At 46.8% G+C, this 144,179-nt stretch overlaps 3 protein-coding genes across 4 annotated transcripts; 1 reads left to right on the plus strand and 2 right to left on the minus strand.

Moving 5' to 3' along the window:
• Positions 1-367: 367 nt before the first annotated feature.
• Positions 368-11,685, minus strand: LOC140389812 (NADH dehydrogenase [ubiquinone] 1 beta subcomplex subunit 5, mitochondrial-like). Its single transcript, XM_072474352.1, has 6 exons — positions 11,506-11,685; positions 9,641-9,726; positions 7,530-7,596; positions 2,866-2,927; positions 1,452-1,558; positions 368-569 (listed from the first exon to the last, which is right to left on the minus strand). The coding sequence occupies exons 1-6, from the start codon at positions 11,621-11,623 to the stop codon at positions 449-451; spliced, it is 561 nt and encodes a 186-aa protein (XP_072330453.1). The 5' UTR covers positions 11,624-11,685; the 3' UTR covers positions 368-448.
• A 313-nt stretch (positions 11,686-11,998) lies between these two features.
• On the plus strand, positions 11,999-23,027 carry LOC140389811 (large ribosomal subunit protein uL29m-like). The gene is made up of 7 exons (XM_072474351.1): positions 11,999-12,107; positions 17,566-17,711; positions 18,724-18,784; positions 19,025-19,121; positions 19,394-19,524; positions 20,366-20,461; positions 22,281-23,027. The coding sequence occupies exons 1-7, from the start codon at positions 12,043-12,045 to the stop codon at positions 22,393-22,395; spliced, it is 711 nt and encodes a 236-aa protein (XP_072330452.1). The 5' UTR covers positions 11,999-12,042; the 3' UTR covers positions 22,396-23,027.
• On the minus strand, positions 22,436-56,381 carry actl6a (actin-like 6A). Of its 2 annotated transcripts, XM_072474349.1 has the most exons (15): positions 56,218-56,381; positions 49,065-49,141; positions 47,217-47,391; positions 44,026-44,126; positions 43,215-43,312; positions 41,987-42,081; positions 41,522-41,628; positions 39,721-39,795; positions 36,868-36,957; positions 35,771-35,832; positions 35,531-35,645; positions 33,736-33,816; positions 32,522-32,617; positions 30,529-30,615; positions 22,436-23,026 (listed from the first exon to the last, which is right to left on the minus strand). In XM_072474349.1, exons 1-15 carry the CDS (start codon positions 56,240-56,242, stop codon positions 22,946-22,948), a joined length of 1,365 nt encoding a protein of 454 aa, XP_072330450.1. In that variant the 5' UTR covers positions 56,243-56,381; the 3' UTR covers positions 22,436-22,945. The 2 variants fall into 2 exon arrangements, with proteins under 2 accessions (XP_072330450.1, XP_072330451.1); XM_072474350.1 differs by lacking the exon at positions 39,721-39,795.
• Between the last annotated feature and the right edge of the window lie 87,798 nt (positions 56,382-144,179).

Below are 144,179 nucleotides of genomic sequence, written 5' to 3' on the forward strand. Positions count from 1 at the left end.
GAAATTTCCCTCGTGTCATTGACTTGCAGGTAGCTCTGAATACATTTCCTCAGCCGCTCGCACACCCCTTCATCCGCCAAAAGTCCCACATCCAACCTCCAGCGCGGGCGCTGATTACTGTCTTCATTAACCTGCAGGTCAACGCAGTGCAGAGCATGGTCTGAGATTGTAATCGCTGAATACCCAGTGTCCACTACTCCAGCCAGAAAGACCCTGCTCAAAATAAAGAAATCAATCCGGGAATACACTTTAGGCATGTGTGAGTAGAACTCCTTCACCCTCGGCTGCCCAAATCTCCATGGATCCCCCCTCCCCTCCCCCCCCCCCAAGAGGGACTTTATTTGTCAAAAGAATATTGATGCAAATATTGACATGATATAATTTATTAAACAACTTTTTCACATATTCTTTGAATGGCAATTAGCATTCTCCAGCAATCTTTGTTCACCTAATAATCTGGGTTTGTCTTCTGAGAATTATCTATCAAATTTTTATCCAGAGTTTCATATTGATACCAAGCACCATCACCCCTCTCTCTCATCAGACGGCGAACCTCAAGATGCTTCTGCCTACAATTATAGAAAGCAAAACACAAATTAAATAATCCAAACACTTCGTTCCCAAACTGTTTTTAATGTATTTAAAAGGTAACGAACTTACAATCTGTTAAACATTTTTGATCCTGTCCCCAGAATCATGCATTCACCAAGGCTATGAGGAGCGTGTTTGCTCCCAGGCCTCTCCCAACATTTATCTTAATAAACTGATTACTGATGTGCCATGTTTGCACAATTCCTACCAATTGCCTTAGATTTCAAAAAGTTCTAATACACACCAACTTTGAAGAATTTCTGATTTCATACTCCTATGTAGAAGTGCTACTCGAAGTAGAAGTGCTGATCCACATGGTTATATGGGTTGCTTTAGCTCAGTGGGCTAGACAGCTGGTTTGTGATGCAGAACAAGGCTAGCAGCGCGGGTTCAATTCCCGTATCAGCTTACCTGAACAGCCGCCGGAATGTGGTGACTAGGGGCTTTTCACAATAACTTCATACTTGTGACAATAAAAGGTTATTATTAGTAATGTAAATCTGCCTCTTGAGAAGAGCACTTCTTCGCATTCAATCCTTCCTCACCAAAATTAGTAGATGCAGACTGAGGGGTAATGGGTTATGTCAAATGAATCAGAATTGACAAACATAGGAGATGTAAATGAGACTTCAGCTGTGTCAATTGCTTTAAATTCTATAAACGACCAGCAGTAGTTATTGTTTGAAAGTTACATTTGTCTCATCTTTAAATGCCTGTGTTACATGAATGCTTGGCAAGCTGATACCACCACTGTCATTTTGTACAAGACAATTTCAGTTGTAGTATAGATTTTGAAATATACAGCTTCAAAAGTAATGACGGCAATGTTGTTATCACAAATATATATATGTCTAACTTACCTTAGGTCTACTTTCTCTGTTTCAATAGAAATGAGGGCCATCATTTTCTCATAACTCTTCTCAGGTGGGTCATAGACATATTTTGAAATCCACCTGGTTATGGGGTGCTGCAAATAGAAAATAGTGTTACAGACATGGAATTACTTTTAAAGAGGTATCTAAACACCTTATTAAAAACTTATTTCTGCTCATTTCTTCCCCAGAATTTACAGCAGATGAGAAAATAATTCCTCGATGAATTTTCTCCATAGCCAGCACTTGTGGATAGCACAATTGCTTCACAGCTCCAGGGTCCCAGGTTCAATTCCGGCTTGGGTCACTGTCTGTGCGGAGTCTGCACGTTCTCCCCGTGTGTGCGTGGGTTTCCTCCGGGTGCTCCGGTTTCCTCCCACAGTCCAAAGATGTGCAGGTTAGGTGGATTGGTCATGCTAAATTGCCCTTAGTGTCCAAAATTGCCCTTAGTGTTGGGTGGGGTTACTGGGTTATGGGGATGGGGTGGAGGTGTTGACCTTGGGTAAGGTGCTCTTTCCAAGAGCCGGTGCAGACTCGATGGCCCGAATGGCCTCCTTCTGCACTGTAAATTCTATGACTATGCTTCTTCTTTGACAATCTCAGTATACAAGCCTTAAGTCACATTTAGGGACAGCTCAGTATTAGCACTCACACTTCTTAAGTTACGATTCAAGATCCACCCCAGAGACTTCAGTACATAATCTAGATAAACTTAAAGGATCTAAAAGATGTCAACCTCAACATTGGAGCACTCCCTAATACTGTGCCATCTAGGATATGCACACAAGTCCTTGATGGGGTTTCAATTCTCAAACCTTCTGACATAGGAGACAGAAGTGTTACCAGAAACTTACTACAGCTTAAACAACAATATCCCTAATCATGACACCCTCCATAGCTATTATTTCTAAAATGTTCAATTTTGTTTTCAAATCAGATATGCCACTTAATTGTGACTATTTGTGAAAATTTAATTCAACCTCTCATTTAACTTTCTAATAGCTTTTGTCCTTTCCATATCAGATTTTGGGTTCCCACTACCTCAAAGCCTATTTACCATTGTCCTTTCTAATATCTTCTCAACAGAAGACCATTTTCCCCTTCCCCAAGTTTTATCAATTCTGTTCTCCTTCTATAGTACCAAGTCCAGACTTCCCACATCCCTGCCATACAGATTTAAACACTCTCCCAACACTATTTAATATCTCCACATGCTTCTTTTATTTTAAATGGAGTTAGATTATTGTCCTCTATAGATGAGTCAACAAAAAGTGGGATGATATGCCTCCACAGCCAAGCTTAACTGTTAATTAATGTATATCTAAAACTGTGCTGAGCTCAGTTAAGAAATATTGCAATTCATGGTTGGCAGCGAGCTTTCATAAGAAGAAACATATTGTACCTTGAAGTACTCCCAGTGCTCTGGAACATAATCTTCAGGGATCTCTGCAAGCTCAGCCTCACCTGTGAAATGCAACACCATTGACACATTCCTTTAAAAAAAACATTTTTTCTCTTCCCAAGAAGAATTGACTCTTGTCATGGCACTTGAGAATTTACTTTTTATTCACTAGTGAAATGCGGTTTTACCCAGTTCTGAATTGTATGCCCTGTATTATTAAACATAGTTATATTTTGCTAGTTTCAGCCATTTATACATTAACTGAATGTAATTTTTCAACTGCTAACTTCAGTAAAGATAATTCAATTTATTTGAGGAATAATTATAATTACAAACTTGAAAACCAAGTTATAATTATTCATGGGATTTATTGTCCATCCCCATTTCCCTTCAAAATTGCTGGAGTCACTTTCTTGAGCCACAGCTAGTGTGGCACAGGGAGTTCCACAATTTTGACCCAGCAACAGTGAATTGGCAAAATATTTCCAAATTGGAGAGGAACTTGTGAGTTGTAATATTCCATGGTCCTACTGTCCCTTGTCCTTTTATGTGGTAGAGATAATGAGTTGGGTGGTGCTGTTAAAGACGTTTTGGCAAGTTGCTGCGGTACATCTTATTGTCAGTACACAACACGCCAGCCATGGTGCATGGTGGTGAAATGTTTAAGTGGTGGATGGAGTGTCGCTTAAACAAACTGTTTAATCCTGGATTCCCATGCGTCTTCAGCTGTTGTTGCAGCTGCACTTATTCAGGCAAGTAGAGTACTCCATCACGGTCCTGTCTTGTGTCCAGAAATGTGAGCAAAACTTTGGGGAGTCAGGGGCCGAGTTATTTGCTATGGAAAGCTCAGCCTTTGACCTGCTATAACAATTTTGTGGTCCATTTTTGTGGCAGGATGTTGATAGTGGGGGAATTCAGCCATTGAATATCAAGGAGAGGAAATTAGATTCCATCTTGTTGGAGATGGTCAAGGACTGGCATTTATCACTTATACAACCAAGTCTGAACGTTGTCCGGGTCTCTCTATATGCAGGCATGGAGTATTTTGTTACCCGAGGAGTTGTGAATAGATCTAGATACTGGGCAATCATCAGAAAATATGCCCACTTCAAACCTTATGGAGGGAAAGCCATGAATGTAACAACTAAAGATGAATTGTTAAGTAATGGGTTAAGAGACATTCCAATTAGTTGTCTCATTTATGTTAAGTATACAATAATTGACATTGATATGTAAAGAGGCTTCAGGTGGCCTTTGTGTCAGGTGATGTGTAGATAGAGTTTTGTGCAGAGTCTGTTAAAGTGAAATAAAGATATTTGTAAAAAGGAGCAGTACCTTTGACTCTTTATACAACAGCAGCTAAACATTGAACATGAGTAGGCCTAAAACATTGCCAAGGAACATCTGTAGCAATGCTGTGGGACTGAGATGATTGACCTCCAACAGCCACAGCCATTTTCCTTTGTGCTAAATTTGACTACAACCAGTAGAGTATTTTCCTCCCGATTCCCATTGACTATATTCCCATAATATGTAGGTGCAGCAAGTGATGAGGAAAGCAAGTGGAATGTTGTTTATTGCAAGGGGAATAAAATATAAAAGTAGAGAGGTTACTGCATGGCCTTAGTGAGACCACACCTATAATTTTATGTACAGTCTTAGTCTTCTTATTTGAAAAAATATATATAATTGCAATAATAATAATCTTTATTGTCACAGGTAGGCTTACATTAGCACTGCAATGAATTTATTGTGAAGAGCTCCTAGTCGTCACATTCTAGCACCTTTTCGGGTACACAGAGGGAGAATTCAGAATGTCCAATTCACCTAACAGCAGGTCTTTTGGGACTTGTGGGAGGAAACTGGAGCACCTGGAGGAAACCACGCAGCCACAGGGAGAACGTGCAGACTCTGCACAGACAGTGCCCAAGCCGGGAACCGAACCAGGGGCCCTGGTGCTGTGAAGAAACAGTGCTAACCACTGTGCTACCGTGCCGCCATTAGCAGTTAAGAGAAGGTTCACTCGGCTCATTCCTGGGATGAAGGGCTTATCTTATATTTCACAGTAACTTCATTTGAAGCCTACTTGTGACAATAAGCGATTTTCATTTCATTATAAAGAAAGACTGGGTCTATGCACAATGGAGTTTAGACGAATGAGAAATGATCTTATTGAAACATATGATTCTGAACGTGATAGACTAGATATCGGGAGGATGTTTCCTCTTGTGGGAGAGACTAGAAGCAGGCTATTGTTGAGTAAGTACCACTTGAAAGCATTGTCCTAATATGTGAATACTATTAGGGGCCTGTAAACCTCTCCCACAAGTGACTCCATGCATTTATCATTTTTCATCTCTACCAAACTGCTTCTGTATCCTGGTTTCATTGAAATTAGGTCATCCCTCTCTATTGAGCTAATGTCATTTTTAATTAACAGAACCACCCTCCACCTATTCCTAACTTTCTAAATGTAAAATTTGGGAAAATCTGAGGTTGGCCATTTTGGCAGAATAGCTAAAAAAGCATATTATCTAAATAGTGTGAAATTGCTGAGTTCTGAGATGCAGAGGGAGCTGGCTGTCCCAGTACATGAATTGCAGAAGATTAGTATGCAGGTGCAGAATGATATTCATGGATTCTCCTCCCGTGAATTGTTTAATTGCCCGTAAACATTCTTGGCTGGATTTGGCAGGACTTCAGAGATTTGATCTGATGCACTGGTTGTGGATTTGCATATCTCGGTCTATGGCTACTTTTAGTGTTTCTCATGCATCTAGTCCTGTGTTATAACTTCCCCAGGTAGGCACCTCTTTTTTTTTTTTTTAAGGTATGTTGCTTCGCAATCTTCTTTGAACCAGGATTGAGATACTGGTTTCATGGTAATGGCAAAGTAAGTGATATGCCAGGCCATGAGGTTACAGATTGTGTTTAGATACAATTCTGCTGCTGCTGACCCACAGCACCTCGTGGTTGCTCATTTTGAGTTGCTAGATCTGAATCTATCCTATTTAGCAAGATGGTAGTGCCAAACAAATAAACAAACGTGTCCTCAGAGAGAATACAGGACGTTGTTGCCACAGGAACTGTGCGGTGGTCACTTCTACAAATACTGTTATACACAGATGCATTTGCGACAGGAGGTTTTATAAGGTTGAATTCAGGCAAGTTTTCTTTTCTGTTGGTTCCCTCACTACCTATTGCAGGCCTAGCCAGGCATTTACGTCCTTCAAGACATGGCCAGCTCAGACAGGAGTAGTACTACCAAGCCACCGTTCGTGAAGAATATTGAAGGTTGCTACCAAAAGTACATTCTGTACACTGGCTGCCCTCAGTGCTTCTTCCAGTTCTTCTACATAGAGGACGACAGATCCGGGAGGATAGTAGGTTATCAGCGGGCGTCTTTGTCATGTTTTTTTTTTAAATTCTCCTCCTTTTTCACATTTTCTCCCATCAACAATAAACAATATTCAGCAAGATATGTCAATACCCATAATAGCAACGATCCCATCCGCCCACCAACCCCCAAACCTCAGCCCACATGTTTACATAAACAAATGACAAAAAGGAATCAGGGATTACCCATAGTCACCCTTAATCTACACAGCCCCCCCCCCCTTAATCTACACAGCCCCACCCCCCCTTAATCTACACAGCCCCCCCCCCCAAGTCTTTGTCATGTTTAACCTAGTGTTCAAGACGTTATGGAATTAAGAATCAAAGTTGAGATCTCCCAGAGCCACCGACTCCCAGCCACATAGCAGTGTGCTGCCACTCTATCCTGGTGGTGGGGCAGGACATCGAGGAATGGGGTTGGAGCTCTCTGACATTGGCTGCAAGGTATGATTCTGCAAGTCTGGCTATGTCAGGCTATTGCTTTACTCATCTATGGGCCATCTCTCCCAATTTTAGCACATGTCCCCATATCTTAGCTTTGTCTATGCCTTTGTTGCACCCAAAGCTGAGGCTAATGATGGGTGATCCATCTAGATTTATACTCATTAGCCTTTGTAGAGAATTTACACACCGGAGTGGCTTGGTAGGCCACTTCAGACAGCAATTAAGAGGCAATCATATTGCAATGGGTCTGGAGTCACATAGAAACCAGACTGGCGACCGTCATTGATCTGTGGGCTCTGCAGAGGGTGGAGTGCATCATCAGCCCCGGAATCTCTGTTTTAAATTTACTTTAAAACTTTTGTTTTTATTTTGGTTATAGTGCCCGTTTAAGGGGCTGTTTGTTAGTTCATTTGATTAATTTACCATTCTACTGAAAAAGAATATAAACAAGACTGGGTTAGGACAGTATATTTCTTTCCCTTGGGGACATTGGTGAACCAGACCGGGTTTTACAACAATCCAATAGTCACTATTAATAATCAAATCCAATGATCACTATTACAGTAACTTCATACTTGTGATAATAAAATATTTTTATTATTATTGATACAAGATTTTATTCCAGATTTATTTAACTAACTGAATTTAAACTTCTCAGTTACTGCTATAGAATTTGCATTCATGAACATTGGTCCAGAACTCTGCATTATTAGTTTAGTAACCATACCACCATTCCCTTTCAATTTTATTTCAATGTCAATGTGTTTATTCCATTCATTTATCAATAATCTTTATCTCATTTATGATTATTATAAAATGCTTACCAATAAAAATATTCACAAATGTGATTAGTGCAGCCATTGGTATTCCAGTCAATAAAATATAGAATCTCTGCAGAAAGAAAAATTGAGAATTTGTAATCAAATTTATTAATGCAACTTTCACTGTGTTAAAGCTATATGCACTAATTTAATGATGTAAAGAGTTAGAATAATTAATATTTCAATTATCACTAGTAAGCTGCCAATAACAGTTTAAGATGACCAGTTGAGCTCGCTTCATAGCTTACTTAGGCAGGGACCTCCACTACAGACAAAAGGAACATGCGCAGACATTGCACATTTTTTGTATTAAACTAAAGCATGGGGGAAACAATATCCCACGGGCACTCGCCATGGCAATGTCTCCAGCAATCAGAGCCAACAGCACTCTTTTCTCATGCAGTATAAATTGTTGCTCCCTTTGAAATTTGGTATTCTTGCGCTTCAACAGCATGTCTCTTTTTTCAACATATTCTCATTCTCAAGTTGTGCACTATCAAATTACAAAATATCATTATTTGCAATGGAATGGGATTCCTACAACAAACGAAAATAGACAGGATAAGTAGGCTGTAGCAAGACACCTATGTAGCTTGCCTCAATCACAGACACAATATCACATGTCATTAACACCAACAACTTTTACTTTATATAGAGCCTTTGTAATAAAACATTACAAGACACTTCACCAAAAAATTAACAACATTTTACACCAGGCCCATAAAACGAGAATAAGATAGGTGTCCAAAAACTTAATCAAAGAAACAGGTCTCAAAAGGAGAGTTAGAAAAGTGGGGCAGTTTAAGTAGAGAATTCTAGAACTTAAGAGCCGACAAAGAGCAATGGAAATTGGGGCTGCACAAGGTCAAAAATGAAGGAGTTCAGCGATCATGGGCGGTGGTTACACAATACTAATTCATCAGTGTTTGCATAAATCAGAACTTGAATCTATGAATTACAAATATGAATATATTTGTTGTACCAAGAAACTAAACACAAACCAAGTGAATTTAATACACTTAAGCCTGGGATTTTATGTGGAAAGTCTTAAAGAATCTGTGAGACCTCACACTGTTTTTTATAAAATATAGATATGCTCAATGTTATTTCAGTCAGCCTGTGACCCCAGAACAAAAAAAGCCCCACTGCAGTTTCAGAAAGGCCCTTCCAACCTTCCTTTCAACTCATAATGGCTGAGACATGGCAACCTTTGAGACCCAGTCAAATTCCAGACCATGGATTCACATCCTTTGTGGAAGATCTGGCTTGTTGAACAAGCATTATTGCCTTGCTGGGCTGAAGAGTTCTTCGTTTCCTGAAGTCGATGATCAGTTCCTTGGCCTTGCAGACATTTAGAGAGAGGTTGTTTCCAGTACACCATGCAACCAAGTGATCTATCTCCCTTCTATAGTCTGATTCGTCGTTGTTTCAGATACGACCCACAACACCACTGGAAAAGTGAATTTGACAACATTGGTTTCAGTCCGCTGACTTCACTGAAGGAATATCTCATTGCACTTTGAGTTTGGACTCCGGAATTCGCATGAACCAATATTCATTTTCTTCTTGGTCTCTGTACTGTAAAATCTTCTTTTCTCTATCCCTCTCTTTTACATCGGAATGTGGAGGCGACATTGTGACCGTCCTTTCGTGTTTTGAACATGTGCAAATAAACTAACCCTTTTTACTTCATCATGAGTTTGCTGTGGGGTTATTAATGGAAAACAGGATCACACAAAAACAAAAGGGTTGGGAAATATGCCACCGTTAATAAAGAGGGAAACACATTGTAGCACCTTTCTGCTTATAGACGGGTGGTGAGAGGAGAGATTGATGCTGTTTAAATTAACCGCCTTCCTGTCCGTAGCAAAGTCCATAATGCTTCTCTCATAAATGTTTCAAAAACCTTACAGCAAAAACAAGAAGATTTTCAAGAAGTATGCTCTTATTTGTACAAAAATAATTGAACCTACAGTTTATTCCCCCCTCCCCACAAGTCTGATTGCTAACCCATGACTAAATTATATACTTCTTCATATTCAATATCAGGCAGTGTACCTTTCCATGCTAATGGATTAATTGATACTAATTTCAGATGTAACTTTGATACATACTAGGAGATGCAGAAAGCGACGGTCGTAATACTGACTGGACTTGATAGCAAACATCTGTTTTCCATTACTGCCAAGCCGAACTGCAACTAGAATATAACAAAAGAAACACAAACACATTCAATAGAAAAATAATAAATGCACCTTTGAAACAGCGTTAGTTTTCACATATACACTGATGACTCCCAGCTCTACGTCAACACCACCTCTCCAGACTCTTCCACTGTTGCCAAGTAATAAAACTGCTTACCTGATACGCAGTACCGGAGGAGAAATGTTCTCCAATTAAATATCGGGAAGAATAAAGCCATTACTTTCAGTCCGTACTCCAAACACTGTTCCCTGGCTACTGACTCCATCCCTCTCCCTGGCAATAGTCTGACAATACGCCGTATGCTTGCAACCATGGTGTCACATTTGAACCAAGATGAGCTTCTGACCTCACATTCATGCCATCACTAAGATCACCTGTTCACATTCCATAACGTCGCCTAACTATGCCCCTGTCTCAGCTCATCTGCTACTGAACCCCACACGTTTTTGTTACTTCTAGACTTAACTATTCCTATGCATCCTGGTTGGTCTTCAATCTCTCCTCCATAAACTTGAGGTTATCTAAAATTCTGCTGCCCCCGGTGTTAACTTGCAGCAGGTCCTGTACCCCTACCGCTCCTGTGCTCAATGATTAATTCCTAACCACCGACTCAGTCCTTCTGCTGTATTGTCTTGAGGCTGAACTAGACTGTTTGCAACCTTTGTGTGATACCTAACCCTGAAATACACTCCCAACTACATATTGGCGCCATCACGAAAACTGCCTAATACACATTTGTTACATCACCTGACTCCTACCCTGCCTCCATTCATCTGCCACAGAAACCCTCATTCAGCTTTTGTTATCACTTGACTATTGAGCCAGCCTCCGACATTCTACCCCCTGCAGATTTGAAGTCATTTAAAACCCTACTGCCCATGTGTTCATAGAATTTACAGTGCAGAAGGAGGCCATTCGGCCCATCGAGTCTGCACCAGCTCTTAGAAAGAGCACCCCACCCAAGGTCCACACCTCCACCCTATCCCCATAACCTAGTAACCTCACCCAACACGAAGGGCAATTTTGGACACTATGGGCAACTTAGCATGGCCAATCCACCTAACCTGCACATCTTTGGACTGTGGGAGGAAACCGGAGCACAGGGAGGAAACCCACGCACACACGGGGAGGATGTGCAGACTCCGCACAGACAGTGACCCAAGCCGGAATCGAGCCTGTAACCCTGGAGCTGTGAAGCAATTGTGCTATCCACAATGCTACCGTGCTGCCCAAAATTAGCTCGCTCCAAGTCCTCTTCACCCATCGCCTCTGCATTTGCTGACTTACAATCGTTTCCAGTTAAGCAACACCTCAATTTCAAATCCATCCATGGCATTAATCCCTGCAATCTCCTTCACTCCCATAATTTTCTGTGACTTGCGTTCCTCTAATTCCAGTCTCTTGAGCATCCCAAATGTTAATCATTCCACCATTAGCGACGGGCTTTGTCTTTAGCTTCCTAAATTTTATGCTCTGGAATATTCTTCTTCAATCTTTCTACTTCCCTACCTCGCTTTCCTTTAAAACACTCATTAACATTGATCTCTTTGACCCAGCTTTAAGTCACCTGCCCCAATACAATATCACCTGACGGGCTCAATGTCAAATTTTGCCTTCCAACTCTCCTGTGGAGCACCGTCGGGCAATTTAGTACACTAGGCTGCTGTATAAAGATAAGTTGTTGTTGTTGTAGCCTACTGCACTTTACAAGGTCAATCGGTTGCCCTGCCCAGTCAGCCATACTGAACAAAGAATCGGTACACGCCAGCCATACCTTTGGAAGCTATAGGAAAGGCCCGGAGCAGATTGTTTCCAGCTAGATGCTGCAATTTGTGAGGAGAACGCCGAACCACCAGAGCGGCGGCGGCCCGCAGAACACTCAGCACCGCCATCTTTGTTGCTCTCAGATCACTGCAGCGGTCACACTAAGCGTAAATCGGCGGGCGCCATCTTTGATCAAGGCAACAGGATCAGCCATCATATTCTACAATAAGACAGGTGGTTGTTTTAATAAACCTCGAAATTGTATCCTTCCTAGTTTTGAAGAACCTTTGTGAAGGGCTAAAGTGAGCGCTGACAAAAGGAGAGCATTTTCAGTTTTTATTTAAGATTATCAGCATCCGCAGTATTTTATTTTGGTACTGACACATAGACTGGGCAGTCCTGGCCTCAGAAACACAGTGCAATCTTTAGATATCTATTTAGGGACGGAAAACGACCGAAAACTAATTTCGGTTTTCATATTGACCAATGAGCGACTCGGAAGGCCGGTTGCCTGGTTACCGGCGGCGCTGTGACTTGTGGGTGGAAGATGGCGGCGCGCATCGCGAGCTGGTGCAGACGGTTTAATGGCATCTTCAGAGGCGGGGTCGGCGCGTGAGTACCTGGGGGTAGGGGCGAGGGCGAGGGGAATACCTGGTATCAGGGAAGGTGGTTGGAGCTCAATCATCTCAGCTCTAGTACATCACTGCAGGAGTTCCTCAGGGCAGTGACCTAGGCCCAACCATCTACAGCTGCTTCATCAATGACCTCCCTTCCATCATAAGATCAGAAATGGGGATGTTCACCACCATTCGCCACTTCTCCCGGGTACTGAAGCAGCCCATCTCCAAATGCAGCAAGACCTGGAAAAGTGATATTCACATTACACATTTCCTACAAGAGAAGATCTAACCACAGCCCTTTGACATTCAACAGCATTAGCATCGCTGAACCCCCCCCCCAACAATCAACATCTGGGGCCTACCATTGACCAGAAACTGAACTAGACTACCCAGCTGTGGCTACCGGAGCAGGTCAAAGGCTAGGAATCCTACGGCGAGTAACTCACCTCCTGCCCCCCCCCCCCCCCCCCCCCCCAAGCCTATACAAGGCACAAGCCTGGAATGTGATGGCATAATCTCCACTTGTCTGGATGAGTGCAGCTCCAACAACCCTCAACACCACCCAGGATCCCACTTGATTGGCACCCCATCCACAAACATTCTCCCTCTGCCATGGCTGAACAGAGGCAGCAGTGTGTGCCATCTACAAGATGCACTGCAGGAACTCATCAAGACTTCCTAGACAGAAGCTTCCAAATCCACGGCTACTACCACCAAGAAGGACAAGAGCAAAAGATGCATTGAAACACCATATATTCAAGTTCCCCTCCAAGCCACGCACAATTATACCGTGGAAATATATTGCCCTTTCCTTTACTGTTGCTGGGTCAGAAACCTGGAACTCTCCCTAACAGCATTGTGGGTATACTTACACCACCATCTCAAGAGCAATGAGATGGGCAATAAATGCTGACCTAGCCTGCGACGTCCATGCCACATGAACACATTTTTTTTTAATTGCAGAATAGTGGGTATGATTTAATGGCCTTGTGACTCCCAATGGCGTTTGCAAGAGGGTCGGCCGCATCGAGAAGAGCTCCCGCCGATGGCCACTATTTGAAGCGCTTTTGGGGGTTTCCCCGATTCTTCACTCTCTCTTCCCCCCCCCCCCCCCCCGATTATTGGCGGCCTTTGGGGCCGTCCCGGGTAGCCTTTGGGGCCATCCCGGGTAGCAAGTGGGGCTGGTTTGAAAACCGGCGAGGAACCCCGCGCGGGTGTCGGGCGGCGGGTGCTGAGGCGTCGGGCCCAGCGCGGAGGTCGGAGCAGCGGGGGCGGAACTAAACGGAGGCCGAGGCGGCAGGCCCGAAGCCAGGACGCGATGTAGGTGAGATGCCCCACATCAGATGGCTCCCGCCTAGACTGTGGTGAGAAGATTGAAGTCTGGTCCCAGGGAAATTCTGGAGGAATACAAAAAAGAAGAGAAAGAAGTTTTAAAGAAAGCGGATTACAGGGTCAACGGCAGGGTTCTGAGGAATGTGGAGGAACAGAGAGATCTTGGGGTTCATGTCCACGGATCTCTGAAGGTTGCCACTCGAGTAGATAGAGCCGTGAAGAAGGCCGAAAGTGTGTTAGCGTTTATTAACAGGGGGCTTGAGTTTAAGAGCCTTGGGGTTATGCTGCAACTGTACAGGACCCTGGTGAGACCGCATTTGGAGTATTGTGTGCAGTTCTGGTCACCTCACTATAGGAGGGATGTGGAAGCATTGGAAAGGGTGCAAAGGCGATTTACCAGGATGCTGCCTGGTTGGAAGGTAGGTCTTATGAGGAAAGGTTGAGGGAGCCTGGGCTTTTCTCTTTGGAGTGGAAGAGGATGGGAGGCGACTTAATAGAGGTTTATAAGATGATGAGGGAGATAGATAGAGTGGATGTTCAGAGATTATTTCCTCGGGTGGATGTAGATGTTACAAGGGGGCATAACTATAAGGTTCGGGGTGGGAGATTTAGGAGGGATGTCCGAGGTAGGTTCTTTACTCAGAGAATGGTTAGGGTGTGGAATGGACTGTCTGTGGGACTAGGCAGGGATGTCCTATGTCCCCCCTGCTGTTTGCACTCGCGATTGAGCCATTGGCCATCGCATTAAGAAGGTCGGGGGTATGGAAAGGAATAGTGCCGGGGGGGAATAGAGCATCGGGTGTCCTTATATGCCGATGATTTGCTGTTATACGTGTCAGAACCGAGTGTGTCGATAGGGGGAATATTGGAGCTGCTTCGAGTGTTTACGTCTTTCTCGGGGTACAAACTAAATCTAGACAAGAGTGAGTATTTTGTGGTGTCTCGGCCAGGGGTGTGGGGGCTGCCATTCCGTAGGGCAGGAACTCACTTTAGGTACCTGGGGGTGCAGGTTGCCCGGGAGTGAGGGGGGGGGGTGCTCCGCAGGTATAACATTTCTAGTTAGGTGGGGAGAGTGAAAGTTGATCTGTCAAGGTGGGGTGGTCTCTTCTGTCACTGGCGGGTTGGGTACAGGCGGTTAAAATGAACGTGCTGCCGCGATTTCTGTTTATTTTTCATGCCTGCGATTTTCCTGCCAAAGGCTTTTTTCAGAGAGATTGAGGGAAGGATTACTTCGTTCATACGGGCAGGGAAAGTGGCTTGAGTTAGAAAGGTGTGGCTACAGAGGGGAAGGCAGACGGGGTTTGGGTCTTCCGAACCTGATGTATTACTATTGGGCGGCGAATGTGGAGAAGGTGCGGAGCTGGGTCAGAGCGAGGAGAGTTTGTGCAGGGGGTCGGGATTCAAAGTACTGGCAACAGCGCCGCTCCCGATAGCCCCGGGGAAGTACTCGGGCGGGGGGGGGGGGGGGTCCGGTAATAATAGCTTCATTGAGAATTTGGAGCCAGTTTCGCCAACACTTCGGGTTGGGGGCAGGGTCAAGGGAAAAGCCGATATGAGAGAACCACTGATTTGAGCCAGGGAGGTGGGATGGAAATTTTCGGAAATGGGAGGAGAAGGGGATTAAGACACTAAAAGATTTGTTTCTTAGGGGTCGGTTTGCAGGTCTGAAGGAGCTGGAAGCGAAGTATGGGCTGGAGCAGGGGGAAATGTTTCGATACATGCAGGTTCGAGATTTTGCCAGAAAGGAGGTACAGAGCTTCCCGGTGGAGCCGGCCTCCACACTGCTGGAGGAGGTGCTGATGACGGGGGGACTGGAGAAGGGGGTTGTGTCAGCGGTTTACGGAGCTATTTTGGGAGAGGAGAAGGCACCACCGGAAGGGATCAAAGCAAAGTGGGAGGAAGAATTGGGAGAGGATATGGAGGAGGGGTTCTGGTGTGAGGTGCTCCGGAGAGTGAATGCCTCCACCTCATGCACGAGGATGGGGCTGATACAGCTGAAGTTGGTATATAGAGCACACCTCACGTGGGCGAGGATGAGCCGATTCTTTGAAGGAGTAGAAGATGTGTGTGAACGTTGCGGGGAGGGCTAATCACGTTCATATGTTTTGGTCCTGTCCAAAGCTAGAGGATTACTGGAAGGAGGTTTTTAGGGTAATTTCTAAAGTGGTGCACGTGAAACTGGACTCGGGGGCCCTATTCGGGGTGTTGGACCAGCCAGGGTTGGAAACGGGTGCAGCGGCAGATGTTGTAGCCTTCGCCTCGTTGATCGCCCGAAGGCAGATCCTGATGGGATGGAGAGCAACCTCTCCACCCTGTGCCCTGGCGTGGCGGGGGGACTTGGAATTCTTGACTCTTGAGAAGGTTAAGTTTGAACTGAGGGGAAGGATGGAGGGGTTCTCCAATTCATGGGCATTATTCATCATGCACTTTCAAGAACTGGATAACATCGGACATTAGTTGGGGGTGGTGAGTGGCAGGGTTGGGGGGAGGGGGGCAGTGTGTGTTAATGGTGACTATGATTTGGGGATTGACATATTTGTTACTGATTATTGTTTGTTGTTGGTGGGTGTAAATTTGGGAGAAAATGTGAAAAAGGAGAATAAAAAATATTTTTTAAAAAGTTTAATGGCCTTGTGACACAGCTGTTGAATCTTGCACGATGCCTCACGAGATTCGGCGCGCAAAATTTAACAAGATCTCTCAAGATGCCGCGATCTGGATCTCACCCTCGATAGGCAAAACCCAGATTAACATATTTAAATTAACCATTAGGCTCATTGAAACACGGTAGCACAGTGGTTAGCTGCTTCACATTGCCAGAGACACAGGTTCAATTTCCTGCTTGGGTCACTGTCTGTGGAGTCTGCACGTTCTCCCCTCGTCGCATGGATTTCCTCCGGGTGCTCCAGTTTCCTCCAAGTCCCAAAAGATGTGCTTATTCAGTGAATTGGACACTCTGAATTCTCCCTCAATGTATCTGAACAGGCGCCGGAGTCTGGTGACTAGGGGATTTTCACAGTAACTTCATTGCAGTGTTAATGTCAGCCTAATTGTGACACTAATAAAGATTATTATATGTTTGCAACATATTCTCCCAGGGCGTAGTTTATCACTGGTTTCTACAAACATGGACCAGGCATAATGGCAACTGGGGGGTGGATGTGTCCCAGGCCATTAGAGAACTTCCCCCCCCCCCCGCCCCCCCGGTGGTCGGGCTCTGGGCCTGTCAGTGCCAGGGTGCCAACATGGCACTACCAGGCTGGCAGGGGCACTGGAAGTGCTCGGATGCCTGGTTCCCATGCCCTGGATTGGCTCTGGAGGTGCCTTGCCTTTAGGAAGTGGGGTGAGATGGTGTTTGAGGAACCCTAAGAGGTAAGTTGGGTGCAGTTGGAGGGGGGGTGGGTGGATGTCCGGAGGCCGCAATGGAGTGTTGGGGAGGGGGTCGAAAGATCAGGGCGCATTTCAAAATGACACCCCGATCTGCAAATACACTTCCTACACTGGTGAACTAAGCTCGTCAGTGCAGGAAATCAGGTAAGTGTGGCTCCGGCAGAGCGTGCCTCGCCAAGGCCCCAAAAAGTGCTGTTAAGTAGCAGTGTCGTTCTCGCCGCCAAGCAGGACTCTGTTTTTGTCCCATTAAGTCAACCCTATGTCTTTAATATACACACTTCCCAGGACTTGGCTCAGCTGTAAATTCTAGATGGGAGCAGATGGCAGCTTTGGTTCTTTAAGTTCTTGGAGGAGTTTGACCGTTTAAATAATTACATATGGCATTGTAAGTAACCTGTGGGACCTGGAAAAGGGAAAACAAAGATGTACTCACAAATAGCAGTGTGACAGAAGTTAATAACCTCAAAAATGTAATAACATTTTGTTAGCTGATCACACAAGTAACAGCATCCAAGATGCTCGACTAAGCAAAGTATGATTTATAATGGGAGGAAACAAGAAAGGAATGAAAATGTCTATCAAGAAACATGTCCATTTGGAGCTCCTGAAATGATGGACATTGAAACAAAATGGAATATTTCAATGAATCATTGTTCATTAAGTTGATTTGTAAACTGAAGATGGCATTCCATAACTTGTCAACATGTTCCATGTTCCTTTTATTAAAGGGAAAACTTGACCAAGTTTCAGAAAATTGGGCTAGGATCGAGCCTGAGTCTACAGTGTAGATCCCTGCACACTTCTGATTTCTGTCAAGGGCTGGAGGAATTCTTTGATGACCGTAAGAACTGGGGAGAACAGACTGTAAAATCTGGTAAGTTGTTTTTTGCAAAATCCTACATTGATACTTTCTAAACACATTTACATGTGACATTTACATAATTTTGAACTATTTATTGTAGGTTGTCTTTATATAAACTTTTAATTTAAAAGAAACTAGCATGATGCACTTCCAAAGTACAGAATGTCTTTTTCCTCAAATCAGTTGTCATAATTGATTGATGTCTCCTCTCTCTCTCCTTCATACCTATAGTTATCTATAATTTAATGGCATCAGACACATTGCTGGTCTAAATCCATCTACTTTTTCAACTGTTTTCCCTCACATTAATTTTTGCAGTGCAATTAACCATTGTCTCCATGTTCTTTGAGACAATAAACATTTTATTTGAATTATTGGTAGTTTCTTCATGTCTCTCACTAATCTAATTAACTGTTACAACCCGAGTGGCTTTTCATTATTTTTGATCTATCTTCTCTGTCCACAAGTCGATCTTCGTCACCTCTAATTCTAAAACTACTTTCTTTAACATATCAAACAATTATTTTCCACACAATTTTTACCTTATAAAACCCAAATCTTCAATAAGGATGCCATTGATGGAGAAGTTTTTCCAACAATTCAAACAAAATATTAGAAAACTGGTAATCGCCTTTTGATAAAATAATCTGTCAATTCCAGCCTGCGGCCTTTTATGTTCTAGTATTGTTTGTTTCTATTCTAATAGTTTGATAGCCATTCCACTTTCATGGCTGTTCCAATCTGTAAACATACCACCCACCCTATCTGCTCTTCCTCCACTTTATGTTGAATTTGAAATTTATAAATTTTTTCAATTGTTTTTCTAGGATCTCAAAGTTGTAAAACTTGTTACTCACACCCTTTCCTTCCTCCGGTTTTCAGGATATTACAACCCAAGCTAAACACATTTAATCACTATTTAATATAACATATCTTTTTCAACCCTGGTAATTTGTACTTTTATAGGATTCGTCTTCCACCTTGATTGTGGAATCTAAATTGTGCTATTGGACTTGCTTTCTAGGCGCACCTTGGACAGCAAAACAGCTACGAATAAAAAGCAATGAAGATTTACACAAGCTCTGGTACATTTTATGGTGCTTTAGTTGTATAGTCTAATCCCAGATGTTTAAAATAATTTCCTACTGTGAGAAAAGTACTTTAGTGATGATTGTCATTTGGCATGGACTGGATGGGCTAAATTGTCGTCCCTGTTGTAACCATTCTGGGCTGTATGTTTGTTTGGAAAAGTCAATTTTCTTGATCCTGAGCTTTCTTTCACTTGTTTGTGTTTCATGATAACATTAATTATATTCTTGCTGCAGGTATGTCCTTCTCAAAGAAAAGAATATGCTTTTGACTTTAGAGCAAGAAGCAAAGCGACAACGATTACAAATGCCAAGTCCAGAGCGCGTAAAGAAAGTAAGGAATAAACTGCCAGACTATTCTGGACCTAATACTTCTTGATTTTAATTCACATTGTAAAACTACAATACTTTCCAAAGATGAATTAAAAAGGTTTGCCACAATTTAAGTTAGCTGTGGTTCTGTGTGACTTGGGTTTGACTCAGCAGCTTATCATGGTCTTCTTCAACTATTCCAGTCCACAAATATTGCACACTAATTATAACAGAGGTGTATTCTCTGGTTTCCATATTTGAAAGATATAGTCAAAAATGTCCTATTATTAATAGGTAGAACGATCTATGGCAAGAATTGACTCAATTGTTCAAGAACGTGAAGATGCTCTGAGACTGCTGCAGACTGGACAGGAAAAAGGCCGTCCTGGAGCTTGGAGGAGGGACATCTTTGGGCACAACATATGGTGAGAAACAAGTTTGTTTATTACATTGAAATGTATTTTGCCAGATGTGCATATCTTTCATAAAAAACACATATTTAAACTTTGGTTTTGAGTTCTCATTGTTACAGAGGCTGTGTTAGAATTGAATTATTTTCTTCTGTTATGTTAACATTTCAATCGATCCAGAGTGTCTAAAATTATCTAAAGGTGAAGGATTAGTCAATTCTCTAAATAGTTCAGAAGTAAAAGCTATGTAAATATAAAAATGTGGTATGGCAGATCTACACATAAAGACAATTCAAAACACAATTAGATTTATTATGGAATTGTCCATTGAGGCCTGGTGTGGGGCCAAAGCCCACAGCTTTCACCGCGGTCCAAGAATATTACCACTGAGCAAGCCGATGAATAGAACAGACTGGTATTAATCATTCTGGTATGGTATGCTCACTATCAAAGTTATACAAATATCAAACGTACAATATTAAATAATATTACGCAGGATGCCAGAACTTGAGGAGCAGCAATCGGTTCTATTATTTTTTACTTGTACTGCATGCGTTTTTAATGGCTGATAGAAATGGAAGAATTTAAAAATACAGAATCACTGAAAACAGGAATATTATGGAGCTTAATTTGAAATTTTGATGGTTATCATGAACTTGATGTGATGAGACTTCCCAATCCAAAAACAAATAATCCTACCATGGAAATTTTCCAGAATCAGTGAATCCACCAGTTTTATTCAAGGTAGTTTGCATTCTAATACTGTCTGCTGTTATACTAAGTTTCCATGTTACAGTTGATAAATTGGTGAAATAGAAAGTGGTGGGCATGTATTTTATCGGTTTCTTCTTACTAGGCACAAATTTAGGGAATGGCCCATTCCTTGGTACCTAAACAAGATATACAGAAGAAAACGATTTTACACACCACCATTCGTGGATATTTTTGTGAGGTAATAAATCAGATTTTTATCGGTTTAGCATTCAGCTGAATTTACAATGTTTACAGTAATGTCACCCATTAATTTTTTAACCATACATGTGATATTTCAGAGCAAGAGCATACAAAATAGGAGCAGTAGGCCATTCAGCCCCTTGATCCTGCCATTCATTAAGATCATGGCTGATCTGTTTGTTTCCAGTTTATAGCTTGATGGGCGCCACCCTGTATCAAATATAGCTGACCAGGAGTCCCTCCCACTCTTACCGCGAGCCATCAATGTTGGGCGCCAGGTCCTGCAGAGAGACCGTGTCCTGTCGGCCGTCTGGGTACACCACGTAGGCGTACTGCAGATTTGCGTGGAGTAGATGTACCTTCTCCACCAGTGGGTCTGATTTGTGCACCCGCACATGTTTCCGGAGCAGAATGGGTCCCGGGGCTGCAACAGTAATGGACTCGCCAACACGAAGGGCATTCAAATGGTCATTGGATAGACATATGGACGATAAGGGAATAGTGTAGATGGGCTTTAGAGTGGTTTCACAGGTCGGAGCAACATTGAGGGCTGATGGGCCTGTACTGTGCTGTAATGTTTTAACTTGTTTTTCGGTAAAATTTATTTAAACATGACATTGTGGTAAAAGATAGAGTTAATACCCTAGCGGTCTCGACACCAAACTAAAGCTTAACTTGAACTTTACCAAAAGTGTCACCCAACCAGGAAACCAGTACTGTGTGGCCTGTGCTGCTTTGCTACTGGAAGATTTTTTCTGTAGCTATAAATAAACTCAACTAATTAAAAACATACAGATCTCAAATCTGAATATCCACCAATACAGACTTACGATGGCCTGTTCAGTGGCATTAGGTATGGTTTTTACAAAAGACTCCACCTTGGAAGAGTAGGTGAAAAACAAAACAATACTCCTTCCCAGCTAGCATTCAGTGATAACAGCTAGAAATGGGTGGAGGGCAGCAGTAGACTGCTCTGGTGCATAAGTGTGAAGAATGGCACTTGGCCAGGTACCATACCCTCTCAAATTTGTTATATAGTGCCTTTGGCATCCCAAGATACTTTACAGAAGCATTGCTAAGCATACAAGCAATATTAAGGCAGATAAGGAAAAGCTTGATCAATGAGGTAGATATTAAGGAGGATCTTAGAGAGCTGGAAGGATTTAGGGAGGAAATGTCAGAGCTTTGGAGGTAAAGGTTGCCTCCAAATGGTGGATAAATTAAAATCTGGGATGCTAAGATGTCAGCAATGGAGAAGCATAGATATCTTGGAGAGTTACAGGGCTGGAACAGTTTAGCGATGGAGGAGCACAGGATTTCAAAATAGGAATGAGAATTTAAGTCTTTTTTTAAAACCAGGAGATAATGTAAGTCAGTAGGGACTGATCGGTGAACAAAGTTTTAGATGAGCACATCACTAGAATGAGGGGGGCTAGCCAGGAGTTAATTTGAATAGTCCGGTCTAGTGGCAACAAAATAAATAGATGAGGCAGGAGTAGTCAAGCAGTAATTGGAGGATGGAATAGATAACCTTAGTGAGGGCACAATATGGGCGTTTGGAAGCTTATCCCAGGGTCAAAAAAGGCAGCAAGGTTGCAAACAATTTGGTTCATCTTCAGGCAGTTGCCAGAGAGCATGGAGTTATTGGCAGGGACTGATGACTTTGGTCTTCCCAATGTTTAGTTGAAGTAAATCTTTGCTCATTCAGTACTGGATGTTTTACAAGCAGTCTGATAATTCAGAGACAGTGAGGGTCGAGGGAGAAATTAGCAAAATGGTATCATGCAAAAAACCAAACTTTATTTTATTTGTGCTAGGCGACGTATTGAAAAACATCTATATAAAAAGAACAATGCCGAGAAGGCAAAAAAGGAGGAAGAAAAAGTTCTACGTGAAAAATTCCCTCAGCGATCTGCATCAGCACAAAGTTAACCTTGCAATGTGAAGAAAATGTACAAATGTGAAAATAAACTTGTAAATAAAAAGATGTTTTATTGTCTGGAGTTGCATAATTTAAACAGTCTATGCAAGTTTGTTTTGAAGTACACATACAAATTGTAAATTGATAAGGATTATTGCAGGTAGGTTTATCCCACTGTTCCTTCTAGATTCACCTTCGGCTGACATGTAAACAACTGATTCAATAAAAGGCACAAGATAAACTGTTACAAAAATATCACTAGTGTGACATATTTGGTGTTATTTGAACATGGCATGATTTGCATCTAATACAAATAGTAAATTGAAGCAGTTTATAAATGTATGTCTTTGGGGACCCAGTTGATCAATAAAATTGGCTGAACAGTTTTTAAAAAAACCTTTATAAAATATACATTAGTATCTAGCCACTATACAAAGAAACCCATAAAAAAAGTGTACAAGAGGTTGAGCACTGTTCCTGAGAACCCTACTTGGGACAAAAGAAAATAAGACAGTTGTAAAACCTTCACAGGTAACGTATCCATAACTAATTTCTTTAAGTTCAAGGGCATTTTCTTTCAACACATTGCTTCCCTCCTTCTTCATATTCCTGCTTAGAGATCCACATCTGCTGGAATGTACCCTTTAAAACATTAAAAATTCAGCTCAGCGTTAGTGGAACAAAGATGCCACTCATTCACAATTATTTTACACATCGCAGCACTAAGTGACTAGAGTACAGAAAGCAGACAGAGTGTAAAATACATGCTTTTCACTCAACAGCACTGGAACCTCATTTTCATTTCTACAAATGATCTAAACTTGGGTATAAGTTAAACCATAGCAGTTTGTTATAAATAAGAGGATTGTTTAGGTTATGGACAGTTATGAGTGGCAGACAAATAGAGGTTGTACTTCAATAAAGGGAAATTATGCAGATCATATTCTGTCCCCAATGCACTGAATTAAGGGGTATAGATGTTTCTCCCCCCCCCGGAAGACCAGCAAATTCTGAAATCTAGCACAGATCCAACTTTTTTCTCCCACAGTTGAGGTACTTGATCTGTCGGAAGTATTCGGAAACGAAAGAATATGAAATGACGGACCTGGGACTATATTGTAATGCTGAATTATATACTTAAAGCAAGAGGTCTGGACAAGTGGCTGGAAAGCCAAGGTGGCCCTGCCTCGGTTGTTTGCAGGACTCCTAGCTGTGTTTTGGTGGGGTGGGGAGGGACATGGGTCAGGCATCTAATTAGATGCCATGAGAGCTGTTGTCCCTTCAAAGGAAAACAGCCGACCCCAGGCCACTGCCATTGCTTGCACTGCACCTGGAGGATGACATCATGGAAGGATGATGCAAAGAGCAGCACGGGGCACAGTGGTTAGCACTGCTGCTTATGGTGCCAAAGACCCGGGTTCGAATCCCGACTAAACTGCCCTTAAAAAATGGAAGGATGATGCCTGCTAAGTTGGCTCAATGGGCATTGGGGCCAGTCAAGCAAGCTTGGGGGGCAAAGAGAAGGGTGCACTCCCACAACTCAGCTGGAACTCGCTTTAGTTCACCAGTTGGTCTTCCCAGGCATGAGACGGCATACCTGCCACTGTCGCAGCATCGGTGAAAAGGTATGAGAGCAGAAGACCATGAGCAGTTCATTATTTCCTTCATCATTTTATGCCAAAGGGCACTTCCGCTTGTGACCATGGAGTGATTGGTCACAAAGGGCTGTTCCTGTTCAACGTCACAGAAAAGGGCTCTTTTTACCAAGATCCAGGTGGAATTGTGATGAAAAGGCGTAGGTGAATGTTAGAGGAGTAGTTTACCCCTGGAATGGTATGTCTTCTGATCACCAGACCCGGCAGAAAACAGTGAGAGGTTTGGCTGGAAAGGTGAAACAGTCTTGTGCTTCACAGACATCTCTTCCAGCATGCAGGTGGGGAACGGCAAGTTGTAAGGCCCCAGATACAGTAACTGATGACTTTTATCAAGGAGGAATTCCATAAACAGAGGAAAGAAATGCATGAGGACCATGCAAAGGCCATTGCAGAAGCTGTGGCACCCCTGAAGAGTACTTTGGAGCGGATGGAGAGGTGTTTGGAGGTGCAGGGGTCACAGATTAGGGAGATTGAAGGAGTGATCTTGGACCACAGTGATCGTGTGGTGGCTCTGGAGGCGGAGGTGGGGTTCCTAGGAGACCTTTGTAAAACGCTGAGGGCAAAGGTGGAGGAGCAGGAGACTGCCTCGAGAAGGCAGAACCTGCGAATAATGGGCCTGCCTGAAGGAGTGGAAGGTGTGAGTGCCACAAGGTAAGTCTTGAGGATGCTGGTGGCAGAAGGGGTGCTAGATAAGGCACCTGAAGTGGACCGAGCGCATAGGTTTCTGAGGCTAGAGCTGGGGAGCCGCCGCGAGCGGTGATCGTGAGACTCCATAAATTTGTGGAGAAAGAGAAAATTCTACGGTGGGCCAGGGAGAAGCGTAGCTGCGACATGGTAGGGAAATAACGTCCGGATATATCAGGACATCGGAGCAGAGTTGGCAAAACGGCGGGCAGATTTCAACAAGGCCAAGGCGGTGCTGTACCAGCGGCAGATCAATATTGGGGTGCTCTACCCGCCGAAATTCTGGGTGACGTTCGGAAGCCGGGAGTATTATTTCGAGACCCCAGAAGCGGCCGAAGACTTCATTAAGGAGCATAAACTGGGGGAGAACTGAGTGGACAATGCTTGGGAACCGGGGTGTTGGCACTACGTAATGGTCAGGAGCATGTTTGAAGTGGGTGTCGGGATTGAGGGATTTTCGCCTTTGTTTGTGGGGGGGGGGGGGGGGGGGGGTTCTGTTCAATGTTGAGATTGTAAGGAGTTGTAGGGGTGAAACTTTTATGTGGGGATGGATGTTCCCATCCGCCCTCCTGTTTTATGGGACTGTTTGTGTTTAACATCTGTTTGTTTGCTTTTGGAGAAGGCTACCTGGAGTTCAGGAGAAGTCCTTGTTTGGATGGGGGAGGGTAAGGCCAGCAGGAGACCTTCTTCTTTGAGCTGAGGAGGGGAGGGGGGGGGGGGGGGGGGGGAGGTCAATAGGATATGCCTTTGGGCAGGGGCAGCCACGCTAGCAGGTTATGCTGGTGAATGGAAGTGAGGTGGAAGGGGGGGGGGGGGGGGAAGTGGAAAAGTTTGGGGGGGGGGGGGAAGTGGAAAAGTTTGGGGGGGGGGGGTTCTGCGATACAGCAGGGGGTGAGGGATGACATGGTCAAGGGCGAAGAAAGGGGCCATTTGGGCTAGGTACAGAGTGGAAGGGGCAGGAATTAAGTGGGGAAGATGACGGACGGTAGAGGGGATTGGAGGCACAAGCCTCTGGTAAGGTTGGTTACGTGGAACGTCCGGGGACCGAATGGGCCGGTGAAAAGGTCGCAGGTTTTCACGCACCTCATGGGTTTGAAAGCGGGGGTTGTCTTTTTGCAGGAGACACACCTCCGTGTGAAGCACCAGGTTAGGTTAAGGAAGGGGTGGGGTCAGGCAGGTTTTTCACTCGGGGCTTGATTTGAAATCGAGGGCTGTGGCGATTTTAATGAGCAAAAAAATGGGATTCGTGAGTGCAAAGGAGGTGAGGGATGCAGGTGGGAGACATGTGATTGTGAGTGGGGTATTGGAAGGGGCACCGGTAGTGTTGGTAAATGTGTATGCCCCAAATTGGGATGATGTGGGTTTTATAAGGAGGTTGCTGGCAGCAATCCCAGATTTGGCCACGTACCAGTTGATCATGGGAGGAGATTTTAACTGTGTCCTGGAGCCGAGGGTGGATAGATCGAGCCCCAGGTCGATGGGTAGGGTACGAATGGCAAGGGAGCTGGGGGGGTTTATGGAGAGGATGGGTATGGTGGATCCATGACGCTTTCAGAACCCAGGGGGAAGGGAGTATTCCTTCTTTTCACACGTCTATAAGGTGTATTCGAGGATTGATTACTTTGTAGTGAGTCGGGAGATTTTGGTTGGGGTAGAGGGGGTAGAGTATGCGGGGATAGTTATCTCTGACCATGCACCCCACTGGCTGGATATTCGGTTCAGTACGGGATGAGAGCAGAGGCCAGAGTGGAGCTTTGACTCGGGGTTGTTGGTGGATGGAGGTTTTTGTGATAAGGTGCGGTTGGCGATTAGGGATTATGTGGAGGTCAATCAGAATGAGGAGTTGTCGGCGGGCATTTTTTGGGAAGCACTGAAGGCAGTGGTCCAGGGAGAAATTCTCATTTACGGTTCATGCGAATAAGGAAAGGAGGGCGGAACATGACCGTCTAGTGAGCGAGATAGTGGAGGTGGACAGGGAATATTAAGAGGGTGCCCACCGTGGAGGGATTGGGAGGAGGAAAAAGTTGCAGGGGCAATTTGACAGGCTGACAACGGGGAGGGCGATAGGGCAACTGCGTAGGGCAAGAGGGGTGCAATAAGAGTATAGGGAGAAGGCAAGCCGCATGCTGGCGTACCAGCTGCGGAGGCAGGCTGCGTCCAGGGAAATATTGAAGATTCGGGCTGGGGATGTGGCGTCAGAGCCAGGGAAGATAAATGAGGCATTTAGAGAGTATTACCAGGGACTTTATGAGGCAGACCCAGGAGGAGAGGAGGGGGACATGGGGTGGTTTCTGGACGAGCTGGAATTTCCCCAGGTGGAGGAAGCAAAGAGGCAGGCGTTGGAGGAGCCCCTGGGGCTGAGGGAGGTGCTGGATAGTATCGGATATGAAGTTGGGGAAGGCCCCTGGGCCGGATGGGTACCCGGCAGAATTTTATAAGGAATTTGCGGCGGACCTGGCACCACATCTGTTGGGGGCGTTTAATGAAGCACTGGAGAAGGGAGAGTTGCCGGAGACGATGAAGCAGGCAGTAATCACACTAATCCCCAAAAAAGGGAAGGATCTGGTGGAATGTGGGTCGTATAAACCCATATCACTATTGAAAGTATTGACTAAGTTGTTGGCGGGGAGGGTGGAGGATTGTGTCCCAGGGGTGGTTGCAGAAGATCAAACAGGCTTTGTGAAGGGCAGGCAGCTCGCAATTAATGTAAGACGGCTGTTGAATGTGGTGATGAATTAGTCGAGAGCTCTGGTCCCGGAAGTGGTGGTGTCCATGGATCGGAGAAAGCATTTGATCGGGTGGAGTGGCGGTACTTGTTCGAAGTTTTGGGAAGGTTTGGGTTTGGGCTGAGATTTGTGGTATGGGTGTGGTTGGTGTATGGCGCCAAGAGCGAGGGGGAGGACAAATGATATGAGCTCATGAAGCTTTGACTTATACAGGGGTACGCGCTGTCGCCGCTGTTTTTTGCGCTGGCCATAGAGCCATTGGCGATGGCTCTCAGGGGGTTGGCAGAGTGGCAGGGGATAATGAGGGGACAGAGGGAGCTTCGGGTGTCGCTCCCTGCCAATGACCTCTTGCTGTCTGTTTCGGATCCGTTGGGAGAGTATGGGATGGATTATGGGCCTGCTGGGGAGGTTTGGAGGGTTCTCGGGATACAAGCTGAATGTAGGGAAAAGCGAGGTATTCCCGGTGAATGAGCTGGCACAGCGGGCTAATTTAGGGGGGATGCCATTTACAGTAGCGAGGGATAGGTTTAGGTACTTGGGGATTCAGGTAACGAGGGAATGGACTGGGCTCCATAAGTGGAACTTAACGAAGCTGGTGGAGGAGGCCAGGGAGGATCTTAAGAGGTGGGATACACTGCACTTAACGTTGGCGGGGAGGGTCCAAGTGGTGAAAGTGAATTTTCTGCCGAGGTTCTAGTTTATCTTTCAGGCTCTCCCGATCTTTATACCAAAGGCCTTTTTTCAGAAAGTGGACACAATCATCTCTGAATTTGTACGGGCGGAGAAGGTGCCGAGGGTGGGGAGGACCCTGCTACAGAGGCAGAGGCAGCAGGAGGGGTTGGCGCTGCCAAACTTGCTTCATTATTATTGGGCGGCGAATGTGGACAAGGTGCAGCGGTGGTGGGAAGGAGAAGGGGTAGAGTGGGTTAGGATGGAGGAGGAATTTTGTAAGGGGTCTAGTTTGAGGGCTATGGTGATGGCAGCATTGCCAATGGCTCAGAGTAGGTATTCAGGGAGCCTAGTGGTGCAGTCCACGGTGAAGATATGGAATCAGCTGAGGGGGCATTTTAGGGTGGAAGGGACGTTGGTGCTAACGCCGCTGTGCGAGAATCTTAGGTTTGAGCCAGGGGAGATGGATAGTGTATACAGGAGGTGGAGGGAAGTGGGGCTGGTCAAGGTGAGGGATTTGTATTTGGAGGAAGGATTCGCCAGTCTGGAGGAGCTAAGGGAGAGGGTAGAGCTGCCGAGGGGTAGTGAGTTCAGGTATCTACAGGTTAGGGACTTTTCACGAAAGGTCTGGAAGGGGTTCCTTAGATTGCCGGGATACACCATGCTGGAGCGACTATATATATATATATATATAAAATATATATAAGTGGCTGGGGAAGCAGGGAGGCGAGCGGGTAGTGAAGATCAAGTTGAAATGGGAACAGAGTTGGGAATGGAGATCAATTGGGGAGTATGGAGTGAGGCACTGCGAAGGGTAAACGGGACCTCCTCTTGTGCAAGGATGAGCCTGATACAGTTTAAGGTGGTGCACAGGGTGCATATGACTCGGGCGTGAATGAGTGGGTTCTTTCAGGGGGTAGCAGATGAGTGTGAGAGGTGTGGGCGGGGGCCAACGAATCATGCGTACATGTTTTGGGGTTGTGAAAAATTGGGAAGATTCTGGGCGGGAGTGTTCGGGGTCTTAGCCAGGATAGTGGAGGAGGGAGTGGACCCGGACCTTGGTGGCGATATTTAGGGTTTCAGAGAAGCCGGAGCTCATGGAGAGGAGGAAGGCCGATGTCTTGGCCTTCGCCTCTCTGATTGCATGGTGACGAATTTTGCTGGAGTGGCGGTCGGCATCGCCACCGGGGGTAGCAGCATGGTTGGGTGACCTGTATGACTTCCTGCGGTTAGAGAAGATAAAGTATAAGTTAAGGGGCTCAGCAGGGGAGTTTGAGAAAAGGTGGGGTTTGTTTGTGACTGTGTTTGGGGAGCTGTTCGTCGTAGGGGGGTGGGTGATGGTGAGAGGGTGAGGAGGGGGGGGGGTAAAAAAAAAGGAGAAAAATCTGTACAAACTGTCTCGTTGATTGTTGGGAAGAATGTTTCCCCGGGGTGTTTATTTGCTGTAACCTACTTTGATACAAGTTTGAATAAAATGCGTTTTAAAAAAAGAAAATTATGCCAAAGGGCTTGTAAAATCCAGCCCATGATTCCTGCTGCACATAAAGGATTTCGATATGCTGTGCTTCTTGAAATTGGGACTCCAACTTTCTACTTAATAACAAATACAGTCGTGGAGGAAAGATTGTGTTCAATAAAGGTAACAAAGAGACTTATGGGCCTGAACTGTCAGAGTGCCAATTCAATCCCAATTGCCTGAAGTCCTGTCTCACCCGACCTTCTAACTCAGGCCGGGTGAGATCTAGGTCGCGCAGTGCATCCTCAGGATCCAGCATCGAGTGAAGCTCCATCGAAGGAAAGGAAGCCAAACCCCATTTCTAATGGCACTAGCTGACATAAAGCAGGTAAGTTGAATGATCCAGTGAAGTTTAAAGGTTTACAGCAGGCTAGGGATAATTGTATATGCTTAGTTGGTAGGGGAAGGAAAGAAAATACAAATTGGGCGGGGAGGGGTGGGAGGAGGTGAGTATCAGGCCTGGTAGGTGGGTGGGAGAAAGAGGCCCCATGAGGAGTTCCTGGTGGGTGTGGGGCAATCCTGTGGGAAGGGGATGGTTGGTGTGGATCTGTGCAACAGTTACCCTGAATGTAGAGGAGGTTTTAATTGTTCTAACCTTTTCTGGGTAATTATTGGTGTAACCCAGTTGGAGCCATCCAAAGTTTGCGATTTAAATCACATTTTTCAAATGCTCCCAATGCATGGCAATTGCTGTGCAAAGCTTACTGGGAACTTCTCAAGGAGATTCCCGGTGCATTTCTGGTGCATCCCCTCCCCCAATACAATGTCCTAGCGCTCGCAGGTTATGGCCCGTTATTTATGTAGATTTAAAATAATATTGCACAAAAATTAAAAGACACCAAAATGACATCTGTAAAATACTTTAAAAAGTAAAAGCTAAAAATTACTACTCACCAAAGAAGCTAGAATAGAGCCACCAATCCAGGAGCTAAATCTCCGTTCCACTGTGGTGTTATTGGCCATTAACTTCAACCGCATGCTCTGAAAACAGTATTACCAATTTTGTTAGTGTATTTTTTGTACATATCTTGCTACTGAAGTTTAGGAGACCACATAGCTTGCTTTTGTTTTGGTCTGCAGGAGAAAAAAAGTGACCGAATGTCAAATTTTCAAAATCTGACTTGATGTGCAAGGGTATAAAATTACAAAATCATACCCTGGTGCTAGAATCAGATATCACTTGACTGCAAGAGGTTGTGCACCTTATAAAGAAAATATCCGATGCCGAGAGCCTGAGGGTCAATGTAGAATACTTAGTTGGAACTTAAATTATTGAAAAAGACTTTGCTCTCTCCAACTTGCAGCCCATCCCTCAACCATCCCTGCTCCCCACAGAGTGTCTGTAATTCTTCATTAACCCCAAGATGGGGGTGATGAGTATATTCATATGTATATTTTGAGAATGAGATCAATAGATTTTTGTCCACCTGTCAAGGGATATGGAGGTAGGGAGGGAAAGCAGAGAGGAAGATGATGATCCGTCATGATCTGACTGAATGGCTGACCTAGCTCGAGGGGCCATTTGGCTTATTTCTGTTCGTAATCCCTCTGAATTGGGTTAGAGTATACCAGGACTTCCAGTCACATGATGCAGAAACAGTAAGTGCTCATAAGTACACCTCAATTGACTTAAATGGTTCTCTTCAAAACCTTTTATCCTTCATCAAATTCAATTATTCTCGCTCAAAGGTTAATACACATTAAAAAATAAATGCATGTTATGCTTCTTAACAACTGTTTGGCCCAAAATATTAACCTTTCAGCCAGTGAATGACCAACTCCAACTTTTTCTACAATTCCTCTGTGGCATTATGAGCATAAACAATGTCGGGATTAGTAGATATGCTGGCCTTAACAATTAGGTCCAAACCTCAAGACAATTAGAAAAGCAAAATTAATGGCCCACATTTTGTGTAAAAATACCATATCAGTACTCACTATTAAAGTGTTAATCAGATAGCGACCGCAAGTGGGCAGATAAACATGGAAATTAGGAAGCTACTCCTCCCGAAGCTGCAGTATACTAATATCTTGCCAAGACTTGGAACATAATAAAACATGTGGAAGGATGTGAAGTAGTAATACTTTTGTGATGTATATGTAATAAACTCGCCAGACAAGTTAGGCTTGAGCATTCCAGTGTTAATTAATTTTTTGATGGTGTGGTTTAAGTCTTAGTTACTACCAATCTCTCTGCCACTGAAAATTGTCCCAAGTGTGGAGTTCATTCTTTCAGAATGAAACTATTGTTTGAATTTTTAAATAAATAAACTATTTTTTCTTAATCCCATCTTTCATTCCCTCTCTATTTTACTTTCTGTAGATGATTTGACATTGAATTTACTTTCCGATGTTACTTTCTGTAGATGATTTGACATTGAATTTACTTCCCGTAGATGATTTGATATTGAATTTACTTTCCTATTTTACTTTCTGTAGATGATTTGACATTGAATTTACTTTCTTGACAGGCTGCATCTTTCAGTAAAGAGTCTTCAATCTGATTGGTTATGATAAAGATTTGCTTGCCCTTTTCACACAATATCAAAGCTCCTGTCGAGGGTGCTGCTTTGAAATGGTTTTCTCATCACAGCAAGTTCCGGTACAAAAGCCCATAGAAAGTATGTGGGAAAGTGCAAGTGTAATGAATTGTCAGCATCTTCGTTCACTGCTAATCAAGTTCAGGCCAAATCTGCAAAATGGAATACTACTAGTTTGTGCCCCACAGTCCAGAATATCTCTCCTTAAGAGTTTCTTCAGCAAGCAAAGTATATGCCAGCAGACCAAAATAAAATATATGCTTGTTGACCAAAGTAAAAGTTATTCATTCATCAGATGATAAACTAATGGGTTTACTTCAGAGAAATTATATGTAACTGATACTCACAGGTGGGGTTTTTTGGGAAAGCTCCCTGTTCAAACGGTCTGTAAAACTCTGTATCAATGTGTTTCCACCTGCTGCAATCACACTGCCATATAAACCCTGAGAAAAATACCCAAAACAGCAGTTAATAACAGCCATTAGCTAGAGATAGATTCAGCATTGTTGGTTGCCAAAGAGTTCTACCACCGTTTCCTTTAGAATAGTTTCCCAATTTCACCCGTGAAAAGTCTGGATCTTAAGTTTTGATCCAAATTTCCTAGTCCTCTTAACCAGTGGAAATAGTTTATTTATCCATGCCATCCGTTTCTTGAAAACCTCTACATTCCAGGGAATACCATCCTAGTTTCTGTGATCTCTTCTATTGCTTTAACCTTTCAGGTATCATGCTGGTAAATTCCTCCTCTCCTCTCTCTTTTCCCTTCTCTTCTTTTCCCTTCTCTTTCTTTCTCTCTCCCCCCCCCCCCCCCCCCCCCCCCCGGTCCTCCAGATATAAAGGCCAACATTCCATTTGTCTCTCTGGATTGTTTTGTGTACCTATTCACGACACATTAAATGATCTCCGTACCTGGATTCCCCCAGTCTCTTTGAACCTCTGCTATTTCTAGTTTTCACCTTTTAATTGAAAGAGCTATTCACTTGTATTGTCATTGTTTTAATAGTGAATTTTTTTCTTTATTCTTTCATGGGATATGGACATCACTGGCAAGGCCAACATTTGTTTTCCATTGCTAACTTTCCTTGAACTGAGTGGTTTGCGAGGCCATTTCAGAGGGCAGTTGACAGACAATCACGTTACTAAGGGTCTGGCGTCGCATGTAGGCCAGCTAAGGTTGGCAGATTTCCTTCCCTAAAGGACATTGAGTAACATAAATGTTAAAAGATTTTATTGTTGAGAGCCTTGAATTTGATTAATCAAATTGAATTGATCTCCAATAACTGTGTTAGTTCTGATAACTATAATTGATGTTAAATGTAAGTCAGCATCTCTTATGATAAATATAAGTAAGCATCTCTGAAGGTCAGTGATCAGAGAGACATGTTTAGGTTTGGTTGAAAACTTAAAGTCTTCCTTTTACTTTAAAGTGGAGATAGACTTCCTGTCTGTTTCCGGGCGGTGTCTGTTACACATTCCCAGCTTTTGGATTTTAAATTCCCTTATAAAGCAATTGCATTTAGATAGGTTTTTGCTGTATTGTCACCGCAGGTACAACACTCACCGGTCTAATATCAATGTCACACATTCCAACACTCGTGGTCACCACATGGCTGACACCCAGCATTGTGTTTCCAGATAAACCCTGAATGTACAGAAATAATTCTGAGTACTGAGGTGAATAAAAACAGCTGTTCATAATTCAGCTGGACAGTTACAAACAATGATGCATTTTACATGATCCAAAAAAAGTATTTGGTTGAAACCCAGTTATTTTTTGTAGTTCAACAAATAAGGAGAGAAATTAAAATAAGAGATAGCACAAAACTAGCAATGAACTCCACCAATAGTTCAAAATGTCATTCAACACATTATCAATGCACCTAGACATTCTGGGAGTAACTTTAACCTAACTAGTTCAATAAAAGTGTTGGGGGGGTTAAATGGATGGCCTGATCTGATCATTTTCTCAATAGGCCGATTAGGTTAAAATTACTCCAACAGATTATCAACCAGAATAAAGCAAATGTTGTCCAATAAACATACAAGTGAATTTTCTTTAAACAAAGTTACCAACAGCAATTGGGACCAGGAAACCTTGAAAATTCTTTATCTAGTCCTGGGGTAGGGACAATGTGGTAACTGTTACGAATGTTGGACTTGGACTTTATTTATAAGACAGTAGTTTTAAACTGCCTCCTTTAATTCAAGGTAAAGCGGAGTAGTTTGGCAAGGGGGACATGTGGCCTCATACCAAATCTGGTGAAGACAAATTTTACATAACCTGCTTTGTTAGAAGCAGAAACCCAAATCAAACATAAAGAACGCAAAAGGAGGCAGTTGGCCTTGCTGTTTACAAACTCAGGCTCTCTCAGATTGAGGAAGACGGCACTCAACAGCTGCCACTATTCCAAGCAGGAAAAAAATGATTTTTCTTGGGTCAACCACCAAGCAGAGTGCTGGAGGGCAGATCACCTATTCGAAGGAACAAAGCTTGTGGAGAGAAGACTAAGAAGTTGCCAGAGGGTGCTTTGCTATTAGAAGTACATTCAATTATGCTCAAAAGATTCAAGTGAAGAGTACTTTTGTTTAAAAAAGAGACTAGAAGATTCACTCGTGAGGTAGAGAAGAGGTCCTGCTAAAGCAAGAAGGAACTTGAGACCTTGAGCTCAAGACTATATTTCTACTGAAAGTTCAATGTAATGTTTAAATATGCCATGGGGTTTTTGTTTATACTAAGACATTAACAGGAAATATCTTTTCTGTAGTAATCAGTTGCCTACCAAGTAATATTTAGTCAATGTGGATTTTAGATTGTTTAACTGCAGTAAAATTGTTAAAACGCAAAATCCTGTCATCCGATTCCTTTATCATTCACTGGGAAATTCGTATCTCAAAGAGTTATCGGTCTCTACGGTGATTGTAATATAACGCAGTGTAGACCAGGGATTTACCATGGTGTATAATTCAGTTCCACACCAACAGCACATTTAAAATCAATAGGAGTTGTTATATTGGAGGTTTTGTTTTCAATTAATAATTATTGGCAAAAATCAGCTCCTAACCCTCCTGACCAGCTTTGACAAATTGGCATTCAGACTCAAAACGTTAAGCTCCCTTCTCTCCACAGATGCTGTCAGACCTGCTGAGATAGTCCAGTACTTTCTGTTTATGTTCCTGACCCACAACTGATTTTAAAAAGTCTAATACTACAACAAATCCAATCCAATATGCCAATAGGTGGCTTGTCTATTAAATTGTTCATTTCTATTAATTATTTTGGTTGGGTGTGATTACATAAAATCCACTATGAAGCTCTTTACAAATGTTTCCTCCCACCATCCACTTCAGTCCATTACCTTGACATTGGAAGGATCAAACAAGCCTTCTGGAATTCTCAGTCGCTCAGCCCCAAAATCACAGTTATAGCCATTAGGAAATTCATAATGAACGCTGGGCATCTGTGCTGCCACTCTACAGATATAGAGAGAGAAAAAAAGAGAGTGCTATACTTTCAATGACTACAAAAAAATGCCCACCCTATATCATACTTAATTCATAAGGAAATTAATGTAAATGTTAAGATTTCGGACACTTACTGTTCATCATATGAAGAATCAGACACCTGGAGTACTGAAGCTTGGAAATCCTGAATCACTTCCTGCAAATTTATAGGTCCCATAAATCAATATGTAATAACGATCACTTAATTCCTATAACACTTTACAATCACACATTTAGTGTCATGATAAAACTTAATTAATCTTACTTATCTGATTCCATTACTTAATTGTCGATGATACAATTGGCCACTGACCTCTGATCCCCCAGCTCATCTCCAAGATTGGAGAATAATGCAACCTCAGCTCCATCTTTATTGGAGCAGCCAAAAATTGAGCATCTGGCCCATTGCAGACTGCTTCCTCCATTATCACGGCTGCCCAAACCTGCTAAATTGTATATTGCCACAATGCAACTTGCAGATGCCACAGCAAAATCCCAATCCCACCCCCAAAAGCCTTAAATGCAGCTCTCGAAGAATGTATTGAAAGGGTTTTCCCAGCAGCGATTTGGGGAAAAATTTGCATTAACGAAATATTGTCACATTCAGCTTCCACATATAACAGGCATTGTGAATCAACTCTTACAAAAGTAAGATGCTTAAACTGTTTATGGGAGTGATCAGCACCATTGCACCCAAGGTACTGATAGTAAACCTAAATTTGTAACAAGCTCTCCAGATCATTGCTAGAAAAACGTTTAAGAAATATCACCTCTCTCCCCACCACCAGAACCAAACCCAGCTCCACACACCCCTGCCAAGCACCTAAGGATCTCCCACCACTAATGACTTCCACTGAAGAAAATCCCTTCTCTTATTAATGATGATCCAGAACCCGTTTCCATTTCCAGTGCTGCCACAGCCTGCATCCCAGTTATTCCAAATGCTCAACTATTCTTCTTGCATCCCTGACACCAACTTCCAAATCCCAGAATCATATTCAATATTATCAATCCACAAGATCCCTCACCTTTTGACTATTGCTACTGTTTATCAATCTAACTCTGACCTACCATCTTTCTTTGTATTCTGGACAGTCAAGCTTAAAATCATTACCTCCTTAAAATAAACCTAAAGCAATTACTAAAAATGTTGCTTATTTTCTACATCTCATCAATAAACTAAATTACTTACATTACACATGTAGTTGTGCCAGGACCGTGTGACCGGAGGTAGTTTCTCTTTCTTCTTCCAATTAGGTGCAGATCCCTCACGCACTGATTCCTGAGAGAACACAGTAGGAATGAAACATTACTCATTTTTTATTTTTCACTAGTTTTATTTTTAGAGGCAGCAGGATAAAAACATGAGCAAACATGATACACCAAAAGCTCTAGAAAATTCACTGTCGCGGGTGACCAATGAAAGAAACGTTGCCTGTGCACGATAGAGAATCTGTGAGGAGCTGCTCCTTCAATCACAAATCTGCCTTCCAATCTTGCTGCTCCTCCAGAGGCCAAATGGGTGATTGGAGAATTATTGAGGGCGGGAGGCTGGCAGCATACCATTTATCAGGTAGGAATTTGTATTATCTAAATAGTACTCTGTTTTGTGAAGCAGTGAATGAAGGTTCTGATGTTTCAAAAGGGGATTAGATTTTATAAATGCATGCTTCTGGTATTGGGCTTCTTGGGCTGGTAATGCCCATTGGAGTGGAGGTTGCCCAATCTTTGGAACTTCGTGTTTGGGCAGAAAATCCTGTAGGTCCTAAATGTTACCCTTTCAATATTTTATTTTCTGCCATCTTACATTAATCTAGTGTACAGAAAAATATAACTTCCACGATATGATGAAGGTGTGGGTTTTGTATGTTCTCCAATGTGCTTATGTATAGGAGTCCTTTCTTTAAAGTACTTAGATATGAACCATATTTAATTTGAAGAATTACACCACATGGATGATTAATTTACCTTACCTCATCATGAATTCAGTAGCATATACCATATATAACAAGTACAGGCCAATGAGCCAAATAATTAAATTCTATGTCGTACGTTTCCATAGTTTCTGAGAACTCTTGAAGGCAGGAGGAGAACTCATTTTACATGTGCCAAGTAAAACAAATCACCAAACTACATGTTGATTTTGAGTAGATGATCAAGTGAGTAATAGGTACTGTGTATTGCTGTTATGGACAATGACAATCCGTGTACATTAGTGGAATGTCAGTTTTGTTTCAAAAGAACATACATAGCCAGTAGATTAAAAACCCTTTCAAACCCAAGGCAATGTCCTTTATGTAAAACTTGTACTCAGAATTCTGAGGTGTAAACTAAAAGAAATAAAGTGTCACAAGAAGTAAAGAACAACCAAGGAAGCAAAGGAAAGTGCAATGATTGCCCATGAACCATACAACAGACTAGAAGATGGAAGCCTTTTTACAGCTTTTAAACCCTTATTCTGAGAATAATTAAAAGTCTCTAAGATGTTGCAATTGTGTCACATTGTGGTTGGATTGTGGGATTAGCTAAATGTCGATAAGCAGCCACAGGGAAAGCCCTTGATAAGCCTTTAAAAGCCAGACAAAGACTTCCACGTATTCTAGTCAGTGGTATCTTCAGGTCACAGTGCAGTTTCATGGGCAATCATTGTGAATAATGAAATTACCATCTTGGTAGATCACAACAGATCAATAAACTAATTAACAAGTCCTCGATTAGTTCAGATTACATTTTAAAAAGAAAATCTCAATTGCAAGGATCTAACCTAGAGCAACTAAATTAATGGAAAAGGCCAGTTCTTGGTAAAAGTGGCAGAAGCAACTTGGACCAGGTAACAAGGCGAGATATCATTGTCGTCAGCTAAATCGTACTGAGCCACTTCCCACAGAATAGACTAAATCAGAAGAATGCTACGAAAATAAACTTAGGCTTAGACAAATACTTCTATTTCTTTGCTTTCCAAAAACGGGAGTGCATGATCTCATGTTCAAAAGACGTCTCATATTAAAGTTGCAGAAGAAGCTCCCCAAGAGGTAGCAAATAGTAAAACAATTGGAAACTTCATCAGTGGAGCTGACTAATTCACCCATTTAAGATATAGATGAGGAGAAATTTCGTCTCTGAGGGCGGGGGGGGGGGGGAAAGAGTAAATCTGTGGGATTATTTACTGCAGAGGGCGGTAGTGGTTGGGTCGTTAACTATGTTCAAGCCTGAGAGACAGATTTTTAATCAGTAAGGGTTACAAGGAGATTGTAGGAAAGTGGAGTTGAGGATTATTATGTATCAGTTGTGATCTCATTGAATGGCAGAGCAGGCTCGATGGACCGAATGACCTACTTCTGCTCCTACACCTTATGGTCTTACAAGCCACATTAGGTGGTTATAGGTAACTGGGAGCACTGAAAACCGCCAATATTGAATGCTGACCACATTGCTGAGAAACTGAGCTGAAAAGGCAGACCCAAGTCTTGTATTTTCCTGATCATTTTAATCTACAAGATAAATCCAACAAGTATAGTTAGCTACGGTTTTAATATTCCACAGGAAGATAAAATTAGCACAAGGCTAAATCGCTGGCTTTGAAAGCAGACCAAGGCAGGCCAGCAGCACGGTTCAATTCCCGTAACAGCCTCCCCGAACAGGCGCCGGAATGTGGCGACTAGGGGCTTTTCACAGTAACTTCATTGAAGCCTACTTGTGACAATAAGCGATTTTCATTTCAGTTTTTAAGATAACAGGTAATGCTACCATTGATCTAAGAAGGAAAGTTGTTACTTGAGCCAAGAGGAAGAATATAGCATAGAAAAATGATGGGAGATATCATTCCAGCCATCTCGTCCAAATGTGTGCATCCCAAAGCAGCCAAAACTAAGTGCCAGCAGCAGACCCCATAAGAATGGAGAAGTTATACAACCTTTGAAGGCACTGGTTCTGCTAAAAGCACAAAATACCTTAAGCGAGGCTATGCTTTTTTATTAATTACTGGATTTATCTTTTTTTTCACTCCACGAATGCCTTCCTAACAGCAGGTTTTTCATTTACAGACCTTATTGGCTTTAAAACCTGTACAAGAAATGTTGCATCTCAAAGGGCTTTGCAGCAGCCTTTTGGTAGTGTTGACCTGAGGATTATAGAAAATGAAGTTATCAGCTACCACTGAACTTGGTGATTGGTGTTACTTGCCTCACATCCAGCCTATGACTTGCACGGACATGTTTGGCACATACCAGATGTTACACATTCAACTAGAAGCTGGAGTAGACCACTTTGCCCCTCAAGACTGTTCCACCATTCAATGAGATCATGGTTGACTTGTAATACAAATCCATATACCTGTCTTTGCCCCCTATCCCTTAAAATCTTTAGCAAACCAATAGTTACCAATCTCAGTTTTAATATTAATAATGCCGAAAAAGTCCCAAACTTCTATGTCTCTTTGTGAAGGAAAGGCCTGACTAATTTTTTGGCTAGTCATCTAATCCTAGACTCTCAATGAGGGTAGATTGGGAATAACAATCTGTCCCCCCGAATATTTTGATCAAGTTGTCCACATTCTTCTAAATTTCTGGAATACAATCCAAGTTTATGTAATCTCTCCTCTTAGCTTAATCTTTGGTAGTCCAGGAATCATTCCAGTAAATCTATGTTGCACTTCCACTGAGGCCAATACATGCTTCCGATGGTACGGTTACCAGGGTGTTCACATTGCTAAAGATGTAGTTTTAATCCGGCTTTGAAGAGCTGAAACATGATTTCTACCCCCCATCTTCTAGATATTAAAAGAAGTTTTGATCATTTTCTGCTCTTGTTTATGACATTTTAATGACCTGTATACCCAGATCACCAAGTTTCCTTGGATATCTAGTAGCTTTTCACCATTTAGTACCCTGCTAAATAAGTCGAAGGTTTTCCTACATTGAAATCCATTTGCCAGTTTTGACCATTCACTTAATAGGTCTATCTCTGTAATTTTTGCTTCCAACTACATTGCTTACAATACTGCTGATCTTTGTGTCATTGGCAAATTTGGATACGTGGCTTTCTAACCCATTATTTAAATTGTAAATAAATAAAACATCAGTGATTAATTAAGGCCCCAACAGGCATTTGCAAGACATCTTGCCATTTAGAGTACCTGCTCACTATCCATACTCTCTGTTGATATCTCTTTTTGCTCAGCCATTTCCTAACCAGATTAATAATCTTCATTTTGTTTTTAAAAAAGGTAACCATTGAGCTGGAGTCTGAAACTTTTAGTTTCCAAGTGCCCTCTAATGGTCACTATCCATTCATGAGGACTAAGGTATAGACCATATTAATAACAACAAATCATAAACTTGCTTCAGATCCATGACTAAACATAAGCAATACCACAGGAGATCAGCAATTATTAAACAAAAACATTCCATATTGATTATATGCTGTTATTACAAACATCCACGAATCTCACCTGTTTCCGAAGGTTTCATGCAATGTTTTTTTAATATCCATGGTCACAGTTACTAACATTCACCTGCTGCTAAAATAGTTGCTTTGGGCTCAGAAATCACATCAGCTAGCTTTGAATCTAGTGAGAAGTATTAAACTCAGGTGCATGTACTAGCTGTGGAAGGCAGCAGAAACTTGGCCAACAATGCAATTCCCAGTAAGGATGTTTGTGCTAAATGTAATTTTAAATGGATGCACAAGATTTTCACAAACAGGAAAGTGAAGCACATGTATTTCCAGAAAATACAATGGATAATCTTTTCAAACATTTGTGTGTTCCAACTACAACTCTATTGGCTATTGTTTCATCAATTGTTCTTCATCCATTTATGGAATCATAATATTTGTTTTTCCCTCACCTTTGAAGCAATCATGTATGGTGGAATTATTTCCACATTCAGTTCCTGAAACAGCTCCCTGCATTGCATGGAAATGAAGTCTCCTGCAAGTGGTGACTTAACAATGCCTGAAGTGTCAAAAAAAGAAAATATTGTCATTATACTGCACAGTTGTAAATCAGCATTTGGTTTCTGAAGGATGGTACTCACATTAAAAATGAACATGCATCTAAAGAAGTATGTGCTTTAAGGATTCTGAAAAAGTAGAAAGGGGAACAGAAACAAACTCAGGCACATGAACTGATGTGACAACTCAGGAGAACGCACAAGAGAACATGAGAAGGGAAAAGAGCACAAGCACTGGAGTTGGAGAATTTTTAAAAAGTTATTGACAAATCTGTTACCTGTTGTAAAGTCTCTACCATTAAGTGCATTAACAATAATTTAATTGCACAATTCAACATCAAGATCTACATTTATTCTTACTTTGCTGAAGAACATAGCCATCATGGACTGGAATAGCTGTGGTGTGTGTGGCTCCACTATCTAACACCAAGCCTGTAGAGCGGCCATTTGCAAATCTGACATAAAAAGTGAAGGAAAAGCGAGCCAATGTCTAAAGTGGAGCCATTCCACAATGCAAATTTAAACCAGCTTGCATTTTCATTAAAATTGGTGCTGTACGTCCACATGAGTACCAAGTAGGCATGCTGCTTTCTCAGTGATTAACTACACCAAAGGGTGTGTTACTGAACCGTTCAGACCCAAGAAGCCCCATGTTTGATCAATGATCAAGTGTAAATCAAGCAGTCTCAATTAAAGCAGGAGTGAAGTTCCACAACTGGTTTGGGTTTCCTGAGTTTGGCATGAGGGTAGGAGGCAGAGAACATCCACCATTGACCAGGTTCAACTGTAATATGCCACAACTCTTCAATCATCAAATTGTTTACGCAATGAAATATAAGCATTTGAATGAGACACCAGGTGAGTTAATTCTAAGAAATGATACACCAACAGAACAAGATGCGCGGACAGAAAGTGTGCTGAGCGATGTTTACTTTAATTTCAGGATAATATATTTGTTTAACTGATCCATTAGTTTGAAAAGATATTAAACAGGAAACAAAACCTATTATATATAAAAATACATTCCCCTATTCTTTGCAAGTTTTTAAGTTTGGGAAATTTGTATTTCCAAGATGGTAGGGTGATACAGCTTTTGCTTCAGCTGTATTCAATAAGATTAATGTGGTTGCGCCACTAATTGGCAGAGCAAAGAAAGGGACCAATTAATTAAGCATTAAACTGCATAGAGCAAAAGGTCACAAGGTAGAGTCCTTACAATACAAGGAATATGATTTTAATCCTGTTTGAGTAACACTACAGTCCCAAATTAAAGAAAAATCTAATTTCATACAGGAATGGAGATACAAAGACATACTAAAGAAAAATGTGGTAATGTGACCCTCACAAACAGTCAATGATCAACTCCTGAATTTCTGTTGTAAAGACTGGCTTTCTTTCAATGATCATTTAAAGGAAAAGCAAAATTGGGATGTCTGACAGGGTTATGTACATTAATACATCATTATAATTAGTTTATGTTTAATTATTGTTTCCTCCCCCCCGCTCCTGCTTGGAATTCCGCGACTTAGAAAACCATCAACTTCAATACCACATATATAGTTGAAAAATTGATTCAATAAAAGGATACGCTGTGAGCACTGCTGTTTTACATAGAAAAAAGGCTGGGATATTATAATGTTCAAACATCAGCTCAGTAAGCCTCTCCCTCTTTGCCCGTGTATTCCACTGCGAATACAAGAAAAAAAAGGGTTAAATATAGGTTGGTTAAAGCATGGACATCACAAACATGATTACTGCACAGGTAACATAGATAACAAAGAAATACAAGATTTTACAAAATAATCATTTGCCCAAAACAATGTAAATTTACAGATTTGCAGTGAATTTACAGTAAAGTAAACAATAAAAATCTGAAACTGTGTGGATAAAGTTAAGTTTTGAAATAAAGGTTTCCCCCACTAGTTGGCATCCAGCTAGAGGATACATTCTAAGAAATATCAGTCCCAAAAATTTGAAGGCTGCTGATGTTTTTAAGGAACAGCAACAGTGGATTTTCTCTGCCAGTTAACAAGTTTCCCAATCTCTCAGGGTCATCTGCAACCAGGAACTCAACCTCAGCCAAAGCTACCTGAGCCAATTTGCTCATATGTACACAAAACCATGACAGAATGAGTAATCCATCAATTGTTTTTCCTCCAAGTGTAAACTTTGCCTTAGTCTTGTAAACTTGCATGTTAAGACACTTAAATTGTGTGCAACATTGAACACATGAACCTTCATCCTACCACAGCATATTACCATACCAAACTACAAGATTACACTGCCAAAGTGCTTTTTTTTTTTTAAACCCAAACATTAATTTATTTCAACTGTTCAAAATTATACTTTGCAATTCAAAAGAAATACAAAAGTATTTCATACGGTAATCAAATACTCACAGGAGCCTCCGACATCAAAACAGGATGCAGACCAGCTTCAGACTTTATGTGATTCTTATACGTATGATCTAGAATTGCTTGAAAACTGTCCCAATCTTCAACTGCAAATAAAAAACAACATTCAGAAACTTTACACATTGAATTATCACTTGTCTAATCATTTACCTTCAATCAATTTTGTAGTTATCACCCAAAACTGTTATTTATGAAGTACATAGTGTAATCTGTTTTATAAATCTAATGTTTTACAATTAAATATTGCCATAGGATCTCTTTTGTGTCCACCTGAGAGGGAAGACACGGCCTCAGCTTAATGCCTCATTTGAAAGATGGCAACTTCCAACAGTACTCCCTCAGTACTGCATAGAGTGTCAGCCTAGATTTTGTGCCCAAGTATCTAGCACAGGGCTTGAACTCCCATCTTGTGACGCAAACAAAAGTTTTACCAACTGAGCTACATTGGGAGGAGCAAATAACAAGAAAGGAGAGTGGAAGGGGGAAAAGTAGACCAGTTGGTTAATAGTTAGCTTGGAAATAATCTAGAAAAGAATGAGACAATGAAAGAAAACAGAGCATGTGCTCAGCTGGTCAGGCAGCATCTGTGGTCAGAGAAGCAGAGTTAATGTTTCAGGTTGATGACCTTTCATCAGAATTGGGTTTTAAGCAACTGGAAGGGGGTTGGAAAGAGAGAGAGAAAGAGAGAGAGAGAGAGAGAGAGAGAAAAGGGAAGGCCTGTGAATGGGAAGAAAGCTTACAACGAACAGCTGCCATCCAAGAGCAGAAAAGAGAAATAGAAAAGAAAAGCCAAAGTCAGCAAAAAGAGAAAGGAAACCCAAAAAAACAGGGACAGAGGTTGCAATATAAAATTGTTGGACACAATTCACCTTGAGCAGCAATTTAAAAAAACAATTACAGTCAGGTTGATGAACTGGATATTATATGAAAGGATTCATGCACTGTGATCAAGCCGAAAGAAGCAGAGTTGAGGTAGGATTACAACTAAATACCAACATGATTTGGAAGTTACAGTTAGCACATATTAGTCACAGCAGACTTCTTGCTGCTGACGGGACTTAGCAACAGGATTGTTAAGAACCATCAACTCAAAAGGTGCATGGGAAGTTGGTGATTGTTGGACAAAGGGCGAAGATAAAAGTAATGGGTGGAAGTCGTCAGCATAACATGTACAACAGGCAGAATGATTTTTTTTGCCATAGGAATATGCTTCACATGAAAGCCTTTGCTAAAACATTTGCTCATTGGAAAATAAATTATTAAACTAGTGTTTGATCGGACAATTGCCGCATCAAAACCTTGATACTGAGAAACTCTCTGCAGAATGTCACTTTCCATGACATTGTTTATTCGATAGACTATACAATTTTCTTTCATGGGATGTGGGCATCACTGGCAAGGCCACATTTGTTACCCTTCCCTAATTGCCCTTGAACTGAGGCGCTTGATTGGCCATTTCAGAGGGCAGTTTACAGTCAACCACATTGCTGTGGATCTGGAGTCATATATAGGTCAGATTTCCATCCCTAAAGGACATGAGTCAACCAGAAGGGTTTTTAGTCACTGCTACCGAGTGTAGCTTTTCCAGATTTATTAAGTAATTTTAAATTCCACCACTGCTTGTGTTAGGATTTATAATAATTTTATTAGTGTCACAAGTAGGCTTACATTAACACTGCAATGAAGTTACTGTGAAAATCCCCTAGTCACCACACTCCGGCGCCTGTTCAGGTACACAGAGGGAGAATTTAGAATGTCCAATTCACCTAACAAGCGTGTCTTTCGGGACTTGTGGAAGGAGACTGGAGCACCCGGAGGAAACCCGCGCAGACACAGGGAGAACGTACAGACTCTGGAGACAATGACGCAAGCCAGGAATCGAACCCGGGTCCCTGGCACTGTGAAGCAACAGTGCTAACCACTGTGCTGCCATGCTGAACCCTTGTCCCCAGAGCATTAGCCTGGGCCTCTGGATTACTAGAACAATGGCATTACCACTATACCACCATCGCCCCAAATGCAAAGCATTAATCTATTTCAGAATTTACAAAACAGTCCATTTGAGTTTTATTGGGTTTTACTTAGCACTTCTGCTCACATTATCCACTCATTGGTAAATTTAATCAAACCAACGCAATGTACTAGGACATTGCAGTACTTGCCTCTACATTTTTCACTACAGAATTAAGTTTAAAATTTAGAATTTAAAAATGAATTCAAAAACCACCACCCTGATTTTACCTCACCACCCTGAAGAGTTTTACCTCACCACCCTGAAGAGTTGTAACTCAAATTCGTTATTTGGTATATTAAGAAAATTTTTGTAGATCAAGTGATGGATAGCGACAAATGGGATTTAATCCTTTGTCATGTGAGAATACCTTTAAGAAATGGGTGTTTAAAAAAGGTACCTTTAAAAAATGTTTGGCTGCTCATGTTACTGCAGTGATGTCAGAGTGTGGGTGGAGCTGAGCTCTGGTTCTGCTTTTTAGTTTCACTTTGAGAAAAGCTTGGGTGTGCCTGTCTTTTTGGTTTCGTTTTTCAGTGTTGCAGCTGAAGTCAGCCAAAGCAGCTGTATTGTTGAGCTCTATGCCATGAAGGACTGTCTCTTAATCATTTGGTGAATTCAGAACTATAAATGTTTTCAATATTGAATGTAAACCCCGATGTGCTTCTGTTTAAAGGTTTGTTAAGTGTTCTGGGTGAAAAGGACAGCATACAGATTACTTAGTGCTGTATTCTTTGGGGGGTGTATTTCATTTACTGGTTGCTAAGATGTTCACTGTTTGTTTTAGAAAGGTTAACTTGAGTTCATAGAATAAACATTGTTTTGCTTTAAAAAATAACTTTTCCATTTCTGCTGTACCACACAGAATGGGCCTTGTGCTCCCCATACCACAATCTATTAAAAGTTGTGGGTCAGGTGAACTCCATGATACACTTTGGGGTTCTCTAAACTCTGACCCGTAACACCTTTCAACACCACTGTCAAGAGTAGTGATCAGAAGTTGCAACCCCAAGCTGCACTGAGTTAGAGGAATTTGGTCAGAATTATAGTATGATCGTAGTCAGGTTGGGGGTAGCATCTGTGAGAATGTGATCTACAACAGAGGCCTTCAGGATAGAAAAGAAAACTGGCAAGGAGAAAACAAACGGTATTTAACTTGCTGACTTACTCATTCCATTTTTCAAAGGAGAGATAACTTCCATATTTTCTCTAGGAACTCGCAAAGAATTTGTATCAATGAAATAAGTTGTGCCACTTGACTTTCCTTTGTCGCCTTCTATTTCCATAGGTGTGCTCCCATCATCCCTCTCCAACAGCATCCCAATCGCTGTTGGAAAGTCTGCCTTTAAAAGATAGATTATAGTTTAGCTCACAATACATTTCCAACTACTTAGCATTTTACTAAATATTTGAAAGAAAATATATACACAATACTATTTCAAATATTTGTTCAGTTTACAAGAACATCTGCAAAAACATTTTAACAAACTGGAAAACTTGTTAGAATAGTGCATCATCATTTAATATCAGAATAATCGTAATAAACGCAAATTTGCAGATAACACCAGGTTGGGTGGGAGGGTGAGCTGTAAGGAGGATGCAGAGATCCTTCAGTGTGATTTGAACAAGTTGAGAGTGAGTGGGCAAATGAATGGAGATGCAATATAATTTGGATAAATGAGAAGTTATCCACTTTGGTAGCAAAAACGAGAAGGCAGACTACTATCTGAATGGTCATAAATTAGGAGATGTGCAACAAGACCTGGGTGTCCTCATACACCAGTCATTGAAGTTAAACATGCAGATACAGCAGGCGGTTAAGAAGGCAAACGCTATGCTGGCCTTCATTGCAAGAGGATTAGAGTACCGGAGCAGAGATGTCTTGCTGCAATTATACAGGGCCTTGGTGAGGCCACACCTGGAATATTGTGTACAATTTTGGACTCCTTATCTGAGGAAGGATGTTCTTACTCTAGAAGGAGTGGCGAGAGTACCGGACTGATTCCTGGGATGGCGGGACTGACGTATGAGGAGACATCGGTTAGGATTGTATTCGCTGGAGGTCAGAAGAATGAGGGGGGATCTCACAGAAACCTATAAAATTCTAGGTCAGAAGAATGAGGTGGGGGAATCTCACAGAAACCTATAAAATTCTAACAGGACTAGGCAGGGTAGATGCAGGAAGGATGTTCCAGATGGTGGATGTATCCAGAACCAGGGTGTCACAGTCTGAGGATACGGCGTATGCCATTTAGGACAGAGATGAGGAGAAATATCTTCACCCAGACAGTGGTGAGCCTGTGGAAGCAGTTGAGGCCAAAACATTTTCAAGAAGCACTTAGATATAGCACTTAGGGCAAAGAGAATCAAACTTTATCAAGGGAAAGCGGGATTAGGCTATTGAGTTGGATGATCAGCCATGATTATATTGAGTGGTGGACCAGACTCAAAGGGTCTCCTCTTGCTCCTATTTTCTATGTTCAAGGATATGAAAGAGGGGTTTATACAAAGAGCGAGGCTGAAAGAGGCATGAGGGCAGTGAATTGAGAGCTGAAATGGGGTGGAGTTTAAGGGAATTAAGTTGTCGGTGAAATAAGCAAGAAATGAGCCATTACTAGGTACAGAGAATGTAAAGGCAAGAATATCTGGGGCTTTGGGTAGGCTGTTAAAGAGAAGCGATTTATTAAACAGAGAGAGGCTGCTACCTATTATTAGACAAGTATTTGAATACATGAGAATTAACAGAGGTAGAAAAGTTCAGGTGATTTACCAAAAATGATATAAATTTATAAATGTAACCCTAAAACCACAGGCTATCTTATAAGACCGATGACAATGTAAAAATACATAAAATATAATATTTTGAGGGCATGATCAAATAAATTGTTAATCACAAGTTTTCTCAATTAAAATAGATAGGGAGCATGGTCAAACTCTAGCATTTTATGTGTCAGCTGTTCTTCCCTTCATTTATTTAACTTCCATGAAATCTCAAGATGGTACAATATCAAGCTACCTTTGGGCAATCTTCTCCAGCATAGCCAGCTCTCACTGTGTATGACCCAATGTCAAACACAAGGGCACCGACCTCATCTGTGAAAAATTGAAGCAGTATATGAGCAAACAATTTCCTTGGAAACAATGAAGTCAACAATTTTCAAAGAGAAGAAATACATTTTGTGGTTGAGGTAAAATAATACTTTGTGTATTTATGCAGTCATTCCAATTTATCGATAAAGTATTTTTAAAATTTTACATAAACTGAGGTTTCACCTACTAACTTCACATTAATCAGTCACAATGAAATACTAAGAAAACGCATAACTCGAGTAATAACAATTACAATACCCGTAGAGACTGATTAATTTGAATTCCCAGTGACCAACTTAAAGAATTGCACAATAAGATTTAAAGTTAAACCTTTTACTATAATATACAATTGGTTAAACATTACTTCAGTACACTCAGTATTTTTTAAAACAGTGAGTGTTACCGCGGTGTATCAGGAGGGAGATATTAGGAAATTGGGTCCAGAAATTATATTGAAAATGCAGCAGGCAATTTAGGGACTGAGGAGAAATATTGCGAGCATGGAGTCAGGTGGATACGCCCACACCTGGCCAAGTTACATTGTCCCAGTCAGACTTAAAACGCGCTAATGGGAATACACAGGATGCCCCCAGATCCATTGTTCTTCGGGACACTTCTGCCTGACCAGCCATTGGTCCATTAGAGTCTGATGGCCTCTAACATGACTCTGTTGGGGCAGCGCAGTAGCATAGTGGTTATCACAGTTGCTTCACAGCTCCAGGGTCCCGGGTTCGATTCCTGGCTTGGGCCACTGTCTGTGCGGACTTCTCCGTGTCTGCGTGGATTTCCTCCGGGTGCTCCGGTTTCCTCCCACAGTCCAAAGATGTGCAGGTTAGTTGGATTGGCCATGCTAAATTGCCCTTAGGTGTTCAAAAAGGTTGGGTGGGGTTACAGGGAGGGTGGAAGTGTGGACGCTACGTGCTCTTTCCAAGGGGTGGTGCAGACTCGATGGGCCGAATGGCCTCCTTCTGCACTGTAAATTCTATGATTCTATGTTCTTTTGTATAAACTGGCATGGGCTGGGCAGAGAGAGCGAGAGCAAGAATGTTGTTTTGAACAGATGCAGGAGAAGACTTTGGAAATCGACCCAAAGAGGTCATGAAAGTTGCCACCAAGGCAAGCTTTGGAAAGGGGTTCTGAACGAATGTCCCCAATGGAAGAAAGATTGATTTCTGAATGCAAGTATTGCCTTTGCCTGTCTGTGGAAGTGGCAGGAGAGCTGCATGTTGTTAAAATGGTGATTAATGGGAACTAATGTGTTAAGGTTAACATAAGAACTAGGAACAGGAGTAGGCCATGTGGCCCCTAAGCCTGCTCCGCCATTTAATGAGATCATGGCTGACCTTTGTGGACTCAGCTCCACTCTCCGGCCCGTACACCATATCCCCGAATCCCCAAAACTGCATGTAATCTGTTATCGTTAGGGTTGAAGCTTAAAAGTTTAAATATGGTTTTCTTTTCTTTTAGATTTGTCATGTGTACTGAGGTACAGTGAAAAGTATCGTTCTGCATACAATCCTGGCAGATTATTCCCTACATAGGACATACGATAAATGCACAATGTAAATACATAGACATCGAGTGAAGCATACGGAGTATAGTGCTACAACAGTAGAGAATAATAAAATTTGTTTCCAAAATAACCACACCCTATTTCTTATATTATCACTTCTGGAACAAATCAATTTTTCCACACTGCATTAAAACTTTTTAACGTTATGAAGCCTACTTGTGACAATAAGTGATTATTAGTATTATTATTATGGTTCCGGTCCAGCCTCTTAGCCACTGTTGAGAGCTGACCAGACGTCCCTGACACTGGAGATTCCTCCCTTTAGCCAAAGCTAAACATATCTTCCAATATTCTGTGTATCCTCGAGAACTTAGTCTTTTCAATCCAAGTGAGAGCACCCACCTCTACTCTTGCATGGTTAACCATAGATACGTGCTGCCTCTATCTCTCCGCTCTCTCAAATTCTGGCAGACTGACAGTGTGTGTGAGGCTCAGTGATATTTTAAGAGATCACCCTGAAAGCCATTCCTATGGACTCCCATCTCAAAGCCCAGCTCCATGGCAATGGGAATCACATTGGTATTGTATCTAGGTAGAAATGGTCATTAGCTATTAATTTAAATACCTAACTTCATTCAACTGGAAACTGAACAGACAATTTAAAGTATAACCAGTTACAAAACCGGTCACTCCTAACTCTTTCTTGGGACTTTGGGAAGTTTTTAAAAATTAGTTCATGGAATGTGGACGTCGCTGGCTGGGCCAGCATTTATTGCCCATCCCAGAGGGCATTAAGAGTCAACCACATTGCTGTGGACCTGGAGTCACATGTAGCCCAGACAAGGTAAGGGCAACAGATTTCCTTCCCTAAAGGACATTTGTGAACCAGATGTGTTTTTACAACAATTAACTATGGTTTCATGGTCATCATTAGGCTTTTAATTACAGATTTTTTTTAAAATTGAATTCAAATTTCACCAACTGCCATGGTGGGATTCGAACCTGGGTCCCCAGAGCATGATTCTGGGTGTCTGGATTACTAGTCCAGTAACAATATCGCTATGCCACTGCCTCCCCCAAACAGTCTAGTCCCACTCTTAGCACAAAGAATTTGGTCATTTTTTACAGGCATGAGTACAGCACCACTATTCAACCAGTCATTTTTCCGAGCCTTGGAGAGTTTCGCCCCTGTCAAACCCACACTCAAGAAGTGTTTCCAACCCTGGGAAGCTGAACCCACCTGTGAGATAGGCTCTTCAAAGATCGGGGTGCCATTATAAAAGGGTGCCTCGATCTTTAAGTAAGCTTGAGGGCCCCCCCCCACCCCACACTCCCACCTACGGGCAATGTCACCTCCCACCTACGGGCAATGTCACCTCCCACCTACAGGCAATGTCAGCCCCCCTACCCCCAAGGGAGGACACCCCGCTGTGCAGTCACTCAGGCACCCCCCCCCCCTCCCCCACACTTTTCAGACATCCCACCCCATTTTCAGGATCCTCGCCCATAACATCCCCAACCATTAGGAGGCCCTTTCATACCTGCCCTTCACTCCTCCCACCCGTCATACCCCCTATCTCCCCTTTCATGGGCATGGCCCCCACAGGCCCAGACCTTTGCCAGTGCCACCCTAGCACCTGGGCACTGCCACCCAGACAGCCTGGCAGTGCCAAGATGCCAGAGGGAGAACCAGGGACCACCCTGCTCTGTCCCCGACCACCTAGTGAAACACCCCCAGGTGCCGTTGGGCCTGGTCCACGTTTGTGTGGCCCAGTACTAAATGGTGCCCAGTCCAGGCCTCGTTGGTGAGGCTGTTAGTTCCCTTGCACTGGGATAATCCAGTACTGACATATTTAAATGAGCCAAATGGCTTAGTTAAATATCTATACCTGGATCTCGCCCAGCGAGAGGCCTCTGACAAAATTCACCGGCCTCGTCGCTGATGGGGCCGGTACGTTGCACCCAAAATCTTAGCAGATCAGCCCTAACCAGTGCAACCTACACAGCAATCTGTTTAGTATCAATAATTTTGTAATTTTTAATATGTTTACACACCCTACAAGATGCATACAATTACCGTATCTAAATTTAATTTCAAAAGACTCTTCAAACGAAAACTCGCTCAGCACTTTTCCCATTGGATCCTGGGACCATCCAGAAGCAGCCGCCGACTGAGGAAGCAAGGGAAACGCGATGGTCTGCAGGTGAGTCTGAAGCAATGCGGTTTCAAGACCCCTCTTCCCAGCATACTACTGGCATGCATCCAAGCAACTGAAAACAAGCTGGGCGAACTCAACGCTAGACTTACCTCTCAGAGGGAAGCAAGAGACTGCAGTGTGCTCAGTTCCAGAGACATGGCTCATCCCTGCCTCACCGGACTGTGCCATACAATCTGAAGGGTTCTCAATACACCGGACGGACCGCATGGCGTCATCAGCAAAGAAAAAGATGGAGGAGTTTGCCACCTTATCAACTCCTCCTGGTGCTCGGATGTGGCGACCCTAAATAACAATGTAACAGAACACCCAGAAGCCTTGTTCATCGTTGCCGGGGACTTCAACAAAAACAACCTCCAAGGTATACGGCCAAAACGGCAACACATCTGTTCCCCCAGGGGTGACAACACTCACACTGCTGCACAAAAATCAAGGGCACCTACCAATCCATTCCCCGACCGCACTTCGGGAAATCAGACCATAAGACAGTGCTCCTTCTCCCGGCATACAAGCAGAAACTTAAGCGGGAGAATCCGGTTAAGAAGGACATGCAATGCTGGTCCGAGGCAACAGAAGAGCTCCTACGTGAATACTTGGAGTCAGTGGACTGGTCCATATTTAAGAACTCAGCGACCAACCTAAATGAGTATGCCACCACCATCACAGACTTTATCAGCAAATGTATAGATGACTGCGTGCCGAAGATAGTAATACGTACGTTCCCGAACCGGAAATCATGGCTTAATCAGGAGATTGACTCCCTACTGAAGGCCAGGTCTGAGGTGTTCTAGTCAGGTGACCCTGATCTATACAAGAAATCCATGACCTCAACAAAGCCATTCGGGATGCCAAGAAACAGTATCAGACCAAACTAGTCACAGACTAGCATCACAGACTCACGTCGGTTATGGCAAGGCTTAAACAACATAACGGGCTACAAAGCGAAGCCAAGCAGAATCTCCAGCAGCAGCAGTTCTTCATTGGCACCATGGTGTATGATGGTGGTCTTCTTGAACCAGGTGGGGACCTCAGAAAGGATTAGGGAGGTTGAAGATGTCCACGAACACATCTGCAACAGCGCACCCCTCTCCAATGAACTCAATGCATTCTATGCTCGGTTCGAGCAGGAAACCATCAAACCGCTGTCGACTGCCCCAGCAGCCCCGGACACACCCATACCCACCGTCACAGCTTCCAAAATCAGATTGGTCTTCTTGAAAGTGAACCCTCGGAAGGAGACGAGTCCGGACGGAGTCCCTGGTCGCACACTCAGATCCTGTGCAGACCAGCTGGCAGATGTGTTCGCAGACATCTTCAACCTCTCCCTAATCTGTTCCGAGGTCCCCACCTGCTTCAGGAAAACCACCATCGTAGCGGTGCCAAAGAAGAACCAGGCAATCTGTCTCAACGACCATCGTCCTGTGGCCTTGACATCGATCGTAATGAAGTGCTTCAAGATGTTGGTCATGAGGCACACCCAACTCCATATTTCCAGAATGCCTAGATCCACTGCATGCCGCCACAACCGGTCCACAGCAGACGCCATCTCCCTGGCCCAGCACTCAGACCTGGAGCATCTCGACAACAAGGACTCACACTCAGACTCCTATTTATTGACAACAGTACCGCCTTCAACACCATAATCGCAAGCAAGCTCATATCAAAGCTCCAAAACCTAGGACTTGGCTCCTCACTCTGCAACTGGATGTTTGACTTTCTGACCCATAAACCACAATGGATAAGGATAAACAACAACACCTCCTCCACAATAGCCTCAATACCAGGGCCCCGCAAGGCTGCGTACTAAGCCTCCTACTATACGCCGCATACTCAAAATTTAGCTCCAACTCCCATCTACATGTTTGCTGAGGACACGACGGTAGTGGATCAGATCACAAACAATGATGAGTCAGAATTCAGGAGGGAGATAGAGAGCCTAGTGGAGTGGTGTAATGGCAACAATCTCTCCTCAATGTCAGCAAAATTAAAGAGCTGTTCATTGACTTCGGCAAAGTATTGTACACACCCCTGTCTGCATCAACAGAACAGAGGTGGAGATGGTTGACAGCTTCAAATTCCTGGGTGTGCACATCACCAACAATCTGTCCTGGTCCACCCAAATCGACACTACGACCAAGAAAGTACAACAGCGCCTATACTTTCTCAGGAAACTAAGGAAATTCAGCATGTCCACATTGACCCTTACCAACTTTTACAGATACACCATAGAAAGCATCCTAACTGGCTGCATCACAGCCTGGTATGTCAACCACTCGACTCAAGTCATGAACGCTGCCCAGTCCATCACGCAAATGCACCTCCCATCCATGGACTCTGCCTACACTCCAGCTGCCTTGGGAAAGCGCAGTACGCAAAGCGCATTGGGAAAGCGGGCAGCATAATCAAAAATCCCTCCCACCCGAGTTATTCCCTCTTCCAACAGACAGGAGATATAAAAGTCTGAGGACACGCACTACAGATTCAAAATCAGCTTCTTCCCCACTGTTACCAGACTCCTGAATGACCTTCTTATGGACTGAACTGATCTCTCCACGCATCTTCTTAATGTTTAGCACTACACTCCGTAAGCTTCACCCTATGTCTATACATTGTGTATTTGTGTATATCATATGTCCCATGGTTTTCTTGTATGGAACGATCTGCCTGGATTGTACATAGAACAATACTTTTTATTGTACCTCAGTACACATGGCAATAAATCAAAATCATATATTGAAAAAGGACAACTAGATCAGGCAGCACTGTGATGTGCCCCTTTTGAAATCCGCAAAAGTCACTATCCGCGATCCCATCAACGGCATCCGCTTATATCAGGAGCTACCGAATGGAGTTGGAGAGAGAACTAGAGATTTTTATTTAAAACCTACACTGAGAAGCCAGCCTTATTGGATCTTAAATTTGCTAAGGCAATTCCAACTTTAACATCTTTCATTCCGTCCCGTCTGTGAAGTGTCCAACTCTTAAACATTCAGAAATCAGCAGGTCAAGCAACATGGGTGAGAAGAGAAACAGAGTTTCATCAGAACTTCTGGGGCAGTTTCATGCTCTGGGTCTGGTTACATAATGTGGACCGTCAGTTTATTTCTTTCAAAGAGAAGTCTATTTGACAAAGCAACGCGAGTAGGAGGTGAAGGAAGCGTTGTCATAGTGGCTCCAATGGAGACAGTGTATGAGGTGAAGAGCCTGTCTCGGAGCTGAGCTCACGTTGCCCGCCTGCCTCTGCTATCCCCTCCCGCTCTAACATGTTCCAGACCGGGCCTGGCCTACAGCCACAGCCTCCCTCACTCCCACGCAATGCCCGCCGCTCGCCCCCTCCCTGGCTCGCTCACCTCCTCCATACACGCCGCCGCTCATCCCCGCTCCGCTGGGGAAGGTCACTCCGGATGGTGTGTACAGGCCGCTCGCTGCTCCTTCGCCCCAACGAAACGCCGGCTCCAAACGGAAAAATTGCTCCCGACCAACAAAGAGCAGCTAATGGCCGACCCGAGCCAATCCAGAGCGGCGGGGGGCGGGGTCACGCCTGACTGACGGCCCTTCCAACCAATAGGAACAGACCTCCCACCTCCCTCCCGCATCACTCAAGCCTCGGCAGCCAATCAGCTGGAAGCGGTTGGCGACATTTATTTAGTGGTTCTCAGACAGAACACTTCAAAATGCGGGGAAGCGGAGGGTTCAAAAAGAAAGAAATGAAAGTGGCTGCCCTGGGTATTAAGGCTCCATTCGACCCAGATGTCTGAGCAAAATCGAGTCTCAACTCTTCACCCAAGAGAATTTGGGTGTAGGTATGGAACTCAGGGAGAGGGACTGTGAGGTCCTTGAGCAAATTGACATAGGGAATGAGTAGGACATAGGGAATGAGAAGGTATTGAGCATCATTCAATATACAGTGCAGAAGAGACCCGTCGGCCCATTGAGTCTGCACCGATGCATGAAAAACACCTGACCTACCTAACTAATTCTATTTTCCATCACTTGGCCCATAGCCTTAAATGTTATGACATGCCAAGTGCTCATCCAGGTACTTTTTGAAGGTGAGGCAACCCGCCTCTACCACTCTCCCAGGCAGTGTGTTCCAGACCGTCACCACCCTCTGGGTAAAAATGCATTTCCTCACATCCCCTCTAAAACTCCTACCCCTCACCTTGAACTTGTGCCCCCTCGTGACTGCCCCTTCAGCATAGGGGAACAGCTGCTCCCTATCCGCCCTGTCCATGTCCCTCATAATCTTGTACACCTCGATCAGGTCACCCGCCAGTTCTTCGCTGCTCCAACAAAAACAACCTAAGCCTATCCAACCTCTCTTCATAACTTCCATCCCAGCAAACATTCTGGTGAATCTCCTCTGCACCCCCCTCCAGTGCAATCACATCCTTCCTATAATATGGCGACCAGAATTGCGACACAGTACTCCAGCTGTGGTTCACCAAAGTTTTATACAACTCCAACATGACATTCCTGCTTTTGTAATCTATGCCCCAATTGATAAAGGCAAGTGTCCTATATGTCTTTTTCACCACCCTATTAACCTGCCCTCGTGCCTTCAGAGAATTATGGACAAACACGCCAAGGTCCCTTTATTCCTCGGAACCTCCCCATGTCATGTCGTCCATTGAATACTTCTTTGTCAAATTTCCCCTTCCAAAGTGTATTTACATCACACTTTCAGGTTTAAATTCCACCTGCCACTTGACCATCCTGTGTATATTTTCCTATGACCCAAAACTCTCAACCTTACTGTTAACCACCCGACCAATCGTTGTGTCAACTGCAAATGATCTTCCTGCTGGATACAGCGCAGATTTGGTCAACTGTGACTACAAGAGCAGGTCAGAGGCTAGGAATTCTGCAGAGGGTAACGCACCTCTTCACATCCCAAAGTCTGTCCACCATTAACAAGGAACAAGTCAGGAGTGTGATGGTATACTCTCCACTTCTAGTTGACAATGATCTTGGACTGAATTTTGCAGACCACATTAAGCAGTGAAATGGGCTGCCAATTTCTGATTTCCACCCTCTCCCTCCTCTGCTTGGCGTTTTGAGTCGCTGTCAACCTGAAGCATATTCTTAGACACTTCCAGCCAGTCTGGACCAACATGGTCTCACAAAGTTGAATACAATTTGGCCAGTACACCATCACTTTTGGAAGTTTTACTCTTCTCAAAGGGCCTGACAGCCTTTTGTCAGCTCACTAGAGTTAATGATTTGTCCAGACTCTCCTGTCTAAGACATCCAAGATGTCAGGAAGAAATGGGACATTGTGCTGTCAAGACGTTATTACAAACAGTCGCTCCTAGTACAGAACTTGAATATTGCTAAGAAGACAGGCATGTTGCTGAAGCTCTTCAAAGCTTTTCATCTTGCACTCATCAGAGCAGATCAGGATCACTCTGCCAGGATGTATTAACATAGAAACATAGGAATTAGGAGCAGAAGTAGGCAATTCAGCCCCTCGAGCCTGCTCCGGCATTCAGTCAGATCATGGCTGATCTCATCCTGGTCTCAAATCCACCTCCCTACCTGTTCCCCATATCCTTTTAACCCATGTTTTAAATCAGAAATATATCTATCTCCTTCTTGAAACCATTTAGTGACTCAGATTCCACCTCACTATGGGGCAGCGAGTTCCACTAATTCATCACCCTCTGCGAAAAGCAATTCCTCGTCATCTCAGTTCTAAATCTTCCGCCTCTCAAACTATATCTCTGACCTCTCGTCCCACAAGGGGGAACCTTGGTCTACATTTACTTTATCAATCCCATTTAGTATTTTATATACCTCGATCAGATCCCCTCTCATCCTTCTAAACTCCAGCAAGTATAAGCCCAAACTGTTTAATCTCAACCCTTTCATCCTCAGAATCAATCTGGTGAACCTCCTCTGAACTGCCTCCAATGCTATTAAATCCTTTCTCAAATAAGGAGACCAAAACTGGACACAATACTCCAGATGTGGTCTCACCAACATCCTATACCGCTATACAGTTGCCACAATACCTCTCTACCTTTATACTGCAGTCCTTTTGCAATAAACGCTAATATTCCATTTGCCTTTTTAATTACATGCTGTACCTGCATAAAGACTTTCTGCAATTCATGAATAATGACACCCAGATCCTTCTGCCCAGACTCATTTAGAATCTGCTTTCCATTTAGACAATAATTTGCCTTTCTATTTTTTTGGCCAGGCTCACACTTATCCACTAAATTCCATCTGCCAAATTTTGGAACAATCTCCTAGTCTCTCTATATCCTTCTCTAAAATCTGTATCTCCTCTTCCCTGCCTGCTTTCCCACCTATTTTAGTATCATCCACAAATGTTGTTATGTTACAACAAGTTTGCAGACGACACTAAGATGAGTGGTAAAGCAAAAAGTGCAGAGGATACCGGAAGTCTGCAGAGGGATTTGGATAGGTTAAGTGAATGGGTTAGGGTCTGGCAGATGGAATACAATGTTGACAAATGTGAGGTTATCCATTTTGGTAGGAATAATAGCAAAAGGGATTATTATTTAAATGATAAAATATTAAAACATGCCGCTGTGCAGAGAGCCCTGGGTGTGCTAGTGCATGAATCGCAAAAAGTTGGTTAACAGGTGCAACAGGTGATTAAGAAGGCAAATGGAGTTTTGTCCTTCATTGCTAGAGGGATGGAGTTTAAGACGAGGGAGGTTATGCTGCAATTGTATAAGGTGTTAGTGAGGCCACACCTGGAGTATTGTGTTCAGTTTTGGTCTCCTTACCTGAGAAAGGACGTACTGGCACTGGAGGGTGTGCAGAGGAGATTCACTAGGTTAATCCCAGAGCTGAATGGGTTGGATTATGAGGAGAGGTTGAGTAGACTGGGACTGTACTCGTTGGAATTTAGAAGGATGCGGGGGGGGGGGGGGGGGGATCTTTTAGAAACATATAAAATTATGAAGGGAATAGATAGGATAGATGCAGGCAGGTTGTTTCCACCGGCGGGTGGATACGGACCCAGGAAGTGTAGAAGATTGTAGTTTAGTCGGGCAGCATGGTCGGCACGGGCTTGAAGGGCCGAAGGGCCTGTTCCTGCACTGTACTTTCCTTTGGGTGAAAGTAGAACCAGGGGGCATAGCCTCAAAATAAGGGGAAGTAGATTTATGCCTGAGCTTAGGAGGAACTTCTTCTCCCAAAGGGTTGTGAATCTATCGAATTCCTTGCCCAGTGAAGCAGTAGAGGCTCCTTCATTAAATGTTTTTAAGATAAAGATAGATCGTTTTTTGAAGAATAAAGGGATTAAGGGTTATGGTGTTCAGGCCGGGAAGTGGAGCTGAGTCCAAAAAAGATCAGCCATGATCTCATTGAATGGTGGAACAGGCTCGAGGGGCCAGATGGCCTATTCCTGCTCTTAGTTCTTATGTTCTTATGTTCTTTATGTCACACTCTGTCCCTGCTGGCAGATCATTTATATAGATTGCTAACAGTTTGTTGTAGTCACCACTGTTTGTATATATGACGTATATGAGAAGTAATACGGTAAGGCTCCTGTACGACAGGTACGGAGGTAGATCCCTGCCTGCTGGCTCCACCCAGTGTGCTCACCGAGCTGCTGCCATTTCGGCAGCAGCTGTAGGAGGCAACACATCTCTGCTTAATAAAGCCTTGATTACTCTCTACTCTCGTCTCGTCGTAATTGATAGTGCATCACGGTTGAGGTCCGAGGATTGACCTTTGCGGCACCATTTATTTTGTCAGTCAGAGAAAGACCCATTCATCTTGACCCTCTGCTTTCTGTCAGTTAGCCAATCCTCATTCCAATCTAGTACTCTACCCCAGTCCCCTGCAATCTCACCTTCTGGGTCAGTCTTTTATGCAGTATTAAGATAAAGGTAATCAATTTCTTTCCTGTAATTATCTTGTATTAAATTTGCAACAAAAAAATCCAATTTGCGACAGGCGCCCTTTTGGTAAAACAATGGATAAACGTGTAAGGCAGCATTTTCTTGCAGACTTTTGAATCCCATCATCAGGTTCAAATGTGGTTCAGAAGCCTGCACAGTGTGGGAAAGAATCACTCAACTGTGATTGTCACAATCTTCAGCAGTAGGACTCCATGACAGGAAGCAGGTGCCCTCAAAATGGCGGTGTCCTCTCCAACTTTATCAAATAAAAAATCCTCACAGCAGCCAGGTGATGCATGGATCAATTGCACAAAGACTAAAGTTGGGTACAACTGTGGCTTTATTACAGTCAGATGTGTGGCCTCCTTGTGGTAATATCAGGTATTGCAGTACCTGAGAGGTGAATGACCATTGGCTAGACCGCGGGGTCTACCATTGGGTAATGTACATAGCCCCTCCTTGAGAGGCGGGGTATAAGAACCGATGCCATCCCAGCAGCCTTCACTTCTGTAACATCGCTGCTGGGTACAGTTCTATCTGATTAAAGCTGAATCGATATGACTCCACGTGGTCTCAAGAGTATTGATTGTGCATCAACTTAATCAGATAAGTACTTTTGAAGGATGGATCTCCGCATCATGCCGACGTGCCTTCAGCTCAGCCCTCATGCAGAAAACTCCGCCGCGATTTTTAAGCATTGGCTGGCGTGCTTTCAGAGCCACCTCGATACGGCTGCCGACACCCCCACGGAAAGGCAGAAGATACACCGCCTATGCTCGCGGGTCAGCCCGGCGATCTACCCCCTGATCGAAGGGGCGGCAAATTATGATAAAGCCATGAAACTGCTGGAAGGACATTACATTCGTCCACTGAACCAGGTCTACGCCCGTCACCTGCTGGCAACGAGACGTCAGAGCCCAGATGAGACACTCGAAGACTTCTACCGGGCACTGATAGTGCTGGGCCAAAACTGCGGCTGCCCAGCGGTGACGGGGAACGAGCACACTGAACTTTTCATTTGAGATGCTTTCGTGGCAGGTGTGGTTTCCCCTGACATCCGCCGAAGGCTCCTCGAAATGGACACACTGGGCCTCACCAAGGCCCGGGCCCTGGCAGGGTCCATGGACGTGCGTACAAGAATGCCCTTGCGTACGCCCCCACGCGCACCGCGTCCCCCTGGGCTGCATGGCACCCCGCCGTGGCAGCCCCCAGACTTACCCGCTTAATCCGCAGACTTACCCGCTAACTCCGCAGGCCTGAGCGGCAAGACGCCCCGCTACCGCCGCCGGCCAACGCTGCTTCTTCTGCGGCCAGGCGAATTACCCGCGCGCGCGCTGCCCGGCCCGCACTGTCACCTGCAAAGGGTGCGGCAAGAAAGGCCACTATGCCGCGGTCTGCCTAGCCCGCGCGGTGGCCGCGGTATCCAGCGAGTACCCACAGCAGTTTTTCCAGGCCCCTGCTGTTCAACACACCCGTTTTTTCAAGTCCCGACTGTCCAAGGCCCACCGCACTCCTTCTTCCCAGCTCCGCCGGCCGAACGCGCACCGCAGCCTTTGTCTCTCCAGGCAGCGTCGCAGCCGCGGCCATTTTGCCCCCCGGCAACCACGCTGGAGGAGTGCGCGCCGCCATTTTGTCCTTCGCCGGTCCAATCTTCGGAGTCCCCGTCCCCGGACTCCATGTGCGATCCATGGCCGGCGCCATCTTGGATGGGGCTTCAGGCCCCCAGCACGGCTGGCTACGCACTGCCCGACCAAAACTCCTTGCTGTAGCTGGCCTCCGCCAAGCTGGAGCAGTGCGCGCCGCCATTTTGTTCCTTCCCGCCGCCATTTTGTTCCTCCCCGCCGCCATCTTCGGAGTCCCCGTCCCCGGACTCCATGTGCGATCCATGGCCGGCGCCATCTTGGATGGGGCTTCAAGCCCCCAGTACGGCTGACTACGCGCTGCCCGATCTAAACTCCTTGCTGCAGCTGGCCTCCGTAACCCTGGACCACAGTCGGCCCCGAACGCTAGCGAAGGCCACCACTATGATCGCCATCAATGGCCACGTGACGTCGTGCCTCATCGACTCCGGGAGCACGGAGAGCTTCGTCCACCCCGACACGGTAAGGCGCTGTTCTCTGGTCACCTATCCCATCCAACAAAGGATCTCCCTGGCCTCCGGGTCACACGCGGTGCATATAAAAGGGTTCTGCCTCGTGAACCTCACCGTCCAAGGCAGGGGATTCCGCAATTTCCGCCTATACGTGCTGCCGCATCTCTGCGCAGCCACCCTTCTGGGACTGGATTTCCAGTGCCACCTACAAAGCCTGACCTTTAAATTTGGCGGCCCTATACCCTCCCTTACTGTTTGCGGCCTCGCGACCCTTAAGGTCGACCCGCCTTCCCTGTTTGCGAACCTCACCCCGGATTGCAAACCCGTCGCTACCAGGAGCAGACGGTATAGCGCCCAGGACCGGACCTTCATCAAGTCCGAGGTCCAAAGGCTGCTGAAGGAAGGGGTCATCGAAGCAAGCAACAGCCCCTGGAGGGCTCAAGTCGTGGTGGTAAAGACCAGGGAGAAACATAGGATGGTCATCGACTATAGCCAGACCATCAACCGGTTTACGCAACTGGATGCGTACCCTCTCCCCCGTATTGCCGACCTGGTAAACAGGAGTGCGCAATACAAGGGCTTCTCCACGGTGGATCTCAAGTCTGCCTACCACCAGCTACCCCTCCATAATAGTGACCGCCAGTACACTGCCTTCGAAGCAGATGGGCGGCTCTACCACCTTTTAAGGGTTCCCTTCGGTGTCACAAACGGGGTCTCGGTCTTCCAGCGTGAGATGGACCGAATGGTTGACCGGTACGGCTTACACGCAACGTTCCCGTATCTTGACAACGTCACCATCTGCGGCCATGACCAGCCGGACCATGACACCAACCTCCGTAAATTTCTCCAGACCGCGCACCTCCTAAATCTGACCTACAATAAGGAGAAGTGCGTGTTTAGCACGGACCGTCTAGCCATCCTAGGCTACGTAGTGCGAAATGGAGTCATAGGCCCTGACCCTGAACTCCCCCTCATGGAGCTCCCCCTCCCTCACTGTCCCAAGGCCCTAAAGCGCTGCCTAGGCATCTTTAGCTACTATGCACAATGGGTCCCTAATTACGCCGACAAGGCTCGACCCCTGATCCAATCCCCGACCTTCCCCCTGTCGACGGAGGCCGCCAGGCCTTCTGCCGCATCAAAGCGGACTTCGCAAAAGCCACGATGCGCGCCATCGACGAGTCCCTCCCCTTCCAAGTCGAGAGCGATGCGTCCGACGTAGCTCTGGCCGCCACCCTCAACCAAGCGGGCAGGCCCATGGCTTTCTTCTCCCGCACTCTCCATGCCTCCGGAATTCGCCACTCCTCGGTCAAAAAGGAGGCCTAGGCCATAGTAGAAGCTGTGCGGCACTGGAGGCATTACCTGGCCGGCAGGAGATTCACTCTCCTCACGGACCAACGGTCGGTGGCCTTCATGTTCGATAATGCGCAGCGGGGCAAGATAAAAAACGACAAGATCTTGCGGTGGAGGATCGAACTCTCCACCTACAATTACGAGATCTTGTACCATCCCGAGAAGCTGAATGAGCCTTGTGATGCCCTATCCCGCCGCACTTGTGCCACCGCACAAGTAGACTGCCTCCGAGCCCTCCACGAGGACCTCTGCCACCCGGGAGTCACCCGGTTCTTCCATTTCGTTAAGTCCCGAAACCTGCCTTACTCCATCGAAGGACTGCCGAATCTGTGCTGAGTGCAAACCGCACTTCTACCGACCAGAGAGGGCGCATCTGATAAAGGCTTCCCGTCCCTTTGAACTCCTCAGCATGGACTTCAAAGGCCCCCTCCCCTCCACCGACCGCAACACGTACTTCCTTAACATGATTGACGAGTACTCCCGGTTCCCATTCGCCATCCCCTGCCCAGACATGACCACAACCACCGTCATCAAGGCCCTCCAAAGTATTTTTACACTGTTCAGTTTCCCCGCATACATCCACAGTGATAGGGGGTCCTCCTTTATGAGCGACGAGCTGCGCCAGTTCTTGCTTAGCAAAGGCATCGCCTCGAGCAGGACGACCAGCTACAACCCCCGGGGTAACGGGCAGGTAGAAAGGGAGAATGGAAAGGTCTGGAAGACCGTCCTGCTGGCCCTTCGGTCCAGGAATCTCCCAGTCTCCCGCTGGCAAGAAGTCCTCCCAATGGCCCTTCACTCCATTCGGTCCCTGCTATGTACTACCACAAACCAGACACCTCACGAACGTCTCCTTGCTTTCCCCAGGAAGTCCTCCTCTGGGACCTCGCTCCCAACCTGGCTAGTGACACCCGGACCCGTCCTGCTGCGGAAACATGCGAGGGCGCACAAATCGGACCCGTTGTTCGAGAGGGTCCACCTGCTGCATGCCAACCCCCAGTATGCCTACGTAGCGTTCCCCGACGGACGCCAAGATACGGTCTCCGCCCGCCAGAGCCCCACACGCGCCCGCACCACTGGCCTCCCCCCCCCCCGCACCACCTGACCGGAGGGTCAGTACTGCCGCCGGAACCCCAAGCCAGCGCCGAACAGGCACCGACCGCCCCCTACAGGCGCCCCCCCCTGCCCATTTTTCGCCCCTACAGCGCCACCTAGGGGTGACGAAACTGCCTGGGAGGAAGACACCACGTTCCCGGAGTCACAACCGCTGGGGCCCTCACCAGGATCGCCGCCGAAACTTAGACGCTCCAGTAGGACGAACAGGCCACCCGATCGTCTGATTGCAGCACCATGAAAAAATAAACAACACAAGAACTTTCTCCGTTACCCTCGATAGCATGGTACCTGCAATACCCGGTCCTACCATGCAAAGGCGACAGTAACACTGGCCATCACCCCGCTGGCTCCTTTTTTAACAGTGGGTGAATGTGGTAATACCAGGTATTGCAGTACCTGAGAGGTGAATGACCATTGGCTAGACCGCGGGGTCTACCATTGGGTAATGTACATAGCCCCGCCCTGAGAGGCGGGGCATAAGAACCAATGCTGTCCCAGCAGCCTTCACTTCTGTAACATCGCTGCTGGGTACAGTTCTATCTGATTAAAGCTGAATCGATATGACTCCTCGTGGTCTCAAGAGTATTGATTGTGCATCACTCCTGCTGCAGCTGGCGAAATGGCAGGGCACTGGAGGTCATGCATATTTATACAGTTCTCCGTGGGCGGAGCCAGCCGGCAGGAGCTACCGGCGAACCTGTAGTGCAGGTTCTACCTTACATCCCCTAATACAGTGGTTTACCACATTCCCCCCCTGTTAAAAATGAGTCCGGCGGGGGTGACGTGAAACTATAGGTAGGAAAGGAAAAGTCCATGTTGACGGTCCGGAGTCCGTCAAAGGTTCAGCCGGTCTGGTGCTTTGGTGCTTCGTTGGGAGCGTAACGTTGGCGGCAAAGTCGGTGCTGGCGGTGGTGGAGGTGGCACCGATGACGGTGGTGGCGGTGCTGATGCTGGCCAGTCATCAGGGAACTCCGGGAGCGTGCCAAAGTCCTCTTCGTCCTCTTGTGCGGAAAAGGGGAGGGGGGGTGGTGTGGTCTGGTGGGGTCAATATTGGCGGCGCGGTGGGAGGGGGGGGCGCATGGGTGGGGGGGGGGGGTGTTGGGGTGGAACCTGACAGTGCCAGGTCCCTGAGTGAGACAGTATCTTGACGGCCGTCGGGGAACTCAAAGTAGGCATATTGAGGGTTGGCGTGGAGCAGGTGAACCCTGTCCACCAAGGGGTCCGCCTTGTGGAGTCGGACGTGCCTACAGAGAAGGACCGGTCCTGGAACTGCGAGCCAAGTCGGGAGCGACACCCCGGATGTGGACTTCCTGGGGAAGGTAAAAACACGTTCATGGGGTGTGTTATTAGTGGCGGTGCACAATAGTGACCAGATGGAGTGCAGAGCGTCAGGGAGGACCTCCTGCCAGCGAGAGGCTGGGAGGTTCCTGGACCATAGGGCCAGCTGGACGGCCCTCCAAACTGTCCCATTCTCCCGTTCTACTTGCCCGTTTCCCCGGGGGTTGTAGCTGGTCGTCCTGCTGGAGGCTATACCCCTGCTGAGCAGGAACTGACGCAGCTCATCGCTCATGAATGAGGATCCCCTGTCACTGTGGATGTAGGCGGGGAAACTGAACAGAGCGAAGGTGGTGCTAAGGGCCTTGATGACGGTGACAGACGTCATATCGGGGCATGGGATGGTGAAGGGGAATCTAGAGTACTCATCGACCACACTGAGTATGTACGTGTTACGGTCGGTTGAGGGGAGGGGCCCTTTGAAATCTACGCTGAGGCGTTCAAAGGGGCGGGAAGCCTTCACCGGGCGCACACGGTCTGGCCGGTAGAAGTGCAGCTTGCACTCTGCACAGACCTGGCAGTCCCTGGTGACTGTCCTTACTTCCTCGACGGAGCAGGGCAGATTACGAGTTTTGACCAGATGGTACAATCGAGTGACCCCCTGGTGGCAAAGGCTGTCGTGCAGGGCCCGGAGTTGGTCCACTTGTGCGCTAGCACATGTACCTCGGGAGAAGGCGTCTGGGGGCTCGTTGAGTTTACCGGGGCGATACAAAATCTCCTAATTATAGGTGGAGAGCTCGATTCTCCACTGCAAGATTTTATCATTTTTGATCTTGCCCCGCTGTGTATTATTGAACAAGAAGGCAACCAACCGTTGGTCCGTAAAGAGAGTGAATCTCTTACCGGCCAGGTAATGCCTCCAATGCCGCACAGCTTCAACGATAGCTTGGGCCACCTTTTCGACGGATGAGTGTCGAATTTCAGAGGCATGAAGGGTGCGGGAAAAGAATGCCACGGGTCTGCCTGCCTGGTTTAGTGGTGGCAAGGGCGACGTCTGAAGCGTCGCTTTCTACTTGGAAAGGTAGTGACTCATCCACTGCGCGCATCCCGGCCTTTGCGATGTCTGCTCTGATGTGGGCGAAAGCGTGTTGTGCCTTGGCCACGAGGGGGAATTGGGTGGACTGAATGAGTGGGCGGGCCTTGGCTGCATAGTTTGGGACCCACTGGGCTAAAAGAACCCCAGGCAGCGTTTGAGGGCCTTGGGGCAGTGGGGGAAGGGAAGTTCCATGAGGGGGTGCATGCGGTCGGGGTCAGGCCCGAGAAGTCCGTTTTGGACTGTATCGCCAAGAATGGCTAACCAGGTCGTGCTGAACACACACTTCTCTTTGTTATAGGTCAAGTTGAGAAGAGTGGCAGTGCGGAGGAATTTATCGAGGTTGGCATCGTGGTCCTGCTGGTCATGGCCGCAGATGGTGAAATTATCTAAGTACGGAAAGGTGGCCCGCAAGCCGTACTGGTCGACCATTCGGTCCATCTCTCTTTGGAAGACCGAGACCCCATTTGTGACACCGAAAGGGACCCTAAGGAAGTGGTAGAGGCGACCGTCCGCCTCGAAGGCCATGTATGGCCGGTCCGACTTCCGGATGGGGAGCTGGTGGTAGGCGGATTTCAGGTCAATTGTTGAGAAGACCCGGTACTGCGCAATCTGATTGACCATATCAGATATGCGTGGGAGGAGGTACGTGTCGAGCTGCGTGTACCGATTGATGGTCTGGCTGTAGTCCACGACCATCCTGTGTTTCTCCCCAGTTTTAACCACTACCACTTGGGCTCTCCAGGAGCTGTTGCTGGCCTCGATAATACCCTCCTTAAGCAGCCGCTGGACTTCGGACCTGATGAAGGTCTTGTCCTGGGTGCTGTACCATCTGCTCCTAGTGGCAATGGGCTTGCAATCCGCAGTTAGATTGGCAAAAAGGGAGGGAGAATCGACCTTGAGGGTCGCGAGGTTGCAAACGATAAGGGGGGGTAAGGGCCCGCCGAATTTGAGGGTGAGGCTCTGGAGGTTGCGCTGGTAGTCCAGGCCCAACAGGAGTGCAGCGCAGAGATTAGGAAGGACATAGAGGTGGAAGTTACTAAATTCTACGCCCTGGACCGTGAGGATGACTGTACAGAAGCCTCGTATTGGGACGGAGTGGGATCCGGAGGCTAGGGAGATCCTTTGATTGGCAGGGTGGACCGCGAGCTTGCAGCGCCTTACCGTATCTGGGTGAACGAAGCTTTCAGTGCTCCCGGAGTCCAGCAGGCACGAGGTTGTGTGGCTGTTGATTTTCACCGTCATCGACGCGGTGGCCAGGTTGTGCGGGCGAGATTGGTCCAGCGTCTTCGAAGCGAGCTGTGGGTAGCCGTTGGATGCTTCGGGTGGCGAGCGTGTGCGGTTCCGATGTCGGGATGTCCGGAGACCCTATGGAGGACAAGATGGCAGCGCCCATGGTGCACACATTGCGGGGTCGGGACAAGATGGCGGCGTCCATGGTGCGCACATTGCAGGGCCAGTACTGTTAGGGGGAAGGAGCTTCCCCAAAGGGCTGCCTGTGGCTACTGTTAAAGTCAGACAGGCAGGGAGGGCATTTAAACCTGCCTGAAGAGCTGCCCTCCCACCTCAGACTGTCACTGGGAAGCCACCTTCAGGCACTAAACTGTCCCCCCAACCTCTTGCAATAGGCCTTTCTTTCATTACTTCAATTGACTACTCGCCATCTGTGGCGTAATGGAATTGGGGAACTGGCACACTGACCAGCAGCACAATTTTTAGTGCCTGCCTGCCTCGCCTTCTAGTTCCAGCAACTTAGCATCCTTCCTGTTATGTTATGGAATGTATCAGTTTTCATTGGGAAATGGAAGCTGTAATTGAATTTTTAATGCACCAGATGGCATGCTAGCTCTTTTAGTCTGAATGGAGGTAATTTCATGCTCCAAAACCTTGTGGCTTGGAGTCAGGTGGAATGTAAGCATTTAAAAAAATCTCAAGCCTAATAGCCTGTGACCAATCGGCACACTTGTGGGAATAACAGAGGTGGCAAAGGGGGCACAAATGTAAGCAAATTACTGCAGATGCTAAAAAGGCAGAAGCAAGCTATCAACTCGCTTCAAGGTGTTGGGTTGTTCATTTAAATTTTTTGAGGCTGATAAACTCACATTTAACCTGTCCTGCAGGTTTAACCCTGACCCCTGGGTTGCAGGCTTCCGGAAAGACCGCTGATAAAGGGAAGCAAGGACGGCTTTGCGGAGATGGCAAGTGCCTTTACAAGACTGCTGTGAGGTCAGGAGGAGCAGCTTTCTCACAAGCTACCTTCTTCCCTGCCATCAGACTAATTTAATTAAGCTGGGGACTGATTGTCTGTACAGTTGAGGACATCAAAGGGGGTAGGTGGAAAAGGCAGGCATTTGAAGTGAATGGTGCTTGGATGTTTGTTGGATGTTCTGCAGCTAAATAAGACATAGGTAGAGATTTGCATTAGGAGATAAGTGAGGATTTGGGGTTTTAGCTGTTGAATTTCAAAGGCAGGTAAGAAGGAGTTTACAACTTTGAAAAAGTCATAAATAAATAATGCAAATTATTAAATTTTACTTTATCTGGAATGGTGGCCATAAGGAGAACAGAAAGACTTTTACATCCTGGGAAAGGTAAATTACAAAGAAGGATAAGAACAATGGGAAAAGATGAAAGAGAAAAAAATATTTAAAGAGAGGTTGAGAGCTGCGTTGATGTGCGGGCATGTAGATCTCCTGCAGAGATCTCCTGAAGATCTCCTGTGCTGGAAAAGAACCATGAAGAAGTGAAGTGACCAGCTTTCAGTCACCTAAGAGATGTGTCTGGCTGTTCCAGAAAGCAAGGTTTTATTTCAAAGTCTTGAATTTCCATATCTGAGTGAGAGAGAGGTCCTGTGAAATACCTCCCCAATGCAATAGTGTTTTGGGCCTTCTAGTAACATGATCGGATTTTTTAATAGATTAACTATCTATGAGAATTGTTGCCTAAAGGGGTGTTTGTGAGTCTAACCAATTAGGAATATTTGGGGGGAATGTCCTGTGAGACTAAGTTTAACTGTGCAAATGTAATTTTGGTTGTTTTTAAGCTTTATTTTGTTTTGTTAATAAATGTTTTAATTTAATATTTAACAATCTCCAAAAGTGCTATCGGAATTTGTGGCTCCTGATTTCAGTACTTATATTTTCTCGTAGCTTGACATGTTTCCCTTTGGGATTTGGTTTGAATGACACTCACCACCTGCTACGCCGCAAGAGTGGAAACTGCATTTCCCTCTTTAAAAGATATCCACAGTCATATATTATTTTAGAAAATTAAAAATAGCAAAAAAGCAAACATTTTTTAATGTTTAGCTTTGTTTCTTAGACCATGTACAACCTAGCTTGCTGAACAAAAGTGGCGTCAAATTATTTTTACTTAAAGATTCATACTTTGTTTGGCTTCTCAAAAACAAATCCTTGCCTAGTTTTCAATGCTGAGCTAATATTTCAAAACATTGAAAGGTTTTGTCATGTGCTTCTTGGACTGTAGGTAAATGTTGAACATGTGTTTGTAGCATCAGCAATAACAAAGCTATGACGAAAATGATCCACTGCTTTTCCAATTTCTGACCACTATCTGGTGATCTGTGTAGAAATGGCAATTATACAACGTCAGAATTAGGTTTGATTGTGATCCCACCCTGGTCAAATAGCTTTCCAACAGTCCCCATGTGTTTACAATAACTTTGCCGATCTGGGCAAAGTATCAGGGTTAACTTTGGTGGGAAGAAAGATAAACATTGTATGCCTCTTGGATTTTAAAAATTGGCCAGCTCTCACATTTACAATATCGCAGTCATTGATTGAGCTAGTAGCCGTCTTGACATGCAATATAATTTTTTTCTTTTTGTGGCAGATTTAAGTAATGTTTTAACAACTTTCCCATGATGATTATGGAAGTAAGTTACAAACAACTCATCAATGAAACGATGGGAATAAATTTGAAATTATCATGGTAATCAAATATGGTCACATTATAATACTGGCTTAAACATTGTCAGTGAAATTGTGAAGGTGTGAATTGCTGCTGTATTTGTTTCAAATTAATTGCTTAACTTTTGCCAGGAGGGGGCATGTCTATAACAGAGACAGAACACTGAGAGTCCCTGTGTCCTTTGAATTCAGATACAGTGATATAATGTTTTTGTAACAGTGCTTTGATTTCATATATTTTTCTACTGTGCTGGGGGAAGAATTTGTTTTTGAAAATGTTGGCTTCCTGCGGTGCATGGCTTCTGCTGCGCTGGATGCAAATTGTACGTTAATCCAGCTGCTGCTGTGAACAAACATCAAAGCTGCTATTGTTTGCTGTGCAAAGACGAAGGATTTATAAGGAAATGTAAAAGGCTAGTTAGTTCATTCTAACAATAAACATTTCATGCTTTACAAAGAGTTTTGCCTCAGTAAAGGTAAAGGGCCTTTATATAATGTTCATGAACTCTTTTGATTTCATGGTTAAACCTGTTGATATTCCAATTCCCCAAAGGTGAATTCCAAAATTAAGCTGAAATGGTAAAATATTAAAATAATCAAAATCAGTGAAATGATCACCAGAAAAGATCATATTTAGCAGACGATCAGACTGCATTAAAAATCAAGAATGCAAATTTAATTTTAATTTTACACCAGTAGTGATTCTTCTTTTTAAGCAATCCCTTGGGATGGAGGATGTCTTGCTTCCAATCTGGTTTGAGGGGTTCTGTGATGGACATTAAGTCCAATACAGGCTCTGTCACATGCAGGGCAGGTGGTGCTTGAAGGGTTGTTGAGTCGTTTGGAGGTTTGTGCGCTCTATCAGATACTTCGACTTCGCCCTCTGCGCGCTCCCGATGAAGACTCAATGTGTTTGGTGCCTTCTCGAATGAATCCTGTTGTGTATTGCACTGAGAAAGACTAACATGTTCAGCTGCAGGCATGGTTGCATTGTCGAAGTAACTTTTATTACACCTCTCTTTAGGATGGCAGAGAGAACAATATGACAAATTGACCAGACCTTGCGATGTACTGCTCTCCTTCCCCAGTAAAAAAACGTATCCGTTAAATGAAAAATGGTACATGCACAAAATTTTTCAGAATACAATATGACTAAACAAATCTCAACAACACCTTAAATTTAACATTTTGGGTTCAGTTGCATTCTTTATTTTTTACTATCATCAGAACCAAAACATATCTAAGACCAAGATTACCAGAGTCAATTTACATGCAAAAAAATGTTTTTCCTTAACACCAATATGTGTTTCGCAAAAATATTATCATTTGACAAGAATTAATGACAGAACAACTTTTTTCTTGTCCCTTCCTGTTATAATCTGCCTAATTACTACTGGCTGGGGACTAATGGAAAGCCCACAATCCTTAATGAGTATGAGCTTCCCCAATGAGGGGGGCGGAGAAATCATTAGCTGTCACATACATAAATAGAGCTGGCCAGTGTGGAACCAGCCAGAGAGAGAGGAGTGAGCAGTGGTACTACTACTGTAAATGAAGTTATTTCTTTCGATTCTACAAACTCGTGCTGGATTCTTCGTGGCCCTCACAAAACTGGTGACAAGGGTCAAAGTGGATAGCTGTCTACGCTGTTGAAGCCACCTCCCTGGATTTCTGTTGGACACAGGTTGGAAGTTTTCTTCTCCTGCAGCATGCCTCTTTATGGACGTTTGGATGTCTTTGCTGCTGCGCTGGAAAGTTGGAACCAGTACGCACATTCTGGGTGAATAACATCACCAAAAACGAGAGCCATGTGGTCATTTTGCTCACCGCCTGTGGCCCGCATACGTTTGGGGTGATTAGGAGCCTTGCGTATCCAGTGCGCCGGACACCAGGACATTTGATGAACTTGTGACCTTGGTGGGGCAACATTTTAACCCAACCCCGTCCATGATAGTCCAGCATTACCGGTTTAATACCGCAGAGAGGACCCCAGGAGAATCCCTTGCTGAGTTTCTATCTGGGCTACGTAGGATTGCGGAGTACTGTGATTATGGTGAGACTATGGCGAGACTTTGTCAGAAATGTTAGGCGACCATTTGGTTTGCGGTATTAACAACGCGGCCACCTAGAGAATGGTGTTAGCCGAGCCGACATTGACTTTTCAACAGGCCATTCAGATAGCGTGTCCCGAGAGCGCGCAGAACGGGGAGTACAGGAGCTACAGGGAATGGAGGTACATGCCTTGGGACGCAGCCCCTTCCGTCCAAAAGCGTATCCCCACACCCCTGCCGTACCTTGGGCGAGGTGGCGTCCGGATTGACGGCAGTAGCTGCCGGACGTTCCTCCCCGAAGGGAGCCTTCTCCAGAATCGATGGATGAGGAGCCATGTCATTGTTGGACTTGTGGGCGCCGACCCCGTCATGGACGCCGGTCCTGGGGGTGCCAGAGGCGCCGCGTTCCGACAGAATCTGGGGCCAACCCAGGGGCCATACTTTTCATTTGGATGAACCTGTGGGGACTACTTCCGAGGACGTGGAGACGGGGGATGTCTGCCTGCAGCTGCATTGTGTGGCAGCTCCCCGTGTTGCCCCCCATTAAGGTGACGGTACGGGTCAATGGTCACCCGCTTGAGATTGAGTTGGACACTGGTGCAGTGGTCTCCTTGATTGCCCAGAGGACATTTGACTACATCAAGCAGGATATACAGACCCTTACATTAACGAATACACAGGCCAGGTTGGCCACCTATATGGGGGAGCCATTGAACATTGCAGGAACTATGATGACCCCTGTTGTTTCTGGACGCCAGGAGGGAAGTTTCCCGCTTATCACGGTGCGCGACCACGGGCCCAGCCTGTTGGGTCGGGACTGGTTGTGCCATTTGCGGCTGCAGTGGCAGCACATCCTCCAAACAGTTTCTGGAGGGTTGACTGAGGTGCTAGGACAGTACCCAGATGTATTCCAGACCGGTTAGGGGAAGATAAAAGGGGCCGTAGCCCGTATCCAGGTTGAACCAGGAGCCACGCCGTACTATTTCCGGGCACGCCCGGTGCCTTACGCCTTGCTCGAGAAGGTAGAAGCGGAGCTCACTCTTTTGGAGTCCTTGGGTATTATCAGGCCCATCCGTTTGCGTCGTACAACAGTGGTCTTTCAGGGGAAGGAAATGGTCGACCTGGGTTATCGGGTGGACTGCGAAGGTTTGCACACCGTCGCAGAGAAGGTGCGCGCAATCCAACAGGCCCCCGCTCCGACTGACACTTCGCATCTTCGTTCTTTTTTCGGCCTCGTAAACTATTATGGGAAGTTCCTCCACAATCTGGCAACTATGCTGGCCCCATTGCACTTTCTGTTAAAGTAGAATCACACCTGTGTTTGCGGTCAGCAAGAAACCACTTTCCGGCAGGTGAAACAGCAATTGTCATCGTCTGGGTTTCTAACCCACTATGATCCTGAAAAGCCTTTGCTCATCACGTGTGATGCATCCCCATATGGTATTGGGGACGTCCTGACCCACAAGATGGAGAACGGAGCTGAGCGGCCGAGAGCTTTCACCTCCCGCACATTGACTGCAGCGGAAAAGAAGTACGCGCAGATAGAGAAGGAGGGCCTGGCGGTGATCTTTGCGGTGAAATGCTTCCACCAGTATATTTATGGCTGCTACTCCACTATCGTGACTGATCATAAGCCTCTGCTTGGAATTTTCTGAGAGGATAAGCCAATTCCGCCCATTGCTTTTTTTTAAAATTAAATAATTTATTGAAAATTTTTGGTCAACCAACACAGTACATTGTGCATCCTTTACACAATATTATAACAACACAAATAACAATGACCTATTTTATAAACAAAAAATGAACAAATAATAAATAACAAAAATGAAAACTAGCCCTAATTGGCAACTGCCTTGTCACAAGTAACACTCTCCAAAAATATAATTTAACAGTCCAAAATATAATTATCTGTAGCAACGACCTATACATACTATACAGTATATATTAACAACCCTGAGAGTCCTTCTGGTTCCTCCTCCCCCCCCGCCCCCCCACAGCCCCCCCCCCCCCCCCCCCCCCCCCCCCCCCCGATCCTGGGCTGCTGCTGCTGCCTTCTTTTTCCCATTCCGTCTATCTTTCTGCGAGGTATTCGACGAACGGTTGCCACCGCCTGGTGAACCCTTGAGCCGACCCCCTTAGGACGAACTTAATCCGCTCTAGCTTTATAAACCCCGCCATGTCATTTATCCAGGTCTCCACCCCCGGGGGCTTGGCTTCTTTCCACATTAGCAATATCCTGCGCCGGGCTACTAGGGATGCAAAGGCCAAAACATCGGCCTCTCTCGCCTCCTGCACTCCCGGCTCTTGTGCAACCCCAAATATAGCCAACCCCCAGCTTGGTTCGACCCGGACTCCTACTACTTTTGAAAGCACCTTTGTCACCCCCATCCAAAACCCCTATAGTGCCGGGCATGACCAAAACATATGGGTATGATTCGCTCGGCTTCTCGAGCACCTCGCACACCTATCCTCCACCCCAAAAAATTTACTGAGCCGTGCTCCAGTCATATGTGCCCTGTGTAATACCTTAAACTGAATCAGGCTTAGCCTGGCACACGAGGACGATGAGTTTACCCTGCTTAGGGCATCTGCCCACAGCCCCTACTCGATCTCCTCCCCCAGCTCTTCTTCCCATTTCCCTTTTAGTTCATCTACCATAGTCTCCCCTTCGTCCCTCATTTTCCTATATATATCTGACACCTTACCATCCCCCACCCATGTCTTTGAGATCACTCTGTCCTGCACCTCTTGTGTCGGGAGCTGCGGGAATTCCCTCACCTGTTGCCTCGCAAAAGCCCTCAGTTGCATATACCTGAATGCATTCCCTTGGGGCAACCCATATTTCTCGGTCAGCGCTCCCAGACTCGTGAACTTCCCATCCACAAACAGATCTTTCAGTTGCGTTATTCCTGCTCTTTGCCACATTCCATATCCCCCATCCATTCCCCCGGGGCAAACCTATGGTTGTTTCTTATCGGGGACCCCCCCAAGGCTCCAGTCTTTCCCCTATGCCGTCTCCACTGTCCCCAAATCTTCAGTGTAGCCACCACCACCGGGCTTGTGGTGTAGTTCCTCGGTGAGAACGGCAATGGGGCTGTCACCATAGCCTGTAGGCTAGTCCCCCTACCGGACGCCCTCTCTAATCTCTTCCACGCCGCTCCCTCCTCCTCTCCCATCCACTTACTCACCATTGAAATATTAGCGGCCCAATAATACTCACTTAGGCTCGGTAGTGCCAGCCCCCCTTTATCCCTGCTACGCTGTAAGAATCCCTTCCTCACTCTCGGGGTCTTCCCGGCCCACACAAAACCCATGATGCTCTTTTCAATCCTTTTAAAAAAAGCCTTAGTGATCACCACCGGGAGGCACTGAAACACAAAGAGGAATCTCGGGAGGACCACCATCTTAACCGCCTGCACCCTCCCTGCCATTGACAGGGATACCATATCCCATCTCTTGAAATCCTCCTCCATCTGTTCCACCAACCGCGTTAAATTTAACCTATGCAATGTGCCCCAATTCTTAGCTATCTGGATCCCCAGGTAACGAAAGTCCCTTGTTACCTTCCTCAACGGTAGGTCCTCTATTTCTCTACTCTGCTCCCCTGGATGCACCACAAACAACTCACTTTTCCCCATGTTCAATTTATACCCTGAAAAATCCCCAAACTCCCCAAGTATCCGCATTATTTCTGGCATCCCCTCCGCCGGGTCCGCCACGTATAGTAGCAAATCGTCCGCATACAAAGATACCCGGTGCTCTTCTCCTCCCCTAAGTACTCCCCTCCACTTCTTGGAACCCCTCAACGCTATCGCCAGGGGCTCAATCGCCAGTGCAAACAATAATGGGGACAGAGGGCATCCCTGCCTTGTCCCTCTATGGAGCCGAAAATATGCAGATCCCCGTCCATTCGTGACCACGCTCGCCACTGGGGCCCTATACAACAGCTGCACCCATCTAACATACCCCTCTCCAAAACCAAATCTCCTCAACACCTCCCACAAATAATCCCACTCCACTCTATCAAATGCTTTCTCGGCATCCATCGCCACAACTATCTCCGTTTCTCCCTCTGGTGGGGCCATCATCATTACCCCTAACAACCTCCGTATATTCGTGTTCAGCTGTCTCCCCTTCACAAACCCAGTTTGGTCCTCGTGGACCACCCCCGGGACACATTCCTCTATTCTCATTGCCATTACCTTGGCCAGGACCTTGGCATCTACATTTAGGAGGGAAATAGGTCTATAGGACCCGCATTGTAGAGGGTCCTTTTCCTTCTTTAAGAGAAGCGATATCGTTGCTTCAGACATAGTCGGGGGCAGTTGTCCCCTTTCCTTTGCCTCATTAAAGGTCCTCGTCAGTACCGGGGCGAGCAAGTCCACATATTTTCTATAGAATTCGACTGGGAATCCATCCGGTCCCGGGGCCTTTCCCGCCTGCATGCTCCTAATTCCTTTCACCACTTCTTCTACCTCGATCTGTGCTCCCAGTCCCACCCTTTCCTGCTCTTCCACCTTGGGAAATTCCAGCCGATCCAAGAAGCCCATCATTCTCTCCCTCCCATCCGGGGGTTGAGCTTCATATAATTTTTTATAAAATGTCTTGAACACTCCATTCACTCTTTCCGCTCCCCGCTCCACCTCTCCTTCCTCATCCCTCACTCCCCCTATTTCCCTCGCTGCTCCCCTTTTCCTCAATTGGTGTGCCAGCAACCTGCTCGCCTTCTCCCCATATTCGTACTGTACACCCTGTGCCTTCCTCCATTGTGCCTCTGCAGTGCCTGTAGTCAGCAAGTCAAATTCTACATGTAGCCTTTGCCTTTCCCTGTACAGTCCCTCCTCCGGTGCTTCCGCATATTGTCTGTCCACCCTCAAAGGTTCTTGCAGCAACCGCTCCCGTTCCTTACTCTCCTGCTTCCCTTTATGTGCCCTTATTGATATCAGCTCCCCTCTAACCACCGCCTTCAACGCCTCCCAGACCACTCCCACCTGGACCTCCCCATTATCATTGAGTTCCAAGTACTTTTCAATGCACCCCCTCACCCTTAGACACACCCCCTCATCTGCCATTAGTCCCATGTCCATTCTCCAGGGTGGGCGCCCTCCTGTTTCCTCCCCTATCTCCAAGTCCACCCAGTGTGGAGCGTGATCCGAAATGGCTATAGCCGTATACTCCGTTCCCCTCACCTTCGGGATCAATGCCCTACCCAGCACAAAAAAGTTTATTCGCGAGTAGACTTTATGGACATCGGAGAAAAACGAGAACTCCTTACTCCTAGGTCTGCTAAATCTCCACGGGTCTACACCTCCCATCTGCTCCATAAAATCTTTAAGTACCTTGGCTGCTGCCGGCCTCCTTCCAGTCCTGGACTTCGCCCTATCCAGCCCTGGTTCCAACACCGTATTAAAATCTCCCCCCATTATCAGCTTTCCCATCTCTAGGTCCGGAATGCGTCCTAGCATCCGCCTCATAAAATTGGCATCATCCCAGTTCGGGGCATATACGTTTACCAAAACCACCGTCTCCCCCTGTAGTTTGCCACTCACCATCACGTATCTGCCCCCGTTATCCGCCACTATAGTCTTTGCCTCGAACATTACCCGCTTCCCCACTAATATAGCCACCCCCCCTGTTTTTCGCATCTAGCCCCGAATGGAACACCTGCCCCACCCATCCTTTGCGTAGCCTAACCTGGTCTATCAGTTTCAGGTGCGTTTCCTGTAACATAACCACATCTGCCTTAAGTTTCTTAAGGTGTGCGAGTACCCGTGCCCTCTTTATCGGCCCGTTCAGCCCTCTCACGTTCCACGTGATCAGTCGAGTTGGGGGGCTTCCTACCCCCCCCCCCCCCCCTTGTCGATTAGCCATCACCTTTTTCCAGCTCCTCACCCGGTTCCCACGCAGCTGTATCTCCCCCAGGCGGTGCCCCCCCGCCCATCCTCTCCCATACCAGCTCCCCCCTCTCCCCAGCAGCAGCAACCCAGTAATTCCCCCCTCCCACCCCCCCCGCTAGATCCCCCGCTAGCGTAATTACTCCCCCCATGTTGCTCCCAGAAGTCAGCAAACTCTGGCTGACCTCGGCTTCCCCCCGTGACCTCGGCTCGCACCGTGCGACGCCCCCTCCTTCCTGCTTCTCTATTCCCGCCATGATTATCATAGCGCGGGAACCAAGCCCGCGCTTCTCCCTTGGCCCCGCCCCCAATGGCCAACGCCCCATCTCCTCCACCTCCCCCCATCACCACCTGTGGGAGAGAGAAAAGTTACCACATCGCAGGATTAGTACATAAAACCCCTCTTTGCCCCCCACATTTGCCCCACCAATTTGTTCGAACGTTCTTTTTAATAACCCGCTCATTCCAGTTTTTCTTCCACAATAAAAGTCCACGCTTCATCCGCCGTCTCAAAGTAGTGGTGCCTCCCTCGATATGTGACCCACAGTCTTGCCGGTTGCAGCATTCCAAATTTTATCTTCTTTTTATGAAGCACCGCCTTGGCCCGATTAAAGCTCGCCCTCCTTCTCGCCACCGCCGCACTCCAGTCTTGATACACGCGGATCACCGCGTTCTCCCATTTACTGCTCCGAGTTTTCTTCGCCCATCTAAGGACCATTTCTCTATCCTTAAAACGGAGGAATCTCACCACTATGGCTCTGGGAATTTCTCCTGCTCTCGGTCATCGCGCCATCACTCGGTATGCTCCCTCCACCTCCAACGGACCCGCCGGGGCCTCCGCTCCCATTAACGAGTGCAGCATCGTGCTCACATATGCCCCGACATCCGCTCCCTCCACACCTTCAGGAAGACCAAGAATCCTCAGGTTGTTCCTCCTTGCGTTGTTTTCCAGTGCCTCCAACCTTTCCACACATCGTTTCTGATGTGCCTCCTGCGTCTCCGTCTTCACCACCAGGCCCTATATATCGTCCTCATTCTCGGCTGCCTTTGCCTTCATGACCCGAAGCTCCCGCTCCTGGGTCTTTTGTTCCTCCTTTAGCCCTTCGATCGCCTGTAGTATCGGGGCCAACAGCTCTTTCTTCATTTCCTTTTTGATCTCTTCCACACAGCATTTCAAGAACTCTTGTTGTTCAGGGCCCCATGTTAAACTGCCACCTTCCGACGCCATCTTGGTTTTTGCTTGCCTTCCTTGCCGCTGTTCTAAAGGATCCACTGCAATCTGGCCACTCTCTCCTCCTTTTTCCATCCGTATCCAGGGGGGATTCCCTTCTGGTTTACCGCACAGTGTTTTTAGCCGTCAAAATTGCCGTTGGGGCTCCTATCAAGAGCCCAAAAGTCCGTTTCACAGGGAGCTGCCGAAACGTGCGACTCAGCTGGTCATCGCCGCACCCGGAAGTCCAATTCCGCCCATTGCTAATGCACGGATCCAGTGCTGGGCTTTGTTGCTCGCTGCCTACGAGTATTCTCTACAGGGACCCAGATAGCGAATGCCGATGCACTGAGCCGATTGCCTTTGTTAACCGGCCCCATGTCGACCCTGACGACCGGTGAGGTGGTTGCAACCCTAAATTTTATGGACTCCTTGCCTGTCACGGCAGATCCGTGAGTGGACTCAAACAGATCCAGTCGTGTCAAAGGTTCAGCACGTACTCCTGTACGGTGGGAAGCATAGACAGCTCCCAGGCGAGTTGCTGGCATTTTTCTCCAAGCTGTCATAATTTAGCATGGAAACGGTAACCTCTAGTGGGGGACGCGTGTGGTCGTCTCGGAAAAAGGACAGGAGCTGATACTAAAGGACTTGCACAATGGGCATTCGGATGTGACCAAAATGAAAATGTTGGCCCGGAGTTATGTCTGGTGGCCAGGCCTCGACACCAACATTGAGAAGGTGGCCCAAAACTGCTCCATTTGCCAAGAGCATCAGAAGCTTCAGACGGTCGCGCCCCTACATCACTGGGAATGACCAGGACGGCCTTGGGCACGCTTGCATGCGGATTTCGCCGGCCCTTTTCCAGGATCCATGTTTGTTTTATTAATCAATGCCCAATCTAAATGGCGTTTGTCTTTCGGTATGCATGGCCTCCCCGAGGTGCTCGTCACGAACAATGGCACTCCTTTCACAAGTGAGTAGTTTGCGAGATTCATGAAGATGATAGGCATACGCCATATCTGCACCGCTCCATAGCACCCGGCTTCCAATGGGTTAGAACATACACTGCAGAAGGAGGCCATTCGACCCATCATGTCTGTACCGACCCACTTAAGCCCTCACTTCCACACTATCCCTGTGTAACCTTTTTGGTCACTAAGGGCAATTTAGCATGGCCAATCCACCTAACCTGCATGTCTTTGGTTGGAGGAGCGCGCAGTACAGACGTTCAAATGGGGCCTAAAGAAACAGTCTTCCAGGTCTGTGGACACTAGACTGGTTCGTTTTTTGTTTTCGTATAGGACCACTCCACGTGCGGCGACTGGGGTAGCTCCCGCGGAACTCCTAATGGGTCGGAGCAAACTAAACCTTGCCCTTGGAACATGTTTAAACACTATCGCGTAAGGTGGGCAACCTGTTGTAGACTGTGGGGTTATTCTGTAAGAGAATAGAAAGTTGGCTAGCCTGTGTTGAAGAGAAACATGAAAAGTACTGCCTAGCTTGTCACATATTTGCTTTACAGAAGTATTTGCTACTTCTGTAAAGACTGCTTCAAAATGTGTGCACTTCTTTCTGCAACACCATTCAATGCTGGGTGATATGGTATTGTTAAAGTGTATTTAACTCCAGACATACATAGATACATAGAAGATAGGAGCAGGAGGAGGCCTTTTGGTCCTTCGAGCCTACTCTACCATTCATCACGATCATGGCTGATCATCCAACTCAATAGTCAAATCCTGCTTTCTCCTGCCTTTGATCCCATTCTCCCCAAGTGCTGTATCCAGCCGCCTCTTGAATATATTCAAAGTTTTGGCATCAACTACTTCCTGTGGTAATGAATTCCACAGGCTCACCACTCTTGGTGTGAAGAAATGTCTCCTTATATTTGACCGAAATGCTTTACCTTGAATCCTCAGACTGTGACCCCTGGTTCTGGACACACCCATCATTGGTAACATCTTCCCTGCATCTACCCTGTCTAGTCCCGTTAAAATTTTCTAAATCTCTATGAGATCCCCCCCTCATTCTTCTGAACTCCAGCGAGAACAATCCCAACCTAGTCAATCTTTCCTCATATGACAGTCCTGCCATCCCTGGAATCTCGCTGCTCTCCCTCTAGAGCAAGAACATCCTTCCTCAGAGAAGGAGACCAAAACTGCCCACAATACTCCAGGTGTGGCCTCACCAAAGCCCTGAATAATTGCAGCAACACATCCGTGCTTCTATACTCAAAACCTCTCGCAATGAAGGCCATACAATTAGCCTTCTTTGCCGCCTACTGCACCTGCATGCTTACCTTCAGCGACTGGTGCACAAGGACACCCAGGTCCCACTGCACACTCCCCTCTCCCAATTTACAACCATTCAGGTAGTTATCTGCCTTCCTGTTTTTGATTCCAATGTGAACAACCTCACATTTACTCAAATTATACTGCGTCTGCCTTTGATTTTCCCACTCGCCCAACCTGTTCAGATCATGCTGTAGGTTCCCTGCATCCTCGTCACAATTCACCCTCCCACCTAACTTGGTATCATCTGCAAACTTTGCGATGTTACATTTTGTTTCCTCATCCAAATCATTAATACATATTGTGAATAGCTGGGATCCCAGCACCGATCCCTGTGGTACCCCACTAGGTACTGCCTGCCAATTTGAAAAGGACCCATTAATTCCTACTCTTTGTTTCCTCTCTGCCAACCAGTTTTCTATCCACCTCAATACAGTTCCCCAATCCCATGCGCTTTAATTTTGCATAATAATCTCCTATGCGGGACTTTGTCAAACGCCTTCTGAAAGTCCAAATATACCACATCGACTGGCTCCCCCTTGTCAACTGTACTGGTTACACCTTCAAAGAATTCCAACAGATTTGTCAAGCATGATTTCCCCTTCATAAATCCATGCTGACTCTGACTTATCCTGCCACTGCTTTCTAAATGTTCCGCTATAAAGTTCTTGATAATAGATTCAAGCATTTTCCCCACTACTGATGTTAGGCTTACTGGTCTGTAATTCCCTGCTTTCTCTCTCCCTCCCTTTTTGAATGACGTGAGCTACACTCCAATCTGCAGGGACAGTTCCATAGTCTATAGAATCTCAGAAGATGACCACCAATGCGTCCACTATTTCCAGAGCCACCTCCTTAAGCACTCTGGGATGCAGATTCTCAGGCCCTGGGGATTTATCCGCCTTCAATCCCATCAATTTTCCCAGCACCATTTCTCTACTAATATTGATCTCCCTGAGTTCTTCCCTCTCACTAAACCTTTCATTCTCCAACATTTCTGGTATCTGATTTGTGTCCTCTTCTGTGAAGACAGAAACAAAGTATGTATACAATTGCTCAGCCATTTCTTTGTCCCTTATTATGCATTCCCCTCTTTCTGTCAGTCGGCGGCCTACATTTCTCTTTAGCAATCTTTTTCTTTTCATATATCTATAGAAACTCTTAGTGTCAGTTTTTATGTTCCCTGCAAGCTTCCTTTCGTACTGTACTTTCCCCTTCTTAATCAATCCCTTTGTCCTTCTTTGCTGAATTCTAAACTGCTCCCAATCCTCAGACCTATGATTTTTCTTAGCCAATCTGTATGCTTCTTCCTTGGATCAGATAATATTTCCAATTTCCTTTGTAAGCCATGGATTGGCCCTCTTGCCCCCTTTGCTTTTGTGCCAGACAAGAATGGACAGTTGCTGTAGTTACCCCATGCGTACCTTGAATGTTTGCCATTGTCTATTGTTGTTGAAAACTCACCACTATTCTTAGAGTTCCCCCTATACCAAAAAAGGGTCGATATTCTAAATGGTGAACAGGGATTCTCACTCCCTGACTCTGATGCCGGCTTCAGTGGGTGCTATTCAGGTCAAACTATGTTTTCAAGTTATCCCCCGGTATAACCCATACCTTCACCGAAGATTTCATCTACTTACCACTTAGTAGCATCGATCCTGGGTCCCGCATTGCTAAGTAAGTAAAGTAGACTTTGGAATAGCCACTATTTCAGGTTAAATTAAGTTATTTTATTATTATATTTTTTCTTTTAAAATCTGCAATTACTTTCTTTACAGAAAGGAAAAAGATCTTGCTTCTGGATCCTTCTGGTTGGTTGAAGGGACCTCCAGGCCCAACTTGACAATCAATCTTCTTTTTAAAATCTGGTCTTCTTTAGATGTATTCGCTGATGAGCTCGGTTGCTGTGTCCTAGCTTTCCCATGTACCGAGCTGTGGGAGCTAACTCTGCTGGCTGTCTCTGAGCTGACTCTGCCTACTCTTTAAATTCTAGTCTTCCTTAGATGTATTAGCTGTTTTAGCTCGGCTGCTTTGCCCTGTCCCTTTCTCATGGCCGAGCTGACTGTAATCTGACTCTGAGCTGCTTGTTCCTTCTCTGCTTCTCCGCCTCTCTCTCTCTCTCTCTCTCTCTCTGAGTTCTGGTTCTGGTTGCTGTCCCCTTTCTTCAGGTTTATATATTTTTCTAACAGTTATCTAGTTTTTATGACTTTATTGTAAAGTAACTCTTGATTTTCTTTGATTGTAAAAAGTATCTTTGATCTAAACATTCTAATCCAACTAAGTATTCATTTTGACATAACCTCACCTCTCATAGATTTGATTACATTGTTTCCTTTGTGATGTTCAAAATGCTTTGACTTCAAGAGGTGTTACTTTTAATTCCTGTCATTTCTATAGTTTTATTTTCCAATTGTGTCCTCAGCTCATAAATTTGACTTTGATTTTGGCTTTGAATTATGTTTCTCGTAGACTGAGAGCCTCCAGTTTTCTTTAATTTACCTGCTATTAGCAAAATTTCACACCTAGAATTATCACCAAATTCAACTGAACCTCATCCTTTCCTTTCCATCTGCTTACTAAGATAGTTAATTTCAACGAAGGTGTGAACCATTGTTTTTACCTTCAAACAAAATTCCTGTTTGTCTTGCTTGCTAAGCCTGCTCGACCAAGGATATCTGCATTTTACAATCCTGCTCTTTGCAGCTGTTGTTAACCCTTTGTGGAATCTTTGTCTGTATCCTCTCATGTTTCTCTCAGACCAGATATTGCCAAACTTCCATGTTTCAAATGACACATCTTTCCATATTTTCAATAACACTATCCACTGACATCCCTTTAAGTAACTCTCCCTAATCTATCAAGGCCAACTCACGCCTAATTTCCTCTTAAACTAGCAGTGCCACGCCACCACCTTTTCTTTTATACCTGTCCTTCCTAAATACTGAAAACCCTGGGACATTCAGTTCCCATCCCTGGTCACCCTGCAGCCATGTCTCCTTAATCCCAATTATATCATACCTATTTATGTCTATCTGCGCAATTAATTCATCCATTTTATTGCAAATGCTCTGTGCATTAAGGCACAGAGCCTTTAAGATTGTCTTTTTTACTGTTATAACCTGCCTGCTTACTACTGGCTGGGGACTAATGGCAATCCCACAATCCTTTGGGAGTATGAGCTTCCCCAATGAGGGGGCGGAGAAATCATTAGCAGATTCCCTGCATAAATAAAGCTGCCCAGTTTGGAACCGGAGAATGAGCAGCAAGGAGTTGCTGCTGCTGTTGTGTATATATATGTTATTGTAAATAAATGTTATTTCTTTCTATCCTTCAACTCGTGCTGGATTCTTCGTGGCCCTCACAAAACTGGCGACGAGGGTTAAAGTGAATAGCTGTCTACACTGCTGAAGCCACCTCCCTGGATTTTTGTTGGATACAGGTTGGAAGTTGTTTTCTATTATACCATGCCTCTGTCTGGACGTTTGGATGTTTTTGACGCTGCGCTGGAAAGCTGGAACCAGTACGCACAACGGATGCGTTACTATTTCCGGGCAAACAACATCACCGAAATCAAGTGGCAGATGGTCATATTGCTCACCGCCTGCGGCCCGCATACATTTGGGGTGATTAGGAGCCTTACATACGCAGTTGCGCCGGACACCAAAACGTTTGATGAACTTGTGAACTTAGTGGGGCAACATTTAACCCAACCCCATCCACGATAGTCCAGCGTTACTGGTTTAATACCTCTGAGAGGACCCCAGGAGAATCCCTTGCCAATTTTCTATCCAGGCTACGCAGGATTGCGGAGTACTGTGATTATGGTGAGACCTTGTCAGAAATGTTCCTCGACCGTTTGGTTTGCGGTATTAACAATGCGGCCACCCAGAGAAAGTTGTTAGCTGAACCAACATTGACTTTTCAGCAGGCCATTCAAATAGTATTGTCCCGAGAGAGCGCAGAAATGGGGAGAGCAGGAGCTACAGGGAATGGAGGTGCATGCCTTGGGGCGCAACCCCTTCTGTCCAAAAGGGTCCCCCCACACCCCTGCGGTACCTTGGGAACGTCCGGATCGACGCCAGTGGCCGTCAGACATTCCTCCCCGAAGAGAGCCTTCTCCAGAACCATTGGATGAGGAGCCATGTCCGTGTCAGACTTGTGGGCGCTGACCCCGTCGCGTACGACGATCCTAGGGGCACAGAGGCGCCGTCGTTCCGACAGAAACTGGGGCCAGCCCAGGGGCTGTACCTTCCATTTGGATGAACCTGCGGTGACTACTACCGAGGACGTGGAGACTGAGGACGACTGCCTGCAGCTGCATTGTGTGGCAGCTCCCCGTATGGCCCCCATTAAGGTGACAGTATGGGTCAATGATCACCCGCTTGAGATGGAGTTGGACACTGGCGCAGCGGTCTCCGTGATCCCCCAGAGGACATTCGACCGCATCAAGCAGGGTATACAGACCCTTACAATAACCGACACACAGGCCAGGTTGGCCACCTATATGGGGGAACCATTGGACATTGCAGGAACTACAATGACCCCTGTTGTTTATGGACGCCAGGAGGGGCGTTTCCCACTTATCGTGGTGCGCGGCCATGTTGGGTCGGGACTGGTTGCGCCATTTGCGGTTGCAATGGCAGCACATCCTCCAAACAGTTTCTGGGGGGTTGACTGAGGTGCTAGGACGGTACCCAGATGTATTCCAGCCCGGTTTGGGGAAAATAAAAGGGGCCGTAGCCCGTATCCAAATCGAACCAGGAGCCACGCCGCGCTATTTCCGGGCGCGCCCGGTTCCTTACGCCTTGCTTGAGAAGGTAGAAGGAGAGCTCACTCATTTGGAGACTTTGGGTATTATCAGGCCTGTCCATTTTGCTGACTGGGCAGCACCAATTGTACCTGTATGAAGCCAGATGCCACAGTTCATTTGTGCGACGACTATAAACGTACAGTGAATACGGCTTCCCGGCTCAACCGATATCCAATGCCTCGCATAGAGGATCTCTACGCGAAGCTTGCAGGCGTACTCGCATTCACAAAATTAGATATGAGTCACGCCTACCTATAGTTGGAGCTGGACCTTGCCTCCCGACCATATGTAATGATTAACACACACCAGGGCCTGTATGAATATACACGGTTGCCCTTTGGGATATCCTCTGCCTGCGCTATTTTTCAACACACCATGGAGGGTATTTTGAGAGGTTTACCGCGTGTCGCTGTCTACTTAGACTACGTTTTGATTACAGGGACATCAGAGCAGGAACATTTGGAAAATTGGAGGTTGTCCTTAGACGCTTTCAGAGGCTGGAGTCCGTTTACGTGGCACAAAGTGCGTCTTTCAGGCGAAGGAAGTAGTCTACCTGAGTTAGCGGGTGGACCGCGAAGGTTTGCACCCCGTCGCAGAGAAGGTGCGTGCAATTCAACAGGCCCCTGCCCCGACTGACTCTTCGCATCTTCGTTCTTTTCTAGGCCTCGTAAACTATTACAGGAAGTTCCTCCCCAATCTGGCAACTACAGGGCACCTTCTGCTAAAGAAGAATCACACCTGGGTTTGGGGTCAGCCACAAGAAACCGCTTTCCGGCGGGTAAAACAACAATTGTCGTCGTCTGGGTTACTAACCCACCATGATCCTGGAAAACCTTTGCTCATCACATGTGATGCATCCCCGTATGGTATTGGAGCCGTCCTGTCCCACAAGATGGAGAACGGGGCCGAGCGGCCGATAGCTTTCGCCTCCCGCATATTGACTGCAGCGGAAAAGAAATACGGGCCGATCAAGAAGGAGGGCCTGGCGGTGGCCTTTGCGGTGAAACCCTTCCACCAGTACGTATATGGCCGCCACTTCACTATCGTGACTGATCATAAGCCTCGGCTGGGACTTTTCCGAGAGGATAAGCCAATACCGGCCATTGCTTCCACACGGATCCAGCGCTGGGCTTTGTTGTTCGCCGTCTACGAGTATTCTCTGGAGCACAATCCAGGAACACAGCTAGCGAATGCTGACGCACTGAGCCGGTTGCCTTTATCGACCGGTCCCATGTCGACCCCCCACGACCGGTGAGGTGGTTGCAACCCTAAATTTTATGGACACCTTGCCTGTCACAGCATCACAGATCCGTGAGTGGACCCAGATGGAGCCAGTCCTGTCAAAGGTTCGGCACATAGTCCTGTATGGTGGGCAGCATAGACAGCTCCCAGGCGAGTTGCGGGCATTTTCCTCCAAGCTGTCAAAATTCAGCATGGAAGACGGTATCCTCTTGTGGGGGATACGTGTGATTGTCCCGGAAAAGGGACAGCAGCTGAAACTAAGAGACTTGCACAATGGGCATTCGGATGTAACCAAAATAATGTTGGCCCGGAGTTATGTCTGGTGGCCAGGCCTCGACACTGACATTGAGAAGGTGGCCCAAAACTGCTCCATTTGCCAGGAGCATCAGAAGCTTCCACCGGCCGTGCCCCTACATCACTGGGAATGGCCAGGGCGGCCTTGGGCGCGCTTGCATGCGGATTTCACCGGCCCTTTTCAAGGATCCATGTTGCTTCTATTAATCGATGCCCAGTCTAAATGGTTAGAGGTGCATAAGATGGTAGGCACAACGTCCTGCGCAACAACCCAGAAGATGCGTTTGTCTTTCAGTACGCCTGGCCTCCCTGAGGTGCTGGACATGGACAACGGCACTCCGTTCACAAGTGAGGAGTTTGCAAGGTTCATGAAGGTGAACGCCATAACCGCACCGCCCCATACCACCCGACTTCAAATGGGTTGGCGGAGTGCGCAGTGCTTACATTCAAACGAGGCCTAAAGAAACAGTCTTCCGGGTCGATGGACACGAGACTGGCTCGTTTTCTGTTTTCATATAGGACCACCCCAGTGACCGGGGTAGCTCCCGCGGAATTCCTAATGGGCCGGAGACTTCGCACCCGCCTTAGCATGGTTTTCCCAGACATTGGTGCAAAAGTACGCCGCACACAAGAACGGCAGGGACAGGGTTTTTCTCGGCATCGGCCGATTCGGCAGTTTGCGCCCGGTGACCCAGTGTTCGTTCGAAATTTTGGTGGTGCCCAGTGTGTCCCTGGCGTAATCTTTCGCAAAACGGGTCCTATATCTTACCAGGTGCAAGCCCAGGGTCATCTCCAGCGCAAACATGTAGACCACATTAGGTCCAGAAAACCATCCCTTCCAAGGATTCCCCGCCCCCGGAGCTCATTTCTACAGCCACAGAGACCAGACACAGTGGAAAGTATTCCTCACAATCTTCCTCTGGTGCCGCACTCAAAGCCTGCGCAGGTCGTTGCAGAACCGCGTGGAGATAGAGACGCCGAGATGATGGAGGCAGCGGACTCCGACTCCGAGATGGAGACACAGGACGCCTCAGAGGGGGACTCCTCGGGCCCACGGGCCGTGGATGTACAACTGTTATGCCGCTCATCACGGAAGTGCCGTTCTCCGTCTCATTACACGCCGCCCGATCCAGCGCCTCGTGCAAATGGTGTCCGGCCTGCAGCAAAATGAGTCCGACCCCCTCCTTCGCCAGGGTCTTCGGTGGATTCCTTGGACTTTGGGGGAGAGGGATGCTATAACCTGCCTGCTTACCACTGGCTGGGGATTAATGGCAATCCCACATCCTTTGGGAGTATGAGCTTCCCCAATGAGGGGGTCAGAGAAATCATTAGCAGATTCCCTGCATAAATCAAGCTGCTCAGTTTGGAACCGGCTAGAGGAGAGTGAGCAGCAAGGAGTTGCTGCTGTTGTGTATATATATATGTTATTGTAAATAAATGTTATTTATTTCTATCCTTCAACTCGTGCTGGATTCTTCATGGCCCTCACAAAATTTACATTGTTTGTCTTGCTCCCAATATTTTTCTCTATTGCTCTGTTTGAATTCCAAAGTATTTAATACTCTTCTGATATAAACTGTGGACCATTATCTGACAATACCTCTGGCAACAGATAAATTGCAAACCAACTTCTCAAAACCTCAATAGTTTTGGCCCTTTTGGTATTGGACACAGACTCTGATGTGTTATATATGTTGGAGTAACACGGATTGCAACATATGTTGGATTAACACGGACTGCAACTTGATGCAGTATCACTTGAAAACAGGCTTCCAACGCTGTAGATGGTTCAACACTGCTTTATTGTACTTGTACACAGTTCGCTGTGGGTCGACACTCTATTAATCTAAGCTTGCTAACCTTGGTCTGGCTTGCCCAGACTTCCTCTGTGCCATGTGTAGTAGGTGCTGACTGTACATTGCACCCTGACTGTTGCTACAGCTATCACCAGTACGAAGAGGCCGAGCCTTCCTGCCTCGTGTGTTTTATACTGGTAATGTACCCTGTAGTGTCCTGCCTGGTGATTGGTTGTTCTGTATTCTGTGTGGTGATTGGTTCCTGTGTGTGTCCATCACTGCCTGTCTGTATTTCATTATGAACATGAGTGCATATTATGACAGACTCAACATTTATCCACTTGCAATAGCTATCCACCACGTCAGGGCATACTTTCCCCACCACTTCAAAAACCTGACACGTACTCATTCCCATGGTTTTCTTGTGTTTGATCATGGAATGAAAGGAACCTTGGTTAAATCATTTCTCATTCTGAGACATGGCATAACTTTTCACCAGCTCTTCAATTTCACTACACATCTTTTGATTCCAAAAATAGCTTCTTACTCTTGCTTTCATATGGACTATCCCTGTGTGTTCTTGTTCCTCTAACAACCTCTCTAAACCTTGGTGGAATAATGACTCTTAAACTCCATAGGAGACAACCTTGATCTATACCCACTTCATTTCTATGTGTGAAATACTCCTGCAATTTCTCATCATCGCAATCTTTAGGTCAAGACATAATTGAACATTTCACTGAGCACTACATCCTTGTGAGTTTCTTCACTAATTTCTCTGGTGGGCACTGGGATGTCATTTGTGTATGTAAAGTAATTCACAGGTAGCAGTAGCTAAAAATGAATCCGTGTTCATGGGAAATTTTGAAAGAACATCCGCATTTGTATGATCTGCTGACTTAATGATGTCGAATATCATACTGATGACACATCAAAATCAATATTTATCTCTGAAACCATGTTGATGCTCAAAATGGTACTCCCTTCTTTGAACCAAACATGATTGTAAGAGCTTGATGGTCAGATACCAAAGTAAACTTCCTACCATACAAGTACTTGTGGAACCTAGCAGCATTATATATGATCGCTAATACCCCTTTCTCAACTTGTGAATAACTTTGCTCTGACTTCATTGAAGTATGTGAAGCATATGCTGCAGGCTTCTATACACCATTATCTGGGATGAGACCGCACCTAACCCCGATAACAAGGTATTACATGCTGAAACCAAATTTTTCTTGGGATCATAGTGGGGCAAAACAGAATCAGTACTTTTTTCATTTCTTCAAATGCTTTCTGACACTCCATAGGCCATTCCCCATCTATTTGACCTTTGAGCAGTTGAGTGGAAGTATTAGCTAAATCAGTGATAACCTTAGAATAGCTCACAATAATCCTTATGAATGTTCCCAGTTCTTCTTTGTTCTCTGGTCTCATTGTTTTGAACCCCCCCCCCCCCCCCTCCCAAAAAAAACCTATCCTGCATTGGGTGGATACCTTCATCACCTATTTGGTGACAAAGCTATGTTACATGTAAGGCCCTTCCTGTTGATTCCTTTATTTCCCATTTCTTTTATATTGTGGTTATAATTTTGGATATTTAATGGACATTATACCTTTAAGCCAAGCAGAGGAAGTGAGGAACTCAAAAGTTGTAAAATAGTACACTGTGCTATTGGAGATTTAGCTTTTGAACAGCAGAACCCCGACTTTCTGGCACCTGAGAGATTGGAGGGATTCAGTTTGATTGGTTGGGTGGTCACCAATGAATTAACCAAAGGCTGTATTCTGACCGATAACAGGCGGTGATTGGGTCCTACTCATGTGGGGTGATTTTCAGAGAACCAGGGAGGGACAGTCAGATCCTGGACACCGAGAGGAGAAGCTGTGAACTGTCTGTCTCTCTCTCTCTCACCCTTATTCCAGAAATGCTGCTTAGCTGTTGTTTTCTGAACCTGCAAAGACGTTCTTCAGACTGTAGCCATCTGGGATGGCCACTTACAAATGGAAATATGGCCACGCAAAGAATCAAGGGAAATATGGCCAATGCAGGATCCAGGCGAACTCTGAGCTTAAGTGTATATTTGCCACTAGAGAACCAGACACTATCGAAACCCCCATCCGATTTACATTTGAATGGCCCATTTCCCCAGGACAAAAGACTTGTACTCAGGTATCAGATACAGATCCAGACACATCGGCGCCACTCTCCACTCAGGAAGCCCAAACAGCCAAGGTCAATGACCGCTCAGGACACGCCCAGCCATCAAGGCACCCGCCCCTTTATTGGCTCAAATTGAAGGCTGTAATCGAAGCCTGCCGAATTATTGGGTCCAAAGCTAAGGACTGCCCAAAAGAGCGCGAAACCCCCAAAGGATAAAGAGATACACTGCCTTGTGTTCGATCTCTTTTGGCCCTGGCACACCGGCAGTCTTTGGCCCAGCCTATACCTGAAGCCAACTGCAGCACCATGACCAGAAGCAAGTTCAAGATCAACGATCGCTACCAAACGAATGAGCCCAGCAGAACCGAAGTTACTTCTCCAGACCCTGCCACTCCAGATTCGAACAAAGGCCTTGTTCCTCTGCCAAAGCCGGGTGCCTGAAGTTAAGTACAGGTTGTTGTAGCTTTAGGTATAATTTAGCTTGTAGTGTTTTTATGTTGCATGTGTGAGTTAATCTTGTGTGTAAATAAACTATTATTGAACTTGAACTAACTGACTGGTTGTTGGGTCTTTGATCGATATCCGGTTGAACCTTGTGGTGGTAATATTTGATACCTAGCGACTCTGAAAGCAATATCCTCATTAATAACGGTCAGACTAATATCTGACTAAAGTAGATACCCCAGACTTCGCAACATTATTGGCGTCTCTGGTGCCGATTGGCAACATTATTGATGACGCTGGTGGGATAGTATTCCACTCATTAAAAAGAGCAACATTATTGGCGACCTCTGACGGGACTCAACCTAGAAGTGATTTTGTCACTCCGAGAGAACCCACAACACGTTGAATTAGAAACCCAATTGGAAAAGTGAAAGAAACCACAAGTGTAAGACCCGTATTGATCAAACCTCCAAGATTCGGAAGTGTATAGTAATTTGCATGCGTACTAACAGGGATATAAGGTAAATTCATTAGATTTTGTTGCGTAAAAACTATCGGGAGTTTTGTGAACCGGAAAATAGCTTAGGCCATACCTGCTGTTTGCATCGCTGCCCTATTCCCCCCGTCCCAAATTTAGGATACAGAAAAGAGGTACTAGTAGAAATGGCAGCAAAGACAATGGAACGCCTTATGAACCCGCAGGAACCCGAGGTCGCAGCGACCAGTAGAGCCGATCAGTGTCCCATATGGGAAGAGGAACTAAGGAAATACTTAAAGGGGAAAGGATGGCCCCTTTTGGTCTGAGTTTTGTTCGAATGACGAGTCAGGTCCTGGTAGTATAGGAAAAACGTGGTGGGACAACCTAACTGAGATACACAAGAAGAGTTTAGGAAAGGTTTGTAAGCCGATGGCAATCGTGTCCTGTCTGGCACAATTGCGAGGCACAGAGGAGGTCGTCAGGACGCTCCGCAGATAGCTTATAGAGAAAGAGGAGAAGAGTGAGGGAAACGTTAGCAAGTGTGAAAAAGTTAATGAGCAACTCCGAGAGCAGCTAGCAGCAAAAGACAAGGAGATGGCTGATGTCAAACGGGCACACCAATCTTGTATAGTTCACCTAAGCAGCTGTTAGATGGTAGGTTAAAGGAAGGTTCAGTTAGCCAGATCAGAGCAGCGCGCTGGACCCTACTCTTACAAGGAAGGGACATCACAGTAAAAAGGACAAAGACACACACATTTTTAGCAGATAATTTGCAGTATGAAGGAACCCCACATGAGTGCCAGATCATTGCAGCCAAACACCACACAGGACCCTTTATTCCAAAATCGCTACACCCACGTGTAGGTAGTAAAGCACAGAATCCCCCGACCACGGATAACTCTTTCAAAATTTATGTAGATGGTTCCTCCACCATTGACAATGGAAAAAGGATTACAGGATGTGGTATATATGTGGACGACGCGCAGGGACGCGCATTAGAGGAGATATCGCTAAAATTACCAGGAATAATTTTAAAGAATGGAATTTATGTGGTCCCCATCCAGGACAGGAACTAGATAATTTGCCAATTTCACGATGGACACGGACATCAGGGGATAGAAACCACCATTGCCCACTTAAGTCCTTTGTGCTGGTGGCTCGATTTAAAAGCAGACGTCATGCATTATGTTGACAATTGTTTAATCTGCGCACAGAATAATCCAGAAAGGTACTCCAGGAAAGGACAATTAAGACACACCGGCCCTGTTAATGGCCCATGAACGAATTTACAGCTCGATTACATTGGTCCCTTCCCCCCCTGCAGAAATGGTTAAGTATGTGTTGGTAGTGATCGACACCTTCACAAAATGGGTGGAAGCATTTCCCTCCAGGACAAACATGGCTAAAGCAACAGCCAAGATTTTAACACAGCAAATATTTACATGCTAGGGACTCCCCCGCAGCATTGAATCGGACCAAGGAAAAGTGATGCAGAATGTTTTGACGATTTTTGGGATAAAACAAAAATTCCATATTGCCTATCACCCACAATCCAGCGGCACTGTGGAACGTATGAACAGAACCCTAAAAGCGACTATCAGGAAAATGGTGCAACAGCACAACACTACATGGGACACAGTTCTCCCATTTGCACTTATGTTTATTAGGAACATGGTATCAAGTTCCACAGGATTCACCCCCCACACCCTTATGACCGGACGACCCATGAAAGGAACTGAATATTTATTAGGACTTGATTTGGCCAGCCCCACAGTCACCGCCCTCACCCACGAAAAAGCAGTCCAACAGGTCACGGAAAATATTAAAGCAGCCCAGCTCGCTGCAGCTGTCCAACTAGGCGCTAGGAAAATGCAGAGTAAGGCCTGCATTGATAAACAGTACACCCAGTAGAGTATACAGTCAGTCAGCAGGTGATGGTTTCCTGATATAACCCCAGTTCATTCCTCTCCCTTAAATTTGCAGGACCCTACTCAATTTCAGATAAAGTAAGCCCCTCAGTATATAAAATAACATATCCTAATGGAACGTCAGGATGGTTTCATATCAACCAGCTTAAGGTTTATGGAACCCAGTGCAGCCACTCACACCACATCTCCCTGGCAATAGCAGACAACTACGCCCCGCTCACTGACAACCTAGTCTGACCCTTCCCCAGCCAGAACAGCACGTCCACAGACCCGACCTTGTCTCCGCCCCCAGGAACGACTTTCCACCTTAAACTTGATTCAGACGCCAGCGACAGCACTCCAGGCTTATTTGAAATCAACGGCCAATGGCACAACCGCCCAGGCCCCAGTCGCTCCAGCCCCAGGAACCCCAACCAAGATATGTTTGGCCCCTCATACCCTCTTTCATTGCAACAACCAGAGCCACCGCCCGACGATAGAAATTTGCTCTTTGCAGCTACCGCCCCTTCTGACCAAAGAATTCCCCATTGGCACCGCGATAACTCTTGTCGATGATACGGAACAACGTTTCACACCCCACGGCGGCCCACGCGGCCACGGCACGAAAACGCCAGACACGAGTTTGGCAACCGGGAGATGGTGATGACTCTGAGTCTGACTCCCGTTATGGTAACCCTTTTACGACGCTTTTTGAAATGGAACCCTGAGGTGTCCAGATGATGAGAAAAAGGAAACGATTGAGATTTACGGTGTCCTATTTTCTGATGGAGCCTGCCCACCTTTATTTCTTTAATTTTTGATACTGTTTATTCTTCTGGTCTCAGATGTTTAATTAATGTTGCCCGTCCATTAAATTTCTTGATGCAGTCATGATTACTCTTCTGCACATTGTCGGAGTCCATATTTTTGCAAATTCTTTCCGCTCGTGTAAGGTCACCCAGGCAGTGGAGTAACGGCACTAATCCCCGCCCTGCCTGAGGACCCCCTATGTATTCGGTCAGCCAAGCTCGGGTAGTGGAGCAACGGCACTGATCACCTCCCTCCCCCCAGGGATTCCACACATTCTTGCCCTGCCGCAGCTCATACGCACCCCATGTTCCCATCACTGATTTGGAAAAGTTTTTTAAAACTCTTTACTGTCTCTGGCAGGTCTTTGTTCCCCCTGATCTGTTCTTTTTGCGTGTGGTTTAAAAAATGCTCTTTGCCACAGCCTCTGCAATCTGCTCTTTACTTTCAGCGACTCTTTGGTCGCTACCCCAACTGCTATTTACATGTTCAACACACTTGGTTCTAACAAAATTTGCTGCTATACGCAAACGACCTCAACACTGCACAGAGAAATTGTCCGCCCACTCAACGCATCGACCACAAGCTGCGCGATTCCTTGCAGTTTAACAGAATTTTTTTTTCGGATGTCTTATCTCCAAAATGGTTATTTTTTTTTAAATGAGGGAGTCACATATGGTGACAATTCTAATGGGTAATTGAAGTTAAGGAGAGAAAGACAGACAAACGAGATATTAACCAAGGGTAATAACAGATATTATGCTTGCACCCCCAGGAATATACGAAGAATGAAGAACAAAAAGACAAGAAGATGAAGACAGAACTGATGACCTCCATTATGATCATCATTGGATCACTACAGTTGCGCGCGTCGACGACCCCTGTAACCCGCACCAAACATGACTGCACAATATGAGACCCCCTAGCCCGGACACCACACCACACATGAAAATAAACACTGATACCCCCACATGGTGCGAAAACCTCTCATACACGGTAGAAGCCCTTTTGGTAATTGCAATACTCTGTAGTGTCGTTCAAGAAATGGTGAAGGAGAGCCTCCCACTCCCCGATATATACACTCCAAGCCCCTTTTCTTGGAATTCAGCAGACCCCACAAACCTTTTGAATCCCTTTTTCTGATGAATAAAGTTTGCGTTTTCTGTAAATGTAATGAGTTAAGTAGAAATGTGATGCTGCTTTGTTTAAAATTTTTGTATTGTAATATAAGTTCCTTTTTGTTATTTGCCAGCAGCATGAGTGTAGTTTAGCTAAGGACAGTTAGAGGTTCCCCTTGTGTAAAGAAGTTAAATGAATGATGAAATGTTATAGTGCCCCGTTAGAATTTCTGAATGTGTGATGTATTAAAAACTTAGGTAAATGCTCCAATACATAGGACAGAGTAGTGCAGGACCTGTCCTTGACTGAGAGTACCCGGCACACAAAAGAACGGATGAAGGATCAGTAGTATGATCCACCACGCTTCGCGTTTGGGATCAAGAGGACGGGATGTAGCCATCTGGGATGGCCACCCACAAAGGGAAATATAAGAACTAGGAACAGGAGTAGGCTATCTGGCCCCTCGAGCCTGCTCCGCCATTTAATGAGATCATGGCTGATCTTTGTGGACTCAGCTCCACTCTCTGGTACACCATATCCCCAAATCCCTTTATTCTTTAGAAAGGTATCTATCTTTTTCTTAAAAACGTTTAAAGAAGGAGCCTCAACTGCTTCACTGGGCAAGGAATTCCAGAGATTCACAATCCTTTGGGTGAAGAAGTTCCTCCTACACGCCATCCTAAATCTACTTCCCCTTATTTTGAGGCTATGCCCCCTAGTTCTGCTTTCCCCAACCAGTGGAAACAACCTGCCCGCATCTATCCTATCTATTCCCTTCATAATTTTATATGTTTCAATAAGATCCCCCCGCATCCTTCTAAACTCCAATGAGTACAGTCACAGTCTACTCAACCTCTCGTCATAATCTAATCCCCTCAACTCTGGGATCAACCGAGTGAATCTCCTCTGCACTCCCTCCAGTGCCAATATGTCCTTTCTCAGGTAAGGAGACCAAAACACAATACTCCAGATGCGGCCTCACCAACACCCTATACAATTGCAGCATAACCTCCCTAGTCTTGAACTCCATCCCTCTAGCAACGAAAGACAAAACTCGATTAGCCTTCTTAATCACCTGTTGCACCTGCACACCAACTTTTTGCGACTCGTGCACCAGCACACCCTGGTCCCTCTGCACAGCAGCATGTTTTAACATCTTACCATTTAAATAATAATCCATTCTGCTGTTATTCCTCCCAAAATGCCTCTCACTTGGCAACATTGAATTCCATCTGCCAGACCCTAGCCCATTCACCTAACCTATCCAAATCCTTCTGCAGACTTCCGGTATCCTCTGCACTTTTTGCTTTACCACTCATCTTAGTGTCATCTGCAAACTTTGACACATTGCACTTGGTCCCCAACTCCAAATCGTCTATGTAAATTGTGAACAACTGCGGGCCCAACACTGATCTTGAGGGACCCCACTAGTTACAGGTTGCCAACCAGAGAAAACCCATTTATCCCCACTCTCTGCTTTCTGTTAGTTAACCAATCCTCTACCCATGCTACCACTTTACCCTCAATGCCATGCATCTTTAGTTTATGCAAATATGACCACTTGCAAAGAATCAAGGGAAATATGGCCAATGCAGGATCCAGACAAACTCAGAGATGGGGCGGGATTCTCCGCAAACGGCGCGATGTCCACTACCCGGCGCCAAAAATGGCGCGGATCAGTCCGGCATCGGGCCCTCCCAAACATTGCTAATTCTCCGGCCCGGAATGGGCTAGCAGCAGCGTGACGCCATTCGCGCTGGCTCACGTGGGTCACGCCGTGCGGCGTCATTCACGCCGCACAGCGTGCCGGCTCAAAAGATGCGCTGCTCCCCCCCTGACTAGAAGACCCAACTGGAAAGCCGTCCGCCGCGCAGCCCCGAGGTTCCAGTACCGCGACATTGAGGCGCTCCTGGATGCAGTGGAGCAGAAGAGGGAGGCCCTGTATCCCAGACACGGCCGCAGGGTCGCCCCACGCCTCAGCCGGCGTCTGTGGAGGGAGGTGGCAGAGGCCGTCAACGCTGTGGCTCTTACACCATAGACAGGCGCCCAGTGCCACAAGAAGGTGAACGACCTCGTCAGGGCAGCCAGGGTGAGTCCCCCCCTCCCTGCCCGATATCCATATCCCCCATATCCCCCTCCCCATATCCCCCATATCCCCCTCCCCCATAGCCCCCCTCCCCCATATCCCCCCTCCCCCATATCCCCCTCTCCCATATCCCCCTCCCCATATCCCCCATATCCCCCCTCCCCCATATCCCCCCTCTCCCACATCCTCCCTCCCCCATATCCCCCTCCCCCATATCCCCCCTCCCCCATATCCCCCATATCCCACCTCCCCCATAGCAACCATATCCCCCATATCCCCTCCCCATATCCTCCCTCCCCATATCCCCCTCCCCATATCCCCCCTCCCCCATATCTCCCCTCCCCATATTCCCCATATCCCCCTCCCCATATCCCCCCTCCCCATATCCCCCCTCCCCCATATCCCCCTCCCCCATATCCCCATCCCCATATCCCCCTCCCCATTTCCCCCTCCCCCATATCCCCCTCCCTATATCCCCCTCCCACATATCCCTCTCCTCCATATCCCCCCTCCCCCATAACCCCCCTCCCCCATATCCCGTGAATCCAGCCCTAACCCTACCTCTGCAATATACGCGCAACCGATGGCGTGCATTCATATACCTGTCTAACACTGTTGCCTTTTACCCCTGCCACCCCCCCCCCCCACAGGAGAAGCGCGCACACAACAATAGGGAGCATGAGAGGACTGGAGGGGGCCTAGCTGATGAGAGGCCACTCACTGTACATGAGGAAAGGGCCCTGGAACTGGCTGGCGGACCTGAGGACCGGGAGGTTGCCAATGCAGAGGTCGGGGGCCCACCAGCAAGTGAGCCACCGACAGCCTGTCCCCATATCCCCCTCCCCCATATCCCCCCTCCCCAAACCCCCCCTCCCCCATATCCCCCCTCCCCCATGTCACCTGATCACCGCCTGTGTGTCTAACCATGCATGCTTCATTGTGTATCGCAGGAGCAAATGTTGAGGCACCCATCCCCGCAGATGCCAACCACCAGAAGGATACCCCAGGGTGACCACGGGATACGGAGAGACCCGGACCCTCTGGCATGCGACGCCCGCAGGATTCGCCTCGGAGACCACGAGATACGGAGAGACCCGGACCCTCTGGCATGCGATGCCCGCAGGATGCCCCTCGGAGACCACGGGAGATGGAGAGACCTGGAGCAACAGGGGACTGTTGCTCTTTTTAGCCTTAGTTTATTAGCTCTGATTATGTCACCTTTGCTCACAAGTCGCCAGGTATCTTTCTGATACCGCCACGTGGTTCAAGCTCGAGTTATGATTAATAAGTCAGCACACCGCTTAGTAAGATTGAAATCAACGGTCATTTATTATATACAACAAGTAATGCTTACACAATAATCCTACTATCTATATAGAAACCTATCACTGCTGGCCAATACTTAACTTTAGGAAGGGCCCACCAGGTTAGGGAAACAAATGGCTTATCGAATCGGATCTGGCCCACGGGATTCACAAAGGCTGATACAGGTCGATGGCTAGGAGTCTTTATCGGGTAGCGATCACTGGAGTCAAACTTACTGTTTCTGGTTGATGTTCTTGCGAAGGTCTCGAGCAGGAGAAGAAGGGAGAGAGAGAGAGATCTGAACTTGGCCCCTCACTTTATAGGGTCCAGGGGCTTCCCGCCTCTCGGGGCGGCCCTTGACCCTGAGTCCCAAGTGATTGGACTTGTTCCCTGATCACTGGGTTCGATATATCCAATAACGGGGCGATTCCCCGATCGGGGGGTGGTCGTTCACCTGTCTTTGTTTCGGCCACTGCAGGCGCCGACAGGTCTGGCCCGGCATTCAATTACTAATATGTTGCAATTGTTCCCGGGGATAGCCGATTAAACTGCAGATGTCTGCGTTGATGTGCTGCTAATGGTCTTGAGTAGCGATCTGGGCCGACTTCCCCAGAGCCGAATATGCTATTCTGTCTGCAGCTGTCTGTTTGTGTCCTGTTGGCTGCTTTTCCCATCAGCAATTCCTGTTAGCCATTTTAAATCGGGTTTTGGCCAAATTAATAGGGAATCAGCCATTTTAGGTGGCTACAAGACGACGCCCCCTTCTCATGCGGGTGCGGCGACGCAGGCGTGTGCCACCCAGTGATGAGGGGGGCAGCCACAGGCCCCCATCGCTGCCGAGCCACGAAACCACAACCCAGGACACCCCTACCCAGGAAACTGAAATACAGGACAGTGACACAGAGTGGATGGGTGGAGACTGGTACACTCACTGGTATGCACAACACAGCCGTCCCGGTACAGCAGGTGGAGGGAGGAGCAGCAGAGGGGCCGGGAGGTAGGAGGGCAGCCCGGCGCAAACAAACATCTGCCGCCCAGATGGATCCCGGGTTCCTGGAGTTACCACACCCACCCATAGCTCCAATGCAACCGCCGAACCTGGGACGAGCGAAAGGGGTGACGGCTGGCTTGCAGCGGCTGCAGTCGCAGGTGGAGGAGTCCACCCGCGTCCAGTAGCTGGGAGTGGTGCCGGTCATGCGTGCCACCCAGGCCGACACCGCATGGGTGGCATCCGCGGTGGAGGTAATGGGTGCGATGGTGTCAGACATGGGGAGTGGTTTGCGAAGCCTGGGGCTTTCCGTGCAGGTGGTGTCTGTGGCCCAGGACATGGCTGCCCTCTCACAGGGAGCCATGACCCAGACCCAGCGGCAGATGGCAGAGGCGCTCAATGCCATGGCCCAGTCTCAGCAGGCAATGGCCCAGTCTGTGCAGGCAGTGGCCCAGTCTCTGCAGGCAGTGGCGCAGTTTCAGCAGGCCCGGATGCACTGGTGCATCGATGTCTGCGAGATGCCGGACAGGTCCCCACCTGGCGTCTGGAATGAATCCGTGGCATAAAAGATCAGGTTCCACCGTAACCTTGACGGACACGGGGAGATACAGAGACTGTTATCCTTTTTATTTTTCTTCATACCCCTCTTTCCCCTCTATGTTTGTTTGTCTTGTGTGTGTGTCGAGGGTGGGGCAAGTTAAAGGGGGGGGGGGTTAGGAATTAATTAACCAGTTGTATTTGCTGCCTATTTACTCATAGTTCTTGTTGTTAATAAAAATTAAATATGTTTAAATTTACAAACCTGGTGATTGTAGTTAATTGGCAACCAAAGACCAGAGACTTTGGGCGCGATCCAATGGCCGCACCCCGCCCGACTCGGGGCGCGATACAGCTGGTAAATCTCACAAGAGGCCTCTCGCGAGATTTACCTGGCTTATTAAGCCTCGCGAGATGAAGAGTCTGGAAAGCCTCAAATGCACATTTGATGGATGTAGAAACAGTAGTTGATATTATTGACAGTAGGGATCAGCAAAAGTACATCTGTCATTGAGCAAGTGCTATGAGAGCACAAAGTGGTCTTTGAACAAGGAGGACCAAATGATCTAATTAGCCATCAGTACAATATCCTTCTGTTGTATATTGCATTAAATAAGACGAATACATGCTCAGCTGCAGGCAGACATTATTGAACTAACGTTACACCTCCCCAACAGAGAGGGCAGCAAAGAGGTCAATATACTCAGATCTTGCAATATACTACAAATCTTCTCCATTTTGGTCTGTCAGGGACTCCCGTGAGTCAATGAGGATGTTTGACCTCTTCAGGAATGCTTTCAGGACATCTCAAAACTGTTGCTGCTGTCCTCCTGGGAGTCCCGTATCATGACCAAGTTACAAATAGAGTAGTTGCTTCTGGAGTTTGGCGACTAACATATGAACGAGATGCCCCACCCAGCAGAGCTGGTTTTGAGTGATTAGCGCCTGGATGCTGAACATATTGGCTTGGTAGGGGACGCTGCTATGTGACTACCCTTCTTGCCACTGTATTTGGTAAATCTTGCAAAGGCACTACTGGTGTTCTTCTCCAATGCTTTAACGCAGTGTTTTTCAAACGTTTTGCCCGGGACCCATTTTTACCAACCGGCCATCTTTCAGAATCCATGCTGGCCGACCTTCACGACCCACACCGGCTGAGATTCACGACCCACACCGGCCAAGATTCGCGACCCACCATTTTCTATTACCTTTAATGCGAGAGGTAAGCCTGGGCTTATATTCTCTAGTATAGAGTAGTGAAGAATGAGAAATGGCCTCATTGGAACATGCATTATTCTCTCAAACTTTACAGAGCAGATGCAGAATGTAGGTTTTCCTCAGATGGATGATTTACAGCCTGGGGATATAGTCTGCAAATTACAATGTGATGATTTTAGACATAGATGAGGAGGAATTACTTAACTCAAAGTATTGCGAATCTTTTTAATCTCTAAAATTCACTATCAAAGAGAGTTCTGCAGGCTCAGCCATTGAGCATATTCAAGACAGATGCAGGAAGACTGAATTGAATTTTTAAAAAATCCTCTCCTGGATCAGCACATTGGCATTAGCAGGTTGCGGTGTTTCTCTCTGGGCTCCGGGCATGCGCACTGATGAGCGGGCACACATGGGCAGCGAGCCTGCATTTTTAAAGCCGGTCGCGGCCATCACTGTTAAAGCTGCTCGCAGCCGTCATTCTTAAAAGCTGGCTGCTGCGGCTGTTGCGCATGAATTCCAAAGATCGGTAACACCGCGATGGATGGCTCCGCGACCTTCCCGACATCCGACAGGGACCCACCCGCGGTTCGCGACCCCCACTTTGAAAATGCCTGCATTAAGGTGCCTGCAGTAGGTTGTCCAAATCTCCAATCGTGTAGGAGCACAGGGATCATTGCTGCCCATTTCTACTCCAGTGGTGCCCATTTCATTTTTTTACCTTTTGGTCTGTAAATTCATTCCTCGCTGTAATTACAGAAGTGTTCTAATGCACTTACAAGTCAGCAACATTTCAATATTGTTCCAACCCATTTCAAAATGAATCTTTCAATCTTTAATCAATTTTAAAAAATCTAATTGTCACTGCATAGGCTGAAAGGGATCCAACATTGTAGATACACATATCATTAAAGATAGCAACACATAAGAGCTGGTTTTGAGACCATAAAGAAGGAGGCAAAACATTGAGGTTCATTTCTAAAGGAATAGAACTGAAAAGCAGGGAAGTAATGTTTAACTTATAAAAAAATTAGACCACATTTGGAGTACTGTGCACAGCTCTGATCTCCATATTAATAAACGGGTACAGAGGCACGAGAGCGATACAAAAAGATTTGCAGGACACTGGAACTGAAGGAATATATTTATCAGAAAACGCTGAACAGGCATAGGCTATTTATTCTGGAGCCCCTGAGGCATGATCTAATAGGGATCTTTAAAATTTGAAGGGATTTGATAGAGTAGATCTGTAGAAGATGTTTCCTCTCGTGGAGAGTCCAAAATTAGGAGCCATAAATATAACAGTCACATATAAATTCAATAAGGAATTCAGGAGAAAGCTATTTTTCAAAAATGTGATTAGAATGTGGAACACGTTCCCTCATGGAGTAGTTGAGGCGAGTAGCATAGATGGATTTAAGTTAAAGGAAGCTAGAATAACTACATGAGAGAAAGGAATAGAAGGGTATGCTGATAGGATTAAGTAAAGATGAGTGAGAAGTGGTTCTTGTGGAGCTGAAACACCAATATAGTCCAGTTGGGATGAATAGCATGTTTCTGTGCTGTTGATTGTATATAATTCCCTGACAAACTAACAAAGCAAGTTAGGCGCTTCTCCAGTAGGGAAAGAAGAAAGTCATTTGACAAAGTTGCTCTGTCCTCGTGTGACATAATAATATAATAATCGCTTATTGTCACACTGGAACGGGAATTGAACCCGCGTTGCTGGGCTTGTTCTGCATTACTGCCAGCTGTCTTAGCCCACTGTGGTAAACCAGCCCCAAGGGCATCAAGCAGCAATTCACAGCACTGTTATAGACCTAAAAGCAGTTCTTCTGTCCATACTCTCAGCTATCAGGTCATGTTAGTAGTGGCAAAAAAAAAACATCACTAAGCGAGGCAATAAAGTGGACCACTAAATTATACCAGCAAATATCTCCACTGAGGTTGTTATTGTGGGTGAGAAATTACAGTGTTGTTCAGGGATACGCATGTGGAAAGTGGAGAAATGCACTTAGCAACTGATGGATTTGGACAAAATATTGTGAGATATGGGTTTGTGGCTATGAGATGCATTTTCTTTGAGTGGTTCCTAGGAAACTATGATGTAATTGCAATTACGGAGACATGGTTAAAGGGCGGACAGGACTGGCAGCTTAACATTCCAGGATATTGTTGTTTTAGATGGGGCAGAAGGGGAAACAAAAGTGGTGGGAGAGTTGCATTGCTGATTAGGGAGCAGATCACAGCTGTGTTGAGGGAGGACACATTGGAGGGACTTTGTAGTGAGCATGAGGGGGGAGTTCAAGAATAAGAAGGGTGGAATCACAATGTTGGGAGTGTACTATAGACCTCCCAACAGCCCGCAGGAGACAGAGGAGCAGTTGTGTAGTCAGATACGGAAAAGGTGTGATAAAAGATGGGTGAACTTTAGCTTCCCCCATATTGACTGGAAATCCCTTACAGTCAGGGGCTCGGATGGAGAGCAATTTGTTAGATGTGTCCAGGAGGGATTTTTGATACAGTATGTTGACAATCGAACCAGGGAGGAGGCCATAGTAGACTTGGTATTGGGGAATGAGCCAGGCCAGGGGAGCATTTTGGGCCTACCACCATAATTCCATAAGATTTTGGGTAGTCATGGATAAGGTCAAGAGTGGCCCGCAGGTGAGGATGCTTAATTGGGCGAGGGCCAATTATATCCAAATTAGATAGGAACTGGGTAATGTGGATTGGGAGCTGCTGTTTCAGGGCAAATCCATGTCTGACATGCAGGAGGCTTTTAAAGGCCAGTTGATTGATGTGCAGGACAGGCATGTCCCCACAAAAATGAAGGATAGAAATGGCAGGATTCGGGAACCATGGATGACAAGGGAAATTGTAAGCTTAGTGAAAAGGAAAAAGGAAGCATACGATAGGTCTAGTCATTTAAAAACTGACAAAGCCCTTGAAAAGTACAGTGAAAGTAGGAAGGAACTTAAAAGTGGAATTAGGAGGGCTAAAAGGGGCAATGAAATGTCATTAGCAAACATGGTCAAGGAGAATCCCAAGGCTTTTTATGCATAAATTAGGAGAAAGAGGGTAGCAAGAGAAAGAACAGGCCCACTCAAGGACAATGGAGGGACGTTATGCATGGAACCACAGGACGTGGGTGAAATCCTTAATGAGTACTTTGTATCAGTATTCACCAGGGAGAAGGACATGACAGATGTTGAGGTCAGGGATTGATGTGTGAAAGCTCTTGAGAATGTCAATATACTCAAAGGAGGAAGTGTTGAGTATCCTAAGTTGCATTAAGATAGACAAGTCCCCAGGGCCGGATGGGTTCTATCCCAGTATCCCAGGTTACTGTGGAAGGCAAGGGGAGAAATAGCTGGAGCCTTAACAGGTATCTTCACATCCTCTTTGATCACAAGCGAGTTTCCAGAGGACTGGAGAATAGCCAATGTTGTTCCCTTGTTTAAGAAAGAGAGCAGAGATAATCCAGCAAATTATAGGCCGGTGAGCCTGACATCAGTGGTGGGGAAGCTTTTGGAAAAGATACTGAGGGACAGGATATATGCACATTTGGAGGAAAATAGATTAGTTAGTGACAGGCAGCATGGTTTTGTATGGGAAAGGTCATATTTCACCAACTTGATTGAGTTTTTTGAAGAAGTGACAATGAAAATTGATGAGGGAAGGGTTGTGGATGTAGTTTATATGCACTTTAGTAAGGCGTTTGACAAGGTCCCACATGGCAGAATGGTACAAAAACTAAAATCACATGGGATTCGGAGTGGGCTGGCTCGATGGATACAGAACTGGCTTGGTTATAGACGACAGAGAGTAGAGGTGGAAGGGTGCTTTTCAGAATGGAGAGCTGTAGCTAGCGGTATTCCGCAGGGATCAGTGCTGGGATCTCTGTTGTTTATAATATATATAAATATATGTAAGAAAATGTGGGTCGGCTGATTAGTAAGTTTGCGGATGACACAAAGATTGGTGGAGTTGCTGATAGTGCCAAGGATTGTCAGAGGATACAACAGAATATAGACAGATTGGGGACTTGGGCACAGAAATGGCAGATGGAGTTTAATCCGGACAAATACGAGGTGATGCATTTTGGAGGTTTTGTTTTCCTGGCTTACCAAGGCTACCTTCGGCTTTTATCTGCTCTGCTTCCTCCCCATTTCTCCTGCCTGCTCCGGATGTCATTCTTATTCCATTAAGTGGCCCAAAAAGTCTACCAATTTTAAATGTATCTTTTTTTATCTGCCCTGCACGAATCAAAAAACAAACTTCCACGATAGCAGGCTGGTATGCTCACTCCCTTCTACATTGCTTATCATAGTTCTGCCAATGCCATGCCCCTCTTCCAACATATCTGTCCATGAATGCAGACACACATGTAAATTTTGTTCCGAATATTCTTGGCATCATTCTCCCCTTTTGGCCTTAGTGTCAGCTGTGGCTCAGGGGTAGCATTTTGTGATTTGGGTTTCGAGTCCACTCTGGAGACATGAGTACAAAATATGGGTTGTCAACATTGTGCAGTACTGAGCCTGCTGCATTGTTGGAGGTGATGTCTTTTGGTTGAGTAAATTGCCTTCTCAGGTGGAAGTAAAAGCTCCCATGGCATCATTTTGAAGTAGAGCAAGGGATATCTCCCCGGTGTCATTGCCAATATTTATCTCTCAAACGATGCCATGATAGAATATCTAGTCATTCTCACATTTCTGTTTGTGGAACCCTGCAAATTGTCTGTCCCATTTTCTGCATTCCAACAGTGACAGGACTGGGTGGGATTTAGCGGGCACATGAGCCACGGGTACAAATCCTGCCATGGCCTTAAAATATTGCAGGAGGCCAAAAACAGGATTTGTGCCGGCGAGATTTCTGATTGTGATATTCCCAGGATCTCCCCAATGACCTGATCTCCTGGACGTGAACCTGATTTGCATCAATTTGAATGCATTATAATTAACTTAGCATGGTTAACGTCAAATCTTCAGACCCCATTGAATCTTATCAACCATCAGGCGTGATGTCACGTGGGTACGAATTTCTACTGCTTTTTAAAAACGGGAACCAGGCACCATCACCACCTCGTACCAGGGAATCCAAGGAGAGGAGGATACAATTCTGTCTTTTAAAAAGCATTTAGACAGGAAAATGGGTGTGGTAGTCTGGGTAGAGGTATTACGGTACCTGGTAATGCTGGAACACCATTGGTAGATATTGTATGCTTCCTATTGGTCAAGCTGTATGGTAGCTCCGCCCTGCTAGGTGGGGTATAAGAGCCCGTGCCGCCCCAGCAGCCTTCATTCTGTACCTGAGCTGCTGGGGGAAACATCTAGCTTATTAAAGCCTTCAGTTGGACTACAACCTCGCTTTAGTGGTCATTGATCGTGCATCAATGGGTAAGATGGTTATGGAGGGATGTGGGCCAAATGCGGGCAATTGGAACTAGCTTAGTGGTAAAAACTAGGCGGCATGGACAAGTTGGGCTGAAGGGCCTGTTTCTATGGTGTAAACCTCTATGACTATGAGACAGAGCCCGCTGCCCTGCTCTGTGGGGGGAATGGGTTCAAGGGCATTGGAGGTGGGGGTGGGGGGGCTCGGAATTGGGGGGACTGTCGGGGGCCTTTGGGATGAGAGTTGTGGCTGCTGTGTGTTCCCCTGAAGGTGCTGCCTGTGTCATTCCAGCAATTTTGAAGCACTGTGTCAGTCTACAGCCAGTGCAGTCCACAGGCGTTTCAGAGCACTGTCAGTCTGCCGCCTGTGATAAACACTTCGGTGCACAGGATCAAGAGGGACTATGACAGTAAAAATGCCGGATCCCAGTGCCTGCCACTGAGGATTCATTACCTCTCAAGGTGGACAGAACCGTCCAGTTGACCCTGCCCATGAAGGATGGGCGACCACTGAAACCTCCTGTCAGAGCCCCCAGTGATGGAGGGATTTAAAAAATATTTATTCTGATTCAAATTTTTCACTTTATATAGTACAAAAACCCCAGGAAGGAATAACCTGGGGCCTCTGTTGTTTGTAGTGTACATAAACGATTTGGAGGAAAATGTAGCCAGTCTGATTAGTAAGTTCAAGGATGACACCAAGGTTGGTGGAGTGGCAGATAGTGTTGGGGATTGTCGGAGGATATAGCAGGACATAGATAGATTGGAGACTTGGGCAGAAAAATGGCAAATGGAGTTTAATCTGGAAAAATGTGAGGTAATGCATTTTGGTAGGTCTAACATTGAGGGAAAATATACCGTAAATGGAAAAGTCTTAGAAATATAGAAAGTCAGATCTGGGCGTGCATGTCCACAGATCTTTGAAGGTGGCAACACAACTGGACAAAGTAGCCAAGAAAGCATACGGAATGCTTGCCTTCATTGGACGAGGCATTGAGTATAAAAACTGGCAAGCCATGCTACAGTTGTATAAAACCTTGATAAGTCCGCACTTGGAATACTGCGCACAATTCTGGTCACCATACTACCAGAATGATGTGGAGGCTTTTGAGAGGGTGCAGAGGAGGTTTACCAGGATGTGGCCTGGTCTGGAGGGTGTTAGCTATGTGGTGCGGTTGAATAGACTCGGTCTGTTTTCATTAGAAAGACGGAGGTTGAGGGGTGACCTGATAGAGGTCTACAAGATTTTGAGGGGCATGGATAGAGTGGATGGGCAGGCACTCTTTCCCAAGGTGGAGGGGTCAGTCACTAGGGGGCATAGGTTTAAGGTCCGTGGGGCAAAGTTTTGTAGCCACCTGGGTTGGCCACTTCCCGACTTAAAATGGAGAACCGCAAAGACTAAAGGGAAATTCAGCCAACACAGGCAAAAACGAGCAAGTGCAGAAATCCTGTGTATTGGAACTTGCAAAAACCAGACAGCACTGAAATCAGCAGCCATCTGCATAGTAATGAGCGATTCCAAGGCACAATTGCAACACTTAAAGTGAATAAAACCAAGCCAGACTTCTCGGCACCAGCAGGAGCCAAGACAAAGGAAGGCCAACGGACATTTAGGGACTGCCCAGCGATCAGGGAACAACTACAATATTGGAGAAATCGATCAAAGTGATCGGAAAGCAGTCCAATCATTTGGAACCAGGTACGGGGTCCACCCCGAAGGGCGGGAAGCCCCTGGGGACTATAAAGTAAAGCCCCCAAGTTCAATCGTCCTTCTTGGCAGGGTCACTCAACAACACGAATCAACCCTGAGAGTGAACTGCCCAAACGGCCACATCAACCAAGTAAGTCTCCAGTCAACGCTCGCTACGAGATAGGTGCTTCTAGCTACAAGTCCATACCAGCTTTTGAATCCTGCAGAGTCAGGACCTGAACGAAAGGCCATTTGTTCCCCTGACCTGGTGGGCCAATTCCGAAGCTAAGTATAGGCCTTTTAGTGATAGAAATAGTCTAGAAAGTAGAGTTATATGAATAAGTAGTGACTTACTGTATATAAGAAATGCGTTTTGATTTGAATCTTACTAATTGATGTGTTGAGTTATTGATCAGTACTTGAACTTGAACCTCGTGGCAGTATCGTAAAGATACCTGGCGACTCTAGAGCAAAGGTTAAACAAACAGAGCAAATTACGAATTAAGAGTCAACCAAAAGTTAGCAACAGTTTAGAGGAGATTTGTTACGCAGAGGGCGGTGAGTACCTGGAACGTGTTGCCAGGGGAGGTTGTGGAAGCAGATACATTAACGGCGTTCAAAAGGCATCTTGACAAACACGTGGATAGGATAGGGTATAGAGGGATACAGCACAAGGAAGTGCTGATGGTTTTGGCAAAGATTGGTATCATGACCGGGTCAGGCTTGAAGGGCCAAAGGGCCTGTTCCTGTGCTGTATTGGTCTTTGTTCTTAACACACAAATACACACATAAAATCCCAAAAACATAAACTAATCCCTCACACGGCCCACCCCCTCCTCGCTTCCTGTATCCTCCTTCATGCCCTCAGCAACTAAAGGTGACCAATTCCTTGAAGTAGACAATAAACCGCTGCCATTTTCAGTAAAACCCCTCAACTGCTCCCCTCACGGTGTACTTGAATTTCTTGAGGTATAGGAACTCCATCAGATTTCCTGGCCATGCTGAAGCAAAGTGTGGAGGTGCAGACCTCCACCCCAGCAGTACTCACCTCCGGGCAATCAGCGAGGCAAAAGCCAGGGCATGGACCCCCGCCCCCGTCTGCAGCTCCAGAGAGTCTGACCTGCCACCACAAATATGGCCAAAAAGGGACAAGGCTCCCGCTCAATTTTCAGAGTTGCCGACATGGTGCTAAGAAGGAGACCCAAAAACCTTGCCCCAAACAGAACTGCCAACTCCACTGGCTCCAGTGGCTCAGTAATCTTCATGTCAGAGTCAGGTTGGTGTTGCAGCCGCTTAACTTCAGTACCACCCCTCACCCATTGGCCTCTCGTTCCTGAAAGCAGCCAGTCCTATACCGTATCCAGCAGCTACCGCTCACTCACATCTCAGGTGGTTCAATCCCCACTGCTTGTTTGGCCCCAATCAATGCCTCACCCCTTCAGAGTCGCCCCGGCCTCTCATTTGGTTCTCCTCTCCCTTAATCTCTCCATCACATTGGATGCCGTAAAGGCATTGGATAGTGTAGAATGGGGGTGTCTTTTTGCGGTCTTAGGGACGTTCGGGTTGTGGCCCAAGTTTGTGTCTTGGATATGACTGTCATGCAATGCCCCATCAGTGAGTGTCCACACCGAATTCTATCAGCTTGGGGTACTTCCAATTAAATAGGGGAACGAGACAGGGGTTCTCTATGTCTCCCCTCCTGTTTGCATTGGCGATAGAGCCTTTGGCCATCGCCTGGAGGGCTTCGGGTAAGTGGAGAGGGATAGTGAGGGGAGGCGTGAGTACAGGGTATTCCCTGAATGCTAATGATCTTTTTCTTTGTGACGGTCCCGGTCTCCACCATGGGTGATATAATGGAGCTGCTGAGCTGCTTTGGCTCTTTTTCTAGGGAACAAGCTAAACTTGGAAAAGAGTGAGTGCTTTCCGGTAAATCCCCAGGGAGGGGAGTCAATCTAGGGGTGCTACCTTTTTGCATGGCTGGTTACAGCTTTAGTTATCTGGGTCTCCAAGTGGCCCTGGATTGGGCCCATCTCCGTAAACTGAAATATACAAAGGGCAGCATGGTAGCACAGTGCTTAGCACTGCTGTCTCACAGCGTCAGAGATCCGGGTTGAATGTCAGACTTGAGTGACTGTCTGTGTGGGTTTCATCCGGGTGCTCCATTTTCCTCCCACAAGCCAAAAGAAGTACAGGTTAGATGGATTTACCATGCTAAATTGCTCCTTAGTGTCCAAAAATGCATAGGTTAGGTGGAGTTATGGGGTTACGGGGATAGGGTGGGAGAGTAGGCCTAGGTAGGGTTATATCATCCATGGTGGGCAATGGGTCTGTCACATAAATTAAAAGATCACCAGCATACAGGGATACCCTATGCGCCAACCCTCCCCTCACTATCCTGTCTGACTCCTGTCTCTCAATTGCCAGCAGGCTGACTCCCTGGCTTGTGTGCGAGTGAGGTTCGACCCTAGATCCCTTTGTTGAATAGCACTAGCGGGGGATTAGGGGCCAGGGTCTAGGGCTGACTGATTAATGCCCGAGTCCCTTCAGGAATTGTGCTATTTTTCACTTTGAATGAGCCTTACCATTTTCCTGACTTTGAGAGCCTGTGAGAATCGCTGTGTCCAGCTGGGTGAAGTGCTATCCCACTGAGAGAAGGTTTCATGACAGTGAGATCTTAAGGATGTGAAGAACAAGTTTTTAATGTGGTAACATCTACATTTGTAACGTTTGATAAAGACCCCCAGCTATCTGTGCCCACTCTGCGTCCCTAGAATTCCTTAGCCTTGCGAACCCTCCCACTACATCTAGGTGAATTCCCAGGATGAACATCAGGGGAGAAATTCTCCAGTATCGGCGCGATGTCCGCCGACCGGCGCCAAAAACGGCGCTAATCAGTCCGACATCGCGCCGCACCAAAGGTGCGGAATCCTCCGCATCTTGGGGGGCCGAGCCCTCACCTTGAGGGGCTAGGCCCGCGCTGGACTGATTTCCGCTCCGCCAGCTGGCAGAAAAGGCCTCTGGTGCCCCGCCAGCTGGCGCAGGAATGACATCTCCGGGCGGCGCATGCACGGGAGCGTTAGCGGCCGTTCACGGCATCCCCTCGCATGCGCTGTGGAGGGAGTCTCTTACGCCTCCGCCATGGTGGAGACCGTGGTGAAGGTGGAAGGAAAAGAGTGCCCCCACGGCACAGGCCCGCCCGCGGATCAGTGGGCCCCGATCACGGGCCAGGCCACCGTAGTGGCACCCCCCGGGGCCAGATCGCCCCGCGCCCCCCCCCCAGGACCCCGGAGCCCGCCTGCGCCGCCTTGTCCCGCCGGTAAGAGAGGTGGTTTAATCCACGTCGGCGGGACAGGCATTCTAGCAGCGGGACTTCGGCCCATCCGGGCCGGAGAATCGCGGGGGTGGGGGGGGGCGGCCCGCCAACCGGCCTGGCGCATTTCCCGCCCCCGACGAATCTCCGGTGCCGGAGAATTCGGCAACCATCGGGGGCGGGATTCACGCCAGCCCCCGGCGATTCTACGACCCGGCGGGGGGGTCGGAGAATCTCGCCCCAGAAGTGGAAGCGGCCTGCTGCCTCCCTCACCCTGTTGCCTGAGATGCCCTTTGCGGGCGTCCTCTAGAGGACTGTGGCCTGGAGGACCCCGGCTTACTCTCAGGTGGTACTGGTTTTGCCACATCACCCTGTTCAGCCCGCTGGTATTTGGGGGGGGGGGAATTCAGAAGGGCTGGTCACTCCCAGGCTTTCCTGGGTGGAAGGACCCAGGAGGTGTTCCAGTGCTTCCTCTTCCCTCCAGGTGTTTGTCAGCCCCTCGGCAACTCCATGGAATGGAGGGGCAGCTGGAGTGGCTCCAGAAGCCTCAACATCATGTGGTGCTGCCAGCCCTGGAGTCCCACCATTGTCTGGACCATGGTGTTGAACCTCTCAGCCATGGACTTTGGGCACTGAGCCATGCATTGGAGTTCAGCAGCCATAGTCATGGATCTGACCTCGGAACCTAGGTTTTCCACTGCTGCCGCCATCCTTGCAGTGTTGGGCTGGGTGCCTCACATCACCAGCAACATCTCCTGTGACTGAAGGCTTTGGGACTCCTCCATTTGGCCTTGCAGCCACAAGAATATCACTGACAGCGCCTCCTGGTATTCCCAACTCAGCCTTTGCATCTCAAGCAGCTGAGGGACAAATGTATCCAGAGGCATAACACCTGTCTGGGCCACAGCTGAGTCCTAGGATCCAGCAGACCCCCGACTGTCTGATCCTTGGTACGTTCCTGCCTCCATCTGATGTGCATCAGAAGCTGTGTGGTTCTCACCAGAAAGTGACCCAGAAGCCTGTCTGCTAAGTTCGCACACCGAGGTATTTGTCTCTGCGATGGTAGATGGTGCACATGAAATACTTCATCCATGTCCTCCTGTGAGGGGCAGCACGGTAGCATTGTGGGGCAGCATGGTAGCATTATGGATAGCACAATTGCTTCACAGCTCCCAGGGTCCCAGGTTCGATTCCGGCTTGGGTCACTGTCTGTGCGGAGTCTGCACATCCTCCCTGTGTGTGTGTGGGTTTCCTCCGGGTGCTCCGGTTTCCTCCCACAGTTCAAAGATGTGCAGGTTAGGTGGATTGGCCATGATAAATTGCCTTTAGTGTCCAAAATTCCCCTTAGTGTTGGGTGGGGTTACTGGGTTATGGGGATAGGGGGAGGTGTTGACCTTGGGTAAGGTGCTCTTTCCAAGAGCTGGTGCAGACTCGATGGGCTGAATGGCCTCCTTCTGCACTGTAAATTCTATGATCTATGATCTCGTCCGAGGTGCTTTTTTAAAAATAAATTTAGAGTGCCCAATTAATTTTTTCCAATTAAGGGTCAATTTAGCATGGCCAATCCACCTAACCTACACATCTTTGGGTTGTGGGGGCGAAACCCACGCAAACATGGAGGAGTGTCCGAAGTGCTTTTGAGTTGGGCGGTGGGGCACTGCTAGTTGATGGGCCAGGCTCTTCAGTTGATGTTCCTGCAAGGCAAGGGATAAGGTTTAGTACATATCCTGGTTAAGGTTTGGATAACGAAGCACTCACTTGATACTGATCATCTAAATTAAGGTGCAGTGGCCTGTCACTTTTCTCCCACAGTCCAACATCGTTCTCAGTGCAGACCTGTTCCTGCTCCTGTGAAATCCATGTCCCTTTCCTCGAATGGAGTCAGGATGCTCAGCTCGGGCATTCCTCGACCCGTTTTCTCTCTGTCTCCAGTTGTGGGCTATCTTCTCCTGCAGAGACACAAAAGGGGATAATGTGATCTGGACGCCCGATGGGTCAGAGATCAATAACAACTGGTCTGTGTGGGCACTGTGCCTAAGCTGGAAGGGGTTCTGATGAGGAGTGCCAGGAGGGATTTGAGGATGATGCTGGGAAGCCGGGCGCTGGGAATCTGTAAGGTGATGGCTTGTGGGTTCCATGTGATATTCCAGAGATGACGAAAGGGTGGAGTGCCAAGAGGAGACAGGGAGCTCTTACCCTTGCTGATCGTAGTAGATCATTCATCTTCTTCCGACACTACACTCCTGTCCTCTTGATCAGGCTGCTGGCACTGACCAGTGCTGCCAACATCTCCCAGGTGGGATTTTTGGCCTTGTTGCAGGGTCTCCTGCCAATCTGAAAGTAGATAGTTGCTCTTGTCACCTCCACAGCCTCCAATGTCTCTATGAATACCCCCTTGATGAATCATGGAGCTGGTATCTAGGCTGAAATCCTCCTGGCTTGACTGTGAGCAACTGCTGGGTAGCCGTTAAAATGTTGCACCCCTTGACTGAAGTGCTCAGATGACACCTGGCGAATCAGATGGCTCTGCGCCTCAGGCGTAGCATTTTCCATTGCGAAAAACAACATTTTTTGAAGTGCCTAAAGATTGAGATCCAAATCACCCTGCTAGGGCCGGTGGGAACCGCAATGATTGCCTCGCCAAAAATAACACATTGCCACGTTTGGGAAAATTCCACCAATTGGTTAGAAGGCACTTGGGGACATCCTAAGACGCTATAAAATACAAGTTCTTTCTTTAGTTTCGCTTATTTTGTTCTTAAAATAGCAATTTTTACAAAACGGCAAACTGCAATCTATTCCAGGTGTCCAACCTTTGTATCTAACTCCAGCTTATGGTTAAAACTATTTCCAAAGTAGGTGCAGGATATGCAAATTAGTGCATACTGTGTCAAATTAATATCATGTGCACATATGGCAGTGTGTTTCATCTTGTCATTGATTATGTGCTTGTAAATGTAGAGTGAAAAAATGAGTCATGATAAATATAATTTTTTTAAATTGTCATACAATAAATTTCATAGATTTGAAGACTGGTATTAGATCATCTTTTAAATGTGTAGAGAAATATTTAATCCTACCGAAAGAAAGATAAGATTTAATTATTATACAGAATTTGAAGTTGTTTAAATTCAGTCAAATAATGATGGCGTGGGCAAAGAGATTGTATTCCCTTATTAAAGTGAGGGGGTTTTCTTAACATTGCAGAAAGTTAGCAGAATAAACATATAAAAACTGATAAAATTAGGACTTCATTGATGATTTATAACTTTTTTTGGACACACCATAAAATATAGGTATTTGAGATTATTATTTTAGATGCTGAGCACAATTTCTGGGAAATATCCATTATGTATTTTACATTCTAACAGGCACACGGTTCAACACTCTCAGTGGTATTTTTCTTACCTTCTTGACGTCATTGTGCTTTGCAAGAGTTACCATGGAGATAACCAATCACCCTGGAGATATGCCTGGTGGAAAGAATAGCACAGATTTTTGCCTTATTTGGCTTAATGCCTTTAAAATTCATTATATTTTTATGAGATTATTACATTGCTGAGAACAAGCTGTCTTGTTCACATTTTAAAACATATCTTCAGAATTATAGCATGGCACGAGAAACCTTACCAGAAAATTAAACTAAAATATATTGTGCCTTTCATAAAATTAATTGTGGAATAGGACCAACCATATCGTGTTATATGTGGTACAATTTTTAAAAACTGTCGTTTTAATCGTTTTTCCTAGTTCCTCTCCCTGAATTTTTATTACATTTTATTTTACTCTTGCTTCAACTCCATCTGGGCTGTGCACCATTCCATAGCAAATGACTTGCTCTATTGATTTCCCCCTGCCCCAACCCAACCCAAAGCTGCTCAATAACTCAATGAAGATGGTGATGAGAGCAGACGGTTGAGATGACCTGTACACTGATAGGTACCCTCCAGATAGGTTTGTTGAATTCCATTTGGCGTCTTTCTGTGGCACAGTTGAAATTGGGAACCTACTGCAAAGGGAAAATGTACACAAACTAATGCTTAATCCTGTGACAGAAAATTGTCCTTTTAAGTATCTTAGCACAATACTCGATTTCCAAGACCTGAAGATAGCATGAAAGAGAATGCAGTCAAGGTTCTCAACCCTTTTATGCTAACTCTATAATTAATGATTCCTGTGGTGGAAAATGTGTCGCCGTGCACTCTCTACATCTATCAGAGATGAACAAAGGTTATCTGGTGGAAAAGCAGACAGTTTGAATGCAAGCACGGTACCTGCTCTGCGATCTGAAGCTATTTATAGAATCAGCTGCTGCTTTATGTGGAATCAAAAGCCACAGTGTTCTATTTTTTGCACAAAGCAAGTTGCTTAAAGGAAAAGTAATAAAAAGATGGACTGTGAAACTCACTGATTGTCTTGAGTGTTGGAAACTGAAAATAATGAGCTTCACTTATCCAAAATTAGTCAGAGGAAAATTTATTTCGAAAAGCAACAGTTTCTTATTTATCTTGATCTTAACCAATAAGTATTTGGCTATCTAAGATTATGATAATGAAGGAACTTCCCCTGATGTGGAGGGCTCTTATCGCTTATCCATTTTAATCCTATTAAAATAATTTTGTATTGCAGTCCGTAAAATGAACTTGAATTATGATTTTAAGATGCAAGAATTATTTTGTATTTATCAATTTTAAAAATATTTTGGTAATGCTAGTGACTGACAATTGATGCACATTAATCCAACTAAATAAAAGTCCTGAAATGTTTTTATCCTAAAGGTATTTATTCAGCATTCGGCATTTTTTAACCTAGGTGCAGCCTAATGCATTGTATGAAGTTGAAGGTATCCTTTGTTTAATTATTAAGCCACATAATCTAAACAAGTGCATGAAGAATAATTTGTTTTTTATTATCAGGAGAAAGGGTAATTATTAACTTCATCAAATGTGTTCCCCATGGTGGTTTGGATTTCATTATAATTTTACCATTGTTAAATTGTATTATTATAATGGCATTAGTACAATGGTAAAAAGGCTAAGTGGGACACAAACTGTGCGACCTATTGTTCATCACTTCTATATTAACAGCCACAAACCTTTTTTTATAGAACCCCCTACAGTGCAGAAGGAGATCATTTGGCCCATCAAATCTGCACCAACCCACCCGACCTGGGCCCACTCCCCCGCCCTATCCCCCTAACCCCACCTAACCTGCACATCCTTGGACACTAAGGGGCAATTTAGCGTGGCCGATCCACCTAACCTGCACACGGAGGAAACCCATGCAGTCATGGGGAGAATGTGCAAACTCCACACAGACAATCATCCAATCCCGGAATCAAACCCATTTTGAGGGATGTCACATTATAAAGAAGTGAAGCAGGACTCATGTAACTCTGGATAACAATTTTCAGAGTTTTACCAAAGTGCACTTTACCATAATGGTTGCATTTCTGATGATACAATTCATCAAAAAGCCTAGAAGTGAATTAACCTCAACTCCTTACAGGCTTGAAGTTGTTCTAAACAGCTTTATTTTGTTATACAGTAGATTTGTATCTTTGTGCTCTGCACCCAGGAAAGACATTGGGTGGGATTCTCCATTTCTTTTTTTTTTAAATATATTTTATTGAAGTTTTTCAAACAAAGATTTCCCGTTTTTACAACTTAATAAAGGAATATACATTAAACGTTATTTAAATAATATATTAAACTAACAACAGATGGAAAAAGAAATAAACAAAAAGCAAATATCAACAACTAACTAAGAAAAGACAAGAACACGGATAATCCTCCCCCCTCCCCCCCTCCCTCCCCCTCCCCCCTGGGTTGCTGCTGCTGTCTTTTCTGTTTTTCCATTATCGTTCCACGAGATAGTCAAGGAACGGTTGGCACCGCCTGGTGAACCCCTGAGCCGATCCTCTTATCGCATATTTTATTCGTTCCAGTCTTATGAACCCTGCCATGTCGTTTATCCAGGCCTCCACGCCCGGGGGCTTCGCTTCTTTCCACATAAGTAGAATCCTTCGCCGGGCTACTAGGGACGCAAAGGCCAAGACGTCGGCCTCTTTCGCCTCCTGCACTCACGGCTCTTCTGCAACCCCAAATATAGCCAACCCCCAGCTTGGTTTGACCCGGACCCCCACCACCTTTGAGATCACTCGTGCCATACCCTCCCAGAACTCATGCAGTGCCGGACACGACCAGAACATGTGAGTGTGGTTCGCCGAGCTTCCCGAGCACCTCCCACACCTGTCCTCCACCCCAAAAAACCTGCTCAGTCTTGCTCCCGTCATATGCGCTCTGTGTAGAATCTTAAATTGAATCAGGCTAAGCCTGGCATACGAGGACGAGGAATTTACCCTACTTAGGGCATCTGCCCACAGCCCCTCCTCAATCTCTTCCCCCAGCTCCTCTTCCGATTTTCCCTTCAGCTCCTCTACCATCGCCTCCCCCTCATCTCTCATCTCCCTGTATATTTTGGACACTTTATCTTCTCCAACCCATGCCCCCGAAATCACTCTATCCTGGACCCCTTGCGTCGGGAGCCGCGGAAATTCCCTCACCTGTTGCCTCGTAAATGCCCTCACTTGCATGTATCGGAAAGCATTCCCTGGTGGCAACTTATATTTCTTCAGCACCTCCCACAAATAGTCCCACTCCACCCTATCGAATGCCTTCTCTGCATCCATCGCCACCACTATCTCTGCCTCCCCCTCCGGTGGGGGCATCATCATCACCCCCAGCAACCTTCGTACATTGGCATTCAATTGTCTCCCCTTAACAAACCCTGTCTGGTCGTCATGTACCACCCCTGGGACACAATCCTCTATCCTTATCGCCATCACTTTGGCCAGCAGTTTGGCGTCTACGTTTAGGAGGGAGATGGGCCTGTATGACCCGCACTGCAGCGGGTCTTTGTCTCGTTTCAGGATTAGCGATATCGTCGCCTCCGACATTGTCGGCGGTAATGTCCCCCTTTCCTTCGCCTCATTAAAGGTTCTCGCCAAACGCGGGGCCAACAGGTCCATATATTTCCTATAAAATTCCACCGGGAACCCATCTGGTCCCGGGGCCTTCCCTGCTTGCATGCTCCCAATTGCTTTGATCACCTCATCCACCTCAATCTGCGCCCCCAGACCTGCCACCCCCTGCCCCTCCACCATCGGGAACTCTAGCTGGTCCAAAAAGTGTCTCATTCCCTCTTTCCCCTCCGGGGATTGGGACTTGTACAGCCTCTCATAGAATGTCTTGAACACCTCGTTCACTTTCCCTGCTCTCTGCTCCATCTTTCCCGTTTCGTCCCTAACTCCACCAATCTCTCTCCTGGGGGAGAAAAACCCCTCTTCCGAAGTTGTTGGGCCAGCAGCCGGCTCGCCTTTTCCCCATATTCATATTGTATCCCCTGTGCCTTCCTCCACTGTGTCTCTGCCTTTCCCGTGGTCAGCAGGTCAAACTCCGTCTGTAATCTTCGTCTTTCCCTTCGTCTGGGGCCTCCGCATACTTCCTATCCACCCTCAAAATTTCCCCTACTAATCTCTCTCTTTCTTTACCCTCTTGTTTCCCCTTGTGGGCTCTGATGGAAATCAGCTCTCCTCTAACCACCGCCTTCAGCGCTTCCCATACTACTCCCACCTGGACCTCCCCATCGTCATTGACCTCCAGGTATCTTTCAATACATCCCCTCATCTTCCGCATACCCCCTCGTCCGCCAGTAGTCCCATGTCTAATCGCCAGAGTGGGTGCTGGTCCCTTTCCTCTCCTAGTTCCAGCTCCACCCAATGCGGGGCGTGATCTGAAACGGGTATGGCCGAGTACTCCGTTCCTGCCACTTTCGGGATCAGTGCCCTTCCCAAAACAAAAAAGCCTATCCGGGAATATACCTTGTGGACGTGGGAGAAAAAGGAAAACTCTTTACCCATCGGTCTGGCGAATCTCCACGGATCTACTCCCCCCATTTGCTCCATGAACCCCTTAAGCACCTTGGCCGCTGCCGGCCTTCTCCCGGTCCTGGATCTGGACCGGTCCAGCCCTGGGTCAAGCACTGTGTTAAAGTCCGTCCCCGTCCCCCCATTAACAAGTTTCCCACCTCCAGGTCCGGGATACGTCCCAGCATTCGCTTCATGAATCCCGCGTCATCCCAGTTCGGGGCATATACGTTCACCAGCACAACCGCCTCACCCTGCAATCTGCCACTCACCATCACATACCTGCCCCCACTATCCACCACTATGGTCTTAGCCTCGAACGATACACGCTTCCCCACCAGTATTGCCACCCCTCTGTTTTTCGCGTCCAACCCTGAGTGGAATACCTGTCCCACCCATCCTTTCCTTAGTCTAACCTGATCCGCCAACTTCAGGTGCGTCTCCTGGAGCATAACTACGTCCGCCTTCAGTCTCTTTAAGTGCGCAAACAACCTTGGCCTCTTAATCGGCCCATTTAAACCTCTCACATTCCACGTGATCAGCCGGGTTGGGGGGCCATTTACCCCCCCCCCCTCGTCGACTAGCCATCCCCTTTTTTAAACCATCTCCTCACCCGTCTGTCCCCCAGACGGCGCCCTCCCGTCCCGACCACCTCGTCTCGTATCAGCTCCCCCTTACTCTCAGCAGCAGCAACCCAGTTAATCCCCCCTCCCTCCCTCCCCCCACCCCCCTAGATCCCCCTCTAGCTTGATTACTCCCCCCATATTGCTTCCGGAGGTCAGCTAACTCTGGCTGACCTCGGCTTCCCCCGTTCATCCTTTGACCTCCCTGCGTGTGAGGCTCCCTTCCTTCCTGCGCCCTTTTCCCCGCCATAGTTTCCATAGCGCGGGAAAATACCCGCGCCTTCCTCTCGCCCCTGCCCCTAATGGCGCAGTTCCCTCATTACCCTTCCCTGTCCCCTTTTCCACCGGCGCCCACATTTCTTCATGTCCCCCACATCGGGGGGGAGAAAAATTCCCTGTCCAACATTATTATACATTAGCCCTCCCCTCTCCCCACTTTACATTTCTGTGTCACCACCTCGCTACCCCTCTCCGGGCAATTTCTCAAGTCTAGTCCAATTTCTCTTCCTGAATAAATGTCCATGCCTCCTCCGCTGTCTCGAAGTAGTGGTGTTTGCCCTGGTGTGTGACCCACAATCTCGCCGGCTGCAGCATCCCAAATTTGACTTTCTTCCTATGGAGCACCGCCTTGGCCCGGTTGAAACTTGCCCTCCTTCTCGCCACCTCCGCACTGCAGTCTTGATACACGCGTATCACCGCGTTCTCCCACTTGCTACTCCGTGTCTTCTTAGCCCAGCTCAGGACCATCTCGCTGTCCCTGTAGCGATGGAACTTCACCACTATTGCTCTTGGTGTTTCTCCTCCCTTTGGTCTTCTCACGAGGACCCGGTACGCTCCCTCCACTTCCAGGGGGCCTGTTGGGGCCTCAGCTCCCATTAGAGTATGGAGCATCGTACTCACATACGCCCCAGCATCAGCTCCTTCTGTTCCTTCGGGGAGACCTAAAATCCGTAGGTTCTTCCTCCTCGAGCTGTTCTCCAGGGCTTCCAGCCTTTCTATACACCTCTTGTGTAGTTCCTCGTGCGTCTCCATTTTTACCACCAGGCCCTGTATCTCGTCTTCGTTCTCAGCTGCCTTTGCCTTCACTCCACAGAGCTCCATCGCCTGGACCTTTCTGTGTTTTCTTTAGTCCCTCGATTGCCAGTAACATCGGCGCCAGCACCTCTTTCTTGAGCTCCTCCACACATCGTCGGAGGAACTCCTGCTGTTCCGGGCCCATACCATCTGGGCTCCCTCGGCCACCATCTTGCTTCTCCCTTCTCTTCCCTGCCGCTGCTCCAAAGGATCCTCCGCAATCTGGCCACTACTGTCGCTCCTTTCCATCCACACCCGGGGGGACTTCTTCCTTTGTCACCTCACACTAGGTTTGGCCTCAAAAAATTTCCGTTGGGGCTCCCGATAAGAGACCAAAAGTCCGTTGAAACGGGAGGTGCCGAAACGTGCAGCTTAGCTGGTCATCACCGCAACCGGAAGTCGGGATTCTCCATTTCTGAGACGAAGCGTTGACGCCAACTCAGAATCTGTGGACTTTTACGACAGAAAAACCGGCGCCACACCTGGACCGAATCCGCTACCGTTGAGGGGCTAGCACCAGTGCCACGTGGAACACAATTGATTCCAATGAAAAATGATGTGGGATTCGTCGGGTCCGTGATCGACACTTGGGAGGCTGACAAGCTGCAGCCGCATATACACACTACACTCCCCACACACAGAAAAATGGCACTGGTTGTGCTGGAGCACGCCCATACAGTTGATGGGTTGTCTGGGCCTAGAGTTCACCCAGGGGGGTGCCCTGGGGACACTTTTATGTCCCATGGCACTAGGTTCAAAGTGGGCTATTAACGGTGTGTGCAGCTGCATGGCTGCCTTGCCGCCTGCGGCAATGGTGTTCCATGCCCATCCACCCCGACCCCCAGTCCACCTCCTGACCACCCCCCACTACTCCTCTCCCCCCCGGCCCTGGCAGTAGCCCCCTGGCCAGCGGCACAACTGTCAGCAAACTATGGCGATGTTGGACGCCTTCTATACCCCCTCTCCCTCAGTAGGTGCCACGCTGGTTTCCCGATTTTCAAAAGCACAAGTGAACCATGCCGTCGGGAAATCGGCCCATCGGAGGCAGAGAATCACGGAGGCCCTGGAGAATACCGGGTGGGCCCAAACAGTGTCTACTGTACGGGCATTCCGGAACGCATTGACACCGCTGTCGAGGTGCTGGAGCATTGCTATGTGGCGTCAAATCGGCGGCTGCCGCTATATCAGCGTTGGAACTGATTCTCCGCCCAATCGCCTTTCCCGATTTCAGCGTTGGCTAACAGAGAATCCCACCCATGCCCTTTGAAATGCCTTTGTTACGTGAGGCTGGTACCTTGTTAGTTCTGTCATAATTCACTCTTAGATTAGATTAACAAAAATGGATTTAAAAATGGATTAAGATAATTAATAGTAACATCAATTTGAGAGCAAGACCCAGTGTGTCATTTTACTCCACCATCATTGTCACCGTTGTGGATTGAATTGTATTTTACATTGTGATTAATGTAGGCGCTAATGCCAAAATGTAAGGGAGAGCATTTGCATCATATATCATGCAGCCAGATAAATCCTACTCTCTCTCCATTACAGCATATAACTGTTTAAAAAATGATTCCAGAGTTTGGCCAACAATACTCTACTCAGAAGTCCTTTCTGTATGCAAATCGTTTCCATATGCAAATCTCGTTATTTGTTCATAGGATGTAGGCGTCACTGATAAGGCCAGCATTTGTTTCCTTTTCCTAATTGTCCTTGAACTGAGTGGCTTTCTAGGCCATTTCAGAGGGCAAGTAAGAGTCAACCACATTGCTGTGAGCCTGAAGTCGCATGTAGGCTATGTCATATGTTGTGTGTGTTCAGTAGGTCTCACAAAGAGGTGCTGAGTCTTGTGTGATTCAACATTAAATATTTATTGGTAACATATAACTATGTATACAGGGTATAGCTCAAGTCATGAGCTAACTCCATGTTTGTTTCTGTACAGATCTCTGTCGCGTTCACCAACTGATTTTACTCTCAGATCATGTGTCTCCTTACATCACTTACTGTAGGCGGTACTGTCTCCCAATCTTTACCCAAGGTATCTGGAATTATGCTACCCCTTCTCCCTCCCCTCAGGTCTCTGTCATTATAAAGGTTTATGAAGGCTTGGCAATTCGTCCAGATCTCGTTCTGGCCACATTCAGAGGAGTATATGTTCTACCAATTTGGACAACCTTTGGTGATTCATAGTTTGAGTTGTAGTCTCTGTTTCTGGCATTTGGCTGTCTTCTTCTGATTCGCTTTTTCTGCTCTTAGGAGTTGAACTTCTCTTTGTCAGCTCCTCATCTACTCTGCTCATGCACCACCAGCTTGACCCATTCTTTCCAGTGAGTATTCACTCTGGTCATTTGTGGTCTGAACCCAATTTTTCTTTTTCCATGTGGTCCTCTGTGATCCTTGTGGGAGATGAAGATGATTCCCCCTGTTGGTTGGGTGTTCCTCATCAGGGCTCACCTTGCAGTTTGGCTTTTATTGCGACATTGTGTTCTTCCGTGTGTCTCTGTGCCTCACTAAGGTGTGCTCTGGTGAGTAGATGGTCGCTAATTCCTTGCTCCAATATCATCTTACAACTTTGAGTGTAGGCTGGATGTTGTACTGCCTGTGCCATGGTGTTTATAGGTACATAGGTAGTGTGAAAGTAACCATTGGAGCCTGGACTTGGGGCTCATTGTTCTGTTACTGGTCATTTTCCTGTGTGTCTTCCACTCGATAATTACAGTGGTAATTATCGGAAGATTTGGCTGGTCTGACCAAAGTGGTGCTTCTGCAAAGAACTTGGACAAACTGGCTCTGTGAAGAGTGAAGACAATTCAGAGCTCAGTCCCAGTTGAGAGTCTCTTTACTGGTGGTCCTCTTGGGAACTTGTAGTTATGTGTAATTGACAGCAGAGGTTGTCTTGGTGTCTTCTGCTGTTTTAAGAATCTTAAAGGCAACACAGGCATTCTCTGCTCCAGAGCGAAAAAGATTGGTTTTGAATGACGTACATGACTTCGAATATATGCTTGTGCCATACTTTAGTGGTTACAAGAATATGCCGATGGCCAGAAGGTACATTCCTCTAGGCCCATTGAATGGTGTGTCCATCACTCATTGTCAGAGGTATCTCAGCCATGATTCCTTATTCAAAAGGATTATAACACTGGCTCCTGTGTCCAATTGGAAGTCGGTGGTGTGACCATTTACTGAGATGTCCCCATTCTAAATAGAGAATCCAGGGCCCTTGACTTCACCCAAGAAGTGCAGTTGGGTCTCTTCCTGGTGTGGTACCTCAATCTCATGGATTGTTTTGGGTGTCTTAGCAAAACTTTGCAAAATGTCTCCAGCAGTTGTAGTTGCTGGGCAGTGCTCTCACCTGTGAGGTTGTTTAACTCCATAATGCTGACTTGGTCACCCAACCCTTTGCGGCTGGCTTGGATATTGCCTTCCTTGTCCTGGTGTCTCTCTGCCCTTTGTTGCTTTACAAGCTGGACCGTTGCTCTCACCACATAAAATAGATCGGTGCTGTTGGCGGATTTCAGACTGCCAGTCTATCTGGATGGTCTTTTCTAGAGTCAGATCTTCCTTAGCCTGCAGTATGCCTGAAAGACAACAATTCTTCCCCTTGTGAATTCTGAATTAAGGTCACAGAATTTTCTGTAAGGTGAAGTATCTGGAGCCGGAAGGCCTAAACATCGATGTTCGTACCTGGGTGATGACCAATGGCTGGCCAACAGACGCCAATGCCCAAAGCAACTACCCATGACACTCGGTTGCTTCATGTGCAGCATTTGTGACAGAACCTGCCTCTCAAGGATTAGCCTCTTCTGTCATCATCAAAAGTCCGCCTTGTGAAGACACCCCATTTATAATGTATTGTTTCGCATGTCTATCATTTTTCAATGAAAGAATGCTGACTTTTTAAAAAATATTTTTATTCAAGAAATTTTCTATTTTACAACAAATGCAAAAAAAACAATTTTAATGAAAATATCTCTGTCAACCAATTCCATATTCCCTACTTTTATTCAACTCCCCCATTCCTCCCCCCCCCCTCAACTTGCCGATGAGTACCAATTCTTAAAGAAGGAAATAAACAACCTCCACCTCGAATAGAACCCGTCCTCTGACCCCCTACTGCGCACTTGATTATTTTCCAAGTGCAAAACCTCCGACAGGCCCCCCCAATCAAGTTGTCGCTTTAGGTGGCTCTGCTGCCTGCTACCCAAGCAGAACCTTCCAGAGAGATGAAGGCCAAGGCATCAGGCTTCTTCCCCTCCTGTAGCCACAGCTCATCCGATACCCCAAAGATTGCCATCTAAGAGCACAGGAACATCATTACCCCCAAAATCTCCGACATAATTTAAAAAAGGAAGCCCAGAACTCCACCAACTTAGGGCAGGACCAAAACACATGTGAGTGGTTCGCCGCCCCCCCTTGGACAACATTTGCATCTGCCCTCCACCCCCGGAAAGAACCCACTCATGAACACCCTAGTCAAGTACGCTCTTCGCACCACTTTAAACTGAATCAAACTTAGTCTTGCACACAACGAGGTCGAATTTACTCTGTGCAAAGCCTCACTCCACATTCCCCCCTTCAAATGCGCAACCCAACTCTTCCTTTCTCTATCTTCTCCAGCGAAGGCCTCTCCCACTCCATCGACTGCCCAAAGATATCAGAAATCCTTCCTCATCCAAAGACACATCCATCAGAGAAGGGGCAACTGAGGAAATGGGGAAAGTTCCTTCTGAACAGAGTTCCTAACTTGTAGGCCGAATGCCTAATCATTCATCATTAATCAGATTATACAGTAACAAGTAGAATTTCCCTGGGGTTTCTTTGGGTGCTGTGGAGTATCAAGTGAGGCAACTCTCCGCCCTCCCAACTTATGTACAAAGTAGCACGTGTATTTGGCCAGGCATGAAGGAGAGGGTCAGTTGTGCCGTTCCATCACTTGCCTGCACTTATTTATTCATTAATACTGGAAGTAATTCATCAGTCCCCATGGGTGATACACAACAGCAGTGAAAATTGGAACAATGACATTTAAATATGAATTATTTTTTCAAGCTTGGAATGCACACATAAAGGCAATAAATTCTGATGCAGCAAATTGAACTGTACTTAATGTTCTTTCATTTGTAAGAACAATGGTAACAACTGTCCTTGAATGGACAGCTGGGATTACCAGCACCAAGTGGTTCAATTTGTTGACAAATACCAAATTGAAAGTTTTCAATTCTCTATTTTTCTATGTGAGATTGCCTTTTTGGTGTAAATTTATCATATATATATATATCTGAAGTTGTCTTCAATACAGTCCAGCAAAGTTCAGAAAGAATGCAATTATATAAATAGTTTATCTTTCTTATTAAAGGCAGATTAATGTAGCAGAAATTCTGTATGAATATTTTGAGGAATGGTAAATTGTTAATATATATTCCAAATTAAACATATTTCCCATTTTGTTAAAGTGGAATACATGTGCAAAAATCTACTAGGTTAATGATATGTATAATTTGATTAATGATTTTCTTTATTAAGCAGTCAGCCTTCTCTCATACAAGGGAGCTGTGTATTGCTGTCAGCTGATGTGCACATTAGGTAGTAGCTCCGTGGAAAATCCAATGTGTCAACTTTCAGACAAACAGAAAGCCTGGTGGGAGGTTGACACAATTGAATACATTTAGTAATAATTTAAAAGATATTAGCATCTTAAAGATATGTTACTTAGTGCCACAAGGATCAGTGCTGGGGCCTCAACTATTTACAGCCTATGTCAATGACTTGGATGATGACCATACGGTTGCTAAATTTGCTGATGACACCAAGATAGGTAGGAGAGTAAGTCAAGAAGAGTTACAGAGTCTGTAAAAGGACAGAAACAATTAAGTGAGTAGGTAAAAAATTGTCAGATCAAGTATAATGTGAGAAAATGTGAACTTTGGCAGAAAGAATAGGAAAGAAGTATACTATTTAAATAAAGAGAGATTGCAGTACTTGGTGGTACAGAGGGATCTGAGTATCCTAGTATATGAATCACTAAAAGGCAATCTGCAGGTACAACAAGTGATTGGGAAGACAAATGGAATGTTGCTGTTTATTGCAAAGGGACTGGAAGAGAAAACTAGGGATGTTTTGCTGGATCTGTGCAGGACCTTAATGGGGTCACATCTGGACTACTATGCACAGTTTCAGACTCCTTATTTGAAAAAAAGATGTAATTAATAATAACAATAATAATCTTTATTGTCACAATGCAGTGCAATGCAACATTGCAATGAAGTTACTGTGAAAGCCCCTAGTCGCCACATTTCCAGCGCCCGTTCGGGTACACAGAGGGAGAATTCAGAATGTCCAAATTACTATCAGGACTTGTGGGAGAAAACTGGAGCACCCAGTGGAAACCCGCGCAGACATGGGGAGAACGTGCAGACTCCACACAGACAGTGACCCAAGCTGGGAATTGAACATGGGACCCTGGCGCTGTGAGGCGCCAGTGCTAACCACTGTGCTACCGTGCTGCCCAATTGTGTTAGAAGTAGTTTGGAGAGTGTTCACTTGACTCATTAACTTATGAAGGAAGGTTGAATAGGTTAGGCTTATACCCATTGGAGTTTAGAAGAATGAGAGGTTATCCTATTGAAACATGTGGTGGGGATTTTCCATGCCTCCCACGGCATGTTTCTTGACAGCCCACCGTTGGCCTGTGGTGGGATCTTCTGATCCCGCCACTGTCAATAGGATTTTCCATTGAATCCATCCCAAACCGCAGGGAAACCTGTGGCAGGGATTAACCATCGGGGAGGACCAGAATATCCTGCTGATGAGAACTGCCAGAAAAAATCCTTCCCATAAGACGTTGAGGGGACTTTGTATGGTGGATACCGGGAGAATGTTTCCTCTTGTGGGGGAAGACTATAATTAGGGGACACAGTTTAAGAACAAAAGGTCTTCCTTTTAAGTCAGTGAGACCAGGTTAAAGTCCAACAGGTTTGTTTGGAATTACTAGCTTTCGGAGCCCAGCTCCTTCAACGGACAGAGTCCGACATTAAGACAGAGATGTGAAGAATTTTCTTTCTCTCAGGGGATCGTTAGACTGTGGAATTCCTTTCTCCAAAACACAGTGGAGGCTGATTATTGAATTTATTCGAGGCAGCACTAGATGGATGTTTTATAGGCAAGGGAGTCAAGGGTTATGGGAGGAAAGTAGAGTTGAGACCACAGCCAGATCAGACATGATCTTATCAAATAGCAGAAAAGGCTCAAAGGACTGAATGGCTAATCCCTGGTCCTAAGTGCTATGTTCCTACTCAGCAACATCCTAAAAGTGCACAATTTGAGTAAAACTGTTACCTAGTTAAAAATACTGAAAGTAAAGTAACTACAGATACATCACAGTCTCATATTATAAGTGATAAATCTGATAAAACTACACTGATTTATCACTGATGCTGATATCGTTCAAGTGACTATTTAACAGTAAGCGCTTTCTCTAAACATACCAACAACTTAGGAAGCTACAAATACATTTTCACAAGTGATCCAAATCATGTCTAAAATGAGTTCCTGTCCCAACCTCCTCCACAGCACTTGTGATAAGCAAAGATACAAGAATGTGCCGATGCAGTTTAACCTTGCAATTATGTCTCAATATTAGCATTTTAGAAATTGATCATAGAATCAGAGAATGAAATTGTTGCATGTTGGTTAGTTTAGCTTCAGAATGATTACTGCGACAACCAATAACTGGTTTAATTTACATCAATGAACTGGCATGTATCCATGACTCAGGACGGGATTTTCCGGCCATTCCCGCCAACGGGATCTTTCTGTCCTGCCAATGGCGACCCCTCACCGCAGGGTTTCCTGGCGGCAGAGAAAGCAAACAATGGGGAATCCCCATTGGCAGCAGCGAGACCAGAGAATTCCACCAACGGTAAATGGTGGGCTGCCTCTGCCATTGCAAAACACGCCGCGAGGGCTGAGGAAAACCCTACCCCTCACTGTTACACAGCTGAAGCCATGAACATTCTCCCCCTCCCCTCCTGGTTATGTGTTCTCTTATATCATGGGAGGTGCCATTTACCCAGTCCCACATATTAATCCTTACAAATCCTAATACTTCAGATACAGCACAGAACAAGGCCATTTGACCCATCACGTCTGTGCCTGATCTTTGGAGAACTATCCAATTATTTACACTGCCCTGCACTTTCTCTATTTTCCTCCAGTTTTCTTTTCTTCATCAAATTCTCTTTTGAAAGTTACTATTGAATCAGCTTCCATTATATTTTAGGCAGAGTATTCCAACTTGCAGTAACTCAATTCATTAAAAAAAGATTCCTCGTGTCACCTCTCATTGTTTTGCTGGTCATCTGGAATCTGGGTTCTCTGGTTACCAACCTTTTGGGAAACAATGGGTTGAATTTTTCAATCCTTCCAGCCAGTGGGTATAAAATTATTTTTTTTCCAGCACACCCTTTGGACAGGGAATGGGCTATGGGGCTGGGATGTTCCTCCCGGACCGGAGTGCCCAATCACAGACCGCTATTGCTGCGGCCAGCAAGGCAGCCTTCTTGCTGCGTACCCCACTAACCGCCCACCGTGGTTAAGCAAAATGACACTGGCTGTATGGGTGCATCAAGCGGCCCGCCCATAGTAGCTCCTACAGGAGGGGCGCTGGACCGGGGCTAGAGAGTATACCGCTGGCATGGATAGTGCCAACCACCGGTACCCCGGCCGGCACGGAAGAGAGCCAGAGCCATAGACCCCAGCAATGCCGGACACCAACAGGGCTGGGGGTGCGGTGTGGAGGGCTGAGTGTCAAGGGAAACGGCCAGGGAACGGTGTGGGGATGGGAGAAGAGGCAGAGGAGGGAGGGGACATGCGAGGGCAAGGGCTGCAGTGCAGGCCAGGGCCACCATGTAGCCCGTCGGACCTGGATGGGCATGGGTGGTGCACACCATGCTAACATGTCTGCCTTTCACCCCTGCAAGAGGAAGAGGCCAAATATGCCCAGCCGGCACTATATATCAACTTGAATGTGAACTAAGCCCACCAGCCCAGCAGCAAGGTTTGCCGCCATCGCCGGATGCCCCAGGGGGTCATCAACAGGACTCATGTCCCCCTGTGAGCACCCACATATGAGGGGGTAGCTTTCACAAACCAAAAGGTTCTACACTATGAACATGCAGCTGGTGTCTGACTATAATATGCACATCTGCGCCCGATACCCAAGCAGCGTCCACGACGCCTACATCTTGGCACACTTGACAGTTCGCAACACATTTGGGGCACAGCCCAGGGTGATAGGGGTTATCCCCTGCGGTCGTGGCTGATGACACCTATCCGGAGGCCACAGACCAATGCAGCGACTCGCTACACCGATGCCCATGCCGCGACCAGAGCCGTGATCAAGCGGTGCATCGTCGTCCTAAAGAAGCGGTTCAGGTGCCTGACCCGCTCTGGAGGGGCCATCCAGTATAGCGCTAGGAGAGTCACCCACATCGTGGTGGCCTGCTGTGTCCTCCACAAATTTGTGCTGCAGAGGGGCGATGTGCTTGAGGAGAGGATTGAATGTCAGGCCTTGTCCAACAAGGAGGATGCGGAGGAGAGCAAGGTGGGCAGGGCATGGGGCGCAGGCAGGCACAGGAGGTCACACAACATGTGCGCCAGGGCCGCTGCGCGCAGGTCCTGTTTGTGGACAGGTGTTTATTGTGTACAGGTGAACATATTTCTACAGGTTTGTGCCCTAGTCCTTAACCATATCCTGTGTGCTGCACCCGTACCAACTTAACCCGTGTCGAACTTACTGACCTTATAGGCCCTGACGCTCCATCTAGGTGGTTCCCCAAGCGGCACATCATGAGTGAAAGTGGCCTGCTGCGATTCCCGCCCTGTGACCTGGGCCCCCTTTGCCCAGCAAGCTCTCTGGTGTCCCAGGTGGCGTGGTTGTACCTTTTGTACCCATTGCGCCAGGGACAGGAAGGGAGGAGTCTGAGGTGCTGAGGTGTTCCCGCACCTCTGTTGCAGGGTCATCATCACCTCTTCCTCGCTCAGGGTGCCCAATGGCCTGCAGGCTACTGGTTCTGACGGGGGTGCAGCCGGACCAAACTCTGGAGGCTCCCCCGCCACCAGGCTCTGCCAGTCCTGGAGGCCCCCTCTCATCTCGATCAGGGTCTCAATACTCATGGCCAGAGAGCACAGGAACTGGGCCACCTCCCTCTGGGACTGTGCCACATCACTCTGTGACTGGCTCAGGACAGCCAGTGCCTGGGAATTGTAGTTGACGCCCCAGCCAAGACCCATTGTGACTGGGCCAAGCTCAGGAGCGCCACTGCAATATCCAGGTGGCCCTGGTACATAGCTGCCTGTGCCAGGCCAGCCCTGTCATGTACCTCGGCCACCATCCGCACAGAGTGTCCATGACCCATGGGCGATACCTTCGCCGCCAAGGTTTCCACTACGGATTCAGTGTTGGCCTGGGTGATGCATGATCTTTTTAAAAAATATATATTTTATTCAAATTTTTCGGCCATTATTACCTTCCCATTCCCTTTATCGTTCTGCGAGGTAGTCAATGAACGGTTGCCACCGCCTGGTGAACCCTTGAGCCGAACCCCTTAGCGCGAACTTTATCCGTTCTAGTTTTATAAACCCTGCCATGTCTTTATCCAGGTCTCCACGCCCGGGGGTTTGGCTTCCTTCCACATAAGCAATATCCTTCGCCGGGCTACTAGAGACGCAAAAGCCAAAACATCAGCCTCTCTTGCCTCCTGCACTCCCGGCTCTTCTGCAACCCCAAATATAGCCAACCCCCAGCCTGGCTCGACCCGGACCCCCACCACCTTCGAAAGCACCTTTGCCACCCCCACCCAGAACCCCTGCAGTGCCAGGCATGACCAAAACATGTGGGTGTGGTTTGCTGGGCTTCTCGAGCATCTCCCACACCTATCCTCTACCCCGAAAAATTTACTGAGCCTTGCTCCGGTCATATGCGCCCTGTGCAAAACCTTGAATTGTATCAGGCTTAGCCTGGCGCACGAGGACGAAGAGTTTACCCTACGTAGGGCATCAGCCCACAGCCCCTCCTCAATCTCTTCCCCCAGCTCTTCTTCCCATTTTCCTTTCAGCTCATCCACCATGATCTCACCCTCGTCCCTCATTTCCCTGTATATATCCGACACCCTACCATCCCCCACCCATGTCCCTGAGATGACTCTATCTTGAATCTCCTGCGCCGGGAGCTGCGGGAATTCCCTCACCTGTTGCCTCGCAAAAGCCCTCAGTTGCATGTACCGAATTGCATTCCCTTGGGGCAACCCATATTTTTCCGTCAGCGCTCCCAGACTCGCAAACGTCCCGTCTACGAACAGATCTCTCAGTTGCACAATCCCAGCTCTCTGCCATGCTCCAAATCCCCCATCTATTCTCCCCGGGACAAACCTATGATTATTTCTTATCGGGGACCACACCGAGGCTCCCGTCCTTCCCCTATGCCGTCTCCACTGCCCCCAGATTTTCAGTGTTGCCACCACCACTGGGCTTGTGGTGTATTTCTTCGGGGAGAACGGCAACGGCGCCGTCGCCAGTGCTTGTAGGCTGGTTCCTTTGCAGGACGCCATCTCCAATCCCTTCCACGCCGCTCCCTCCCCTTCTCCCATCCACTTACACACCATTGAGATACTGGTGGCCCAGTAGTATTCACTTAGGCTCGGTAGTGCCAGCCCCCCCCCCCCCTATCCCTGCTACGCTGCAAGAACCCCCTCCTCACTCTCAGGGTCTTCCCAGCCCACACAAAACTCATGACACTTTTCTCGATTTTCTTGAAAAAAGCCTTCGTGACCATCACCGGGAGGCACTGAAACACAAAAAGGAATCTCGGGAGGACTACCATTTTGACCGCCTGCACCCTACCCACCAGTGACAGGGGCACCATATTCCATCTCTTAAAATCCTCCTCCATCTGTTCCACCAATCGTGTTAAATTTAGCCTATGTAAGGTTCCCCAACTCCTGGCTATCTGAATCCCTAAGTACCGGAAATCTCTTGTTACCTTCCTCAGCGGTAAATCATCTATTCCCCTGCTCTGCTCCCCCGGATGCACCACAAACAACTCACTCGTCGCCATATTCAATGTGTACCCCGAGAATTCCCCAAACTCCCTGAGTGTCTGCATTATCTCAGGCATCCCCTCCACTGGGTCCGCAACATACAGCAATAAATCATCTGCATACAATGATACCCGGTGTTCTTCTCCTCCCCTGAGTACTCCCCTCCACTTCCTGGAGCCCCTCAGTGCTATGGCCAGGGACTCAATCGCCAATGCAAACAGTAACGGAGACAGGGGACACCCCTGCCTCGGCCCTCTATAAAGACGGAAGTAGTCAGACCTCTGCCTGTTCGTGACCACATTCGCCATCGGGGCCCTATACAGCAGCTGTACCCATCCAATAAACCCTTCTCCAAAACCAAATCTCCTCAGCACTTCCCACAGATAGTCCCACTCCACTCTGTCGAATTCTTTCTCGGCGTCCATAGCCACCACTATTTCCGCCTCCCCCTCTGGTGGGGGCATCATCATCACCCCTAGCAGCCTCCGTATGTTCGTGTTCAGCTGTCTCCCCTTAACAAACCCAGTTTGATCCTCGTGGACCACCCCCGGGACACAGTCCTCTATCCTCGTCGCCATCACCTTGGCCAGGAGCTTAGCATCTACATTTAAAAGGGAAATGGGCCTGTAGGACCCACACTGCAGCGGGCCTTTTTCCTTCTTCAAAAGGAGCGATATCGTCGCCTCCGACATAGTCGGGGGCAACTTCCCCCTTTCCCTGGCCTCATTAAAGGTTCTCGTCAAAAGCGGGGCCAGTAGGTCCATATATTTCCTATAAAATTCCACCGGGAATCCGTCCGGTCCTGGGGCGTTCCCCGCTTGCATGCTCCCAATCCCTTTTACCACCTCCTCCATCTCAATCTGTGCTCCCAGTCCCGCCCTCTCCTGCTCCTCCACCTTCGGGAATTCCAGCTGATCCAGGAAACACATCATTCCCTCCTTCCCTTCCGAGGGCTGAGCCTTATATAACCTCTCATAGAATGCCTTGAACACCCCGTTCACTCTCTCCGCTCCCCGTTCCATCTCTCCCTCCTCATCTCTCACCCCACCTATCTCCCTCGCTGCTCCCCTCTTCCTCAATTGGTGGGCCAGTAGCCGACTCGCCTTCTCTCCATACTCATACTGTACACCCTGTGCCCTCCTCCACTGTGCCTCTGCCTTACCCGTGGTCAGCAGGTCAAATTCCACATGTAACCTTTGTCTTTCCCTGTACAGTCCCTCCTCCGGTGCCTCTGCATATTGCCTGTCCACCCTCAGAAGTTCTTTCAACAATCGCTCCCTTTCTTTACCCTCTTGCTTCCCTTTATGTGCCCTTATGGATATCAGTTCCCCTCTGACCACTGCCTTCAACGCCTCCCTAACCACTCCCACCTGAACCTCTCCGTTGTTATTAAGCTCCAAGTACCTTTCGATACACCCCCTCACCCTTAAACATACCCCCTCATCTGCCAATAAGCCCATATCCATTCTGCAGAGTGGGTGCTGTTCTTTTTCCTCTCCTACCTCCAGGTCTACCCAATGTGGAGCGTGGTCCGAAATGGCTATGGCCGTATACTCCGTCCCTGTCACCTTCGGAATCAGTGTCCTTCCCAAGACAAAAAAGTCTATCCGTGAGTACACTTTGTGAACATGGGAGAAAAATGAGAACTCCTTACTCCTAGGCCTACTAAATCTCCAGGGATCTACTCCTCCCATCTGCTCCATGAAGTCCTTGAGCACCCTGGCCGCTGCCGGCCTCCTCCCGGTCCTGGACCTCGACCGGTCCAGCCCTGGATCAAGCACCGTATTGAAGTCTCCCCCCATTACCAACTTTCCCGCCTCCAGGTCCGGGATACGTCCCAACATACGCCTCATAAAATTTGCATCATCCCAGTTCGGGGCGTATACGTTCACCAGAACCACCGCCTCCCCTTGCAATCTGCCACTCACCATCACATATCTACCCCCACTATCCGCCACTATGGTCTTTGCCTCAAACAGTACCCGTTTCCCCACTAAGATAGCCACCCCCCTATTCTTCGCATCTAAACCCGAATGAAACACCTGCCCCACCCATCCTTTACATAGTCTGACCTGGTCTATCAGTTTCAGGTGCGTCTCCTGCAACATAACCACACCTGCCTTTAATTTCTTTAGGTGTGCGAGTACCCGTGCCCTTTTAATCGGCCCGTTCAGCCCTCTCACGTTTCACGTGATCAGCCGGGTTGGGGGGCTCTTTACCCCCCCCCCCTTGTCGACTAGCCATCCCCTTTTTTAACCCAGCTCCTCACCCGGTTCCCACGTACCCGTATATCCCACCGACAGTGCCCTCCCGCCTCGACCACCCCATCCCATAACAGCTCCCCCTTCCCCTGAGCAGCAGCAACCCAGTTAACCCCCCTCCCCCCCCCCGCTAGATCCCCCTCTAGCGTAGTTGCACCCCCCATGTTGCTCCCAGAAGTCAGCGAACTCTGGCTGACCTCGGCTTCCCCCCTTGTCCTCGGCCCCCACTGTGCGAGGCCCCCTCCCTCCTGCGTCCCCGTTCCCGCCACAATTACCATAGCGCGGGAACAAAGCCCGCGTTTCGCACTCGGCTCCGCCCCTAATGGCGCATTTCCCTTCTCCTTCCCCTTTGCATCCCACCTGCACCCACAGTTCCTCATACTCCCCCCCCCCCCCACATGGAGAAGAGAGAAATGTTACAGGATCACAGAATTAACAAATTGAAAAAACCACCCCCCCCTCCCCTTCCTCGCCCCACATAATCACCCCACCACTTTGTCCCAGAAGCACTTTCTCTCGCCAGACTATTCCAGCTTCTCGTCCACAATGAATGTCCACGCCTCTTCTGCCGTCTCAAAGTAGTGGTGCTTCCCTTGGTGTGTGACCCACAGTCTCGCCGGTTGCAACATTCCAAACTGAACCTTCTTTTTGTGTAGCACCGCCTCAGCCCGATTGAAACTTGCCCTCCTTCTCGCCACCTCCGCACTCCAATCCTGGTATACGCGGATCACCGCGTTCTCCCACCTACAGTTCCGAGATTTCTTCGCCCATCTGAGGACCGTCTCTCTGTCATTGTAGCAGAGAAACCTCACCACTCTAGCTCGAGGTATTTCTCCCACCTTTGGTCTTTGCGCCAGACCTCGATAGGCTCCCTCCACCTCCAAAGGGCCCGTCGGGGCCTCCAATCCCATTAGCGAGTGAAGCATCGTGCTCACATATGTCCCGACGTCCGCCCCTTCTACGCCTTCAGGAAGACCCAGGACTCTTAAATTCTTCCTCCTCGAATTATTCTCCAGTGCTTCCAACCTCTCCACACACCTTTTGTGCTGTGCCTCGTGCGTTTCTGCCTTCACCACCAGGCCCTGTATTTCATCCTCGTTTTCAGCAGTCTTTGCCTTCACGACCCGAAGCTCCAGCTCTTGGGTCCTCTGCTCCTCCTTTAGCCCTTCAATCGCCTGTAATATCAGGGCCAACACTTCCTTCTTCAACTCCTTCTTCAGCTCTTCCACACAGCGCCGCAGGAACTCTTGTTGCTCCGGGCCCCATAACAAATGGCCACCTTCCGACGCCATCTTGCTTTGAGCTTCCCTTCCTTGCCGCTTTTCCAGAGGATCCTCCGTAATCCGGCCGCTATCCTCTCCTTTTTCCATGCTTGTCTGGGGGGATTCCCTTCTGGTTTACCGCACAGTGTTTTTGGCCGTTTAAATTGCCGTTGGGGCTGCTATCAAGAGCCCAAAAGTCCGTTCCAACGGGAGATGCCGAAACGTGCGACTCAGCTGGTCATTGCCGCACCCGGAAGCTCGGGGTGATGCATGATCAATTGCACAAAGACTTGAGTTGGGTACAACTGAGGCTTTATTGCTCTAAGATATGTGGCCTCCCACAGCAGCTGGCAAAATGGCTGCAGCATGGAGGACACACATATTTATACTCCGCCTCCTGGGCGGAGCCAGCAGGCAGGGTCTACCAATGTACATGTGGTACAGGTCCTACCATACATCATCTAATAGAGGTTCAACAGTGGTTTATCACATTACCCCCTGTTAAAATTGAGTCCGGAGGGGGTGGTGGAGAACTATATACAACAAATGGTTTTTTTTTACATTTACATTTACAATATTTGATAGAGAGAAAAAAATGTCTTTTGAAGTCCAGCGGACTAGTTAGAGATTTAACCGGTCCTGGGCCTTGATGTGCCGCTGGGAGCGACGTAGTGGTGGGCCACGCGGCTGGGGGTATAAGCCTGAACGTTGCGCGAGGCGACCGTCATGGACAGCGCTAGTTTCTTTGTCTCCGCTAGGTTGAGCGTGGCCCCCTCTAACAGTTGCTGGTGTATGAGGTCCGACCCAATCCCCGTAACAAACACGTCCCGCATAAGGAGGTTTGAATGTTCAGTGGCCGTAACGGCCTGACAGTCACAGTCCCGGACGAGTGGGATAAGGGCCCACCAGAAGTCTTCTATGGACTCACCAGGGAGTTGAGAGCGAGTGGCGAGTACGTGCCTGGCGAAGAGAGTGTTCGTCTTCTGAGCGTAATTCTCTTTGAGAAGCGTCAAGGCTTCGGCGTAGTTCGGCGTGTCCTGGATTAGCGGAAAGATGCTGGAGCTCAACCTTGAGTACAGGATCTGTATCTTCTGAGCCTCCGAGACAGGGGTGGACGCCGAGTTGATTAACATAGAATTTACAGTGCAGAGAGAGGCCACCCGGCCCATCGAGTCTGCACCGGCTCCTGGAAAGAGCACCTTACCCAAGGCCAATACCTCCACCCTATTCCCACAACCCAGCACCAGCAACCCCACCCAAAACTAAGGGCAATTTTGGACACTAAGGGCAATTTATCACGGCCAATCCACCTAACCTGCACATCTTTGGACTGTGGGAGGAAACCGGAGCACCCGGAGGAAACCGGAGCACACACGGGGAGGACGTGCAGACTCTGCACAGACAGTGACCCAAGCCGGAATCGAACCTGGGACCCTGGAGTTGTGAAGCAATTGTGTTATCCACAATGCTACCGTGCTGCCCTTGATGTACGCCTCGAAGCAAGCTAGCCAGTGTTGAAAGTCCATTTTGGCGTCGTTTGAATGCAGATCCAGCTGCAGGCGATCCGGTTTGATACGGAGGTCCATCTTTTGAAAATCATAGAGCAATAAGTTGATGCACGATCAATTGCACAAAGACTTGAGTTGGGTACAACTGAGGCTTTATTGCTCTAAGATGTGTGGCCTCCCACAGCAACTGGTGAAATGGCTGCAGCATGGAGGACACACATATTTATACTCCGCCTCCTGGGCAGAGCCAGCATGCAGGGACTACCAACGTACCTGTAGTACAGGTCCTACCATACATCACCTAATAGAGGTGCAACAGTGGTTTACCACACTGGGTAGCACGCATGGTCAGCACTACGTCCTGCCCCTGCAGGCAGTTGAACTCCTCCAACTGCACTTGCAGATGCTGGATGGTTACTGACAGACCCTCATGTCCCTGGCTCTGTGCCTGCATCTCCAGCATCAATCAAACCTCCCTTTCCAGAAGCCTGAGACCCATCTGGTCAGCAGCTAGTTCCTGGGGTTGGGCCGCCCTTTGATCACTTGCCCCCTCGGAGTCTCGTACTTCCACCTGATGTACCGCTGCACGTGTATAGTACCCCAGGAGCCTCTTGGCTATAATGCCCAACCGAGGTGAATGTCTCTGGGATGGTGGAGTGTGTTGGAGATAGCTTGACAGAAAGTCAGTGTTGTCCCTTGACTGGTGCTCCTGGGTGTCGAGGACCGATGTTTTGGGGCTTACATTGCTGTCCAGTTTGCCTTGTCGATCGTCATGTCCTGGGGTTGTGACCAGGGGGGAGAGCACCAGAAGGATCCGCCTCGTCGTCAAGTGATCCTGCAAGACACAAGAGATGACCATGTTTGAATCGCAGGTGAGTGTTATGGAGGGAATAGTGGACATGTTGGGGTGCTAGGGTGAAGGTAATGGGGTGTTAGGGTGCGGTGGAGGTAGTGGGGTGTTAGGGTGGGGTGGAGGTAGTGGGGTGTTAGGGTGGGGTGGAGGTAGTGGGGTGTTAGGGTGGGGTGAAGGTAGTGGGGTGTTAGGGTGGAGTGGAGGTAGTGGGGTGTTAGGGTGGGGTGGAGGTAGTGGGGTGTTAGGGTGGGGTGAAGGTAGTGGGGATCTAGGGTGGGGTGGAGGCAGTGGAGTGTAAGGGTGGGGTGAGGTAGTTGGGTGTTAGTGTGGAGTGGAGGTAGTGGGGTGTTAGGGTGGAGTGGAGGTAGTGGGGTGTTAGGGTGGGGTGGAGGTAGTGGGGTGTAAGGGTGGGGTAGAGGTTGTGGGGTGTTCGGGTGGAGTGGAGGTAGTGGGGTGTAAGGGTGGGGGAGAGGTAGTGGGGTATTAGGGTGGAGTGGAGGTAGTGGGGTGTTAGGATGGAGTGGAGGTAGTGGGGTGTTAGGGTGGGATGGAGGTAGTGGGGTGTTAGGGTGGAGTGGAGGTAGTGGGGTGTTAGGGTGGGATGGAGGTAGTGGGGTGTTAGGGTGGGATGGAGGTAGTGGGGTGTTAGGGTGGGGTAGAGGTAATGGGGTGTAAGGGTGGAGTGGAGGTAGTGGGGTGTTAGGGTGGGGTGGAGGTAGTGGGGTGTAAGGGTGGGGTGGAGGTAGTGGGGTGTTAGGGTGGAGTGGAGGTAGTGGGGTGTTAGGGTGGAGTGGAGGTAGTGGGGTGTTAGGGTGGGGTAGAGGTAGTGGGGTGTTAGGGTGGAGTGGAGGTAGTGGGGTGTTAGGGTGGAGTGGAGGTAGTGGGGTGTTAGGGTGGAGTGGAGGGAGTGGGGTGTTAGGGTGGGGTGGAGGTAGTGGGGTGTTAGGGTGGGGTGGAGGTAGTGGGGTGTTAGGGTGGAGTGGAGGTAGTGGGGTGTTAGGTTGGGGTAGAGGTAGTGGGGTGTTAGGGTGGAGTGGAGGTAATGGGGTGTTAGGGTGGGGTGGAGGTAGTGGGGTGTAAGGGTGGAGTGGAGGTAGTGGGGTGTTAGGGTGGGGTAGAGGTAGTGGGGTGTTAGGGTGGAGTGGAGGTAATGGGGTGTTAGGGTGGAGTGGAGGTAGTGGGGTGTTAGGGTGGAGTGGAGGTAGTGGGGTGTTAGGGTGGGGTAGAGGTAGTGAGGTGCTGGTGCAGGAGTGGATAATGAGTGGTGTGAAGGTGGTGGGGTTCTGGGGTGGGAGGGGCGGTGGGAGGTGTGGGGGGGGTGGAGTGGTGTGGGAGTGGTGCCATGCGTACACCAACCAGGTCCAATACCCGCTGCTCAGAGGCATGAGGGGCCACAGGTCCGGCGGGCCACCCAAAGTTTGCTCTCTCTCCCTGTGGTTGTGCACCGGCTGGGAGCGGGTTGTGGGGTATGGATGTGTGGGACGGGGGTTGGTGCCAGGGGCACGGAGCTGTTACTCACCATGGTCACCCTGAGGAAGTCGGGCAGCTTTATGCGGTGCTGCTGGCTGGTCCTAGCGGTAGGGCCCACAGTGCTTATGCACCCAGACCAAGTTTACAGTGGCGGGTAGAACATAGAACATAGAACATTACAGCGCAGTACAGGCCCTTCGACCCTCGATGTTGCGCCGACCTGTGAAAGCACTCTAAAGCCCATCTACACTATACCCTTTTCATCCATATGTCTATCCAATGACCATTTGAATGCCCTTAGTGTTGGCGAGTCCACTACTGTTGCAGGCAGGGCATTCCACGCCCTTACTACTCTCTGAGTAAAGAACCTACCTCTGACATCTGTCTTATATCTATCTCCCCTCAATTTAAAGCTATGTCCCCTCGTGCTAGACATCACCATCCGAGGAAATGTGGCAGTCTCCTTC

The sequence above is a fragment of the Scyliorhinus torazame genome, chromosome 14 (assembly GCF_047496885.1).
Source record: "Scyliorhinus torazame isolate Kashiwa2021f chromosome 14, sScyTor2.1, whole genome shotgun sequence".
Taxonomy (NCBI): Eukaryota; Metazoa; Chordata; class Chondrichthyes; order Carcharhiniformes; family Scyliorhinidae; genus Scyliorhinus; species Scyliorhinus torazame.

Coding starts and splice junctions, on each gene's coding strand:
- LOC140389812 (XM_072474352.1), bottom strand. CDS start 11,623: ATGGCGGTGCTGAGTGTTCTGCGGGCCGCCGCCGCTCTGGTGGTTCGG. Junction 7,597..9,640: donor GTCGCTTTCTGCATCTCCTA/GTATGTATCAAA, acceptor TTCTTTCTGCAG/AGATTCTATATTTTATTGAC. Junction 2,928..7,529: donor ATTTGTGAATATTTTTATTG/GTAAGCATTTTA, acceptor TGCATTTCACAG/GTGAGGCTGAGCTTGCAGAG.
- LOC140389811 (XM_072474351.1), top strand. CDS start 12,043: ATGGCGGCGCGCATCGCGAGCTGGTGCAGACGGTTTAATGGCATCTTC. Junction 12,108..17,565: donor TTCAGAGGCGGGGTCGGCGC/GTGAGTACCTGG, acceptor CTTTTATTAAAG/GGAAAACTTGACCAAGTTTC. Junction 19,525..20,365: donor ATCTTTGGGCACAACATATG/GTGAGAAACAAG, acceptor TCTTCTTACTAG/GCACAAATTTAGGGAATGGC.
- actl6a (XM_072474349.1), bottom strand. CDS start 56,242: ATGAGCGGCGGCGTGTATGGAGGAG. Junction 44,127..47,216: donor TCCTTTGAAAAATGGAATGA/GTAAGTCAGCAA, acceptor TTTTATTTGCAG/TTGAAGATTGGGACAGTTTT. Junction 39,796..41,521: donor CATACATGATTGCTTCAAAG/GTGAGGGAAAAA, acceptor TATAATCCTCAG/GTCAACACTACCAAAAGGCT.